This window comes from Dermacentor andersoni, chromosome 3 (assembly GCF_023375885.2).
Source record: "Dermacentor andersoni chromosome 3, qqDerAnde1_hic_scaffold, whole genome shotgun sequence".
In the NCBI taxonomy this organism is placed as follows: Eukaryota; Metazoa; Arthropoda; class Arachnida; order Ixodida; family Ixodidae; genus Dermacentor; species Dermacentor andersoni.
In genome coordinates this window covers 33,705,329-33,839,039 of record NC_092816.1, presented here as the reverse complement: position 1 = coordinate 33,839,039, position 133,711 = coordinate 33,705,329, and the positions used below count along the sequence as shown (strand labels likewise).

Here is a 133,711-nt window from a genome sequence, read left to right as displayed (position 1 = left end):
CAATGGGCAGCTGCACTTTGGTCATCTGGGCGGGGCCTCTCCTGTATTGTGAAGTTGTATCAGACTAGAGGATGCCGCTTTTCATACAACACAAAAGGACAAAATCTACAATTATTTGGCCTATGAAATGGATACATCACAAGTGAGCTATGCATGGGCTTAAGCTGTGTGAAAATTAGTACATGCAAATATATGACATTGTTAAAGAATATGTGGTATCGAACATTCATGTAATGGCACGTTTAAATCGGGGAGTGTTGCATTCATATCCACAGTCTATAGGTGATAGCATTATTAAGCTCATGCCATTTCCTGTCTTTTCATTGTGAAATACACACACCATTCATCTTGTGGCTAATCAACACCCACTCTATTCTTGCACATAGAAAGAACAAATAGCACAATGACGTATATGCTGCATTAGTGTCTTTTTCATTTACATGGTCCAAGAGTGGCACAGGTTGTCTTACGTTTTTGCCCATTTTGAAGAGACATCAAGTGCATGTTACAAGGGTCCCAATATGCACAGCACAATGTTTACTGAAATAATTTTATTCATGCTCTTGAATAATAAACAAAATAATAAACTGAAAGCTCCTTTATAAGGTGTGTTCTGGGGGCTCGACTGGAGAGCAGTGAGGGCACTGATCCTACTGTTGCAGAGCAGCCCTCTGGACCTTGCCACACTCTCAAGAGCACGTGCCTGGCGCTCGCCTACTGCCACCAGTTGGTTGAGTGCCTCCAGCAGCAGAATGTTTTGCTGCAAAAAAAGTGGATTGTTGGAATGAATCAACCGCATATAAACCAATATTTACAAATAAAAATGCTCATTGCACTATCGGTACTAAATGCCCTTAACTGTGGAAGCCTTTAGTGTATGCATAATAAAACAATTTGTCGGGACAACGTTGCTTTATTTTTCATAACGGGTTGTTTTTTTCAGAGCCAATTGTAATGTTTACTAGTGTGCCAACACCTGAGGTGTCCTCGCACCCTCACGAGTCTCTACTGTCAGCACCACAAACCTATTTTTGTTCACTGCAAAGCCAATGCCGCTCCCTACAATCCCGTCTTATGCGAGCTGATTGCATCCTATGCCTACAAACATCATATTTTTGTCCCATTACGCAATTTTCTACCATCCTCGGCTGCAGTTCTTGACATCCATTCTGTCACGCTTATGTAATCACCTGTTATAAATTGGCAACGAGTGATTGAAGACGTGCATGGCCTGCCCGCTGATTCCATTTTTTTTTCTTAATCTCAGCTAGCATATCAGTTGCCACGGTTTACTACGCCACTGTCTTCCTGCCTTAATGCTATCTCCAACAATTTTTGTTACTTCGCTTTCTGCACAGTCCCCGACTTCTCAAGTTTCTTTGTTAACCTCTAGGTTTATGTGCCATATTGCATAACCGGTAGAATGCAATAATTCTAAACATTTTTCAAGGATATCGGTAATGTGGCGATCACGATTCGGGAATGCCTCCCATGCGCTGTTCAAACCATGAAATTTTTGTATAAGTTTCCTGCTTTACATCAGTACCTGCTATTGATATTTCACCTGGATAAAGATACTATTCCATAGATTCTGCGGGCTGAATGTCACTGATGAATTTCTGGTATCTCACCAAGTTAGTGAAGGTTACCTTTATCTTTTCCATATTTTCGCGGGCCCACGTACATGTAAAAGCACGAACACTCATTGGTTCCCAATGCCTTTTTTAAACTGCTGGACATTCAGTTCGTTACTACGATAGTGACTTAATCCGTGCACTATTATTATGCTAAATATGAAACAGTAGAAATATACTTATCTGCAGTTTGTCGATGTCTCCTTCACTGTGTTGGTTGCGAGATCCATCATCGGCACCACCTCCTTGTCGCATCTTAGCTATATCGGCTGTCTTCCTTTAGCACACGCTATGCAATATTCGTGACGCTCGCAGTCACGCAGAGGGGAGGAACTCGGCGCACTCACAGAAGCAGCACCGGATAAGTTGTTTGTTCAGGATTGTGCCCTGAACAGTAGGTGCGCGTTGCGATCTGTAAAATCGCCTAAGCTATTGGCAGTCTTTCGGGGTGCACGGAAATATTGCTCACGGAGGAACAGAACTATCCAAGAAACAGTGGTCATCGTCGAGCCTGATCACTACGTCGCGCACTGCAAGCTCGTTGTACGAGTTTGTTTACACTGGGCTTCAATGTTTAGCCGCCGTGCTCGCCCGATGAATGTATGTGATGACGCCACCACAGCGTTCCCTCGTGGTATAATGCGAAGCGTACTAAATAACAAATTAGTCGAATACACATTCAGTCAACATCTAGTAAGCTTTAAAATGCTTTTGAACCACGTTAAACTAACTAATAATATTGTACTAAATGCATTTGTTTTATAACTCGCTTGTACGTGTAATGCACTCAGTGGAACGACAAACAAGTGAAAGAAGGCACGACCATGCACCGACGGTATGATCACGTGAGCCCCTGTTCGTCGACCGCCCAGAAGGCAACGCCCAAGGAATGATAGCCACCCAGAGTGAATCTAGATAAACCAATGAAACTGGAGGCTTGTGGAAAGATAAACTGTGTCTCGGTACCATTTGTGCTTTCATCTTGGGGTGTCGCCAGAGCTCGTGAAGATCCCGAGTTTCGCCAAACTCGGCGCATCCTGCATAGCACCCCAGGTTTGCAATTACTATTATTGATTACCACAGCAAGTGGCCCGAGGTGGCATTTGTGTCCACAATCACTGCACAGGCAGTAGTGAAAGTGCTTTTGGAACTTTTTTCGAGAGAAGGGTACTCGAAAAGCATTGTGACTGACAATGGGCGTCAGTTTATGCCGACATGTTTTGAGCAGTTTTTACGAGATCGGGGAATCCAGCACTGCGTTACAACATTGTACTACCTGCAATGCAATGGTCAGATTGAGTGGTTCAACAGCGTTCTCGAGGAATGTATTCAGGTTGCGGCATTGGAACGAAGACCACCGAAGGAGGCAATCTGGGACTACCTGGGTGCTTACAGGGCCACCCACATGCAACTACAGGAGCGTCACCGGCTTACCTACTGCATGGAAGAAGACCCAGAATAAGATTGGATGTTGTTGGCCTCCCGGAAAGGGAATTTTTCGAGGAGCCGCGTGTCGCCACGGAAAAATTGGAGGACGCTTAAGCTTCGCCTTCAAGAGTGGAACGCGATAGCGTTATCGCACCCCGTTCGCACCGCCCACTCATTCGTTCGGCATGCTCTTGAGTCAAACAAAGACATAGTTTTCATATACAACACTTCTAAATACACAGCACAACTTTTTTCTAATTATTTGTTCCAGGAGCACCACGCAGACGCATGACTCCTCGCCAGCAGCATGGCACACATCGCAGGGAACGCTTTCCCACCAGACGCGCTACGGCGCAGCGATCGCGTCAGAGGCGTCCCGCATCGGACGCTGCACCTAGGAATCGCGCTGTGAGCTCAAAGAGGAGCCGTGTCGCCTAAAAACGAGGGTTCGAGTGGCGCACTCTGGAAGTTGGAAGGGGGAAGAGCGAGAAAACTTATTAAACGCAAGGGTATTGGGGCGTCCTCGCACCGGTCCCCGCACGGCCCCAATGCGCTCAAACGAAACGAAGGGGAGAAGCGGGCGAGTGGCGCGCCACCTGTCGGGGCGGCGCCGTACATTGCGAGGAGGGGGTCTTCTGTGTTTGCAGCAAGATGGCTCTGCGTGCGCGCCAAGCGCACAAGAAATGTAGCGGAAACGTACTTCGCTACTCGTTTAAGTGCGACTGCTGTAATTTACATGCTCATAATTACCGGTATACACCGCAGTATAACTTTCTCCGCGTCGTTTCTAAGGCAACACCGCATTTACTAGAGGCGCTTTTGTGATGATTTGAACGATCGAACTCACGGCTGAGTGGTAGCGTCTCCGTCTCGCACTCCGGAGACCATGGTTCGATTCCCACCCAGCCCATCTTGCTAGGTGTTTTTATTTATTAATTGCCTTCCGGAACTTTTTCGCTCACGGCCAACGCCGCCAACGCCGACGACACCGGCTTTTCTGCGACACGAACTCCTTAATGCTGTCGCGTTAAAGGTTGAAACAGCGCGTTAATCAGCAGCAACAATGAACAAAAAAGTACACCGATGAAAAACGAGCTCCCAGAGAGCGTCTACCATTGAGCCAGGAGATTTCGTAAAACTAAAGCAAGGCGGCCCAAAGACGAAATTCAAGTTTTCTTTGCGGATGCAGGTGGAGAAACGAGTGGGCACGAATTCGTTTTTGCTGACAAGCGGTACGAAATGGAACGCTTCAAAATTAACAGTAATTGGTAAAGTAGGGACAGGACAAGCACTAGCTGCCGCGGTTACAGAGCGACGCAGTGCAGCCTCTGGGCTTTCCTGCGACCTAGATCTTCACATAGGGAAGATGACGGAGCGAAATACCCTAACTACCGTCGAGAATCAATCTGAAATGGTGCTATCAGAAGACATCCAGGGAAGCACTACCCATTCTGACTGTGCACAGCCCACAGTAACGGAGTCTATACTAGAGGTTCCCGATCAGCAGGACATCTCTCGATCGCAGTTGGCCACAACCACAGCACCACCACGCACCAGGCCGGAACGAACAAGAAGAATGCCAGCGCGATAGCAAGACTACGAGCTTACCTGACTGCAAGAACGTCGTTCGTGTCATGTGCTGCGAAGTGAGTGCGCGAAAGAGGGTTGCTTTCTCTTTCCTTTCTCTCCTTTTTTTTTATGAGGGGGGAATTCGTTGTGTATAGGGGACGCTGTCAATTATATCGGCTGTACGTAAGCGATTGCCATCAGAATAAAGTTCAGTTCCCTGGTTCCCCACCAATGTATAGTCTTTTCTTATCATTCGGCGCTTCGCGTCACTACAGGTATGCTTGATTGCATGAACACATATGCTTTACCGCAATAAATTTTGTAATACTCACCGCATAACATCAGTGTACTGCGGCAAAGCTAGCTACAAAGATCCGATCATTATACAACGTATATAAGTCCCTTGCCCTCACTCACACTCATTTTCACGTCTACTCACTCACCGGGACTCACTCACTCTCACCTTCACGTTCGCTTTCATCATCATCATCAGCAGCAGCAGCCTGGTTACGCCCACTGCAGGGCAAAGGCCTCTCCCATACTCCTCCAACAACCCCGGTCATGTACTAGTTGTGGCCATGTCGTCCCTGCAAACTTCTTAATCTCATCCGCCCACCTAACTTTCTGCCGCCCCCTGCTACGCTTCCCTTCCCTTGGAATCCAGTCCGTAACCCTTAATGACCATCGGTTATCTTCCCTCCTCATTACATGTCCTGCCCATGCCCATTTCTTTTTCTTGATTTCAACTAAGATGTCATTAACTCGCATATGTTCCCTCACCCAATCTGCTCTTTTCTTATCCCTTAACGTTGCACCTATCATTCTTCTTTCCATAGCTCGTTGCGTCGTCCTCAATTTGAGTAGAACCCTTTTCGTAAGCCTCCAGGTTTCTGCCGCGTTGGTGAGTACTGGTAAGACACAGCTATTATACACTTTTCTCTTGAGGGATAATGGCAACCTGCTGTTCATGATCTGAGAATGCCTGCCAAACGCACCCCAGCCCATTCTTCTGATTATTTCTGTCTCACGATCCGGATCCGCCGTCACTACCTGCCCTAAGTATATGTATTCCCTTACCACTTCCAGTGCCTCGCTACCTATTGTAAATTGCTGTTCTCTTCCGAGACTGTTAAACATTACTTTAGTTTTCTGCAGATTAATTTTTAGACCTACTCTTCTGCTTTGCCTCTCCATGTCAATGAGCATGCATTGCAATTGATCCCCTGACTTACCAAGCAAGGCAATATCATCAGCGAATCGCAAGTTACTAAGGTATTCTCCATTAACTTTTATCCCCGTTCATATTTCGTTCAAGTTAATATTTATGTCCACTTTCACATCCTTCTTCACTCACTCGCATTCACACTGACACCTTCGAAATGAGCATGACTGAGTATGCCCATCTGTGTAAGTTGAACCTCGTGTGATTGTTGACTTCTTTGCACGGCGGACGTGCTGAGTGGTGAAGCGTGACCCGCCAATGTCAGGGGGCATGGGAGACGAAGCAAGCGATTTCCTAGGTATAACTGTATCTCCTGTTTATGAATTAAGTATCGAACAAGAAGTTAGAAAGGCGGCGAATATTCCATGAAAGGAGAGTGCGAAAAGCCAACATAAGATGACGATACCGCTGTGTCACCTTAACAAAATGTACGGGCACAGTATCCTGTTAAAGCCACTCAAGCGTTGTGTGGTATCACGGTGGCATCTGGCGACGCAAAAGGGGGACTGAGCGTATTTCTCGCAATTGCCGGGAGATGGCGGGAGTCACCTATGAAAACTTCAATGACGCATTCGAATAACTGGGCGCGGAATCGACTCCCTCGGCGTCGTCAGATTGGGGCATCGAACCTGCTGAATATTCTTGGAGTCTTAATAAAATGTTTCATATTAGTTTAATTTGAAGCCACTGTTTGCCTACTCTTGGCATTTCCAGTCTATCTACCTAGTAATCTAGCCTCTTTCGCCGGTCCAATGACCCATTAGCTTCGGCGGCCAATGTTGGCATGTGATCATGGTGCCGCCGGGGTCCTTTTTCTGATTATATATATATATATATATATATATATATGTAATATGCAGGACATCAATGACATGCCATGCATGATATGACATTACTAACGCCTGGTAAAGCTTTGCAGAATTTTAAACGATGCTGGATAGCCAACTTTCTGCAAAATTCTTCATATAGCATCGATAGCCACATTGCATGGGATCTCAATAATTTTTTATTGCTAGAAGGCTTGTCTCCTTTTTGATGACGAAGCTACTTTCGAAGGCCTGATGTTTGCTGTCAGAATCACGTGTTGAGGTAAACTAATGGCGCCATTGTATACTTCAGCTATAAATGTAGTGGACATTACATTTAAAAAAATTGTTTGCTACTACACTCTGAGGACCTTGTAAATAAAGTTCTTTGTCTGTCTGTCTGTCTGTCTGTCTGTCTGTCTGTCTGACTAGGGCATATATAATCTATGGGTTCGGTACCATGCGAGATAAATCTGCATAACACTTAGAATAGGTTCAAGCAATACAAAAATAGTTATTTATTTTTTTATTTATTTAAGATACCTTACAGGCCCCATGGGGGCATTGTGTAAGGGGGGTTACAGAGTAAGCAGCCTTCTAATGTGGTACACAAAAGATATACCTCAATACAGGCCTCATCAACAATACTACCAAGATTAAAACATGAAACAGGAACAACTGAAGTAATGAAAGGCCACAAAGGTACACTTAAGGAAATAACATGAGTAAAACGTAACGTAAGGCATTAATACTAGAAAGTAAAATAGACAAAAGATGAACATATCAGGGAGTACAATTCTTGAAGTGATATTCAGGGAAAAAGACGTAAAAAAGCAATAATATATACAAGGCATACAAGTGAACACACGACGCAGCATAAAATAGCAATTCACAAGAGCGAGATAGCAATGCATCAAAAAAAAAATATCACAGGATGTTCGAAGCAGATTGCAAAGTGTACGAAAAAAGATAGTGATTTGTAAGTGCTATTATGCAAAATGCTCGTGTAGGAGATGACGAAATTTTTCTTGATCTGACTCAGAAGCAATGTGCTCAGGCAGATTGTTCCACAAGCGAATGGCCGTAGGGAGTGCGGAAAAGTTAAAAGCATGTGTCGTACCGTACATGCGCGCAAAACTTAAGTGGTTATTTAATCGACGAGACGTGTTCGAGGCGGTCTGGATATGTAGTGTGGATTGTGTGGCATTATAAACATATTTGTGAAACAAGGATAACAGAGCGATATTACGGCGAAGAACTAAAGGCTGTATGGAATGATCGAGTTTCATTTGCGTTACGCTGGAGTGATGGCTATAGTTACGTGAAATGAAACGGGCAGCTCGGTTCTGGACTGATTCAAGCATGTCGATTAAGTATGTAGGATGTGGGGACCAAATGGATGACGCATACTCGAGCTGTGGACGAACAAATGTCTGATAGGCCAATTTGCGGATGTTGGAAGGTGAATTACCCAGATTACGACGTAGGTAACCTAATGTCCTTGAAGCTTTTGCGCAAACGGCTGCAATATGGTCTGTCCAGGAGAGGTTTTCGGTTAGGTGAACACCCAAATATTTAAACGATACTGTATGTAACAATTCTTTATTATTGACGTTATATAAAAAATGTGAGTTGTCACGCTTACGACTAAAAGAAATAACCTGACATTTTGATACATTTAAAGCCATTAACCAGGTGTTATTAAAGGGAAGCTTTCCTTACCTGCCGAGAATATTCGGAAGGAGCACCGACACATGATTCCGAATAGCAGAAAATTTACTACTGTATGCTTCTCGCTACTGAAAGGGCGAGAGTTAGCAAATATTAAGTTTTAGAAGCAGTTGCAAGATATTTTAATTTGATACTAAAGTTTTTACACATTTAATTTGATACACGGCATCATGACACGTAGAAAAATTTGTTGATATCATGTAGCAATAAGGCTAGGTGTGATATGGCGTCCTTCATAAAAAGTTGACAGCTGCTGCAAGCGCTTTATTGCCATTAGAATTGTTAGGATATTCCAAGCTCGTTTAGGTAGGTTTCCACGTTTTTAACCAATTCCCCGCCAACTTGGGTCACTCGCTCGCCTTGTAACAGGGCACAAAATCCAGGACGGATAAAAAGAAGAACCGAAACAGACCATCAGCACTGCTGTTCTTCCTATTCGTCGATGATTTTCTGCTCTGTAATACATCGGAATGGTGAACTTCCAAATCGCACAAATCGCAATTTTATTTCGCTCGATAGTCCATGGTATGCAGATAGAGCATCGGGCTGCTGTGATGAGAGAACCGTGTTCGAAACGAATCGTGCTGGGAGGATTGGAACCCACGCCGTGTACAGTTAGAGTTTTGGCTGAATAATATGCGCCGACTTCGCGGCGGCGCCGCTAGAAGGAGCAGCGTGTCCAGAAAGATGCGCGAGGGGAGCCCGGCTGCAGTATATAGCTCACACATGACGCCTTTCGGCAGTGGCACTACGGTGTGTAATTCAACGCTAATCGCATTAGCGTTGACATCCATCCTGAGGTTAGCGTTGCCGGAATTTTCGGTCTTTATATTTTTTTTCTCGCGGCGCTCAGCGCTCGCCGAAACGGGGTGACTCAGTGCACGTATCATGACGTCGTGACGCATGTAATTCCTGTAGGTGTATCGAAAGCCGAACTGGTTCTTAGAATCAAGTGTTGTAGTAAATTATTTAATGCGCTCGCACGCCTGTCAGTATTAACGCGAATGCGATAAGGGCTCCGTCTCGCAGAAAATACTGCGTCGGACGTCGTTTCGGCAAAAATATTTTCGTACCACCCATACCCAGGCCCTCCATGTGGTGCAAGGAAGCTACTGAAATAATTGAATTTCGCAGGCTAAATTACGTATAAAAATCAAAGTACGACTTACACACAATCTACAGACATGATAGCGTCGGATTGTAATTTGACTGTACGAGGAAACATAATTCTATTACGCGAAAACTCAAAGAAACCCCTTTTCCAGCGTTTCTACCATTTATAGACCAGCCACGGCGCCCGCCATTTGGGCGCGCCGGTGCGTGAGTATCTTCGAGGCTACCGAGCGGCGCGCCCGGTTCCTTGCAATACCTCCATATGGCGCTCGCCTATTCCGCATCGCGGCCCACACAAGAGGCCGCAGTTCTACCAGGAAGCCCGCCTTCGTTCATAGCGTTCGCGGCCAGCGTTTCCCGGCAAAAATTAAGGTTACACACGCTCCAGTTGCCGGGAAGAGTGACAAGCAGTCAGGGATCTTTGAATGCTATCGCGTTCCACTCTCAATATGCGAAGTTTAAGCGACTTCCATCTTTTTTTTTCTTTGTGTTTTATGAAGTTTGAACCTTCATTGATCACCTCTCCCTCTCTAAAGAAGGAAGAAAAAATTACGGGTGAAACTCTGCTGGTGTTGTCTAAATATGCGTGCACATTGGGCCACTTGCTCACCTCCACTCAGCCCGGTGTCAGTATCAATCTTATCAAACTTGATCCGAACAGAATAAACATTTATTAACCCTTATCGCTCGTTATCAACCTTATCGGACTAGCCCGACCCTTACCACCCCTTATCGGACTCGATCCGACCCTTAACAACCCTTATCAATCATTATCAACCTTATCGCAATCTATCCGATCCTTATCAACCCTAGTCTGCCCTTATCAACCTTGTCGGACATGATCCGCCTCTAATGAACTATTGCGGTACTTATCAAACTTATCGGACTCGATCTGACCCTTATCAGCCTTATCAGAATTACTCCAATTTTTATAAGCCCTTATCGCTCCTTAGCGCCTTATCCATCCGCATTGAACCATTGTTAACCGTGATGAGAACCGTATAACCCCTCATCACCCCTTATCAACTTATTGACTGCGTATCGTTCTGTGTTGCTCGACACGATGCGCATGAGCGGCATTTCTGCCTGTGAAGGAACGCCTCAACAAAAGGCACATTCGTTGCGTTTCGCACCAGCGAAACCCAAGGGAACGTGGCGTGTTTGGCATTAAATCTTCGCAAAGTAAAAATTTTCCTAATGTATATAATGCCCCAAGTCAGCTCTACGTGTGGTTCTAGAGATGGCTTTTATTCCACCATCACAAATCTTTCAAGAAAGCTTTCAAGAAACTGTTCTCCTTTGATATTTTCTTTTTTACCGCCGTTACAACACGCCGATAACACGCTCGATACACGGATACGCGCCAATTGTCTTTCTCGAAATATTGAAAAAGAAAAGGTAAGCCGGAAACTCATGAAAATGTTGGCTCGAAAACGCTCGTTAGGCACATAAAGTGCTCCCAAGGCACGTGATGATGCAGATTAAGGTGTTGCATAAACGGATACGCGCAGTTTGGCCTACCGGAAGAAGAAAAAAAGGTAAGCCTATAGACCGTTTCATCGGGCGAGGAGGAAAGGGCGCGCGGAGAGCCTTTCCTCCTCTCTGGCTTGGGCGATCCGGCGCGGCGCTGCTTGAAAGTATTGCTGTCGCGTGCTGCGGAACGATTTCGAGGTGTTTTAGATCTTACTTTGTGAAATTTACGCCATGTTCGTTGATATAAGGTCGTCAGGGAAGCCTTTCGGTGCATCGGTAACTACTGTAGGCAGAAATATGTCTTTGGGGCGCAAAAATGTGACACGCATAATCAGCCGCGGTGCGTGTATGTGTTGTTTACTATTTTGCTTATATCGATTTTAATTCAACAAAGAAAACCGGCGTCTCTGTATTACCAACATTAAATGGTAAATCAGCTCACTGCCTGATCGATTGGCGTAGGCAGTAAAACATAAGAGCGCATGCTCGTGCACGGCCAACCTAAGGCAACCACGAAACATCTGAGCGGCAGGCGCTATCAAATATTTGTTATACACTGGCATCGTTCTCACGCATTTCAAGTCTAGTATGCTTGAAATTACCATATGTCTACGCTAGCCTTGCTGCATGAGGCCCATGGCGCTTCTCAACACAGCGACCACTGCGGTTGGTGAGCCAGCACGATACACATAGAAGCTGTGTGCTTTGGCATTGCCTTTTTGGCCTGTATACAGCCATAATATATGAGACGGTTCGCATAAAAAGAATGCGATGGCTATTTTTGAGCGCAAAATTTCCGTAATACGTGTGAGGGCGTCGTAGAGAACTGAACGAACACAACCGAAAAAAAAAAAAATTCGGTTATCATCCTCTTTCTCTAAAAAGCACGAGAAAACGGGCTAACGCCGCACAACGTTTGTAAATATATACCCGCTGATGCCGTACGCTTGGACCATGCGCTATATAGAACAGAGATATCTGTAATCCAGCACCTACTACTGCTTAGGACGCTCGCGCAGTTCGTTAACGGTCGCTTTGTTGGACAAGCTTAATTCAGACTGTAAGGTATGCTGCTATTACTAGCCAAAACTATATTATTCATGGGTGGAAACCTCACCCATCCAACCAAGTAGTCACGCAATGTAACCTGCAGTGAATAGTTTGAACGCTTGTCAAACAGCACAGCTCCTTTCGTAGCAGAACAGTACCCATGCTGTTACGATCGTCGCGTATGTTTTAAGGCTCCTAAACCGCAGCTTAGAAATAGAGGATAATACTGCAATAAGGTCACATTAGTGATTGGAACATTTAGAAATACACAATTGATCTCCGAGGCTGATTGTACGCTCAAATATGCGAGCACACATATCGCGCTGCGTGTTCTGTACACCTCAACGCCAGCAGAAATTCCGGCCATGACGCCTTAAACCACTCCAGCACGTCTCACAGAACCGTTTACCACGTAGAAGACGCACGTCATACTAAACAGACCGCACGACCGCGAAAACAAACGCCAGAACCTACCGCCAAGCGTATACCTGCCATGCAAAAGACCGCTTTCACCCAAGCCAGTATGGCGCTGCTCATAGGCGGCGCCACTGCGTTCACAATATGGCGGCGCCTACGAAAAAACGGTCTATAGCTCATGAAATTGCTGGCGCAGTCAGCTACCTTAAATGTTCTCGAAAGTACTTGTTCGGCGCATAAAGCGCTCACAAGGCGCGTGCTGACGCCTAATAACGCGACGGATATGCGCAGATTGGGTTGCCCGCAAAACTGAAAGCAAAGGTAAGCCTATTGCATGTATGAAAATGTTGGCCCAGTGAGATCGCTTTAATTCTCTGGAAAACGCTGATTCGGTTCATAAAGCTCTCCCAAGGCATGTGCTGACGCCGAATAAGGTGCTGCATAAACGGATGCCCGCCGATTGGCTTGTCCGAAATACTGAAAAAAGGTAAGCCTATAGCCCATGAAATTGTTGGCCCAGTCAGCGCATTTTAATTTTCTCGAAAGCGCTTGTTCGGCGCATAAAGCGCTCCCAAGGCACGTGCTGACGCTGAATAACGCGAGGGATAAACTGATACGTGCAGATTGGCTTGCCCGAAAAGCTGAAAAAAAATGGCAAGATTATAGCCCATGAAAATTTTCGCTCAGTGAGATACCTTTGATTTTCTCGAAAACGCTGGTTGGGCGTATAAAGCGCTCCCAAGGCAGGGGTTGGTGCCGATTAAGGTGGCGCATAAACGGATACGCGCAGATTGGCTTGCCCGCAAAATTGAAAGAAAAGGTAAGCCTATTGCCTATGAAACTTGGCCCAGTGAGATCCCTTTAATGCTCTCGAAAACGCTGATTCGGTGCAGAATGCTCTCCCAAGGCACGTGATGATGCAGATTAAGGTGTTGCATAAACAGATACGCGCAGATTGGCTTGCCCGAAAGAGGGAGAAAAAAAGTAAGCCGAAAACTCATGAAAATGTTGGCCCAGCCAGGTCCACTCCCTTTTCTCTAAAGCGCCGTCTCCACGCACATAGCGCTCGATCCCAAGGCACGTGCTGACGCCGAATAACGCGATGGATAAACGGTTCGCGCAGATTGGCTCGCCCGCCAAACTGATAAAAGAAGGTGAGCCTACAGCTCATTAAAATGTTGGCCCAGTCAGGTCCCTTCAATTTTCTCGAAAGCGCTGGTTCGGGGCATAAAACGCTCCCAAGGCACGCGCTGACGCCGAATAACGGGACGGATAAACCGATACGCGCAGAATGGCTTGCTCGAAAAACTGAAGAAAGAGGTAAACCTAAAGCCTATGAGAATCTTGACCCAGTGATATCTCTTTAATGTTCTCGGAAACGCAGATTAGATGCATAAAGCTCTCCAAAGGCACATGCCGACGCCGATTAACGTGGTGCATAAACGAATACGCGCAGATTGGCCTACCGGAAAAACAAAAAAAAGGTAGGCCTATAGCTCATGAAATTGTTGGCATAGTCAGCTCCTTTTCATTTTCTCGAAAACGCTTGTTCGGCGCATAAAGCTCTCTCAATGCACGTGCTGATGCCGATTAAGGGGCTGCATAAATGGATACGCGCAGCTTGGCTTGCCCGAAAAATTGAAAAAGAAAGGTAAGTCTATAGCCTGTGAAAATCTTGGCCCTGTGATATCCCTTTAATGTTCTCGAAAACGCTGATTCGATACATAAAGCTCTCCCAAGGCACATGCCGACGCCGATTGACGTGCTGCATAAACGTATGCGTGCCGATTGGCTTGTCCGAAAAACTGAGGAAAGGTAAGCCTATAGCCCATGAAATTTCGGGCCCAGTCAGCACCTTTTAATTTTCTCGAAAGCGCTTGTTCGGCACATAAAGCGCTCCCAAAGCACGTGCTGACGCTGAATAACGCGACGGATAAACGGATACGCGCAGATTGGCTTGCACGAGAAACTGAATAAATGGCAAGATTATAGCCCATGAAAATTTTGGCTCCGCAAGGTCCCTTTGATTTTCCGGAAAAGGCTGCTTAGGCGCATAAAGCGCTCCCAAGACACGCTCAGATTGGCTGGCCCGAAAAAAAAAAGGTAAGCATATAGCCTATGAATATGTTGGCCCAGTGAGATCCCTTTAATGTTCTCGAAAACGGTGATTCGGTGCATAAAGCTCTCCCAAGACACGTGCTGACGCAGAATAACATGCTGTGAAACGGATGCAAGCAGATTGGCCTGCCGGAAAAACTGGAATAAAGGTAAGCCTATAGCCCATGAAATTGTTGGCCCAGTTAGCTCCTCCCAATGTTCTCGAAAGCGCTTGTTCGGCGCAAAAAGAAGCTCCCAAGGCACGGGCTGAGGCCGAACAAGGTGCTGCATAAGCGGATACCCGCAGATTAGCCTGTCGGAAAAACTGAAATAAAGGTAAGCCTATAGCCCATGAAATTGTTGGCCCAGTCAGCGCATTTTATTTTCTCGAAAGGGCTAGTTCGGCGCAAAAAGCGCTCCCAAGGCACGGGCTGACGCCGAATAAGGTGCTGCATAAGCGGATACCCGCAGATTGGCCTGCCGGAAAAACTGAAATAAAGGTAAGCCTATAGCCCATGAAATTGTTGGCCCAGTCAGCGCATTTTATTTTCTCGAAAGCGCTAGTTCGGCGCAAGAAGTGCTCCCAAGGCACGGGCTGACGCCGAATAAGGTGCTGCATAAGCGGATACCCGCAGATTGGCCTGCCGGAAAAACTGAAATAAAGGTAAGCCTATAGCCCATGAAATTGTTGGCCCAGTCAGCACATTTTATTTTCTCGAAAGGGCTAGTTCGGCGCAAAAAGCGCTCCCAAGGCACGGGCTGACGCCGAATAAGGTACTGCATAAGCGGATACCCGCAGATTGGCCTGCCGGAAAAACTGAAATAAAGGTAAGCCTATAGCCCATGAAATTGTTGGCCCAGTCAGCACATTTTATTTTCTCGAAAGGGCTAGTTCGGCGCAAAAAGCGCTCCCAAGGCACGGGCTGACGCCGAATAAGGTACTGCATAAGCGGATACCCGCAGATTGGCCTGCCGGAAAAACTGAAATAAAGGTAAGCCTATAGCCCATGAAATTGTTGGCCCAGTCAGCGCATTTTATTTTCTCGAAAGCGCTAGTTCGGCGCAAAAAGTGTTCCCAAGGCACGGGCTGACGCCGAATAAGGTGCTGCATAAGCGGATACCCGCAGATTGGCCTGCCGGAAAAACTGAAATAAAGGTAAGCCTATAGCCCATGAAATTGTTGGCCCAGTCAGCACATTTTAATTTTCTCGAAAGTGCTTGTTCGGCGCAAAAAGCGCTCCCAAGGCACGGGCTGACGCCGAATAAGGTGCTGCATAAGCGGATACCCGCAGAATGGCCTGCCGGAAAAACTGAAATAAAGGTAAGCCTATAGCCCATGAAATTGTTGGCCCAGTTAGCTCCTCCCAATGTTCTCGAAAGCGCTTGTTCGGCGCAAAAAGCACTCCCAAGGCACGGGCTGACGCCGAATAAGGTGCTGCATAAGCGGATACCCGCAGAATGGCCTGCCGGAAAAACTGAAATAAAGGTAAGCCTATAGCCCATGAAATTGTTGGCCCAGTTAGCTCCTCCCAATGTTCTCGAAAGCGCTTGTTCGGCGCAAAAAGTGTTCCCAAGGCACGGGCTGACGCCGAATAAGGTGCTGCATAAGCGGATACCCGCAGATTGGCCTGCCGGAAAAACTGAAATAAAGGTAAGCCTATAGCCCATGAAATTGTTGGCCCAGTCAGCACATTTTATTTTCTCGAAAGGGCTAGTTCGGCGCAAAAAGCGCTCCCAAGGCACGGGCTGACGCCGAATAAGGTGCTGCATAAGCGGATACCCGCAGATTGGCCTGCCGGAAAAACTGAAATAAAGGTAAGCCTATAGCCCATGAAATTGTTGGCCCAGTCAGCACATTTTATTTTCTCGAAAGGGCTAGTTCGGCGCAAAAAGCGCTCCCAAGGCACGGGCTGACGCCGAATAAGGTGCTGCATAAGCGGATACCCGCAGATTAGCCTGTCGGAAAAACTGAAATAAAGGTAAGCCTATAGCCCATGAAATTGTTGGCCCAGTCAGCGCATTTTATTTTCTCGAAAGCGCTAGTTCGGCGCAAAAAGTGTTCCCAAGGCACGGGCTGACGCCGAATAAGGTGCTGCATAAGCGGATACCCGCAGATTGGCCTGCCGGAAAAACTGAAATAAAGGTAAGCCTATAGCCCATGAAATTGTTGGCCCAGTCAGCACATTTTAATTTTCTCGAAAGTGCTTGTTCGGCGCAAAAAGCGCTCCCAAGGCACGGGCTGACGCCGAATAAGGTGCTGCATAAGCGGATACCCGCAGAATGGCCTGCCGGAAAAACTGAAATAAAGGTAAGCCTATAGCCCATGAAATTGTTGGCCCAGTTAGCTCCTCCCGATGTTCTCGAAAGCGCTTGTTCGGCGCAAAAAGTGTTCCCAAGGCACGGGCTGACGCCGAATAAGGTGCTGCATAAGCGGATACCCGCAGATTGGCCTGCCGGAAAAACTGAAATAAAGGTAAGCCTATAGCCCATGAAATTGTTGGCCCAGTTAGCTCCTCCCGATGTTCTCGAAAGTGCTTGTTCGGCGCAAAAAGTGTTCCCAAGGCACGGGCTGACGCCGAATAAGGTGCTGCATAAGCGGATACCCGCAGATTGGCCTGCCGGAAAAACTGAAATAAAGGTAAGCCTATAGCCCATGAAATTGTTGGCCCAGTCAGCACATTTTATTTTCTCGAAAGGGCTAGTTCGGCGCAAAAAGCGCTCCCAAGGCACGGGCTGACGCCGAATAAGGTGCTGCATAAGCGGATACCCGCAGATTGGCCTGCCGGAAAAACTGAAATAAAGGTAAGCCTATAGCCCATGAAATTGTTGGCCCAGTCAGCGCATTTTATTTTCTCGAAAGCGCTAGTTCGGCGCAAAAAGTGTTCCCAAGGCACGGGCTGACGCCGAATAAGGTGCTGCATAAGCGGATACCCGCAGATTGGCCTGCCGGAAAAACTGAAATAAAGGTAAGCCTATAGCCCATGAAATTGTTGGCCCAGTCAGCACATTTTAATTTTCTCGAAAGTGCTTGTTCGGCGCAAAAAGCGCTCCCAAGGCACGGGCTGACGCCGAATAAGGTGCTGCATAGGCGGATACCCGCAGAATGGCCTGCCGGAAAAACTGAAATAAAGGTAAGCCTATAGCCCATGAAATTGTTGGCCCAGTTAGCTCCTCCCGATGTTCTCGAAAGCGCTTGTTCGGCGCAAAAAGCACTCCCAAGGCACGGGCTGACGCCGAATAAGGTGCTGCATAAGCGGATACCCGCAGATTAGCCTGTCGGAAAAACTGAAATAAAGGTAAGCCTATAGCCCATGAAATTGTTGGCCCAGTCAGCGCATTTTATTTTCTCGAAAGCGCTAGTTCGGCGCAAAAAGCGCTCCCAAGGCACGGGCTGACGCCGAATAAGGTGCTGCATAAGCGGATACCCGCAGATTGGCCTGCCGGAAAAACTGAAATAAAGGTAAGCCTATAGCCCATGAAATTGTTGGCCCAGTCAGCGCATTTTATTTTCTCGAAAGCGCTAGTTCGGCGCAAAAAGTGCTCCCAAGGCACGAGCTGACGCCGAATAAGGTGCTGCATAGGCGGATACCCGCAGATTGGCCTGCCGGAAAAACTGAAATAAAGGTAAGCCTATAGCCCATGAAATTGTTGGCCCAGTTAGCTCCTCCCGATGTTCTCGAAAGTGCTTGTTCGGCGCAAAAAGTGTTCCCAAGGCACGGGCTGACGCCGAATAAGGTGCTGCATAAGCGGATACCCGCAGATTGGCCTGCCGGAAAAACTGAAATAAAGGTAAGCCTATAGCCCATGAAATTGTTGGCCCAGTCAGCACATTTTATTTTCTCGAAAGGGCTAGTTCGGCGCAAAAAGCGCTCCCAAGGCACGGGCTGACGCCGAATAAGGTGCTGCATAAGCGGATACCCGCAGATTGGCCTGCCGGAAAAACTGAAATAAAGGTAAGCCTATAGCCCATGAAATTGTTGGCCCAGTCAGCGCATTTTATTTTCTCGAAAGCGCTAGTTCGGCGCAAAAAGTGTTCCCAAGGCACGGGCTGACGCCGAATAAGGTGCTGCATAAGCGGATACCCGCAGATTGGCCTGCCGGAAAAACTGAAATAAAGGTAAGCCTATAGCCCATGAAATTGTTGGCCCAGTCAGCACATTTTAATTTTCTCGAAAGTGCTTGTTCGGCGCAAAAAGCGCTCCCAAGGCACGGGCTGACGCCGAATAAGGTGCTGCATAAGCGGATACCCGCAGAATGGCCTGCCGGAAAAACTGAAATAAAGGTAAGCCTATAGCCCATGAAATTGTTGGCCCAGTTAGCTCCTCCCGATGTTCTCGAAAGCGCTTGTTCGGCGCAAAAAGCGCTCCCAAGGCACGGGCTGACGCCGAATAAGGTGCTGCATAAGCGGATACCCGCAGATTAGCCTGCCGGAAAAACTGAAATAAAGGTAAGCCTATAGCCCATGAAATTGTTGGCCCAGTTAGCTCCTCCCAATGTTCTCGAAAGCGCTTGTTCGGCGCAAAAAGCGCTCCCAAGGCACGAGCTGACGCCGAATAAGGTGCTGCATAGGCGGATACCCGCAGATTGACCTGCCGGAAAAACTGAAATAAAGGTAAGCCTATAGCCCATGAAATTGTTGGCCCAGTCAGCGCATTTTATTTTCTCGAAAGCGCTAGTTCGGCGCAAAAAGCGCTCCCAAGGCACGAGCTGACGCCGAATAAGGTGCTGCATAGGCGGATACCCGCAGATTGGCCTGCCGGAAAAACTGAAATAAAGGTAAGCCTATAGCCCATGAAATTGTTGGCCCAGTCAGCGCATTTTATTTTCTCGAAAGCGCTAGTTCGGCGCAAAAAGTGCTCCCAAGGCACGAGCTGACGCCGAATAAGGTGCTGCATAGGCGGATACCCGCAGATTGACCTGCCGGAAAAACTGAAATAAAGGTAAGCCTATAGCCCATGAAATTGTTGGCCCAGTTAGCTCCTCCCGATGTTCTCGAAAGCGCTTGTTCGGCGCAAAAAGCACTCCCAAGGCACGGGCTGACGCCGAATAAGGTGCTGCATAGGCGGATACCCGCAGATTGACCTGCCGGAAAAACTGAAATAAAGGTAAGCCTATAGCCCATGAAATTGTTGGCCCAGTTAGCTCCTCCCAATGTTCTCGAAAGCGCTTGTTCGGCGCAAAAAGCGCTCCCAAGGCACGGGCTGAGGCCGAATAAGGTGCTGCATAAGCGGATACCCGCAGATTAGCCTGCCGGAAAAACTGAAATAAAGGTAAGCCTATAGCCCATGAAATTGTTGGCCCAGTCAGCGCATTTTATTTTCTCGAAAGCGCTAGTTCGGCGCAAAAAGTGCTCCCAAGGCACGAGCTGACGCCGAATAAGGTGCTGCATAAGCGGATACCCGCGGATTAGCCTGCCGGAAAAACTGAAATAAAGGTAAGCCTATAGCCCATGAAATTGTTGGCCCAGTTAGCTCCTCCCAATGTTCTCGAAAGCGCTTGTTCGGCGCAAAAAGCGCTCCCAAGGCACGGGCTGACGCCGAATAAGGTGCTGCATAGGCGGATACCCGCAGATTGGCCTGCCGGAAAAACTGAAATAAAGGTAAGCCTATAGCCCATGAAATTGTTGGCCCAGTTAGCTCCTCCCGATGTTCTCGAAAGCGCTAGTTCGGCGCAAAAAGTGCTCCCGAGGCACGGGATGACGCCGAATAAGGTGCTGCATAGGCGGATACCCGCAGATTGACCTGCCGGAAAAACTGAAATAAAGGTAAGCCTATAGCCCATGAAATTGTTGGCCCAGTTAGCTCCTCCTAATGTTCTCGAAAGTGCTTGTTCGGCGCATAAAGCGCTCCCAAGGCACGGGCTGACGCCGAATAAGGTGCTGCATAGGCGGATACCCGCAGATTGGCCTGCCGGAAAAACTGAAATAAAGGTAAGCCTATAGCCCATGAAATTGTTGGCCCAGTCAGCGCATTTTATTTTCTCGAAAGCGCTAGTTCGGCGCAAAAAGTGCTCCCGAGGCACGGGATGACGCCGAATAAGGTGCTGCATAGGCGGATACCCGCAGATTGGCCTGCCGGAAAAACTGAAATAAAGGTAAGCCTATAGCCCATGAAATTGTTGGCCCAGTTAGCTCCTCCCGATGTTCTCGAAAGCGCTTGTTCGGCGCAAAAAGTGCTCCCGAGGCACGGGATGACGCCGAATAAGGTGCTGCATAGGCGGATACCCGCAGATTGACCTGCCGGAAAAACTGAAATAAAGGTAAGCCTATAGCCCATGAAATTGTTGGCCCAGTTAGCTCCTCCCGATGTTCTCGAAAGCGCTAGTTCGGCGCAAAAAGTGCTCCCGAGGCACGGGATGACGCCGAATAAGGTGCTGCATAGGCGGATACCCGCAGATTGACCTGCCGGAAAAACTGAAATAAAGGTAAGCCTATAGCCCATGAAATTGTTGGCCCAGTTAGCTCCTCCCGATGTTCTCGAAAGCGCTAGTTCGGCGCAAAAAGTGCTCCCGAGGCACGGGATGACGCCGAATAAGGTGCTGCATAGGCGGATACCCGCAGATTGACCTGCCGGAAAAACTGAAATAAAGGTAAGCCTATAGCCCATGAAATTGTTGGCCCAGTTAGCTCCTCCTAATGTTCTCGAAAGTGCTTGTTCGGCGCATAAAGCGCTCCCAAGGCACGGGCTGACGCCGAATAAGGTGCTGCATAGGCGGATACCCGCAGATTGGCCTGCCGGAAAAACTGAAATAAACGTAAGCCTATAGTCCATGAAATTGTTGGCCCAGTTAGCTCCTCCTAATGTTCTCGAAAGTGCTTGTTCGGCGCATAAAGCGCTCCCAAGGCACGGGCTGACGCCGAATAATGTGCTGCATAGGCGGATACCCACAGATTGGCCTGCCGGAAAAACTGAAATAAAGGTAAGCCTATAGCCCATGAAATTGTTGGCCCAGTTAGCTCCTCCCAATGTTCTCGAAAGCGCTTGTTCGGCGCATAAAGCGCTCCCAAGGCACGGGCTGAGGCCGAATAAGGTGCTGCATAAGCGGATACCCGCAGATTGGCCTGCCGGAAAAACTGAAATAAAGGTAAGCCTATAGTCCATGAAATTGTTGGCCCAGTCAGCACATTTTAATTTTCTCGAAAATGCTTGTTCGGCGCAAAACGCGCTCCCAAGGCACGGGCTGACGCCGAATAAGGTGCTGCATAGGCGGATACCCGCAGATTGGCCTGCCGGAAAAACTGAAATAAAGGTAAGCCTATAGCCCATGAAATTGTTGGCCCAGTCAGCGCATTTTATTTTCTCGAAAGCGCTAGTTCGGCGCAAAAAGTGTTCCCAAGGCACGGGCTGACGCCGAATAAGGTGCTGCATAAGCGGATACCCGCAGATTGGCCTGCCGGAAAAACTGAAATAAAGGTAAGCCTATAGCCCATGAAATTGTTGGCCCAGTCAGCACATTTTAATTTTCTCGAAAGTGCTTGTTCGGCGCAAAAAGCGCTCCCAAGGCACGGGCTGACGCCGAATAAGGTGCTGCATAAGCGGATACCCGCAGAATGGCCTGCCGGAAAAACTGAAATAAAGGTAAGCCTATAGCCCATGAAATTGTTGGCCCAGTTAGCTCCTCCTAATGTTCTCGAAAGTGCTTGTTCGGCGCATAAAGCGCTCCCAAGGCACGGGCTGACGCCGAATAAGGTGCTGCATAGGCGGATACCCGCAGATTGGCCTGCCGGAAAAACTGAAATAAACGTAAGCCTATAGTCCATGAAATTGTTGGCCCAGTTAGCTCCTCCTAATGTTCTCGAAAGTGCTTGTTCGGCGCATAAAGCGCTCCCAAGGCACGGGCTGACGCCGAATAATGTGCTGCATAGGCGGATACCCACAGATTGGCCTGCCGGAAAAACTGAAATAAAGGTAAGCCTATAGCCCATGAAATTGTTGGCCCAGTTAGCTCCTCCCAATGTTCTCGAAAGCGCTTGTTCGGCGCATAAAGCGCTCCCAAGGCACGGGCTGACGCCGAATAAGGTGCTGCATAAGCGGATACCCGCAGATTGGCCTGCCGGAAAAACTGAAATAAAGGTAAGCCTATAGTCCATGAAATTGTTGGCCCAGTCAGCACATTTTAATTTTCTCGAAAATGCTTGTTCGGCGCAAAACGCGCTCCCAAGGCACGGGCTGACGCCGAATAAGCTGCTGCATAAGCGGATACCCGCAGATTAGCCTGTCGGAAAAACTGAAATAAAGGTAAGCCTATAGTCCATGAAATTGTTGGCCCAGTCAGCACATTTTAATTTTCTCGAAAATGCTTGTTCGGCGCAAAACGCGCTCCCAAGGCACGGGCTGACGCCGAATAAGGTGCTGCATAAGCGGATACCCGCAGATTAGCCTGTCGGAAAAACTGAAATAAAGGTAAGCCTATAGCCCATGAAATTGTTCGCCCAGTCAGCGCATTTTATTTTCTCGAAAGCGCTAGTTCGGCGCAAAAAGTGCTCCCAAGGCACGGGCTGACGCCGAATAATGTGCTGCATAGGCGGATACCCGCAGATTGGCCTGCCGGAAAAACTGAAATAAAGGTAAGCCTATAGCCCATGAAATTGTTGGCCCAGTCAGCGCATTTTATTTTCTCGAAAGCGCTAGTTCGGCGCAAAAAGCGCTCCCAAGGCACGGGCTGACGCCGAATAAGCTGCTGCATAAGCGGATACCCGCAGATTGGCCTGCCGGAAAAACTGAAATAAAGGTAAGCCTGTAGCCCATGAAATTGTTCGCCCAGTCAGCGCATTTTATTTTCTCGAAAGCGCTAGTTCGGCGCAAAAAGCGCTCCCAAGGCACTAGCTGACGCCGAATAAGGTGCTGCATAGGCGGATACCCGCAGATTGGCCTGCCGGAAAAACTGGAATAAAGGTAAGCCTATAGCCCATGAAATTGTTGGCCCAGTTAGCTTTTCCTAATGTTCTCGAAAGTGCTTGTTCGGCGCAAAAAGCGCTCCCAAGGCACGGGCTGAGGCCGAATAAGGTGCTGCATAAGCGGATACCCGCAGATTGGCCTGCCGGAAAAACTGAAATAAAGGTAAGCCTATAGTCCATGAAATTGTTGGCCCAGTCAGCACATTTTAATTTTCTCGAAAATGCTTGTTCGGCGCAAAAAGCGCTCCCAAGGCACGGGCTGAGGCCGAATAAGGTGCTGCATAAGCGGATACCCGCAGATTGGCCTGCCGGAAAAACTGAAATAAAGGTAAGCCTATAGTCCATGAAATTGTTGGCCCAGTCAGCACATTTTAATTTTCTCGAAAATGCTTGTTCGGCGCAAAAAGCGCTCCCAAGGCACGGGCTGAGGCCGAATAAGGTGCTGCATAAGCGGATACCCGCAGATTGGCCTGCCGGAAAAACTGAAATAAAGGTAAGCCTATAGTCCATGAAATTGTTGGCCCAGTTAGCTCCTCCCAATGTTCTCGAAAGCGCTTGTTCGGCGCATAAAGCGCTCCCAAGGCACGGGCTGAGGCCGAATAAGGTGCTGCATAAGCGGATACCCGCAGATTGGCCTGCCGGAAAAACTGAAATAAAGGTAAGCCTATAGTCCATGAAATTGTTGGCCCAGTCAGCACATTTTAATTTTCTCGAAAATGCTTGTTCGGCGCAAAACGCGCTCCCAAGGCACGGGCTGACGCCGAATAAGCTGCTGCATAAGCGGATACCCGCAGATTAGCCTGTCGGAAAAACTGAAATAAAGGTAAGCCTATAGTCCATGAAATTGTTGGCCCAGTCAGCACATTTTAATTTTCTCGAAAATGCTTGTTCGGCGCAAAACGCGCTCCCAAGGCACGGGCTGACGCCGAATAAGGTGCTGCATAAGCGGATACCCGCAGATTAGCCTGTCGGAAAAACTGAAATAAAGGTAAGCCTATAGCCCATGAAATTGTTCGCCCAGTCAGCGCATTTTATTTTCTCGAAAGCGCTAGTTCGGCGCAAAAAGTGCTCCCAAGGCACGGGCTGACGCCGAATAATGTGCTGCATAGGCGGATACCCGCAGATTGGCCTGCCGGAAAAACTGGAATAAAGGTAAGCCTATAGCCCATGAAATTGTTGGCCCAGTTAGCTTTTCCTAATGTTCTCGAAAGTGCTTGTTCGGCGCAAAAAGCGCTCCCAAGGCACGGGCTGAGGCCGAATAAGGTGCTGCATAAGCGGATACCCGCAGATTGGCCTGCCGGAAAAACTGAAATAAAGGTAAGCCTATAGTCCATGAAATTGTTGGCCCAGTCAGCACATTTTAATTTTCTCGAAAATGCTTGTTCGGCGCAAAAAGCGCTCCCAAGGCACGGGCTGACGCCGAATAAGGTGCTGCATAGGCGGATACCCGCAGATTGGCCTGCCGGAAAAACTGAAATAAAGGTAAGCCTATAGCCCATGAAATTGTTGGCCCAGTTAGCGCCTCCTAATGTTCTCGAAAGTGCTTGTTCGGCGCATAAAGCGCTCCCAAGGCACGGGCTGACGCCGAATAAGGTGCTGCATAGGCGGATACCCGCAGATTGGCCTGCCGGAAAAACTGAAATAAAGGTAAGCCTATAGCCCATGAAATTGTTGGCCCAGTTAGCTCCTCCTAATGTTCTCGAAAGTGCTTATTCGGCGCATGAAGCGCTCCCAAGGCACGGGCTGACGCCGAATAAGGTGCTGCATAGGCGGATACCCGCAGATTGGCCTGCCGGAAAAACTGAAATAAAGGTAAGCCTATAGCCCATGAAATTGTTGGCCCAGTTAGCTCCTCCTAATGTTCTCGAAAGTGCGTGTTCGGCGCAAAAAGCGCTCCCAAAGCACGGGCTGGCGCCGAATAAGGTGCTGCATAATCGGATACCCGCAGATTGGCCTGCCGGAAAAACTGCAGAATACGCTATGAAAAAAAAAAGGTCATGAAAAGGATGGCCCAGTCAGGTCTCTTCAATTTTCTCGTAAGCGTTGGTTCTGTGCATAAAGTGCTCTAAAAACAAGTGCTGACGTCGATTAGCGCCCTGGATCAACGGATACGAGTAGATCGGCTAGGCTGAAAAATTGAAAGAAAGGTAAGCCTATAGCCCATGAAAATGTTGGCCCAGTCAGAGCCCTTCAATTTTTCTCGAAAGCTCTGGGGCGGCGCATAAAGCGCTCTCAAGGCCCATGCTGACGCCTATTAAGGCGTTGCATAAATGGATACGTGCAGATTTCCCTGCCGGAAAAACTGAAAAAAAAAAGGTAAGCTTATAGCCCATGAATATGTTGGCTCAGTCAGATCCCTTCAAATTTTTTCGAAAGATTTGGCTCGGCGCATAAAGCGCCCCCAAGGCAGGTACTGACGCCGATTAACCCACTGCATAAAGGGATACGCGCGGATTGGCCTGCCGGACAAACTAAAAAAAGTTAAGCCTATTGCCAATGAAAATGTTAACCCTGTCAGGTCGCTTTAATTTTCTCGAAAGAGCCGGTTCCGCGCATGAAGTGCTCCCAAGGCACGTGCAGAGGCCGATTAACGCGCTGCAGAAACGGATACGCGCAGGTTGTCCTGCTGGAAAAACTGAAGAATAGGTAAGTGTATAGCCCATGACAATGTCGGCCCAGTTAGGTGCCTTAAATTGTCTAAAACCGTTGGTTCTGCGCTGATACGACTTCGACCAGGTGAGGTGGGGCTTCACCCCTAGAATCAAGAAACGACGACGAAGCCGCGTATCGTGATGAAAAAAAAAAGGTAGGAAAGGTTGTATTCACGTCATTGGTACATGATTGTCGCTCTCATCCAAGTTTAGAGCGGTTCTGATTAACAGGGGGCCAGGACGGTCTTAACCCCTTGCGGTCATGAGGGGGTCAGCATCTTCTTGGGCAGTCTGGGGAAGTATTAGTGCTTTCGTCAGGTTCTGCCGTCGAGCTCCTGACTTTCGGATTTTCTTCCCTTCGTCCTTCGCTTTGTGTCAGCTCGGGGAATAGAAGGGGTGACGCTGTTTCGGAGAAGAGGGCAGTTATGCCGATATGGGGGAGGGAACGCTTCTCACACTTGACTGGTCGATGTCCAGGCTTACCGTAACAGCCTTTTATGGGAAGAGGCAACTCATCTTGTGATGGGAACGTACGCCTGAATGTCTCTCACACTTGACATGTCGATAATAACAGCGCTGTTATGATCAACCTGTCAGGTGTGAGAAGCATTTCAACGGGCTTCCCCAAGTCCCCAATATAATTGCCCTCTTCTCCGAAACGGCGTCACCCTTCTTCCCGAGCTGACACAAAAGGATGGGCGAAGGGAAAGACAGGCCACAGGGTCAAGACGACGCCATCCCGTTCTCCACGAGCTGACACAAAAGGATAGAAGGAGAAATACAAACCGTAGGTCAAGACGGCGCCAAGCCGCTCCTTACGAGCTGACACAAGGGATGGACGACCAAAGCACTACTACTCCCACAGCCTCCGGAAGAAGACGGCGACGACCACAGGACCACTAGGGGCTGTTTAAGGCCATGCTGACCCCATTTTAGGAAGAACCGCCCGAGACTCAGATGAGAGTCACATCCATGTACCAAAGAAGTTAATACAATCTTTTCTACTTTTTTTAATCATCATGATGCCCGACTTCTTCGTCGTTTCCTGATTCTTGCGGTGAAGACCCACTTCTCCCGGTCGAGATTGTATCAGCGCACAAAGCGCTCCCAGGGCACGTGCTGGCGCCGATTATCGCGGAGAATAAACAGATACTCGCAGTTTGTCCTGCTGGAAAAATTGAATAGGTAAGCCTATTTCCCCCATGTTGTCCTTGGTGTCTTTGTTTGTTGGCTGCCTATGATATTATTAATAAAAGTCGGGGCCCTCGGTTAACTCCCCTTCTTATCTTCCGTATATATATATATATATATATATATATATATATATATATATATATATATATATATATATATATATATATATATATATATATATATATGGTACTCTTAAGGAAGACAGCGGTGAAAGAGTACAATCACCGGTACTGGAAATTCATCTGTGTTCCGGCAAGCAGGATGTTTACCTGGACCCCCCATAGCGCCAAGAAAGAGGCTGATGACACTTTTGGGAGTCATGACCGACAGTTATAGAAAGACTGGGTTAGAGCATCGGATCGTTGGGCTGGGGGGCCGAGGTTCGAATCCCGGTACCGGACGGCCTTAATTTTTTTAAGTGATTGCAAATCTACTCGACGTGAACCTGACCTGCGACCGAGCGACAGACAGACAGAGCAACCGACCGACGCTAAATCATGAAATTATATGCAAAGAAAGCTTCATTTTATTAATAGACGTATATGTAATAACTTTTGAACAGTCTACCAGCGCAACTAACAGTCAATGCGGCTGATTTTAACATCCATTTAAGCAGAGGTATGGCGTAGTACCATACAGATAGCGATGGTAATACGTTATTTGAGTTGAACTGCGTATAAGGCCTTTTCTGCTGCATCAAGGCAGCCTCGAATAATTTGCAAGTAATTTGCCCTGCGCTTTGCTTCTCTACATTGTCAGTTGGTCCCTCTTAGTTGTTACTAAAATCGATTTTTTCGGTTCTTGCTCAAATACATGTACGAATCAGTCATAACATATGGTGGCCACTTTACGTTTTCTCTACTCCCCACACACACTCCTCTTATTGACGGCTCTCACAGAGTGACAGAAACAAATCTAGGAGGTCATGCTTCTAGTTGAACTGCGGTCAGTCGAAAAGACCTGTTGCGCCTACCTTTTTGTGGACCATATTTTAGGCTATCGTATTGCGGCCAATACCAAACGGCCACTGTACGTTTCGTTCGCTCTGGCGACCTCAGGAAAAGGAGGTTTCAACCGGAGCAGATGACGAGACAAAGTAAATGAAGAAGAAAAAACGGAGTGTTGTATGTTTCTATCACATCCTTTATTTTGCGGAAATGGGAGACAGGATAAGGGGGGAAATTTGGGGATCTCAAATGTAAGGCACACACAGCACTATTAAAAATCGTGATCACATCCCTCTATGTACAAGAGGCACACACGCTGAACAGTCTCGATATTAAATAACATTTGTGCAGGACGAGACGAAGAAGGGGGGTAGAAACGAAAAGACGACAAAAAGAAAAAGAAAGAGCAAAGATGAGAAAAAACAAAAGTACGAAAAAAAAAGAACGAAACAATAAAAAAAGGCCTTTGGAAAGCAGCTTAAATAAGTTCGCTCATCTCTGCCTTGAGGCATGCTAGTCGACGCATGCGAACTCAAGACAAAGGAAAAGAGTGAACAATGCGAGAGGAACAGCTACTGCGGCAGCGTTGATTGAACATTTGGTCGAAGCGTCGGTTGCGAGAAATTTATCGGGGCGCATCATTGTGCAGAGTTGACAAGGCTTCCGCACGCCACAATGTTGCAGGAAAAACAGATACAAAAGTAAAGGCAACGCCAGAACATATCGGAATCACTTAAAGGCGTCAGTGACAGTTCTGTAGGGGGGGGGGGGGGGGGGAATCAAATCTGCTGCTAAAGGCGGGGCAAATGCCTGCAGATACTGCAACGCTAAGTCCACTTCTTCTTTGTGTTTTGCTACAGATCAATCGATCAATCAGTCGATCAACCAATCAATGTACATCGACGAGTCTTGCTCGGAGCATATTTATGAACAATTTTGTGCTAAGTGTGGACAACAGAAAAAAAAATTGCGCCTAGACAATGTTAAGCTTACAAAGTTGCATGCATTCACGCCACCTTGACACAACGGAAGCAGAATGTTTCTGAACTGCCGGGAAGACAGCAACACGAAAGCCCTTCGCGGAAAGAAAAATAACAAAGCAAAACCAAAAGTTTGGGCACGGAAGCTGTTCGGTTAAGTATATCGTACAGGAACAAAATAGGAAGAGGACAAGAGATAAATGTGGGCTACCCATTCATAAAAACGATAAAGTACACTGAAGGAACCTAAGGAAAAAAAAAAAAGGAGAAACGTGTGGCTGGGCTATACCACGACACTGAAATCCAATAAACGGTGGTTAGAGGGAACGGGCAAGTAGTATGCATAGATTATCTCACCACTGTAGGTCGCAACACGTGCCCTGCGCCTGCTGTTATATTTATGGTATGTACAAGCTCGAAGAAAAAAAAATAATAAAGGAAGGAAGTAAAGGAGAAATGGGCACAGAATTGGTTCCTGTATTGCGACAGGCTGTTAATCTCTCCCTAGAAAAATAATGCTGGGTTTTTCTCTCTTTCTCTCTCTCTCCTGCCTCGGCGGCTCGCGAAAAAAAAAAAAAAAATGACCCGGACAAGGAACGACGATATATAGTTTCGTCGTCCGGCTACTCGTCTTTAGAAGCCAAGGCCAGCCAGCCACGCTCTTTCTGTACATTCGGCGGGAAGACGTGTTTCATTAACGCGGACACGCGCAGTTATCTGCCCTGCAGCGGTTCAGGCTCACGCGTACGATCACCGGGTTGATTACACTTTACCCCACGCTCACTCCCACGGGGCGCTAAGAGGAGCGGTATAAAAAAAGAAAGAAAAAAAGCTGAGATAGCGGGCGAGAAGAGTAAACTACAAACTTAGGCGTCTCCATATTTAAAAAGAAATGAAAAGTCGAAACCCGCAAATGCTGCCATCGGGAAATTGCTGAACCGATTCAAATAAAGTTTGTTAGTGTTAAGAAGGGAAGGTTCAGAGCGATTTCGCATTGAAGCCCTCAATATTTGTTAACAATACAGGCCAAGAGTAAGAAAAGAAAGGTAAAAATAGTTAGAGCGCGACAGTCTCTAAATTTGCAGTAATGAAATGCACAACAATGTTGTTATCTGCTCCCGTTAGAGCATCTAAAGCGGGTAATACTGATGGATTGTACAGTGCTTTAATATGTAGGAATAATGTGGGAACGGCACTTTTGCAAAGTACGCGCAAATGAAGCGAGGATTTCGCATAAACTGAAAACTAGTACGCTAGGTTCGTCGACTTTAGAGGCATCAATAGGTATAGCAAATCGAAACGCAACATATATTTTATGCCTCAATTATGAAGGTATAAACATTTTTGTTTGGATCTTCCTTTCAGCACTTCCCAATATTTGGTAACATTGTGATATACTTGTGAACGTATATTAGGCCAGATTTCTTGCTTCAGGTGGTCTTATAAATGCAGTTTACAGAAATGCAATGCGCCAGATCTTCCAGAGTCCGAAAGTTGTGAACTTGTTGCGTAATTATATATGAAGCTTGACGTCAGACTTTGTAAAAAGATTCCAGCATCAGGTAAAACTGCGGGGGGCTGCCGCCAATCACTAGAATGTAGCGCTTTCTTTTAAAATGTCAAGAAATTCATTAAAATCGGCTGGGCGGTAGTTTAACGAGAGTCATTCCTGCATTACACGTGCATTTCAATAAGAACATTGGAGTTATCCACGAGTTTAGCCTTTCTCTTGAAAATAACGAAAAATAATAATAATCAGTTATGTACACGAAGGAGAGGGGGGGGAGGGTATATAATTTACCGCCACTTGCTGAAATGCTCTGATATACAGTCGAGTGTTGGTGTGCCTGCACTGGCACACTGCAACGCCTCGGAAACGCGATCACCGGAAGTTTTCATCAAATGAAGTAGCATTCGCTACCGTGTGCTAGAAGAGTACAATGAAACAGAACCGAGAAAGAAAAGCGCACAAACGATTCACGAGTGACGAAAACGGCTCTCACAACTGGATGCCATGAAAACGTAGTGAAGACTCTTTTGTAAAAAAAAAAAAAAAAAAAAAAAAGGAAGGACATTCAAATTACCGACAGCCTGTCCAAATGTCGCCTTTGTCTCTCCAGTTTAGGCCTACTGTTAGCTTCGTTATATAGTGTGAGGCACCTAACTTGTTCAAGAAATAACCGATGAGACTGAAAGAAAAATGAAGTCATGCGCTACAAATGAAGTTCACGTGATGACAGTGCGCCAGTTGCAGTGCGTGACGTTGACCTGCAACGGTACAGACAAGCTGATATTCGAAATTTGAGTTAAATACAGATATAACCGACGACGTAATACACGATGTTTATAAGCTTTGTGAGAGTACACAGCCTCGTTTACAGACGACAGTGCTGCTTTCGGACACAGAAACACAGGTGCGTAATGAAAGTGTGTTCCAACGCCTAGAGTATCTAATATGTTTTCCTTTGTTTGATGTACTGAACAGACTAAGCAAATGAACTGGACAACAAGTGCAGATACAATCATTTGTCATACGGTTTCCTGAACCACGCTCTATCATAAATGCGACCACAGCAGCTCCCTCTGAGAGGCTTCTTTCTCTTTTGCACTTTTGCCGTCCTTTCATCAACTACAGCAATTCACACTCTCAGTGCTCCGTTTCGCTGTGGCGTGATTTGTACACATATACATTGGTGCATACAGCTCCACTGACCACACGTTTTGCTTTCGCGTTGTGGACCTACAAGCTAAGCCATCAGCAAAGCACGCAGCTGCCTTTCACGTCATCGACAAGCCAGCAATCTAGCCTCCTTAACCTAAACTGCTACTCCAATATTAACTTTCCTTGACACGCGAGCGGACCAACACACGCGTGAAGTGTTAAAGCTCGGTATTTCTTTTCACAATTCTTATTGCCCGGATTCTTGTCACCTTGCATAGAGTCAATGTTACAAGTGCCCCTGGCGAGTCCCTTCCATAAATGTATACCTTCTTCATATCGAAAGTGAAAAAAAAAAAAGCGAAGGAAAAGAAAGGTTCAAGTTGTCCTGGCATGACACACGAAACACGCGTTCAAATATAAACTGTCAACTACAAGCAAGCAACACTTCTTTTTCGAAAGGGCGAAAATTTATAGTGCTTCGCTCCCATTAGCGCGACGCATGAATGTTCTTGTGCAAGTCGTGATATTCCGCATTCCATAAGAAAGCTTAGAATTACATCACTTAATTCAGTAAAAGGCGCCAGTAAATTGGAAAAGTGAACCGCTCAACCCCTCGTGGTGGGCATATAGACATAGCTAAAAAAAAAAAAAGAAGATGCTCGCACCGCGCTGGTTGCCCTACAGGTATGTGCAAGAATAATAAAGAATTTGCGTGCGCGCACTGATGAACAGCAGCGCTGATATTAAAGCACCGGGAAGCCTACAAAGCCGCTTTGTAGACCGTGCACACGTACGTACAGCTTGTCGTGCGAGAAGGGGAAAAATGGCAATGTACAAAATTACTGCCTCTGTTTTAGTGCATAATCTTATTTCAATTATACTGCATGACATATATGTATATATATACGTGCTGTGCAGTCTGTAAACAGCATACAGTGGCCTCACGACCAAACGGTACCGAGGGCCTAGACTTCCACCACGTTGCTTAGTGGAAGAAATATTAAAAAAAATAATAATAATGAAGGAGAGAGGCTCGACAATCCAAGCATTGCACACGTTGTTCACTACGTCACAGACACCGCAGCCCACGTTGTCCATTTGTTCTTGTTCGCTCACCGTACAGGTTGAACGCTTAAATACACACACTCAACCAAGACCTCGACTGTATTGTGACACATAACCGTGTGACGTAAGGTCTCGAAACAAAAAGAAAACGGATGCAAATGTGATGACACAACGCCATCCTACTCGATGACACCAAAACACGTTTCGATGCACAACACGCCAGCGAAACATTAAAAGGAAGAGCAAAGCAGGCCCAGGGAACAAGTGTTCACTATTAAGTCAGAATGCTTGGCATTCTCTACATTCTTAGGCTCCTACAGTTCATTGCGACAGAAAACAAACAAAAAAAGATTGCTCGTCCCCACGCGTGCACTGCGGGTGTCGTCCAACACCCACTCGTCAGAAAGGCGAGCGAGGAGGAAGAAGACGGACAGTCTTCTCAGCCACCACCACAAAAGTGCCGAGTACACGTGACCGGCTCGCGCAGCGCGTCACGGACGCCGCAACGCACACCGCTGCGCCCGCCAGCGCCCTCAGTCAATCAGTCCATGTGGCGGTACTTGTGCGAAGACATCTGCGACAGGCCCAGCACCGCGTATTGGCACTTGAGGCAGTGGTAGTGCGTCTGCTTCGCGTTGTAGTTGCAGCTGTCGACGCCGCAGTTCTGCGAGGGCGTGTACTTCTCGAAGCCCGCGGCGTTGATGCTGTCCAGCTTGGCGTGCTGCCGGCGGTGCGCGACCACCTTGTTGGTGTCCGTGCACACGAAGTCGCACTTGAGGCAGTGGAAGTGCGACGCCTTGTTGCTGCCGCCGCCGCCGCCCACGCCGCCCGGCCCGTTGGCCGCCGCCTGGCTCGCGGCGTGCGGGCAGTCGGCGCGGCCGCAGTGCACGTTGGCGCGGAACTGGCGGAAGTCGCCGCCCATGAGCGTGTCCAGTCGCTCGTGGCGCGCCGTGTGCTGCACGAAGCGCGTCTTGTCGCAGAAGCTGTAGCCGCAGTCCTTGCGCGTGCAGTGGAAGTGCGTCTGGTGCTCGCGGTAGCCGCAGTGCCGGTAGCCGCAGTCCTCGTTGAAGCGGAACCGCACGTAGCCCTCGGGCACCGGCTCGTCCTTGAGGATGCGTAGGCTGGGCATCTTCATGCGCTTCGCCTCGCTCACCATGGTGAGCGGCTCGTCGCCCTTGCAGTTGCCGAACAGGGGCCGCTTCTGGTCGGACGCCGCGGCGGCAGCAGCGGCCGCGGCTGCTGCGGCGGCGGCGGCGTTCATCTGGTTGGCCGAGTTGTAGAACATGTCGCCCGACGGGCACATGAGCGCCAAGTGCTGCAGGTCGATGTTGGGGTGGCCCGCCATGTCGCCCAGTCCCAGCAGCGCCGGGTTGAGAGGCGCCATGCCCGGTATCATGCCGGGAGACGAGACGGGCGGCCAGAACATGTGCTGCATGTTTTGCATGTTTTGCATGTTTTGCATGTTCTGCATGTTCTGGATGTTCTGTAGGCTCAGCTTGGGAGGCGTGCTGAAGAACGGGTGCTGTTGCTGCTGATCCTCGTTGTTGCTGTTCGCCGTGGTGCTCGTAGGGGGCTGGTAGCCCTGGGGCACAAGCTGAGGAGGGCCTCCCTGGGGCCTCGGGTCGGGCGACGACCTCTTCGAGGACGGGGAGTCCGTGCGCCCAGGCGTCTCTTGCTCTTCGTCGGCGTCCGACTCTCCCTGCGCCGTTGATGACACCGGCGAAGACTGCCCGGACAAAGGTGTGGTGCGGCCGTCGGGGTACACGGGCACGGGACTTGGAGCGCCCGAGTGCTTGCCCACGTGCAGCCGGAGCCGGGAGAAGCTCGAGAACGCCTGCGTTACACGGGAAACATCACAGAGGGTTGGCTTCTTGGCATTACCGGTTACACAGTGGCAAAGCCGCCATACGGCGGTGATTTCTCATGTAAATACATGTAAAAGACAGAAAACCTATCTTAGGGAGCCGATAGAACGACTTGCACAGAACTATTGCATCTAAAGTCAAGTACTATTGGTTCACGGTCACACAATCTTCACTTAAGCCTTGGAAATTTTACAGAAATAAACGTGAATCAACAAATATTAATTAATAATGGCAACCTTAAAGGTTCCCAACTTCGTAAATAACAACAAACGATTATATTCCTGTTCTGTGAAGGTTACGAGCACAGAATTTGAAGAGTGCCAAATCAATATATTATATTTGGTGTAAGTGGCGCTTGTTACCTCGGTTATGCGAATTCCGCAAACGTTTAAGACAACATATCAGTGTAGCTTAAAGCGAAATGGTGTAGGTTTAACTTGTTTACTTTAAATCACACATATGGTGCGGTATAAAATTTCAAAATACGATTTTGCATCACAGCAGTGAAGTTATTAAGTCTACATTTTACTCATCTTTGAAGAGAACTATGCAGTTTTCGTCTAATTATGCAAAATATTTCGGAGCCTAAATAAATATACTGATACCTTCGAGCATGGATGCTTGACTTCCTTTAAATTAGTTCGGTGGCTTTTCGATGCTGTTCAGCGGCTGCCTAACAAGCGCATTTCTTCTTTGTATATGTACCGGAGCAAAAAATTCGAGCTTTACAGCAATTAAATCTTCTTCATGCAAACTATCATTACAGGGAAAATTTCAATATTAGTCATTCACTTAATAGTGAGTATGATACTCGTCGTGTAAGCCATATATTCCTGCTGTCATTCCTCTACCTATCGAAATAGGCTAAACAAAGATTTCGGCTGAATGCCCCAAAGGTGTGGCTGAAGCGTTCGCTAATCATTCTGCGACTTTTCAGCAAATCAGCCACTCGAACTTCACCGAATAAAGGTTCTCAAACACAGAGAAACGCTCCTGCTTCCTACTACTCCGGTAAAGTTCGTGCGTATCAATACGTAACTTATCACTACGACGTCGAGAGGGAGAAGCGAAGGATATTAACAGAAATGGTCCTCACCTGATTGCATACGTTGCAGTGAAAGTGCTCCCGCTTCTTCTTCTTGCAGAAGGGCCTTCCGCAGCTCTGGCACTCGCTGAACATGACGTGCCTTTCCATGCCAGGGATTATGTTGGCCACCGGCATGCTGGCCGCCGCGGTCGGCTTCATCAGGAGCTTCATCAGTGGTTGCTGGTCCGTGTCGGGCAGCGAAGAGGCCGTGCTCGATGCCGGACTCGTGCGCAGCCTTTCCTTCTCCGCTTCTTCGTCCTCGTTGTGGCTCCCGTTGTCATTGCCTGTCTTGCCTACGCCGCTGTTATTGTTGTTGCCGCCGGCGCCGCCGCTATTCGTGAACGCAGAGAGCGGGTAGAAGGTTCCGGAGGACTTCACGACCGTCTTCTGGGAGCTGTCACTAGCGGCCGGACTAGCGGTTCGGTCATCGTCGCTGGAACAGGACTTCTTCTTCGGAGGCGAGGGCCCTTCGTCCTCTTCCTCTTGCAAGGGCGAACTGTTGGGCTGCTGCCGGAGCTGCTGCTGAGGACTGCTGTGCTTCTGTTCGTGCAGACTCATGGTCGAGTAGCGGACGAAAGAGTAGCTGCAGTTGGGTCGCGTGCAATGGAAGTGCCTGTTGACCTTGTTGCTATGGCAGCCGGGCAGCCGGCAGTCGACGCTTCGGTCGTAGAAGACGAATCCCTCGATGATGTCGATGTTGTCGTGGAAGTCTTTGGAATGCAGCACTAGGATGTCTTCCCGGTCGGTCACGTAGTGACACCGCGCCTGGACACAGTGGAAGTGCCGCTGACCAAGAAAAGCGCACAGGTTGTCCGGACATACGCTGTTCTCGGGGAAGATGAAGAAGCCCTCGTGAACCTGCGGGAGTGTTGAAGAATTCGTTGATATAACCTGCGCACCACTGCTGCGTTTATGAACCGAAGAAGTGAAAAAATGGAAAGCATGTGCTAAAGAACCATGCACGGTAATGCTCGAGAGCGGCAAAGATGTTGTTCTTAGGAGGAAGCTTTGGATAGGGCCCAACTCTGATGCCGTCTATTCAAGCACATATAAAACGTGGAAATTCGTTCCTGAGATAACCTCTGAACCAATTCGGACGAAATTTGTTTAACTTGAAAGACAGTGAAAGACAGTGATCGTGGAAGGCAAAGTTCTGATTTACAGTCTGAATTTTTTTACACAGTTTGGCGAATATTTGTTTGAAGAAAGAAATGGAAGCACGAAGCTTACAAATTCGTAGTTCTGCACTAAAGACAGACACCGTAGTTCGGTAAACTTTATCTGTTAGAGCATCTAAAGCAGACAAAGTTGGCATTTAATTTACGGCTTAAGTGTCAATGCTTACAAGGCAGTTGCAAAAGTACTGTTCACAAGCTAGTCACATATTTGACAGGCATGTGTAATACGCCAGTTTTGTCTGCTTTAATGTATTCATAGGTGCAGTTTGCAGAATTGCAATATCTTCGCAATTCTTCACTGAGTTGCAAATTTGATAGCTTGATTTTTGTAAACCTTACAATTTCCAACAATCTTTATAAGCAAATTGACGGCCTCAATAAAAATTCTCTTCCTACAGTCACTAGATTTTCACCTCTTTTTTTTTTCTTTAATTTAACAAAGCTCATCGATTTCAACGCTGTGGTCACCGAGAAAAACTATTTTTCTTTTCTCGTGTATTTAGACGTGTATTTCTCATTTATTTAGACAGGATTAAACGACGAAGCAGCGTAATCATTTCAGAGAACGTCACGAGACATTTCCATCGTACTCACGTCAGGATTGGTCGTGGGCTGCGACGGCGTGGGCGTGGTGCGAGGCGCTGTCGTCTCCGGTTCCGACTGCTCCTTCGGTTCGGCTTTGATTGCCATCAGAGCAGCCTGTTCAGCAGAGTGCTTCTCCTGCTGCTCCAGCAACTTCTCCTGGATATGCTGGTGCTGCTGGAGGAACTGCAGTGCCTGCTGGTTCTCGACTGTGAAGTCCATCCCACCGGAGCCCAGCGGCATGCGAGGCATGCTGGAAGGGCCGGGCATCCCTAGGAGACCACCGGTGCCGCCCGGTCCTTGGAACGGTGGGAAGAGGGTGGGCATGTTTTGACTAGATCCAGGCTTGGGAAGCTTGAAGCTCGCGTAGATCGCTTGCGACAGGTGAGGTGAAGCGGGGCCGAGCGGGAACTGAGAGCGGAAGAGATCAAAAAGGACCGTCGGCAAACTTCAACACGAAAACCACCATCATACTGAAAAACCTGGGTAGTGTCTTCAACTCAACGCTGCTTCTTGGGCAACGGCGAAAATGGCATTCGTGCCGTTCACACAGCATGTGTTAACAGCGGCAGATGTCAGGATGCGATCCTCAATAGTTATTCTACCAGGTAAGCTTACAAAATGAAAGAAATACCTTCCAGCTCTCTGAGAAAGATTGAACACGCTAACAGTGGGCATGATAGCCCTATGAAACTTCAGTTTTTATATTAGTTGTACGCTGCTTATATACATAAAAGAATTTGCATCTAGCTACAGTATGAGCTGCTCACCTCAATCATGCGGTTCTTTGGTGGCCGTCCCCGCTTGCGCCTGAAGACACCGTCTATGGGCACCGATGGGATGGCACTGAACTGGTCCCTGGACATGCTCAACTTGGTCGTGTACTCGTGCATTTTGTAGTGGTCCAGCCGCCGAAAGGGCTTGTCAGTACTGCTCACAATGTCCCTGCAACCATCCTGCAGAAAGCGTGAGATCGTCATGAGTTACACAAAATTACGCCCAACTGCAAACACCAAATTACCCTTTCTTAGCAGTTGAAGAAAGGTTTCGATCATTCTAAGATGGCAAGTGTACAATAGTTGATGTACTCACCCACTGGCAATGGTAGTGCTTTTCCTTTAATGTGAAGGGGCAATCAGGTGGGCATTCTCCATCGATGCTCTTTCCCACAGTGTGGTAGAAGCACTGCGTAATCTGATCCTGATGCTCATGATTCCTGTAATTAACAAGGGGCATAATTAATAATTGATGAAAAATAACACTGTTATGGGTTGGCCCTACGATTTGTCAAAACAGTTTAAAGCAAAAAAAAAAAGAATAGAAAGCTTGCTTAAATATAGATTCGGTGCACATTGCCATATTCCACACAACTGTGCCAGTAAATTCCACCAGCAATCAATTTTTCTATGGCATATATAAGCAAAATGCATGAGCTGAAGAGGCCGAAGTCTCACTTCGCATGTTCTTGAACTCCTCCAATGTCTTTTCCAGGAAAAACCATGGAACAGTTGTCGGTGGTGCAGTGATAATGCTCGCGGTAGATAAACTCGCATTCGGGTCGGCATAGATCCGTTGGCGAGTACCTGCGCAGAGAGAACAAATATGCATATAGTACGCATAGTAGCGGGCCTGTGGACATCACCAAACGAACAAGCATAAAATAACGGCGTGACTTATTGCATAGTGTGCATTTTGTCTGCGCGTATTTAGAATAACCCATAATCGCGCTAGTAAAGTTTCATCCCAATTTGCAGAAAACCTGAGCTCAAGTGGTAAAGCGATGTTATCGCCAATTACCAAGTTGTTTTGGTGCCGCACAAAAAAGTAAGACTTACTCGCACTAATTAAACTAAGCTTCACTGTCGACATCGCTTATGCGGTCAATTCATTCTATATGCGAAGACAACGTGCACAGATCGCCTATCTGCTGCCGCAAGCTTCTGATCTTGCGCCGAGATGAGCGAGTCATCGGCAAGAATAGCTGCAAGGCCCTGCGAACGATGCACGTGCACGACAGAGTAGCTCACCTGACCATGTACCGCTGCCAGGTCTCCTCCACTTTCGCCGCATCTCTGGCGGCGTCGAGCGCCCTCTGACCGTTGCTCGGCGGCGCGCAGCCGTCGTCCTCTTTCGCGCTGCTGCCGAAGCCCTGACTGGTCGCAAAGTTGAACGCCAGACCTGGGTGCATGGCGGCGCCCACGCCCGAAGCGTTGGGCAGGAACGCCGACAGGAACGCCGGGTCGAGCATGTTGTGCGCTTTGGGCTGCTGGCTCGCGTCGGACGCGCCGGGCTGCGGCGCCGAGCCGCTACCGCCGTTACTGCTGAGGCCCATGCTGCCGAGCTGCTTGCTGCCGTCGAACGACAGCGCCTGCTGCTGCTGTTGCTGTTGCTGCTGATGGTGGTGGTGGTGGTGGTTGCCGACGAGACCCTTAGAGTCCGCGGCGGGGCCCAGGCTTCCTACTCCTCCAGACGCTGTCGTCACGGGCGTAGCGGTGCCGATGTTGGCACCCTGCTGAAGTGGCGACGTTCCGGAGGGCACGCCGCCGGGGAACATGCTCTGCACGGGCGAGCTGCTCAAGCTCTGCTCGCACAGGGCCAGCTGCGAAAGAGATAGGAGTAATGCGTGAGAAATGTACCGTGCGATATGCCACGAATGACGCTTCCGGGCAATCTCGTGTCCCTTCACCCTATTCCCGCTCCTGCTGCGAGAATATGTTGATCTCGTGCTTTCCGTAGGATTTCTCAGAAAAGTGGAATTGATTACAAGAAAAAAATATTGTTTTTTTACTTCTTCGGAGCAAAACATATTTCTGTAGAGAAGGACAAGTGGCTGAACTATCTCGTTGAGTTTGGGCTTCAACCTTCCGCGAAAGATATTTAGCTCGGGGATGACTTTCGAAGTTCAAATGCGGCGCGAGGACCGTGACTGGCTATTTGCGAATTAATTTGCGAAGAACCGCAGGATCATTGACTTGGTACCACTGCACGCCGGCACCGCAGAATCGTGATCTGACCAGTACCACCCGAGGAAGGGCAAAGCCCAGTACACACGACCTGTCTAGCGGATCTGCAAGGCCGGTGAGGCTGTATTGAACATCGCCTCGCAAAGGTTCTTGCACGTCGACGCTGCTTAACTGTTCTGGCGATGTTTACGGCGTGGCACATAGGGCAACGCAAGTTCCAGTTTGAACCGCAAGGGTTCGTTGACCTACCTGTTCGGCGGTGATTCCGGGAGGTAAGTCGCCGGGCTGCCCGTAGCTCTTGAGCATACTCTGGGCCAGCTTGAACTTGCGGTAGGCCATCTCGGTGTCCTGGCGCTCGTGTTTGCGCTTGTGGGAGTACAGCTGCCCGCTGGAATGCAGCACGTAGCTGCACCCCGGCCGGATGCAGTGGATGTGGTTGCAGATGCGCGAGAACCGGCAGTTCTCGTACGAGCAGTGCTCGTGCTTCATGAACTTCTTGAAGCCGTCCTTGTTCAGCTGCTCGTCTTTGATGTGGTACGTCTTGTGCTTCTCTGCGGGACGAATGGAGAGAAAAAAAGAAAGACGGTGTTACGAAAGGGCCTGGAAGATGGCCCTTCTACACCCTAATATATAAGCCTCACAGATGGCTCCTTTTAAAGTAGAGAACTACATATCGTAAGCATTCACAATAGTGGATCCAGATTTCACCATTCACCATAGTCTAAATGTGGGCGACTCCGTTAGTGTTGGTGTTGAAAAACTGAGACGTAACAAAAAGAATAAACGAAGTCACGTCGGCACAGCTGCACCGACAATTGCGTTCACATGATTCTTTTTTCAAGGGCGAATGAAGCCCAAGTGAATGAAGTCGCAAAACACATGCGACAATCATTTTTCTTTTTTGCTGATAGCGTGCGTGTGGAGCAAGACAGGTTGGTGCGCTTACCGATATCAGCCTTGTTCTTGAAGGTGGTCTTGCAGCCTGGTCGACGGCAGTGGAAATGCGTGGTCCTCTGCCCGTAGAAGAGGCACGTCGGAGTGTTACAATCCTCGGTTGCGCGGAACCTCTGGAAGCCTTCCTGGATGATGGCCGAGTCCTTACGATGGTAGTTGGCGTGCATTTGAACGTCTGACGTGCTAATGTACACCTTGTCACAGTTATCCTGCAATGTGAAAGAAGAGACAGATGTGACATTCAATTCTCAAAATACTGATAGCTGCAGAGGTTTACCGTAAGTATCTAACGAAGATCTGTGGCCTAACTCACAGAGCTTTTCGTCCAAAAGAGTTGTTTGCAACTGGCCGGTCACCTTCGTTAATAAAATGAACAATATCACAATTTACTGGCAACTGCAGCGCTCATAACTGTTCTAAGATAATTTTTATGAGTACAGCTCGTTAAGTTTGAACTGGGACCAAAATGTTTTAAATGCACTATCCGAAACAAACATTTTGTTAATTCTTCCAACTGTTACACGGTTTCGGATTCGTGTGAACAAATTCAAAACAGGAAACACATGGGAAGTGAGTCGACTTCAATATTTGACACACAACGCAGTAGTTCTGACATTCCAGTCATTGCCTTATCTCAAGAAATAGAACAGGAGTGATTAGTTCACATAACGCAGGACAAAAAAGGAAGCATAAAAATCGCGGCAAAGCTCACCTTTAGACAATGGTAGTGCGTCTGCTTCCTGTTGTGGGCGCAGTTGGGGAACTTCTCCGAGCAGTCGTCCATGGGGCTGTAGCGCAGGAAGCCGTGCTGCAGGGACTCGTCTCGCTTCTTGTGCCACTTGAAGTGCCGGATCATCTCTTCCTTCTTCACAAAGACCTACGCATATAGAAGCAAGAAGGCATCTCCTGTGAGGTATAAGCTGTGTGCAGTCAACACTATCGGAAAACAGTTGAAGAAACAGTAAAAGCTGACATGTCTTCATGACAGAAAAAAAGAAAACGGCGCGATAAACAGCGATAGAAACCCCGCCGTTCTTTTTTTTTTCTCGGTGACGACGCGGTACCAAAAAGCTCATGTGCAGATATATTTTGCAGATGAGATGGGCGTCAGATCGTAGCGGCCACAGGAAATAACTCCGAAAATAAGTCGTAAGGTATAAGCCGCACGCAGCGCCAATAAAACATATTTTCGTGTGGTTTCACTTATATTATATTTTTGACCGCGAATTTTAGCGACCATATTTAACAATAGCGTACCCGTAGTTATGTTTAAAACGCTGCCTTAAGCTCTTCTTGACCACAGGGCTGCCAGCACATCACTCATCGTGCTTGTGGCAGCTGTCAACACGAAATAGCTGTAAAGAGAGAAACGTACACGTCCAAGAACACTTCGACAATGCTCCTACATGTATGACGTAGTTTGCCTGGCGAGAGGTACGACACCCTTCAGATTCGCTCGGCAAGAGTCAACAGCTGTCATTTCTAAATTCCGAACGGAGTGCTCAGTTAGTGATCTGTCTCAACGTATATATACGTTGAGACATATCCCTAATAAACGGTCCCGTACGGTATTCACGTCACCAACACTCTTTCTGAGCGTCTACACACTTTACGCACTGCAAAATTTTCTCGGAATCGGAATGTATGCTGCCCTACGCCACAGTATCGACGTCGAGCACAGACTCAAGGCTGCATTAGTAAAGGCAACGCAATAGTTAAGAAGCGACGTTCATCGAACTCGAAATCCGCACGGAGTTCAAGAACCCGTATGGCTTCTTGAAGTCTCCTCCACGGGGCAAGTTCCCGCGGCACTGAAGAATCTGCTTCTGCGAGCCGCCAATAAAGACAGGTAGCCGGCAAATTGCGACGTTGGCAACTTTGTCCCCTACTTAACTCCTACTTCAGGACCATCTCTGCTCACCGATATCGCCAGCGTGCTTAAAGGACAAAACAAACAAAGCGTTCCAAATTAAACGCCCCATACGTTTTTATGCGCTTCCTTGTGTGGCTAGGCGTTCGCCCATATATACAACAGAAAGGTGGCGAGGATGAGATGCATTAGCCAGGCATTTGCAAATGAAGAAAGCGCGGAAGCCACAAACCAGCATCCATTATCAACGGGAGGCGATGGGGTTGCTCAGTAAACGGATAAGAGAAGCCGGAGCATCGAGGCACCCGAAAGGTGCTAGCATGCTCGTGCCGTCGCCGCCAAGACCGCATTCTCGTCTCTGTACGCCCGCTATGGCGCCTCGAGGCGCCAGCGTTATCATAGGCCTACGCGCACACTGCCGATTTCTTTTGCTTCCGACGAGCGCTCCTTAAGACCTCTCGGCCATACGCATAGGACTATATTTCACGCCGCTTCTGGCGCGGTCGCTCCGTTCTCGGCGCCGGTAATATGCGCCCCTGGGTTACCACTAAAAGCTTGACCATTCGGTCGGGAACGAAGTAAAAAAAAGAAGACAAGCAAGAGCACGGAGCAACTGACAGCGAGAGAAAAAGTAGCACACCACTGTGGTAATCAAGTTCTGCGCATTCATTTCGAGCGCCTCCCTAACGAGGATCGTTTCTTCGCTTCTTTAGTTTTGTCTTCCTTCTTTTCTTTCTCTCCGTTTTCCTGGTCCTCTACCTATTGCTGTAGATGTGTTTCCTTTCTTTCCTTCTTTCTTTCTTTCTTTCTTTCTTTCTTTCTTTCTTTCTTTCTTTCTTTCCCTGGCCCTCTACTTCTGTGGTTCGTGTGCAGAGGTTAGGCCGGTACACACTTAACTTTTCGTTACTACGAGGCACCTGCTTCCAAAAGTGCGTTAGTTTCGGCACAAATAGAGCAAAAGAGAAACGAGTGCCAGGGGTCAAGACACGGCGGGCATCACGCGTTCTTGCTGCGCTTTTTCGGAGCGAACCGGGCGCTGTAAGCACGAACTTGGCGGGGAGCACCGAACGACGGGCGCTTAAAACTTTAGAGGCGTGCAATTAAAGTAAAATAAACAACAAAAAAGGAAAGGATAGGATAGAAAAACCGAAAACCCTCCCAAGGTCGAACGAAGGAACGTGTTTAATGGCGTCGTTTATATTTGGTTTAACACGGCCGACTTCGTGCCGTTCGGCTTCTCACCTATCTTGAGCAAACACATATGGGGGACCAAGTGATGAGGGTTCTTCAGCTCGCGGAAAATAAGAAAACAAAAACAAAAGGAAAACAGATACGATCACCCCCTTCGCAGCTCTTAAAGCGTAAAGTCACGAGGCTCTTCGCGGAGCGTTCTTCAGTATCATATAAGCTATATTCCGTGGAAGAACTGCACGAAATCAATAGTTCCATGTCTTGCACTGCCCTTGTCTCGAATACATCACGTTCTTTCACGCTCACGTTCTGAGGACTAGTTCCAAGAAGGCAGGAAAACAGAGCAATAAGCTCTGATGCAGTCTTTTAATTGGCGTCTAAATAAGCTCGCATAGAGTTGTGGCGAATGCAACAGCACAACTCTGGACGCTGCAGTAAGCAGCAGAACATCGCATGCTTCAATCTTGGTGAGCCCTGCGGGCGCTATGCACCCAAGTTCACACTTTTGTCTAATTGGTTGCTCATCAATGAAAGCAACTTTACACTATAACACAACGCACAATACAGGTGATAATAAACACGACACGGCCAATCCTGTTGTGCTTGTTCCTTACTTCGCCGTCCTTTTTCGATGTGTAAGTCACTTCATCAACGGGCACACGGGCGTCAAAGTGACCCGGGCAGTTCCGCGATCACTTCGCTCGTTAAGACAAAATGTTGCGCGCGACGACATATTTCCTTGACGCGTCTTTCCTAACTGGCGCAGAGGCTGCCAAATGCAATAAATAGTTGCGAAGTGTTTCGCTCATAAAACAGGTCCAGCGGACTTCCGCGTGATGGAAATGCTCTTAGGCGGCGCCTGCATAACGTAAGGCCTGCGCGAACGTTGTTCGGGTGGCGCGGTATTTCCCGCCAGTTTCGTGTTTCCCGTTTATGACCGCTGTTCTGTGTTTTTTCCAGTTTCGCATTCTTTTTCTGGCGCTTGCGCGAATAATGGTGACCAGCTAGCGCGGCCAGTTTCACGGCCTCCTCACCACTCGCTCTTTTTTTTTTTTTTTCTCCTTGTCTTTCTCTTCGCGCCAGCGACATCGTTGATACATCATGTGCGAGCAAGTATATAAGAACTTTGAAGTAGTATTTTGGGAATTTACTGAATTTTCCTTGGAAATAGCCAAGGCAGAAAATATAGTAATAATACATTTGCTCAGACAGAACGGTGAACACCCATCTAGCTCTAGTAAAACTAAAGTTTACAAGATCAATGCGGTTAATATAATTATGAGAGGAAAACCTATACAGATAGAACGCGGAATTCGCGGTACATGCATCCTGTCAGGAGCTTTCGTAATGATGAAAACTTGATATCGTGGGGGATTGCCACGTTCAAATCCCCGCTCACTATAATGTTAGTAACCTCATATATCGGCTAATTAATGCTTAATTAACCCCGTCACAGCGATTTTTCTTTCCAAGCTATTTGAGCTTTGTATTAATTTTAGATGGAGCCAGTGCACAATGGATGCAGATAGTGGGGAGAATATCTTGATGCGCGTATATTGGACCGTATCGGCTTGAGATAAATAATCCGAGTTAAATCGAAATGCAGATACGTAGGTCGGATATTACAGTATATATCGCAGTTTAATACCACATTCTCGATGCGTATTAAGATCGCAGTGCTATGATGAGATTAACCACAAGCTCTTAAATGAAAGGATATATGGAATAAGAAATTCGGGGGTGGACTCATTGACACTGGCCGGTTCCTTTCACCAAAGACTATCACGAAAGCTATAGCACTTGTTGCCACGAACAGCTCTAGCGAACGAACTTCCTTGCGAATAAGGGCCCAGATAAATGGATCCATTTGTAAATTATGGACTCTGCAATCGGTAAGGCATGTTTACGAGCTGCTCTCACGCGTTCGTGCGAGCACTCTGTTGAACAAAGCTTTTCGGCACAAGTCAACCGACTAACTGTCGTGCAGCGTTGCTGGTGACCTGGTAAAAGAACGCCGGAAAACAAACTGTGCAGTCACAGCCTTCGAAATCTAGGCTTGCTGTCATTCCATATGTACAACGTGTGGCTCATAACATTACGAAAATTGTGGCTAAGGCAGGAGTTGGGGTTGTGTGCAATGCCCCTAATAAACTGAGCGGGTTGTGCAAATTAGTCAACAGGGTGGATACTGTCGCGCAAGAAACTGCTGCAAGAACCATGTTCGCGGGTTCATTGACTGTACAGAGCAGGCCGTCTATAAAATCACGCTCGATCGTAGACCTTGCTATATCGGGCAAACAGGGAGGTGCATTAATGATCGCCTGCGCGAGCATGCCGCTTCACTAAAACGAAACCCGTACAGCCATCTGGCTGTCCACTGTAACACGTGTGGTTGCACCCCGATCTTCAAGAAGTGCGAAATCATTGGAAGTTATATAGTGAAAAGTGCGCGCGGGAAACCTTTGAGGCATTTTGCATAATCACAAGTGGCGACGCATGCGTCAGTTCTGAGTCCCTCCCACTATCGACAAAAGAACTGTATTATCTCCGTGGCTAACGCTTAACCTTCTTTTTCTTTCTTTTATGTCAGCTTCAATGATGTCTTTATACGCAGCTTCTGCAAATAAAGCATTTGAATGCTAGTGATGCAGCGCTTACGGTTCTGTGCTCTTTACTCGCTCGCCCTGTGTCGCGCTGTTCCTGTTTTATTCCAATGATGAACCAACCATCCCTTTGAGCACACTGCTACAGCAGGTAGCCTTTGCCAAATTCTCCTACCCGCCCCGAACTTCTGTGCTATCGTCACACCTGTACCCCACGTCACTTCCCTTCCTGCGGTCAACCCCTATCACCTCATGCACTGTAACCACATTCTTAATCTATGACACCGCAGCGAAGAACGAAATGGGCGATAAGCGGTATAGCTTACCCTGGAGTTGCAGTCGAGGCAGTGGAAGTGCTCCCGGTAGTTGAGGTCTTTGCAGTAATTGCTACCACACTGGGTCGCGCTGGAGTACCTGCAATGCGCGGACACGTTGCATGTCAGCGCTCCTCTTTTGATTAAAAGGAACGAGGGAGAGATTCTTTCTTCCGACTGCATGGGGTCGCGTCTCACCTGCGCACGTAGCGTGAGTAGTCGATGGGCGGAACCTTTGGCTGGTCCAGCTTCACCGACAGACAGTTGGCCAGGTTAGTGCTCATGAGACCTGCAGGAGGCAATAAAAAAAAAGCACGCACACATTTAGAGCACATGACGTGTGGCAGGACGTTTTGCAGGAGGACTCTATGTGATAGGAAGCGCCTGTCAGCACCACTAGAGTCTGTTATTTTTTTCTTTCTTTTTTTTTCAGGCGCTAGAGCGTAAAATCAACTTCTCAAATATTTGTTGTGCGCACTTTAACATCTTCTGCATGCTATTTATGCTCGATTTCACTTTTCTAACTTTGTAGAAACCTTATTCCCTTTTCAACGACTCGCTGTTGCCTAGAATGGCCGGTACTTAAATGACGATCAAAGAAATCAAGATTGACACAGTTTCCAGTGCTGGCATTCTTTCACGTGTCGCGTCGCTTACTAGTTACCTTGACTATGTTTTTTTAACGGAATGAAGGTCGTGTCGAATGAGAAATTCGTGTCGTCCCCGTTCACAGCAGTGTGGCTCGGCTTCAAGAGTGAGTTAAACAACCAGTGCCTCATAGTTGCCCTACAGGTTAGCGGGCAACCTTTCAAGCCTGAAGGACAGTAGGACTGATTTCACTGCAACGAGACGCTTTCTTGTCAAGCCACGTATTATGATTAAGCTCACTCAAGCTGTCGCTAGCGATAACGAGCTACTTTTACGCCAAAGGAAGCAAATAAACTGGCAACCTTCCTGCGGGTGGAGTACATAACCACTCCTGCGTTCCCGAACGATGGATTGAAGGCCGAAAACGGCACAAACTGCCCCAAGAACAAGGAGTGGCTCGAACGAGCGGTTTAAGGACGATACAGTGTTGCACGTATGCCAGGACCACGACAACGTCGGCATTGCGGCTCACGCGACGCCGGTATACACTGCGCGCTATAGAAACCGCGACGCCGGAGTAAGCGCGCGCCTCATTACGCCTGCTCGCGCGTGTGGCGCGCTAATTGGCGCAACGGCAGAAACCGCCGCGGCATGGGCGCAGAAGGTGGCCGCCGCCGACTTCGCGCAATCTCCAGCGCGTGAGCCCTTTGTACAAACGCACATGCGTGCGGCAGGCGACCGCGTGCCGCCACCGGGACGTTTCGGTTAGCGCTTGTGCTCTCCGCGGTGCGATCGGCCGATCCATCATGCCTGTCTTCTTGGCTCTCCTCGGGGCCTCACGCGCCCACTACCCCCCCCCCCCCCCCCCATCCCTATCCTTCTCTACAGCTCGTCCCACCCGCGGCTATTGTGTTGCGTATACAGAACTAAGGCACGTTCACGAATTTGAGCATACAAAGAAAGAAAGAAAACGAACGAAAACTAACAATAAATGTGAAGCGGTGGAAAACGCTTCGCAACACTATCTGCGCTGCTCGTTTCTTTCTTTCTTTTTTTTTTTCTCTGCTTTCGAACGGCCGAGGTGAGCGAGTGGGCAGGCAGGCGGACGCGGCCGCATTATCATACGAAAATTAAAGCGATCGAACCAAGCCACCGGTTGGTCACATGCTGAAACTTTGCTCCCGCTTCTTTTTCTCATGTGTGTGCATGCGTTGCTTAATATTTCTTTTTACCTGTTGTCAGACTCGAACGCATCTAATCTTGAACCTGGCATTCCACGCTCCAAGTTCTATTTCCTGTTCTATTTTTTTTTTCTGCCCACGGACAAGGAGGGGTCATGAAAACAATGCGAAAAAAAATAAATAATGGGAAAGCAACAGTCTGCTTGCTGCAAGTTTCGTCACGAAACTGACACTGGCGCCCAAGAAAAGGCCTTTGCTGGGAAAGGCAGTGGTAACATCGTGCGCCGAAGACCACCAAGAACTTAAAACAGGCCGTAAGAAACCGACCAAGTAATCGTTGAGACGCTGCTGGCACAGGGTCTCGTCGTTTTCTTTTTCTGTAGCTTGTCTGCCGCGCATGAAAGGTCATGCTTTAGATGCACTCATGCGAATTCATAGCCACAAAATACGATAAAAAAAATTACACTAAAAGAAGGATGCTTGCATGCATATATCTGTTAAAACGTCGGTCATTAGTGTAGAAAATGTCGCAAATTGGATAAAACGCATTTCGTGGAATGAAAAAGGAAATTAAAGAAGAAAATATGGAGAAACAACGACTCATCTATAGCATAGTAGACGGGGAAGCAACTATGCGCGGCTCGCACATGAAGTGCAAAACGTCGCTGAGCTCTTTCGAAACCACAGGCAGCAACACAACACCGGCGCACTTCTACGGCTATGTCACAGACAGCTTGACTGACACCCGTTTCGATGCGAAAGCGTCAACCGGCGGCGTCTGTAACAACGAAACGGCACCTAACTTCCCATTGGCTGCGACGCCACGTCACGAGTGCGCTCGTGACGCTAGCTTGCGCCGATTGGCTCCGGCCTCGACGGTGCAGAGCGGGCGAAAGGGAACACCTAGGGAGAGGGCTTCGCCGCGACGCCACGTCACCCCCATTCTCGCTCTCGGAAACCTATGGTATAGGTGGCGGTGATGTGACCCGCGCGTTCCCTGTGCGCGCAAGCTCTCACCTACCTTCTAACTGCGCCTCGGCAAGGTCAAATCAACATGCGCGAAGCGTCTCAACGCATTCGCTTTCCCGCAACAAGTTCATAACCCAAAGAACCGCTCAGCGGCCTTCAATTGGATATTAATGATTTCACATTCACAACTGAGAAAGTGCTTAGGTATCCGCGGATTCTTTTTTCGATGGTACAAACATTAAAAAAAATGAAAGAGGAAGAACGAGAAACGTCGAACAAGCGCCTGTTTGTAAACTACCAGTGTCTTTCGTTCTTAGTACTCTCTGAAGTTTTACCGTGAGCAACGCCATCAAGGCAGCTCACCCCGAATTCAGCCGCATTTAAAGGTGCGCCCTGAAGAGCGTGGGAGGATATCAAGATGTACTCCTGGCTAAAAGCGTACATTGCTGTGGTAGCTACAGCTAGCGTGTCGGCCGCTGAGAAGCTGAATTCGCCAAACAGTTCGTAAATGAGATAAGAACTTTTGATTCACTTGTGCCTGCGGACTGACCCATAATAGGGTGCTTAGGCACACAGTTTCGCGGCACGGTTGCGTAGGAACTGAGAGTGTGGTGCACAGCGCTACATTGATCAGAACGCCCTACGCGTGGCCGGCATGTGCTCAAAATATGCAACCCTCCACGTAAGCCTGGGACCGACTTTACTATGCTCTCACAAGGCGGTTGTCTAACGACAAGCAGTTCTTAAGGAAGACTGTTCAGGGAGTGCACAAATCATTGCGTTCATGCAGAAACTGTTCGTCACTGACAGGCTGTGATCGCTAATGCGGCAGGCGCGCGTTTTTTGCAAGTTCCTCAGACGTTCCAACCGCTTCTATAATACGAGCACCGTAACGTAAGCTGTAATGGTAATCACCTAATCACATTCAACGATACAGCGGGCGGCGTCTCGACCAATGCCGGAATGCCCTAACAGGTGCGAAAGGCTTTCGCGAGTTCGACCACAAGTCCGACGGCGCCAGTAGCCTCTAACAGCGCTGCGCACATCTATAGCACGCAGGGGCTAGCGGTATATATCATCTGGGTGGCGTCGGGTTGTTTCCGATGGCTATCGATTCCTGTCGCCCTCTCATCTCTCGCCCCGGCGCTGTCCGTCGGACCGAAATGAATCGGGACATTGCACAAGGCCTCGATCGCGGCGGTCGCTCAGCGTTCTTCCACGACTTCCATTCTTCTTTTCTCCGACCGGTTCCCTCGGTGGTCCGGCGGTCCAGCGCGCGGCGCTGGACACGCGTGCAGTCTGGAAGAGCCTCGAATGCGCGCGCAAGTTGAGAGAGGGGACGGAATTGGAAACGTTACTCGCGTTTCGGGAAAAACCGGCCCCTGACAATTAGGCGCATGCGTCCGGCCTTTTAGCGAGCCGCTGAGGCGTAAAAGGAGGCGATAGCGGGGCAGGGCCACGACAGAGGAGCAGCTCTCGTTTCTGTTTTCCCATGGAATATGTAATGACGGCCGAGTGAGGCCACGCGCGCGCGCGCGATGCATGCAGCAGGCTTCTATACATATACTATATACACACAGTCGCAACACCCCTCCCCCCACCCCTGCTTCCTCCATAGCGTAATCGCAGACTTCGTATGCATATCGCTGTTGCCGGAGACGCCAGTAAGGGGGGGGTGGCAGAATTTAATCGTATTATTTTCGATCCGCGACACAAACTTTTGCCGCTGCCAAAGAATGTGCGCTCGGATAAGACGGAACATGGCCTTCGAAGAAACAACTCGAGCATCGAAGAGTCCTCGCCGAGGCGATCGCCAACAGAAAACACCGATTGGGAGAAATCGTGATTCTTTCTCTCTGTTTTCCTATTTCCTTTTTTTAATTGTTTCTTTTCCTCTGTTGTTTTGGTTCGCTGGCGGCCTTAGCTCGCTCGAAGATGGAAAGTTTGGTAGAGAAAGAGAGATTCCGAAACGGGGACGGCGTCTGTGTGTGCGTGCGTAACTTGGCGACGGCGACTCACTCGACGGCGAGATGGATTGCCCACTTTGGTGAGCGTTCGGGGCCCCCTGTACATAGCCTCTGACCTTCGCGATAAGGAGAAGGTTTTTTAGTTTTTAAATATCAACGGTGAGTCTAGCGATGAGCGATAACTCGATGTTATTTCTACATATCTCATGCGGCCGCCTATAGGCATGGGAGTGTAATCAAATGGAAATGAAGCAGGTATGTCCAGCTTTTCCTCCGCGCATAGGACGGTTGACGTTGAAGAAGAAAAAAGTAAGCTAGGCTCACGACCATAATATGTGAGCAGTTCTGCGTGATCACCATCTCGCTTACCGTAACGTAGCCTGTGTAGCCACCTTACAGCTCAATATGGGTTGTATTTCCTTTCTTATATTCAACTTCGTTTTTTTACGCTGTATCGTATTAAGTACTGACACAGATGTCTTGAATAATTTAAGCAGCAGGCTTCTGCTTATTAAAAAGTTTGCGCCGATAAGTACTGAATAACGTGTTATTGTGGAATATTGTTGACGAATTCAGATCCTTCCTAAACCACGAGTCATGGACGTTTTAAGAGTTAACGTCAAAGGCACTCCATTATACATGCAGCAAATTAACTCATTTACAGCAGCTTGTCATACCTTACCAGCAAAGTAATAATTACTTCCTTCCGATTTTCTAAACTTGTATTCTCTATCGATGGAAAGAAAAGAAGAAAAAAACAAAGAAAACATTCATTGTAACGAGTCCAATGTCACTGTGCATTTGGCATACGGACCCGCGGTGCAGCTTTATTTCCAACCACTCCCTGCCCACTGTTTTCGTGTGTTCCCGTTTCCTTAATATTGGTCAGGTGACAAGAGCGACGCAATAACCTTTAAAAGAAAAAAAGGAAGTAATGAGAACTAGAACAAGTGTCTCTACAAACAGGCGATTCTGGTAAATCGTAGGCAAAGCGCAGCATTCCTTTTTTGGCCATCCAAAAGTGGGGCTCGTTCTGCGCCTACCTTTCTCGTAGTCAGTTACGTCATGCGTCTACGGAAATATATGGGCGGCTATTCTGGTACGTATCTTTTTCTGAATGGCGCGCTTATTTAGCTGTTTATTTTTCTATAGCCTTTCTGCCCTGACGGACGCAGTTTTTTATGCAACCATACCCGCTTAACCAGGCCGGCCAACGGGAAACCTCGAAGTGGTTTCCCAGGCGCGTTAAGAGGAAACGCCTCTCTCGGCCAAGCTGACCCCAACCCTAACTAATCGAACTGTCTCATCGGACCCGGTGGTAAACAAGTTCTGCGCTAAGAGACAAAAAAGACCGCTGCAGCAGCAGTATCTACGTTTCCTTTTATTTAGGTCATTCCGTGCGAATGTCTCTGGCGCGCCGGAATTTTGATCCCCTCTCTGGTCAAATCGGAATGCCGTTCCGACGAGCCAGAACGTTCCTGTCGCGTCGATTTGTTTCTTTATTGACCGGCTAAATGGAAAGTGATATGCGTCGAAAACTTGACTCTTACGCTAGTTTATTTTTAAGCTTAATCGATACTGTCGCAAGACCGTCCCACGGTCTTGGAGTCTGTCGAGGTTGTTTGTCAGAAAATCCGCAGTTTGCAGATCTTGCAAGCTGGTTGCAGATCTTGCTCCTCGAAGAACGTATGTTCATTCCAAGACACTTTCTTCGGTATCCCCTTTTTGCAATGCGGCAAAAGTAAAAAAAAAAAAAGCTATAGTTTGAAGATAAAGCACTTCCTCAATCAATCAATGTACCAGCACACGAAGCTTTCCTAATTTCTGCCACTAAAAAAAAAGGAAAATGTTTCTGCTTTGACTAAAACGATGACGCAAAGTATTCACTTTCATCCCGATTCAAGGATAATTCCATATTTTGTCAAGGACACTGCCTTAAGCGCGGTTAACAACAAGCACCGAAATTCCACGCTGGGGGCGTTCCAATCAGACCACAAGCGGCATAAGAAAAAAAAAAAAAAAAGAGGAGGAAAAGTCAAACGTGTCCTTATAGGCGGACACTTCGCTTTGAAAAATGTCTCGCCACGGAATGACCCATTTTCGTTTTTGGTTATTCCTCCTCCGCGGCTCACGCGCTGTGCTTATCTCACCATCGCCAGTCCATTCATCGCGGCGCTGCAGGGTGAAATTCATGTCCTTGGCTCCAAGCGTGAAGCAGTACTTCTGCGACACCTATTCGCGCTCTCGCGTTCAAAGGGACGACGTCGCACCATGTGGGTTGAAAAACTGCGGAAACAGGCATGTATAATTCCTCCCGTCGACTCGCAAAAGTAAGTCGAAAACTACGAAAAGATTGCTGCGAGACATATATATATATATATATATATATATATATATATATATATATATATATATATATATATATATATATATGTTTGCGAACCCAGACAAGAAAGGAGAAAAGTAAAAGTAGTCGCGACAGGAGAATGTGACCACACCGAAGCAATCCATACGCTTGAAACGTCTGCGGATTTAGGTTTGGTCGCGGAATAGCCTTTCTTTTTTTTTATTCCATTTAGTTTCTTTGTTACTCGAACCGCCCATACGTTAAATCTAATCACACCGTGTTGGAAGAAATAGCGCGATGCATGCAGATGTCCTTGTGCTCGTGGATTACTGAGCTTCGACACCTTATCGGCGAAGTTTCGAGAGGTCGAAATGTCTCAGTTTGAGCACAAAAAAAAAAAGAAGAGCATAACTTTAGGGTATGTAAATGGAGCGAAAAATAAGAACAACAAGAAAAAGAAAGAAAGCCATATAGGCAGCCGACAGACGAGCTTACTTATAGAGTCGAGGCCATTCCAAGACTGGGGGAACTAATTTGAAGAGTCAGAGCAAAGGAAGGGTTCTCGCGAGATGTGGAACGCATTGACTTTCGTTGGTTGCGCTTATAGTGTATACCATTACACATTATACGGGCTTGTTTGGGAGATTAGCGTATAGCTAAGAAACGGAGCCTGGATAAATTCTTTGCCTTTCGCTTATCACTTCTGTTTCCCCCTCTTCAAGCAAAGTAGCGTTTGCTCTCCGTCTGATAGCACGCGAACCTTAGTTCACTTCAGCTTATACTCCGTACTACGCAGAATGTGCTCTCTTTCTCTCTCCCTCTCTCTCTCTCTCACACACACACAGCGAGAGAGAGAGGGAGAGAGAGAACACATTCTGCGTGGCAAATATAACCACCGTGGTTGTTACAAGACATAAGGAAAGAGCATTTAAAAAAGAAAGAATGACAGCGAACGAAAGCCTATAAATGGAACTGATTCTCGCCTATGCTTACACCAGTGCCAGGCGAGATCACGCGCGCATGCCTACGAATAAATCACAATGGCGAGCTCCGCAGGACAGCAAGCGCGTCTGCGAACAACAGTCTCAATATCGAATTCGCGCCAGCAAGCAGACGCGCGCGTGTTGTATACAGCCCCATGCTCGCTCCTCGTTCGAGCCTTCTGCTTATATACTCCGTCCGCATTTTTGATTCACCAGAGACGCGTCTGGCCGTAGTTGGCTTTCCATGCGGCTGTTCGCCGTCTTTTCTTTATTACTGCTGTTCTTGACTCCCGATCGAATGTCTTCGGCCGACCGAAACGTCCTCGTCCATGCCATTTCCACTACGCTCGGAAACGCGATCCCGTTCAAATTACGACAGTCACGCCACGACTGGCGCGATGGGCTAGTAATAAGAGCGATGTCGCACTTGCACTATAGCGAAGGAGATGCCCACTCGATGCCTTGTTTGGCTTCCCGAATGCGTCCTGTATACGCGAATGTGGCTTCGTTAACGCAGATAGCCCCAATGGAATAAACAGCCTGGTGTTAACAGCGAATAACGTAGACGAGAAGACGAGACGAGAAGACGACGTCTCGTGTCCCGTCTACATTTTGCGCTGTTAACACCAGGATGGAAAACCATTAAGCCCAAGCTGCTACTCTGGCGGAATAAACAAGCCGCCATTATATAAAAAGCGACATCATGTACGTGAGTGGAAGATCGGCAAGCAGGCGCCACGAGTATGAAATCAAATGAACATTATCTTGAACGATGAGAGCAGGAAGCGAGCGAGTGTTTTACAGGATGACGTAGAAATGGAGAGATCGACGTCGGTTGAACAAGGCGTGCCTGAAGCTAGAGTCAACTTTTCGATAAGAAAAGGCAAGTCCCCTTGTCGAAACGCGGGCTTAGGCATTCCTTCTTCGAGCACTGATGATAACAGGAAACAAGCATTAATTCGGCAATATGTTATAGCAATTTCCCGCTGATTTTGGGGAAGTGAAAAGAAAAATGATGACAAGGAATGAAGCAGTGGCATGCAAATGCAGTGCTGCAAATGCATACAATCTTACGTCTGCAACTAAGCACGACTTCGACGTCGTCGTATCACTTTTTTTTTTTCGTTTCTGTTACTGTTTTGGGCTCCTCTTAAAACACTAATACGCTGGGCAACGTTTAAGACGTGATATAGCCTAGTTTGTTACCAGAACAAGACTCGTCGGTTTAAAATTCGCAACTTATCAAACGCATAGATTGTCGGTAACTATCAGGCATACAAAGAAATGCTACCTTAAATGCAGCGAGATGCATTCTTTACTCTCAGACCAGTTGACTTTTTTTTTTTTTTTCGTAGTCTATCGTTGCAAAATTTTATTTTTTACTTACCACGTCAGCGCCGCTTAACCACTTACAGGGTAAGATTAGACCTGGCATTTGTATGAACGCGAAAGCCCTCCTTTCCTTTTTTTTTAATCATCTTCCACCATATACTTACAATCACAAAATGAAAATCGCTCCCGTCCGCTTTAGTTTTCACTAAGACGACAACAGGACTCACTGCAGAATAGCACGAATTTAAAGCCCACTGCATGATCGCGTGCTTTTGATGAACGGTGATCACGTGACACGAAAGCGCATGCACACAGCTAGGTGTATACAAACAGTCTTCCCTCCACATCTACCTGCTGTGCTTTCTGTGCGTGCCATCCTTATATGGCCAGAAAATTCCGAGCTTACCCTTATTTATTACTTTTTTTTTTACTTTTTCATTTGACTAGTGCCTGTCGGTCGAGTGAAGCAGAGCGAGATCCTTTCCCCGAACAGCCGTGTAATGGATTACGGCTGCCCTTCTGTCAACCCCTGCTATCGCTTCCCTCCCGCTCCCCCCCTCCCCTCCCCGTGTGATCTGTTCTCCTACGACGTCGAGCTCAACCTTGCAAAGAACACGCATTCGCAACGACGGCGACGTCACCGCTCTCGGACGTCCAAGACAAGCAAACAGAGCGGCTCTGTTCTTCTCCGCTCCGAAATAGGTCTTATCTGTTTTGCAAGGGATATAGCCAGTTTCACGGGCGAATTACGAAAAAGCAAGACGAAAGAAAACGCAAGTTAACCCCGCCGGTCCGCGGCGGTGAAAGCCAAAAAGGGTCGATTCGTTTTCGAAACATCCTCGCGCTTGCCCAGTCTCCGCCATATCTGACTTTGCATATTCAACTAACTCTCGACGCGCTCTGATTTTAACCTTCTTCCTCCTCCTCCTCGCGGCGACCAGTTTGCGCGGTTTGTCGGCAAAAAGATAACACACCGCGAGGAGGACGGGACACAGGTCGAAAACTCGGGGAATGAATGCCGCCCGCTGTACCGACCACACGAATGCGCGCTTTCTGGAAGGTAGACAAGACGGTGAACAGCACCGAAAAAAAAAAAAGAACCAGAAGAAGAAAGGAACAAAGACAGCATCGGCATGCGTGGTCGGCGATCGTTGCCTCTACCAATGGATAAAACGAGAGAAGAGATAAATTAGTGGACTGGCCTTCTAAATACTGGTTTTGCTTCGATTATTGCGTTCGTTCCGTAGTATATATAGCCTTTCTTCTGCATCTTTTTTTTTTTTCTAGGAGCAAGTGTAAAACTGTAGCCATGCTGTTTGCCGACGACATATGTAAGTTTTGATTAACAGGACGTTTGCCTGCCGCGAAATCTGCGGGTGCATCCGGCGCGCTAACGACGGGAAGGACTATAGACGACGTGTCTGCAGCTCCTGATATAGAAAATAAACACAAAAAAAAAGAAAACGTGGGAGGAAACAAAGTAGCACTTCGCTTTGACGAACTTTGAAGGACATCGAGGAGTTGCTCGCTCAAGTAAGCGTGCGTTGACACGAAATGAAAAGGAGCTTGCTGTCGGCGCGCCACATTACAATCACTCGTTGATAGTGCGTAGTCATGATTTTCAAGTGGTCTTCGATGTATTGGGCGGAATAGCGCGAGAATGCGATGCTGTGCTTTACGCTTCTACGGTTGACGACGTCGAGTGCTTGGTAGAGGCAGAACTTATTAGGTCTCAATTGTCTAAGGCAAAAATAAGCTTGTAGAAACGTAGTAATGGCTGATAAAATTATTAACTGCAAGCCGTTGCTACCTTCTTCCTAACGTTCTTTCTTTTTCTTTAAGGATTACATTAAACATTATGGGCGTTGAATGTCACCCTCTGCTTATTTTGTTTGCAGTTGAGCTATGCTCGTCGCTTCTATCAGAACCTGCGGCGTCGTAACTAAACACCAGAGGTCGCTCCTTTTTTTTTTTTTTTTCGTTCTCGTAAGCAATATACGTTACTCCGCTGTTGCGAGGATGTGCCTCGGTATTTAATTAACTCCCATCCTCCCGTGCGCGACCGCGGATTGCGCCAGGTCACATCGAGCGCCTCGCAAATATATATGACTTATCGACGCGGCGTCGCCAGAAGGGAAGAAAGAAAAAAAAAGTAAGGAAGACAAATTCGCGGTTGGAAACTACAGTATATTAATTACGCCCAAGGCCGTGTTCTGGCTTGTATCCCGTTTCCATCTTGCTTCCTCTTCTTGTCTCTTCGGCCTATAGGCATGCACGCACGAGGACACACACACAGGAGCGCTGCACACTGGTACGTTTGTTCGCTGAGCGCTGCGACCACTCAATTTGGGACCAGCGTCGATGTCGTCGCCAACGAAACTGTAGCACGCAGCGCGCGCGCGCTGTGAAAGCAATTTTCCTTCGAACCGTTTAAGCGATGTCGCAAAGTTGTCCCATACCCAGGCTTCTGTTCACGGGGAAAGTATATGGAACGCCCGAGAAAAATGATCCGGGTATTCTGGCCTTGTAATGAGTTCGATTAGCGCGAACCACGCATGCGCGGAAGTGGCCTGACCGTGAAAGGAGGCCTCGCGCGCGGTGTCTTGCTGGTAAACACCGGCAGCGACAACTTGACGAAGTCGCGAGCTGGTCCGAGAGCTGCGCTCAGAGAGCGCGCCTGCATTGCATCGCGTTTCCTTAATACCGGCATATACGTCTGCGCTATAAGGAGCTCATGCCGCCGCCGACAGAGTTATAATGGAACTCGTTCTGGGGGGGGGTATGAGGTTCCACGACGAGAATTTCGTCATTATACGAGGAGTGCAACAAGGATCGTAGCGCGAATTAGTGACATAATTGCGTCATTATAGGTTGCTGCGCCGCTGTGACTTGCAGATATGAAATAAAAAGGTACTCAGATACAAACGACACATATAATATTTCCTTACGTTTACCAACAAGCCCAACGTCAAGCTGTTCCGAGACGTAGAAGAAGCCTTCGAAACAGTTTATAATTTATGGTGACGTGTATGCCCGAGAAGAACAAAGTTGTTTCCCACATTAACAACATCCCCCCCCCCCCCCCCCCCCATGTAAGCGCAAGCTGAACTGGACTTTTTCTATGGGTGAATTTACAGGTGAGCTGTAGGTGAGCTCCTATCGGCGACATTTACGGGGTGCAGGTAAACAGTCCATACAACGCTCTCCTTTTTCGAGCCATTTGTCTAACGAAGGATAGCTGCGTTTCTTGTGTTCTAGCTCCGTTTCCCGTGTGGTGTCTGAATATGATTCCAAAAATTGTCGTAAAAATATTGCTATGTTCCTGTTGAGCTCTTGTTACCTTGAGTGGCCTTTCTGTTGACATGCGATTGATTATCATGTATGGTTCTTGCAAGGGTATATACGTGGAAAGCCTCTGAGGCAAGAGTCTCGTCGTAAAAGTTGTCCTATTTTTTTTTTTTTTTTTTTGCTTGCTTTCTCTTCCGTTCAAGCTATCTTCTCGTGATAAACTCACCGGCCGCATGGCTCATGGTAGGCACCGCTGCGAGCGGGCTGCTTCCGCCGCCGCTGGAAGACGATGACGAGACGGGAGCGTTGGCCAGAACGCCGCCAGCGGCGAGGGTGCTGTTCAGCGCCTCGGGCGCCATCTTGCCGCCGAGGGTGGCCAGCGTCAGCAGAGTGGTAGCCATGTCCTGAGGAAGCATCGCCTGTGGAACAAAGTCGGCGGCGTGAGAAGTCGTATATTTTTTTTAAAACCGGAACGCTTATGTAAGTTTCATTGAGCCGAGAAGCCTATAGCTAGAAGTTGTCAGCGAAGTCGTTGTCCACATTCCGTTGTCCACGTTCAAGGATTCAAGCAGTGTTTCGCATCGCTAGCAACAGGGGGTTCTGGTGTATATGAAGTGCAAGTATACTGTCGTCATCCTGTTTTCATGTGGTCACATAGCAAGAAACCACACAAGTATAACTTTAACGCCACGACGCCACTGTCAGTGGCATCACAGCCCCGTATGCACAAAAAAAGTTCTTACGCTAAAGGTATTCGCGAGGACAGGCGCCAGTCAGTTGCGATGTTGGACGTATTATTATTGGTGAAGTTAATCAGCGAATAGCAAACAACACGGCCAAGAACGAAAAGCTTAGCGAATTCGGTCCCAGGTAAGTGTTTTCAGCAAAACTACATCTGCACAGTATTTAGTCAAGTGCCCTAAGGTGTTGTTCTACTTCTCTACTAGGGTTCAATTTGCGGAAGAAGCATAATTGTAACCCAGATACACTTGGTTCTCTTTCGCGCAGGGGAGTCGTTCACCGCCGCCACCTTTGAAACGGATTTTCGACGCACAATTTCTCGCAAGATGCCGACACCAAATTTCATGTATACCAGTGCATGTCGTCACACATGTCGGCATAACTCGCGAGTGCCAATGTGTTGCGTAACATATAGAGGCCCCCGCGGATGAACACATTCCACGCACATGTATATAGATACTCCAAACAGGACTCTGGTAACACCGGCGCTAGTAAAGCCAGCCTCAAGATATATATATATATATATATATATATATATATATATATATATATATATATATATATATATATATATATATATATATATATATATATATATATATATATATATATATATATTTATATATATATATATATGGAGAGAGAGAGAAAGAGAGCACTGCGCTTTGACAATGTACTGAAAAATACGCGTATCTGAGGATGAATAAAAATCGTGGGAACATGGTGAGCGTGTTTAGTTTTCTTTTTCGACGTTGGTTCTCTCTTCCCAGTCCAGAAGAACAAGAAGCGCAAGAACAAGAAGAAAAAGCGGCTGCGCAGGACGAACAGCTGAACGCTGACCACCTGTGTTTACAAATACTCTCTCACACTCTCTTAACTTTTTTCTTTCCCTTGCCTTCTCGTCTGTTAACTCGGCCGTTTCGCCGACTAAACAGACGAGAAGGCAAGCGGAGCGCAGAACCATTTTTTTTTTTTTTACTGTAATTATCAGCGCTTGGAGAACAAGACCGCCGCACACACACACGCAATCCAGTACGAGTCGCAGACACGCAAAGGCGACTGCCGACTGCTCCTTAGACGCGCGTCTGTGGCGTGGCGCTGTCTTGCAGCTTACACATAACACGTGTCAAAATTTCATCATCGGCGTTCTTCATTTCTCATGCAACAAGCACGTTGACATCTTCACCTCTCGGCCAGTGAAGACAACAAAGTAACTGTAATATTACCAAATGCCGAAGCCTTATGAAGGCACCCGAAGTTCCAACACGACTTTCAGGAGAAAGCAAGGACGGACACATCATGACGGAAAGAACACTCGGGAACAGTCTCCCGACTAAAACAACTGACTGTGTTGTCGACACGAAATACACGAAACACGTACAGCAGCGCTGATCTATTGTCTGAGCCTTATGCTGTTGCACGTTCTAGGGTGTACAACGTATGCCGAAGCAATTAGTACGCATTTAGTTGCTATTAAGCAGAGTGCGTATTGCTTCGCATTGCACGATGCGCCCATCCTTGCTGTCCACAGAAAGTCGTATTGTAATGTGGACGAGTTCGGGTGAAAGCAACAGCTCACCTTGCGAAAAATATCGCAGTTTCGCAATAACGGCGTAGCAATGAACGCGATGGCAACATGTTGGGATATTACACTAAGTGTAAGACTCGTCGCTGTAGTGGCTGCATGAATTGAAGTAAACGTAAGCTGACTAAGTAAAGCAAAAGGATAGAAAGTTGGGCGAGTTGGTCTCTGTCCGTGCCACTTCGCGCTACAATCCAAGATCATGAATAAGTGAAAACAAGCTGATGTGGTAGGGGTCCTCCGTTTGAATCCTGCCACCGGACGATGTCATTTGTGTTTATTAATTAAAGCCTACGTCTTTCTCAGCGACTTTCCCACAGCCTTTTCGTATCGGGTATATTTCAAACCTCTTTCCTGGGACGATCCCGGAGGTAGTACGCAGCGACGCCAGAAAGTTACATCATATGTAGGTTCGAGCACCGTTATTGTTTCGCACTTAGAATATTTAAATCTGAGAAGATTTAAGATGAAAGGCACGCGCTGTCGGCGTTTTGTTTCATGACATTTGTTTGTGGGCCGCCATTCTCAAAATTCTGAGGAATAATTTGGTCAAGAATGTAAGACCCGGTATGAGCAACGGTGTTCCAAAGTAACCCGCATCTAGCGCATGTCACATAGCATCACGTGGCATATAGCATACATTACCTAAAGATATATACGGAACCGCACACCGACGCCGACGGCGACGGCAAAAAATTGCTAGGGGTGTCCATATAATCGCTATCGCAACAAAAATAAATACGTAAAATACTTCCTTCCCGCATATACAAGTATTACAACGTCACTGTCGTAAAGGCCGAGAGTAACTGTAGAAATTACACAATTAATGAACACAAGCGTTCTAGAGCCCAACAGTTCTACAGCGCAGACCCGTTCTCGCTTGAACTGTTGAGGCCGCTTCACCGAGAGCAGTGGGCACTAAAAGAGCCGTCCGGAGCGCTATGACGGGCCGAACGCGGGAGAGGCGGACAAGCCGAAGCTGCCTTTTCGGGCAATGTATGCGCTTTCCTTCGCAAACTCCGCACTTGGCGCCACGTTTGAACAAAAGAAATGGATACACAAAGGCGCGATGCCCCGTCGGGTCTGTGTGCGTGCGAGGGTGAGTTTACGCCCGCGGCCCTCTTGAACTTTGACGAACGCGCCGGCAGCACGAAAGACCCGAGACGCCAGTCTCAAGCGTGGCGAGGGATTCCGAGGTGCAAGAAAGAAAAAAGAAAAGAAAAGAAAGAAATGAATAAAGGAGGCGGGGGGAGAGTGGAAGAACAAAGAAATGAATAAACCAACGAATCCAGCGGGGCCCCCCACCACTAGACGCGCACTCGTCTCGCATATACGAACTGACCGGCTGGCTGGCCGCGTTATCGGCTTGACTAGGTTCTGCATTTAAAGTTGTTCTCCTTTCTTTTTTTTAAATATTGTGCTCGAATCGTTGCGTTCCTGAAACGTTGAGCCGCCCCTCGTCCTTACTTTCCCGGGATCTGCCAACCAAGGCTGGCTTCTCTCTTATTTCGAGCTTCATCGCGTACACGTATAAGAGGGAGAAATGCTTCAGTCAAGGTTGAACGCCTCGACTCGACCCTTCACGCCGCCTGGTCCGCTAATAAAGCTCCCACGAAAAGGAACGGACTTGAGAGGGAGGCGCAAGGTTTGCTTTTGTGTGTAGGCGCCGTCTAGAACAGGCGTCGTCGTCGCTGCTGCTGCTAAGCGAAGCATAAGGCGCCCGCCTTGCTGCGTATAATAATTCAAACACACGCACACGCACGCACAAGCGCGCTGCCGCGAGACAAAAGCCGAGGCACGAAGGCAATCAGGGCCGGACTAGTGTTGCTGCTGGTCGTCGAACAATCAGAGAGATTAATGGGGCTCGCCTGCGCGTTGTTAATGAGTGCCGATAAAGCGGGGTGTTCGAATCCCGCGTAAAGCCCATAACGCAGATTTCACTGACAACTCCATCAGCGAGCGGTCAAGAAAGGAACTCCGATAAAATAACGGGCCTCTGGCACGGCCATCTCGTAGTGTTCTTGAATTCCTGACGCATAGGGGGGGGGGGGAGGCAGTTGGCCCCCCCGCTCACACAAAGCTGGCGTGAATATAATGGCAGTGTGCGAAGAAAAGCCGCGAGTAAATGCGCGAGGTCTTAAGTGAAACATGAAGCCTGTTGCAACGTTACAGGAGAACGCAGGATGTGCGGGCGGTTGGAGAAGCCAGAAGTGAATAAAGAACTGCAGGCTACCCTGTATCAAGACATTAACAACCTGTCTTGCGAGTGCGCGGGCAGGATAATGCAAAGCAAGCGCTGCGTGCACTTTGTATCGGCGGTATTGTTCCCGTTCTCCTGGTTCAACCTTTGTAAGCGCACGACTTCATATTTCATCGGATAACGAGGACTCAGCAGGTGCATGCGCACCAGCCCGTACGAATTAAAGTAGCGCTTGCGGTATTCTTAATCTAACGCACAATCCACGAACGAGTTGAATATGTCCCAGTTCGTGGAGTTGCTTCGGGACGTATATAGAACGCACCATCCAGTTGAAAAAGTGATCAATGTTAGATAATGGTACGGATCGAACGAGCAAAACCTTCTGACTTGTAAGATGCGCGCCTCTCATACCACTCTAACAAGATCTTACACGTTCATATAGTTCAGAGACACGCGTATGTGCAGTCTTGTAAGCCGGGGCTATTTAAAGCTTCGAGTCGTTGCAACAGCGCTATACCTTATTTATGTATGAGATAGGAAAGTACAACAGAGAACGCCGCGTTGCGCTTTGAGCGCATCTCCTCTTTGCCTGCTCTTCGAAAAGCGCTGCCCCGAACTCGTATTAAAAAAGCCCTTTTTATTCATGCAGCAGCCACACGGACGCGTCTTAGCGCGCTTCCAGACGCCTCTGCGATCCATGGTTCCCATACAGAAGAAAAGCACCAGAAACATTTTCCGAAATTCCTGGTGGCGCTTTTTTTTTTAATCCGCTAAGCTTTCGCGTCATTTGACTGGGACCGCTTCAAGCAAGGGCGTAGGCGTGTAGCCACATGCAGACGCGTGGTTGGCGCGCGCATGTGGCTAGCGCCTCAATATGGCGGGTTTCCGCACGTACCTGCGCGTGACTGCCGAGTAGAGACTGGGCCGCGGCGCCGGCGATTTGCAGCGCCTTGTTGGCCACGTCACCGGGAATGGAACCGGCGGACACGGTCCCCTTGTTGCCCATGACGTCAGCGGAGCACGGGGCCGCCGGCGCGGGTGACAGCCGCGGGGGCAGGGCGCCGCGGCCGGACAACGCTGTGGTCGCGTCGGTCAGCGAGGCGCCCGTGCTGCCGCAGCTCGAAGAGGCCGGGCTCAGGGGTGGCGCCGACAGAGCCCCTCCTGGACCGGCTGCCGTAGAGCCGAGGCAGGAGACGAGCACGGGAGGGCCACCACCGCCCGTTCCCACCATTGTTCCCGTTCCCGTTCCTCCGGACTGCTGGTGCTGGCTGGTGGCACAAGCGGCGGCCGCGGCCGCTGCCTGCTCTTTGGCTCTGGCGACGGCTTCGATGTTTTGCAGAAAAGCTTGCGTGCCCAGCAGGGCTCCCGGAGACATGCTCTCCAGGATGTTGCCTGCACGGAAGAAAGTAGAGACGGCGGGTTTACTCGAAGATGCGCACTACTCAACTGCGCGAGCGGCAGGGCAGTTCGGTATAAAGGAAATCAATAAGACCACTACCAGCACAGGACTGTAAATCGCCTCAACCTGCGCGCCTGCGTTTCTACTGCGGATACTGAGGCAACTTTGTCGCGCCCTATAGGGCAAGCTTAATAAACTTACTACTAGTTCAACGCGCGAGGAACAGAGTTAGCCGATCTGACGCACCACGAACCATTATGCTAGGGGACTACTGCTCATTATCATCCGTATCGGACATTAATGCGCGTTATCATCTGGATCGGACACCAAGGTGGCTGGAAATTAAACTGTCGAACAAGGTTATTTATCCTCTCTCTCTCTCTCTCTGATAAGCGTTGCTGATCAGAGGGATAGAGAAGTCATAAGGGAAAGGCAGGCAGGTTAACCAGGCGGAGCCCGGTAGGCTACCGTGCCCTGGGGTAGGGGAAAGGGGATTGAAAGAGGAGAAGGAGGAGAGACGTTCACACTTTGCACAGTTACATAGACAAGCGTCCATCGCTTAATTAGTCACAGGTGGTCATACAGGCTGGGGTATAATCCGCGTTGCAATCATGAAGATGGCTGCTGCGAATTGCGGAGAGGTCATGACGTTCTGCTGCTAAGATATGTGGCTTACAGATTTGATTCCCAGCAGCAGCCCCGCAGCATTTCAACAGTTCCCCATCTTAAGTCCGACGCTGTGTGCCGGCAGTTTCATGCACGTCACTTCGGAGTGCTGTGTTACAGCCTCTCTTGTAGTTTATAATGTCGCTTTGAGACGTAAACCCAAATCGATTCCGAATACGAATTGAAGCAATAATCATACCCAAGCATAGTGCGCAACGTTTTGATGCCAGCAGCCCAGAGATTGCGTGGCCACTTGGACACATTTACACGAAAACGTCATCGACCCTGAATAACTACTGCGTTCACAGTGCGTGCGTCTATAAGTGTGTATGGGGAATCGAAATGAAAACATCACAACCGCCGAAGCAATTTCGAACGCAACTACGTAGGCTGATACAAGGTTCACATAGGTCCAAACAACACGTCATCTCAAGGGCTTTTCTCTTTATTTTCGCTCATAAATATATGCCTGTACGGAGGAAATGACTGGTTAAGAAATGCGGTCGATTAAAGTTCGCTCGACCAATGTAACCATGTCTATCTATACCTTGTTGCGTTATGCTTATTTCGGCCTGTCTTAGCCTGAACGTCGATACTGTAACACAGACCGCCGTCGTAGTTATTGCGAAACGCACGGCAGGTTATCGACCTGTCAAGTAGGCGAAGAAAAACGCTTTATTCTGCATGCTCATGGATAATCCGTCATACTGGGAAGCAAAGTGTATCGCTGTCCGCGTCTCTTATCGCCTTTCTGTTTCTCCGTTCCGGAAGGCGTCGCGAAAGACGTGGGTGTCGCAAGTCCGCGGCGTCTACAATCCGCGGTGAGCAATTGCACCACGAGCGCAGTGCAGGGCATACTGCGTATTATTCATACGAATGCTCGTGCTGCGAAAAAGAAAGAATGAGTCCCAGCGCATACTTCTCGCAGCGGGGCGTTGGAAAAAATTGCGAGCAAACCTAACCCTGTGTCAACACTTTTAAGAATGAAAGGCCGAGTCGCTTCCCTTCCGGAATGTTCGCTGCAGTGTTGATTTACAGTGTCGCCGTTGCGAGAGCACCGCGGCGGCAGACCGGGACGATTCTCCAGTCTTACTTCTGTCTGTGCATATATATACGGGTGCACACACATCATTTCGCTCGGCACGGATAACGTATTCCCTTTGGAAAAGCAAAGCTGCGATGCGCCTACATGGTACAAATTTATTTTCTTCTCATCGCACGGACGCAGGTCTACGAATAAACCTTCAGAGAGCTGAGCTTCATGTACACATTCATTTTACGCCTCTATCCGCGCGAAAGGTGGCTCTGTTGGAACCTTCCGAACGACGAGTGTGTTAACGAAGCGACCTAAAGAATGACGAAAAGGGACGAGAAGGAAAAGAGGAAGAAAAACGCAAAACGCGGCAATGCTCGCACATAGCTGGTGCAGCACCGACACGGTCTCTTTCCTTTCGCGGTCCCGAAAAGCGTCGGGCGGAGGTGCTAATTCTATTTCTTATTCTTGAGTCGCGGTCCGTGGAGCGGCTTGATTAAACGGGGCAGGGCAGGGCGAATTCAAACAGGCCGCGTGTTAATTGCATTTCGCGCGCCCGAGTCGAGCAGCCCCCCCCCCCCCCCCTCCCTGTCTCCCCATTCACCTCCCCACACCTCAGAGACGCCCAGGAGATGCATTCAGTGACAAGCCTCAATGATGGATTGGGAGCGTCCGCACGCCGACGGCGCTGAGAAGGACGACAACGAACCGAGCATGCGCACTGTCTCTGTACGCGGAGGATGTTGAAAGAGTGGCGCGATACTTCTGGCAGGTGCGTGCATGAAAACATGGTGAGAGAGAAAAGGGGAGAGAAATAAAGAAATAAGATGAGCCTCTACAAGCTGTTCACCGAACAGACAACTCTCTCTCTCTGTCTCTGTCTCTCTCTCTCTTGAAAGCCGTTTTGCTTCGACTGGCATAGAGGCAACGAGTGGCGAGGAAAAGAAAAATCGAATCAGCTTCGGAATCTGCGAGCCACTCCTTGTTTGAAGTGCTCGTTTTCTTGCTATTCGGTTGTTTGTCTGGACATTCCGCCTCTGCTTCCCTTCGGAAGACAAGTGCGGTCGTCGTTGCACAAGGAACGAAAATAGAATGAATTCGCGTAAGGACGCCCGGCTCGGGATCTGGCGCCCGCCGCGGCGTGTGTGTGTGCTCGCGTCCGCTTGGCAGGCGTTCAGAGGAGGCGTGACCGACTGCTTCGCACGTTCGATCAAAAGGCGAGAACGAAATGTAGCAAAACGCTTCGAATAAAGGAATGTTTCCTTTGACTCAGACTCCTGATACGGTCCCTGCTCGTTTAATTTGAGAAGTCGATCCGCGCACGATACGCACGCTCGCGGATCCTTCTTTAATTGCGGGAAAAAAGAAATATGGACGGACGGTGGAGGGCACAGAAAAAGAAGCGACGAATGACGTATAGAGAGTTATTAAGTCGGGCAAGAAGGCACGGTTCCGGAATCCGGTATGAGAATCAACAGCGCGTCTGGCAGTGGGCGTGGTTGTGACGATGCAGATGTGAACGACGATAAGACCGTTTCTTTCTCTCGTTCTTTCTCTCGCTTTCTTTCGTCGTGCTTACGTCAGAAAAACTAAGTCATTTGAATATTTCCTTTCAGATGCAAGAACATGTTACAGATTATAGCCGATTACATGTCAAAGGCTGTACATGTCAAAGACATACAGTTACAGACTGGCGAATTCAGACCGTAGACAGTCAATGCACACAGAAATTTTCAGAAGGCAGTTGACAGAACGGCATCCAATTGTCACTACGTTTGAGAGTTCAGACGCGTCTATGGACACCTACTAGACTACGTACGAAAATAGGTCCAGTGATGAGAAAAGCACCATCATCCCATTACTCATAAGCCAACGTGTATATTATATGCGTAGTACAGTCGCGCTGCATGGGCTATACGTTTCTGGAAAAGACGACACATGTAGCAGCATTTCTTGAATAAGATAAGCCCTACGCTGCTTTATGTCGACAGAATCGACACTGCTTCGAATCGAAAGTGCTTTTCGACAAATAAATTCGGACGATCACTGTTCTTCGCTGAAATTGAAGCGATCAGCCGAGCGGTCTATTCGATAACGCTATATTTTCTCCTTCACGCTAATCTGCACTCCACCTCAGTAACTTGCTGCAGTGCAGTGAAAGCTACCAGGGTCGCGTTAATCGATCAGAACAGGTAACTATAGAAAGGCTCCTACCCTGCCCGCCTCTGTTTTGGTCTTCCGCGTGACTCTGACTGAATGTAAGAGTCACGGAAACAATGGTGGCGCACAATTTGCGACCCATCCTCCACTCTCTGGAAGACACAACAGGCTCTAGCTACTGATTGGCTGACAAGAGTCGTAGCCTTCACTGCAGTGCCCAGGTGTGGTGAGATGGGAGTAGCGGCGGCACTAGAGTGCCCGCAAGGAGTTGAGGAGCAAGGTTGTGCCAGACAGTATACCTATTATTCACGCATTGACGCCGCATGTACAGTAACCGCAATAAGTACTGGACACGGGGCATACGAGGGTACAATACAGGAATAGCAAACCTGAGAAGAAGCTTCGAAGGCGGCACCGAGTGAAAAGAAAATAGCAGCGCGCCCGCTGGACGCACGCGGAAGCGAGAGCAGAGAAGGCGCTTTAAAAACGGTCTGCAAACAACCACCGCGTAGTGCGGACAGCTCACGCAGACTGCCCACCAGTGCGACGACGGCAAAGCCGCAGAAGCGGAGGACACAGGTGCGCGCCGAGCAGAGGGAAACGGGCCGGGAGGCGCGAGAGATCGTAAATAAGAGCCTTATCTGGGAAACCGTCTCGGCGAAATCTTGTTCAGGAGCGAGCCGGTGGGCACACACGCCGCGAGCGGCGCTAGAGCACGCCTCGCACGCGCGTGTACGCACACGCACGTACGGACGCGGTCAGGACAAGACGCGTATACACGCGTCGCGCTGCTGCAGGCGCACACGGACGCACAGAGCCACGCGCGCGCTCAATGCGCAAGTTTGCTGGTGCTGCTTACTGGTGCTTGCTTCACGGGGATCTTCGCTCCCCCCCCCCCCCCCTCCCCCCACGGATCTTTCGGCGAAGGATGACAGAAAGCGTCTGAAGGCAGTGCCGCAGAGACAAGGAGGAGATCCTTGCTTCAGCAACAAATTACGCGCGGCATCTTGCGACGCGATCGGTGTGATGATCACTGCTGTTATAATGTGTTCCCATGTCGCGCCGACCGTTGCGGTACATTGTCCCCTTTGTCATCATCGGTATTGGCCTTCTATTTATCGTCGGATCAGTTTAGATGCTGTAGGTCGCATTTAAAGCTTTGTATTAAGCGACCATACAGTCTTTCCTGCTATATAGATTACATGACACCCAAGCCACCGAGGCTTTTCAGTGCTAGTGCGCCTAAGATTAAAGGTGCGATGCAATGGAGAAAGCAGGTAAAAGAATGCGCCAGAGAGGGCTTCGGGAAACAGCTACACGTGTAGTGTCTAGAACAAAAAAGAGAGAGTAAGAAATAAAATTCAAAACTGTGACGCTTTCGCCTCATTGGTCCAGCTATTCTACCGCGTGTTCGTCTCGTTCGTGGTTATCGGTGCGACGAGTTGCGACGCGGGTACAATTAATTTTTGGGATAAGAAAGAAGCACAGCGAATAAGCAACTGAGTGAAGGCAAGACGTCCGGATGGTATAAAGAATTAAAGAAAGGAGGCCCAAGAGCAAGCGGACGAACCGATCGAATTGACGGATCGAAATGGAGGCGCCAGCTGTCCGCGTCGTGCGCAGACCCCGTCGGTGCTTTCAGCGGGAGTGAAAGAAGGAAATGGAACTCGCATCGGTCACTCCGGCGCAACGTTAATCAGCAAAATAATTGCGAAAAAGCAGAAATGACAACCTGTGTGCTGGATTCAATACATGTACGACCGAGTTCCTTCCATCGTTGTATGTATGTCACTGTCCTGTAGTCCTTCCTTCTTTTTCTAGCAATATAATGACAAGGAGGAACAAGGAGTTTGTCGTAGGTTAAGGCACATCGAGTTGACGAATATAGGAGTACGGAATTCTGTTATAGACAAGACGGAAAGCGCATGAACGGAGGGGAACATGATTATGAACCGTGCGGAAGTTTCGAAAGATCTGCGACATCTTTTTTTTTTTTTTCAATGAATCGCTGTGTTGGTTAGCAGAAAGCGACTTTTCGGACATGCTTTATCTGAACTGGTCAGTAAAATCGGTGGTTCTGACTTTGGCTCAAAAAAATACGATGTATTTGATAACGAAGCGAAACATACGTGGGCGCGCGCCCTTGGCGCAAAGAAATTAAGACGCATGTAACAAAGGGGCAAAAGTTATTTACAAATCCTTGTAGTTGATTGTTGCATTGTTCAGTTTATATTTTTCGATTGGTCCACTCTGATGAGGTCGCCGTTTCTACTCCTCTTGTCAAATAAAAGCGTTTTCATGTGTATGTGTCCACAGATTTCCGAAATCACTTTGGCAGCATAAACAAAAATCCAGTGGCTCGAGCTACCGTTGTAATGGTGCTGCCATGTTAGCAGTTGCAGTTGTGTTCGTTCCCGTATACATATATCCTAAAACGTTAAGGGTCAAGCGTGGTCATCAGGACAGCGAATGCGGATGTCGGCGAATGAATTTCCCCCTATAGCGGCTGAACAGAGCCTAACTTTCTGCCTCCTGATGACCCAACAAAGAAAACATTAATAAATAAATAAATAAATAAATAAATAAATAAATAAATAAATAAATAAATAAATGCTATTGGTGCGACATGTCGACGAAAGAAAAACTGAAAAACTGAATTTCACGAATGAAATTTTGTGTACTATGACTTGGCGAGCAAACCCTCTCAGGCAGAGCAATTCATTCCAACGTACAGGTGCGAAATGCAAGGCTCTATAGTGCATCCTGGCTCCGAGCTTAAGATCTGGTATTGGCAACTGTCCAAGTACCGGCATGAATGTTGAGAAATGCTACCGGCGGCTCTTCAAGTATCAGCAGCCGATTTCGAATAAGGAAAGGAATAAGGAATAAGCGGAGGCGCGCATATGTTGCCGGACGTCGATAGAGAGCTAAAATAATAGCAGCAATTTACACTCTTGGTGGGAACGTTAACGAGGCACGAGTGTTTTCATAGCAAGGACGTCACTTCCTCGTCACATTAAGCTTCAGTCTGCAGGCCACCGTTGCCCGCTCTTGCATATTTTTTCCTTTCGTCTATCGAAAATCCGCACACTGGCTGCAGAGAAAAGTCGCTATCAATTTTCTTTTTTAATCTGCGGTGGTCCACAGGCTTCCCAAACGGTTGTTTACAGATTGACTGCAAACGTTAGCCGTGAAAAAGTGTCAGGCCGTAAGCCCGCAGGCGGTACGTATACGATCTATGGGCACTTCACAGAACATGTCAAGAAAACCTGTGCTTCGCAGAGCGGGATCAAGTGTACGTGGCGCATAGGAAACCTTCCCAGCTTGAAGAAACAAACGCAGCAAGCGCATTGAAACGAAGCGAAAATGCGGCTTGAATGAAAGTTTCTGTTTATGTCCGTCGTCTTATGCAGAATGCAATAAAGCAGGCGTGGCGCGAAGCTCGTGTCGTATGGCGAAGAGCAGACAGAACAATCAGAAACCAGCAAGAAAAATACAGAAAAGAGAGGTGCTGAGTCATCAGGATTGTCAACAATGATATCACTCAACTGAGAAAGGACGCGCTAAAGAAATTCATTCGGTTTGCCTTCTTTCTTTTCATCTAGGCTGACTGCGTAGTGATATCTGCGCGCTGCTTGTTATTAGATGCGAGTCCCGTAACGCCCGCAGCAGGCTTTCCCGAGAGATCGGCGCTTGCATTTTGCTTTTGGTGTTTGCCATCTCAGCACCACCACAGCGTCATGCGTAGGGCGCACACAACAAGATAACCGCTAAGTGAACGGGGCCTCACGCTAGCTCTAAAGGAGACGTGAGCAACAGCACAGAGAAGCAAGAAAAAAAAATTGAAGTCGGAAACAAGTCAAAAACTTGGCGCGAGCGCACGCGCGCGTAGACAATTCATTTGCGGAAGGGTGCTAATGAACGGCATAAAAAATAGGACCCGCGGAACAGCGTCGCGAAATGGAAGTATGCGACAAACAAGCAAAACAACCTAAGCTCTATTCAAAAGCACAAGTAAAAGACAGGCGCGGGTACCCAACCCGACCCAATCCGACCTCCCCTTTCTCTACCGGGCTGCACGACTGAGCACTTTTCAAATGGCACAAAAACAAACGAGTCTTAACAGCAGCCAAATAGACGCCAAACACTGGGTGCAACAGAGAAGAAGAAAAAAAAATGAAATAACGGAAGGAATGAAACATAGCATGGCACGCACGCAGCAAGAAAGAGCATCAGGACGACAACGCGTTGCTTCATGACTCACTGCAGAGAGTGCCGCGGCTTCAGCCCACATCTTTGGCGGGGCCATTTCATTTCCTTTTCTCGTTTCATTTTTTTCTGCCGCGGTGCTTCTTGCGTCGCTGTTTTCTTTCTTATTTTTCTATATTCCTGCAATCGCATTAATTGTTATTTTCTTTGAGTGCTTTCCATCGTTATGTGTGCGACTGCCAGGTTGAAGCGAAAAAAAAAAAACAAAGAATAAGAAAAAGGGAAACACAATAACGAAGAGGATACTGAAGGGTGCGAGGACGGCACCGACTGTTTGTTATTTATCGCCTTCCTTTCGTTTATCTCGAAGAGCAGAGCAGAGACTTCCAGGAGAGATCTAGAGAGAAAGGAACAATAATAAAATAAGAAAAGTCCAGCTGCATCAGCCTGGTCGCCTCTCAGTCGGTGCGTGCTTTTATTTAACCACAGCGACACGCCTTCGCGCGTCGTATATGCTCGTCGTGAGTCATGTGTGTATTGCTTCAGGCTCTTTCCATTTGCGTGACGGGCCTTATAAGTCCCGGCGCGAACGAATGGATCGACGATGCATGGAGATAACGCGAAGGAAACAAAAATGACGAATGCCCAGTCCTCAGGAGAAAAAAAAAAAAACAAAACGAGTCGAGATTCCCTTTTCTTTTCATTAACAAGACCTATAAAGGCTTCACCATTGTATGCGTAAAAAAAACAAAAATGTGAATGCAGCTTCAGCGCACATCTTGTAATCTATATGCGAAGCGAAGCTATCATGAAGCGGTCAATCGAATGCTATAAATTTGCCCATTTCATACCTGCGTCTTTGTGAGTAAAGGAAACTGGCTCGCGCGTATTGTGCTCTTGCGGCTCGAGCTATAGTTGGCGTTGACACGATAGAAGTATACGTGTGATACTGGTCCAATGAATAGAGCGCCAATCTGCTGTGTATAGGAGGACCGATATTCGATTCCACCGTCAAGCCATTCTTTCGACAAGAAAACAGCAGCTATACAGTCAAGAAAGCCCGGGATTGTTTGTAAAGAAACCTTCGCATGAAAATGGCGCACGGTTTGTATTTACTGGGGCAAGCGTTTAAAGCGTGACTCTATACCATGGCTGAAACGATTGGAACTACAGGTATACGCCACAAGCTTTTGAACGCAGGCTGGTGCTTGTTATGCATGATCACTAAATTTTGCGGTTGTGTACGTTGTCGGCTAACGCAATTAGAGCGATGAACGAGCGATTCCTCTCAGATACAGGTTTTACCTACATTGTCTCCAGGCTTATGGCCCTTTAGCGAGCAGTGGCCATTCCTCATAATTATAATCAACCTGATTTAGGTACACTGTAGAACGAATGCCTTTCCCAGCGACGGTATGTTTCAAGAGTTAGCCCAAGTATCGTGGTTTACATTCTCTCGCTATACTACCCCATCACACAACCTAACATATCGGAATACCGGAAGTTTGCCGCGCCCTCTCCACTGTCATCACGTTACTCGATGTTACATAAGTCAACAAACATCACTGCTTTAAAATACGTTATTGGCGTCTTCGGACCAAATAACAACGAACTGACTGCGACAACAGAACAAAAACGATATTTTCCCTGTCATTCTCTTGGCAGACACCTTGTCTGTCAAGAGAACATAACGAGAAACAAACAAGATAACAAACATACAGCATCTGTATGCCAAGGCTGCATACATATGCGCGCAAAGGTTTATATGTGAATCATCCACTTCAAGCGTGTAAATGTTGCAGCCACTTGCCCACGTGACCTCTATTCTGGAGTTTATAGGTACAGATGGGAAAAAAAGAAAACATCCAATATTGAGTTTCGGTTGTTTTTGACATCGTACGGGATGTGTGGCCTCAACAATAGCTCATATGTACGGAAGCTGCTCAAAAAAAAAAAAAGAAAAGAAAAAAAGAGGCTCAGCTTCAAATCCAGTTAGCAACCGACGTGTCTCAAACCTCTTCGACCCTTGACTGTATACTTCTGTAATCATCTCGTCAACTCCCAGCCTGTAATTCACGGCAACTCTTCTCCTTAATCCCTGCATTCCCTTCCCGCTCACCCTTTAGCAATGACTACGCACCATGCGTGTTTCGCCTGAACTCCAGCAGGCCGTAAAATCAGCCACGCAGCTAGACAGTCGTAGGCCTAGGGACAAATAAAAATACAACAGACACCCTAATCGCACGAGCCAGGAGCAGTGCGGTGCGAGCAGTATTAGCTGGAGAAAACACCGCTGCGCGTCGGTTAAGAGGAATGTATCCCCCCCTTTTTCCGTGCTCTGTGCAGTGGGCACCCGAGCGTTTTCGCACCGTATACGCGTTCGCCACCGCTCCTCCCCGCAGCCTATCGTCAACGGCGGCTGGCGTGGCGTAGCGCTGGCTAGCGAGCGAGCGAAAGAAAGGCCGGGAGTGGAGCCGGCGAGCGATCCACAGTCCACGCGCGCGTGCGTGTGTGCGTTTAATCCAAACACCCCCCGTCCCTTCCCACCACCCCCACCTCCCTTCACGGCCTCCCTCTCTCGTGCGTCGCGCACCTCGTTCGAATCCATGCGGGCTCGCGAGCGGCGCTGCTGCTGCTGGAAGGGACGGGAGAAAGACCGTATTCCAGCTCTTCCGCATCATTTTCGCGCGCACGACGTCGGTCGCGGTTCTCTCCTCCTCCTGCGTTGGCCCTCTTTCCACAACGCTGCCGCCGTCTCGCGCAGGCAGCGCTGGCTCGCCAAAGAGAGCGAGGGAACGGAAGGGCTGCTGCTCGCTGGGTTGAATGAAGGAAAGAAAGAACGATAGGGAGAGGCGCTGTGGCTGCGAGCGTCAGGAAAGAAAAAAAAGCGCTCCGCCCCCTCCTCGTTGGCGAAAGCCAATCGGGAGCGACCACCTTTCCTCGCCGGATACGCCCCCGCTGTAAGAAAAAATAAAGGGGGAGGAAAGTGCTGAGAGGGTTGCTTGCGCTGGAAGGGGGGGGGGGGGCAGCGGCGAGGGAAGGGGGGCGCTAGCAGCAAGGCACTCTCGCTTTGTACAGCTACTTTTTCGCCCCGTTTCGCTCCCTGTACTCGCCGGGTTTCGTCTCTGTTTCTTCTTTACTTTTAATGGCACATCTGCTATTCTTATTTGATCATTTCAAAGTAGACGCGAAAAGAAAAAAATAATTGAAGCGAAGAAAGCAACGGCTCCGGTGAGAGATGGGGAAGTAGACAGATGAACTTAAACACAAAATACTCCTTATAAAGCGAACGAGAGAGACGAGATGGCTCGAAACAGGAGTGAAAAGGAAAAAGAAGAAAAAGGATTTCAATCCCGGCGGCCTGCGCGCATCACGCTGGTGACGTCAGCTCCCGGAGAAACAATAGACGACAGACAGACGCTGAATCCCCCACCCCCTTCCCCTCCTTCTTACAGGGAGACCTCCGCCTCCTCTTCCTTCCCTGCGGTAGACACACGATGCTCGGAGGCGGGAAGGAAATATATTACAAACTCAGGGACGGCTCCGAGGTATGCCAAGGCTTTTGAAATCTGCGGCTCTTTTTGTGCCTGGCTTCGTTTTTCGCGCCGCGCGGCGCCGAAGCGTTTACTGTTACGGCGTTTGTTCTTTGACGACCGTAGACGGCGACGCTGCGAGCTTCTCCTCTCGAGAAGCGCGCGCGTACGTGCGCGAGCGTGCCGAGTGCTTCTGCGGCTTTCTTTTTCGCCTCGCCCGAACACAAGCGCAGGAAATGCGCTCGAATGAAGCGAGAGAGGGGATCCTCTTCAAGGTTGAACAAAGGTGACTGACGTCGCCTCTTTCTCGGGGGGGATCAATAGAGGTCGCAGAATGTGGCGCCATACACAGGGAACGATGTAAGAGGAGAAACGGGCATCGGCTTCACTGAGCTGCGGCGAATCAATAAAAAATATTAATAAAGGAATTACCCGGCGCGACATGCATGACTCTCTCCTACCTCATTCTTATTTGCCACCTGTGATTGCAGCCTGCTCAGTCACGCTATAGTCTGAGCAAATTGTGCGTCACGTATCGAGAAGGCTGCAAGGAAATTTGTTAGCACTTAATTTAGATTTCCTAAATGCGGTACATATTTTCTTTATTCAGAATATCAGTGCAGGCGCTGCTGACATACGGCAGTATCAAAGCTGTCGTGAACATAATAAATTGCGTGTGGTAGCTCACGCTTCTTGGATATAGAATAACTCAACTAAAGACAGTATATTTAAACCGGACGCCGAATGCAAGCTTCAAGCTATATTAGTTATTATGCACATGCTCTGGAGATCAAGCACGACTTGCAGCGCCAGCGCACCACATGCACGATGCAGCGGCGACTCTGGTTATAGCATGAAGGGACCATGGCTTTATTAGATCGCAAGCAAGAAAGGTGCACGAGGGGTGCTCACTCTTTAAGGCCCTTTTACTTTCACACGTCTCAATAGAGTACGGATGCAGAGTAATAAAGGGAGCGGCTTGATACTGTTTTGAATGTGAACATTATAAAGCTTGCGCCCTAAGTGGAATAAAACGGGAATGCATCTTTCGTCTCACCAAAGGTAAACGCCTCTTCGGTGAGGGGGGTGTACACCGAACGTGATACAGCACAGGCCCAAAAATAAAGTTGACAAGCCATATATATCATTTCGTTTCGTGTCCCCTAACGAGCGCCTACCGCCTGAAACCTTTTCTTCGTTCTCGGAAACGTCGTCTTCTTGCTCGAGGCATTAACGCGGCTGACTTCGCAGTCTTCTCGATGCGTGCACGAACACGCGCATATAGGCGGGCGAGAGCGACATACACATAGATGGTGGGCAAACGACATGCAACTTCTGTCATTCCCAATCGCGATGGCGTGTGTCAGCCATTTGTCAGGGCGCCCCGGAAGGCAAGACGTCGGCGCGACGATGGAGCGAGGAGGAAATGAAGAGAGAAAGAGAGAGCGCATGTGCCAATGTCCTGCGAGAACGAAGGCAGGAAGGGATGCCGCATTGGCGCGTGCACTTATGTGCACAGGCGCACGGAGGGAAGTGACCGGCCCGCCTGTTTACGCGAAAACAAGCAGAAGTGAAAAAACAGAAGCAATAGAAAGGACTGGTGGCAGGGATCCGGGCTACACCCTGCTTAAGTAATAGTGCGCAGCGACAGGGAAGGCATGCACACTGGCCAATCAGGGGGGCTGTATAGTTCGCATCGCAGTTAGCACGTGATAACAGCTCGCGTTTAACAGCTTGCACGCACGCCGGTCGATCACGACTGTGCCCACTATGCGAGACAGCCAAAAGACTGCGGACAACCAGGAAGCGTTGTTAAGTGCCAACGCGGCTTTGAGAATTTGTCAGCCGATACGAGTGAAGCGCTGCTCAGGCTGCCGCATAGCGCTGCACGCTTCTAATGAGACACTCGGCGCATAGGAGTCACCGGCGGCTCCGCGCTGGCGCCGGATTCGGTCCGCAGACAGAAACGAGACTGCACGCACAAATTTCATGCGCGCGCTCGCGCGACCATCAAAAACAGGCAGCGAACGCGGCCGAACGTGAGCGCAGGAGAGGAGGGCAGTCGAGAGAAGGGGATGGGTATATAGTGTGCTCACATACCCGGCCAGTCCGTGCAGCTTACGGAACGTATACATATACTAGACGGCTCACAAGGGCGACCAACAGAAGCGAGCGAAGGATTTCGACTCACGATTCGACGGCGCCAGCAACTGCGTGTATTTTTTTTTTTTTCCTCGCTCCGTCGAGATCAAACTACACGCAGTATAGGCATATTGATGGCGAGCGGGTAATGCGATTCCAGCCCGGACGCTATGCGCTGCGCTGCCACCGGTGGAAGCGAGGCAGGCCCGGTTCGAAGAAGCGTTATGGAGGAAAAGCTGATCTGAGATAAGGTTCGCGTCGGATTGGACTTCTGGGAGCGCAGAAAACGGGCGCCCGCGATGGCGTGGCTCATAAAGGTATCGCTTGTTCGAAATTGCGTTGTGTGCTTCGTATGGAAATGAAACAGACCGTAAAAGTCCTGGCTTTGACTGTAGAAACAGCAACGACCGAGAGTTCACACGGGAGCGCGCCTCCTGTATAAGTTATGTAACTACTGGATTAAAGTGATATTTGACGCACGTATATATGTAATGACACTACCCGGGACAACTCGCTGCGGCATTACTTTCAACTGCATGCACTGTTTCGTTACCAGCCCCAGACTTCAGTAAATATAAATTCTTTGTAATGTCCCCTTCCTACACACAAGCTATATATACGCTTTGACGACTCGAGCAGGTGATTAGCAGTGAAGTCGTCGCGGCCGCCGTGTTGGCGAATCATTCACACAGTCGGAAACCTGCTGGTTCCCGTTTTCCACTAATATATTCAAAGAGCGCGGTATATAGGAGCTGCGAACAGTGATCGTTCGTGACTTGGCGTGCAAGCCACATATAGGTATGTACGCATCACGCCGTTCATTTCAGGAAAGGCCGTCCTTCCATAGAGTCGTACACGACGACGCAAGCGACATCATACGACCAAACGACGAGGTGTCGCGACAGTGGCGACACGGCGCGGGCGCAGACATACTATCGCGTTATCATCGCGGCTCAATGAAACCGACAGACGTGTCTCATCGCGCACACGGAGATGAACAAAGCAGGAAGGCAGGCGCGGGACGATGGCCGACACGAGCAGTTTAAACGCGGCGAGCGACGTCGTTGTTGACTCTGCGCGGCGTGACCGGATACGCGCTGCGCACAACCGGCAGGGAACCACGGCGTGCAACGCCGCCGGCCGATGGCGACGCGACCACGACGACAGTGACAAGGCTTCTTCCCCCGTGGTGTCGTGGTGAGCGCGTGACTCGTGATCGTGCAAACACGAGCGAGCCTGCACACGGACAGATCAAGGTCTGGGACAGCCTCGTGGTGTGAGGAAGGAAGAGAGAGAGATAGAGAGCAAGGACAGCAAAGGCAGGGAGGTCAACCAGACGAGCACCCGGTTTGCTATCCTACACTGAGGGTTGGGGAAAGGGGAATAGATAGAGGAATAAAGGGAGAGAGTAAGCATTGAGTGCGTGTAAGAGGGACACTATACACAGGGACACGATAAACGGTTTCTTAAGCCGGTGCACTTCAAGTATTGTACTAGTGCACGAATCCCTTTTCGTGCCAGTGATGGGTGTGGCCATGGTCCGAGTATCTTTGACTCGGTGAACGGGCTTGAGTCCAGTCGGTAGAAAGTTGCCCGCAGAGAGAGGCGTTGCACATCGTAGCGAGGGCAGGTACACTCAACAATAGGTGCTCGATGGTTTCCTGGCACCCACAGTAGTCGCGCACCGGGCTCTACACAAACAAATCGGAATGAGCCTAATCGAGAGTCGAACACTTCCGTCCGGAATATTCTCATGCGAGCGCAAGATCGCATTGGCTAAATAAGAGTTGATAGCTGAATGCTGAGCAGCCACAAAAGTCAGGGAAAATAAGCTGTGGTAGACCTGAGATTAGGTGGTTATATACTCACTGCGAAAGGAAGTGAAAAATGCGACGTGGAGAAGCCGAGCTATAGGGTGTCATGTGAAAACACACCTTATTCAAAAGTTCAACGAAACACATCGAGTGTATGACGAGAGCTGACCAAGAGAGACGCGTATAGACAGGTTTCTCTTGCCGCGTCCACGCATGTCTTTGAAAAAGCGAGCATAAACCTAGGCGTCCCCTTCCACTGGTTATAGAAAAAAGGGCCACAAGCGCGTCTATGTGAATTATTGATTCGGTCACGAGCTTGGTGTCTCGTATGCAAATATTCAGAAGGCTTACACATTTGCTGATAAAATTCGGGTTCGATTACTTGTCTGGTATTCGTTGTATATGTGATGCAATAAGCACATTTCTCATCACTTCTTTTGCTTAGCAGCACAGCTCTGTAAACGCTATACCATGCCATTGCAAACCGAAACACAAGAAAGAATAAAGACACAGGACGCTTGTGCTGAAGGATGATATATTTTCGGAACAACTTCCTGCTCAGATCGCTAACATACTAGCAGTCCCTTCACGAATCGTGATTGGCTATCACTGGTGCATTCGCCAATCATGTCAGATTAGTTCTGTGAAACCGCAGGACCGAATTTCGCAACGATTCTTCCCTACAGCTTGCGCCGTATATGCACTGGTTCACACGAAGCCCCGGTTACCATCGGGAGCGGCAGCCCAGCGCGCTCCGAGAGTCTGAGGAATGAATTCCCCGACGATTACGATACTCATTAATGCGAAATTTGGCCGCATCTCTACACATGCTTTTTATTTCGCTGGCGCGGACAACCTGTCTCGTGCGGCACGTTGCAAACGGAGCGAAGTGCAACGCGACTGTTTCGCTAATCTGGATATCGCGATAGCCAGCGCATGGGTGACGCATGGGCGCGATCCACAGCAGCCGCCGCCGACTGACCTCCCAGACGACACGCGCCACTCTGGCGCCATCTCGTAGCCATGGTCGCCGCACTACACGTTTCTTCTCACGCTTTTGCCATACCCTCCTCCACTTACCGCCTCATGCTTTCCTCCTCGCGTCTTTCATTTCCCGCTCCGCGTTCGCTTTCGTCTTTCGCCGTGTTCGTTCGCTCGGTTACGCCGCCAACGCCGCTCGCCGCTGGAACGGGCGCCTAGTAGCTGCGCTCTGAAATATTCCCTACAAAATGCGGCTTCTGATTTCCCATCATTTCGAGCTCTTTAACGTTGGCAAAACTTGGCAACAACGCGAACAAAGGAAAAATAAGCACGAGGCAGGCGTTCCTTATCGGTGCACATCTAACGGCCGCACACAGCGCTGGCATATTCCTTCAGCCGTTCAGTGCCGCATGCACGCGAGCGCGTGTTTCAGAGCTTGGCTGCGCGTTAGTGTATACACGTGTATACGGGAGGCAGTAAACAAGGATCAATGCCAAAGCCTCCGGGCGTGTGGCGAGGTCTCGAATTCTTGTATATATATGTGTGTGCGTGTGGTCGCTTCCACGCTCCGCGACCCGAGTATACGAAGGCGTCTTCAGCGATTCAAGCGACAAGCTTCTAGACGGCAACGCTGATAAAGAGGCATGCATGCACACACGCTGCTATATGACATGGCGAAGAACTGCAAAGGCGCTTTAAATCACCGAGCACAGGCAAGTTCCAGCCAATTTTGGTGTTGGTCATATCATTACTGAAGGCGACCGGCCTTTAATACCGGCAAGGAGTGCTTGCGAACAAAAAGCTTTGCAAATTGGGCCCGTGGTCTGTTGCCCTGGCGAAGACAATTGTTCCTTTCTCGAAACGTTAGTTCCAGCGATATCAGTTGCTTGGCCCCTTTTGGTCACTCCAAGTAACTCAGCTCGTGAATTTATATTACAGAGGTCTTCGCAAGCTCTGGATCTAGTGAATAAAACTCCACAAGCAGAATCAATCGATTTGGGCTGCGCTGCTCGTCTAAAAGGATGGTGACCCGAGATGCATATGTGGGAGCGCTAAAAGTATACAGACACTTTAAGCAGGCAGGCTTTTACATACTCTCCCCACTCACATACTGTAAACCTTAGCTGTCGCGGAATTAAAAGTAACAATATTTCAAACAAGTAAAAAAAAAGCGCTCGTGAAAATAATCGATGGAATCCGCGCGGATATTTGACACCGTGCAGATACGCCATAAATTTGCACTGTTTAGAAAGAAAGCATCGCGCTTTTAGTTCTTTGTCAAAACCGCAGCGAAGCAACTAATACATCTCATGAATGCGCAGCGAAGAAAACGATGGACAGATCGACAAAGCGGAAGGCGAGAATTCGCACACGCCTTTTCCTTCGCAGTTTCTATACGCGCAGCAAATGGGCGCATGTGTATACGTTGCCACATAGAAGACGCGTGTATTGGCAAATCAAGTGCGCGCTGCCGACGCCAGGTTCCAATACCACTTTTCACCGCCACAATGGAATCTGCCAGTCATGAGCTATAAAAGGAAGGGAATAATCGTCACCGGCATATATATATCTACGCATTCGCCAAAGGACGCAAGACTCAACTACCACGCACAAAAAGAAGAAAGAAAGAGGGAAAGAAAACGAAAACATAGAAAGAGGAGGAATGATGCAGGATTAATGTGTCTTTCTTTTTTCACTTTTTCTTCCTTCCGTCTTCTTTTCCCGCAATTTCTGGCGGTTATATAGACTTGGCTGCCGACTTTGCGGCGCTCACAAAGCGAGACACGCCCAGTTTCTCCGACATTCGAGCGCGCTTTGGACGCTTTTATTCTGTATTTCTTTTTTTTTTTTTTTCGGCCTCTCTCACGTGCCGCTGTGGCCGGTGTCTGCGGTGCGAAGGCGTTGACATAACCCCGCCACGAATTCGCTTATTCCTCGCTTATTTCCTTTCTTTCTAAACGCGGTGTCGCAATCTCCTCTTTTACAGTCGGCCGTTCGTTGTATATGAGGGCGTAATAGGCTTCTTCGTTGCCTTTCCAGCCGTTGCTCGGAACGGGAATAGATGCCAGTGGGCGTCAGAAAGACGAAATAGCTGGAAAAAATAAAATAATACGCGAAAAGTGGTGGTTCACGCTGCACGCAGATACGCTGTTAAAGAAAGAAAGAAAGAAAGAAAGAAAGAAAGAAAGAAAGAAAGAAAGAAAGAAAGAAAGAAAGAAAGAAAGAAAGAAAGCGACTAATGCAGAGAGGCGCGACCTGGAAAAACGCAGTAGCAATAGGCAATTCGTCCTTTTGTCACTGTGTGAAAAAAAAAAATGAAGAGAGAAGAAATGCTAAAGAGAGAAGGAGCGTTTTAACGCCGTTCTCTCTTTTCCAAATCTTTTGACTCACTCCTTTTCGCGGTGCTTTCACAAAAACAGAAAGAAGGTTATTGTTGTTATTTGTTTATTCTTTCGCAACACACCAAAGTGCTGCCGAGCATTGTGCGCTTCTGAAGGCTTGGAAAAAAAAAAGAAACAAGTTTGGAACGGCTAATGGACGCCTTTTGAAGAAAGAGGCGCCTACTGAATATTATTACCCCGCGATCGTGAAAAACGCTTTTGAGAAATGCGTCGGCGTTGCAACGCCTGCAAATATTAGTCTCGAGATATTTTAGTGTCGCTTTTGCTGCCTGCCTGCATTCTCCACGAGCAACCATTGTTCACAACATAAACTTTAAAATCATTTTGGTTATTCTCTTTTAGATATTGTTTTCAATTTGGTGGGCGGCCGAACGCAGGTATATTCAGTTTACGAGATCGTTGTTTCTCGCTACTGGAAGGGCTTTTAAATGGCGTAATGGAAGTACTAAAGGTCAAGAATAAGTAAATTTCGTTCGTTCTTTTCGTTCTTTTTTGTTTATTGTTTTTTTTGTTTACGAAACACCGCCAACGATCTAGAAACGACAGAATGAAGATAAAAGATGGCGAATCGCGATAAAATTCGCTAGCAAGCCGATTGAGGTTCATTATTATCTGTATACACACTATCCGAGATGTTGTCAAGTGACTACATTTGGAAACGCATGCATGCACCGTTCGCATCTCGTACGAAAATAGGGTAGGACGCCTAAGGGACAAGAATGCCATACAGTCCGCCATTTGGGAAGTGCGAGTCATTTGTCTTATTTCTTTGAAACTAAAATTACCATGCTTGCACGATGAAGTGACTCTACCTAGATGAATGGCTGTGCTGAAAGCACACTGTTGAAATGCGTACAGTGGTTATAAGGCAAGTGAAGAAGCCGAAACCAAGACTACATTCGTATCGAATTCATCTCACGTTGAGTGCGTCGTGAAGGGTATTCTTAACTGACGTGCTGACGGAGTCGCTCGAATGACAACAGGGCTGGGCAAAAATACTGTGCAATTATATCATGATACCATACAAGACGCTCGGGTAAGAAGTATTTGAGATAGATGTACAAGATAGTACCGAAATTATTGCATCCGATACGATAGTTTCCATTCGTATCTTAAGATACTTCGATACATTCGCAAATTTCTTATACGTATATATAATGCAGCAGCAAAAGCGTATGCACAAAAATGTTTGCTTGGAAATTTCTTAACGCCGACAAACGTCGTTTCATTTGAATGAATTGTCTTTTAGTACCTAAACTGTTAGTATCAGTTGTTGGTACTAAATTGCTTTACAGCTGCTTAACCCGAATGCCCGTTATATGCTACGCTGTCACCGGTTGCTACTTGCGGCTTTTGTAATTGATGGGAGTCGCTGCTCCACTTGCCGACCAGCCAGCGGGTCCACGCCTAACCACAAGAAAGGCGATAGGAATCCTCTGCACGATGACACAAATACCGCCGTGGAGTTTTACCTAGTCCCTAAGCGTATTACCGTTTACGCGATACCGGATCACCGGACAGATGTACAGCAGCAACAACGCTTGTAGCGACATCTTTTTGACGCATCGTGTATATATGAGAGCACATAAAGCTGCAGTGGCCTTTCATATTCTAATTATCTGCTGACCTAAAGCGGTCGTTGGCGACATTTTCATTAAGTGCAGTCCTTTCACGATCTTTATTCTACGAGAAAACTTGTGCAGCCGAAAAACGTTTCATACATATAGGGCCACATAGCGACGCAAGATAAGTTGGAGGGCTCTGACAGAAAGATAGAAGAATGTCGCTGCCTTTAGTTTTATTCAAGTGGATTAGTAGCAATAGTATCAGCTCGATAAGCGGAGTTCAGCCTACGTTTATAGTTTCGCAGGGTGATGTTGCGAGAGCAGTATGTTGTATCTCAAGATAAATGATGCACTCATTCATGTATCAGAAATACAGATAGGTATACACGTCTTGCCAGAAGTATCATGATACAGACACAAGACACCTAAAGGGTATCTAAGATAGTATCTAAGATGCATTTATCTTTGACATTGCCCAGCAACTAATGACAACTATGACTCCTTAGCCCTTTCGATGATCGCTACACAAATGACATTACCAGAGAAGTGTAGTGCCATGTGCACGCTCAATGGTCATAACGCAGACATCGTCAACAGTCATATTCGCGACGAGAATTCATAGCAATAGCGACAACTAGGTCTGAAGACCAACAATAAGAGATTGCGTGCCCGGATATCACCGGTGTCGTCATCATTTTTCTTGCACTCTCATTCCCTTTCAGATCACATAATTCTATAAACAACAAAGCCGAAATTAGCACTCCCCTGCACCCAAAGCACTTGCGGTTCCCCTACGCTTTTCTATAGGCTACGGTTAATGATTAGCTTCTATCACTCCCAACTTTTCCACAATTCTTTCACACAACGAGTACTCGCAAAAACTCTAGGCTATTTACAGCAGCAAACTATGACGGCGGCGCAGGTTTCCGGTGACGAACAAAGACGTCAACGCACAGCCAGGCAGGTGATCTTCGCGTCCTCCTCTCAAAAGGTCACGCTCGAAGGGCGCCCTCTGGTTGCGGTTTAGAAGTCAAGGCGCGACCGGGAACGCGCCCAACCCGGTCGCGGAGGGTTTGACCGCCCGACAACACGGGGTCGCCCGAGCCGCGCAGAAATAGTGAACCAACCGAGCGCCCTCATTGAAACACAGAAAATAAAGACATAAATAAAACAAGCTCACCCTTTCTATAGCAGACGCAAGCGGTCCGTAAAGGGGTGTCGTCGGCAGACAAAGGGCAGACCTGTCCGTTAATGCTTCTTCGCGAAAAATTGCCACTCTTGACGTTCTCTTAGAGCGCCTCGTCAGCCTTTTCTCTTTCGTTCGCTCTTACATCGCCCCCTCCCCTTTTCTTTTTCTTGCCCGCAGGGGGACACTCGAAGACACTGCTTCCCCGGAGACGTTTTCACAAGCAGACTGCTTTTCAAAGCGCCTCCTCCCTCTCTGCGTCCTCTCTCTCTCTCTCTGTTTCTCTCTCCGTATCCTCACCAGTGCTAACTTTTGTTCCGCACGTGGGCGACACGCGACAATTATTGCGCTGACGGTCCGCTTCGCCTTCCGGGCTCGGTCGTTTGAAACGGCCGCCCGGCTTATTAAGAAGGAACGGTCGAGGAGGAGGAGAGAGAGAGAGAGTAATGCGCCATACAGGGGAGCAAACGAGGAGAAAGGGTGCTGCACGGCGATCTCCTATTGAAACGTGCTTCAGACCGCGGCCTCAGTGTCTCCCAAGGGCCCCCGGCCAAGTCGTAGAGAAAAGGGAACGAGAGATGAATACCGGTGCGGCTGCCGTATCAAAGAACTCGGGCAGGCATGCATGACTGATGCGCCATGTGACACGGGTCAATGTTAGGGCAGGTAAGAAAGGAACGAAGATAGATCTCGGAATAGAGTTAAGACAATAACGTTTCGTGGCGTATTTTTTTTTTCCTCTCTCTCTTTCTCCTATCCGGAGTGCGCGAAGCAAACGAAAATGGAAGCGGCGGCCAAGGCTCGGAAAAATGAGCGAAAACGTATTCGGTCTTGTTATACGTAGCGTTCCTGGAACTCCTTTTCGCAAGTATAGCGTCGACGTCTAAAGTCACCGTTGCTCCTTAGAGCGAGCTATGACGTCACTGCGGAGGAATATATTTATTAATTCGCAGTGAAGAATGCTCGCAGGTGACTCTGTCAAAGTGCGCATCATTTTTAGCAAGCAAGCGGTCACACCTGACGTCAACGCTTCTTTAAGATATCTCTGCAGCGTTCTTTTCTTTCTTTTCATTTTTTTAAGTGTATCCACGCAGAAAGCACTAGCATTTAAAAACCGAAGTCGAAACTGCACTGCGTACGAAGTTTGCATGCGAACTTTGAACCCTTCGTTCACTCCCTTGCAACCTAAGATTGTCGCTCATTCGAGCGGCAAGGCGAACGTGACACCGTGTTTCTCTTTGTAAGACGCATCACGAAACTCCGGTGCACCGACGAAATGCATAGCGCCGGGTCCCTGCCGTTTGGCCTCTATACAGGTGGCCCCCGGGTTCCGCGTGCAACCGCCTTATAGCGCAGGCTGCAGTTCAGACTCCAGCAAGACAGAAAGAACGGCGACCACCGTGAAATCATTTTTGAGACGCACGTGCGCGAACAAAAGGTGCGCTTAGCGCCGTTCCTTTTGCTTCGGGCCCCCTCATAATAAACATTCTTCTTTTCGTCTTTGTTCTCCTCCTCATCCCCCCTCTCTCTCTCTCTCTCTCTCTCTCAATTTCGTTTTTTGTAACTCGGAACATGCACACCGCGCGCGCGTGCGTGGCTGACCCGTTCCGGACGCGTGCCCGTAACCCCCGACATGCCTGCGTCGAGCGATCTTTCGCCGTCTCTTTAGAATTTGCATAATGAAGAGCGGGAAGGAATAGAAAAAAGAAAGAGGGACGGCTCAAAGGGTACAAGGTGGTCACGGGAAAGGGAGGCGATCTCCCCGTTCAGTATCCTGCAGGGCGCGCGCCGAGGTGGCAGAACAAAAGACTTTGCAAGGGCGAGGCATCGGCAACTGGGCTTCGCCGAGTTAACGTTGGAGGAGGTGGCACCGCGGGAACGGGAAAAATAAAGTTTCACGCCGTACATTTGCGCTCCAGCTAATCAGATCGCGTTTTCAGAGTGACGTGAAGTATGCACCGACGCGGTTATGGATAGAGAAAGAAACGTTCGTGCATAACAAGAGGAGGAAAGAACGCGAAGAACATAATACGGCATCCACGTTAAGTTGAAATCTCGATTGAATTGTTGAAGTTCGCTACTTTGAGCGTCTTCTGCTATTAAAACGATCGTAAGCACATCTAGCGAATATTTAGAGGGCGTGATGACCTGCGGCGAAGACGTAGCAATAAAGGAAGGCGCGATGGTGTTGGAAGGAATGATACGTCTCGCGTTTAGTGAGCTAGACGCATTGGTGTCTATGCGCACTCCGCCCAGATAGATGCGGCCGTGTTGCATGCGACGGCTTGCACAGACTGACCCGGGATTCAGCTATTGCAATGGAGAATATAAAAGCACCCGTCTGCTAAAGTTTTAAAATTATTCCAAGTGTTATTTGATCAGTGACCTAACAGTCCTCTGATTTGTGTCTGCACTCTCCTCTCTTTGCAAGGCGACGCCATTCCATAGTTCGGACTTGGCGATATCGTACATCTCTAAAGAATTACAATCAGTAAAGCACCCTCTTACGTCTGTAGATTCTCTAAATCTACACACACACACACAAAGAAGGTGGAAGAGGAGGGGGAGGAGACTCTCCTGTCAATATTTCTACGACATTCTAGTTGGCGTCGAAGGTGGCTAACAATTCGAAAAGTATTCCCCCTTAGTACGCCATTTTTCTGCATTGCTTTCAAGAGACCAACCACCCTGTGAGACGCTGAAGGGCAGTCTTTTTAAGAACTACACGGTCCGCTAAGCAACTGACGTCAGAACGAAAGTTTGCGACACGCAAAGCGATGACCCGTCGCCATTGCAGGCACTTCAGATGCAAGATCTCGGAGCACGTAATGTTATTATCACAACAACGAACAATGACCTCGTTGGATAACCCATAAATGCAAAATAAAGGGGCATCAACTGGGAAAGAAATAGAGTGCACAAAGACCGGTTTTACAGTGACAAGAGCTGCTATTTAGGGAAACAACGCAACAAACTATATATACGGTGGACATGCATAAGGGAAGTGTAAGTATACTATACAGAAAGAACGAGAGAAAGATCATCGCGCGGGGCTTAAAATAGCGCCAGTTTCCGACAATACGGGGAAGCAACATCAGCTTTTTCCGAGCGAGCTGCAATTTTTATCGCGGTCTAATTGAAGGGCGAGGAGGAAAGACGGAGAGGCCAAGGGGTGTGGGGTACTTGCGGCTCGCGGAGCAGAGGAGGGGGGGGGGGGGGGGGGGAGAGGCCCGCGCGTGCACTGACCCAGCACGACCCAGAAGGCGACCCCGCGACGACGACGACGACGGAGAGGATCCTTTTACGTATGCACCGCCTCACAGACGCAATCTCGCCGCTATATTTCTGTCCCGCGCATCTCTTCGCATCTCTTCGCCCAGAGGCTAGTTACGTCGTCCGAGCAGCCCTTCTTCGTTCGCCCTACAAAGACAAAAGGCGAGCCGCAACCCACCCGTGCACGTCTCACACTGCAGGGAGGTAGGAGGGGGGGGGGGTTCTAGATACGGCGTCGCAGGGGCCACGTAATCACGGGATGGAAGAAACATGGAGAAATGGGTGGATGAGGACTGGGAAGTGTGCGCTGGGAGGGTAGCGGGCGCAAGCACGCATGTCCGCCACTCACATGGCGACGACGCGCAACGCGGCGTATACAGTTAAAGGCGCGTATCAGAGTGTGTAAGCACGCATAAAGAAGTTGCGTGACGACGGCAGCGACGACGACCGCAAGAGAGAGAGAGAGAGGAAAAGGGCAAAGAGTGGTGTAAGCGGAGCAGTGCCATTAGCAAGGAAAATGCAGGTGCGGAAACAAAAGGATGCGAACGCGCGGTCTCCGTTTCCTCCGCACTTATAAGCCTGGAAAAGAAAATGCGGGATGATTGCGTGTTTCTCATTGCCCACGGCTGTAAGCGCGCGTATAACGGGTTCCGCAGATGCGGTCGCGGAATTGTATGTTTCCTTATTTATTCTTTTCTCTCACCCTTTCCGTCCTTCTTTAGATTTTGTGTTTTTGTTTTCTCGCGGGCAAGATGTACAAACAAAGGCCGTGCACATGCGCTGGGCGTCGCATCTGGACGGCGTGAGGCATGCATGAATCTGCTTAATGCGTGATTCAGATTTTTCGTGACATCTTCGGGTTTTTGTCGATGCGCTATATAAGCACGAAGAAATGCTTTGACGATATAGACGCCGTGAGGATCGTTCTTCAGTTTTGCGGACTTAAAAGGATATGTTTTTCACTCGAAAACTATGTATCTGTGTCACGTAGCTGCACACACCCAATGCCTCGGAGAGCGCAAAATCGTAAAAAAGAAAGAAAGAAAGAAAGAAAGAAAGAAAGAAAGAAAGAAAGAAAGAAAAAAGAAAGAAAGAGAAAACAACATGTCTGGTTGTTTTTGTTTTTCGTACTCAATGGGCAGCACACCTAGGAAATCCTGTGACATTATCAAACCTATTTGTCGTATCACTGCCAACCTGTTCTCTTTCCATACCACTTCTCTTTCGTACACTGGAGCTCTAACCCATTTTTATTACCAGTGTGAACCGCTATACAGTGCGCGTATAGTCGTCCAAACAAATGTGAGTTGTGCGAGGTCGGACAGAAACGCTCCTAATTTAGTATACCGTTGGAATCGCAAATAATGTTTAACACCGATGACCGCGTGAGAAGCAAATCGAGATGTCTTGGGCGATAAGGCAGTGCCTAAACACGAAGCTCCTTGGTCACCACGCAAGGACGCACGACTACTTCGCGTTTACTCCGAGACCACTAAAAGAAGTAAGGAGAGAGACGTCGTGTAGTCGTTTTACTGGGTGAACGCTCGCATGCACTATATGTACACACGGAGAGATCGCATCCCATCAGGCCAACCTGAAGCACACGCGTTCGCGAATTTGCAGGAAGCGTCGATTGCGCAATGTAAACGGAGAAACACGTCACATTAAGCGTCGTCAGCTGCATAAGCGACGACGGCCCGAACGCAAGGAAACACGCGTGCAACTTACGCATGCGAAACGCGAGCGGAATGCAAACGAGAGCGGGTATCGCGTTAGGGCGCGCGGGGACACACCGGCGTTTCCCACGGTAATAAATGCAGAATAGGTCTAACCTTGCGATTCAACCGCTGTCTCGTGCCTATTTCTTTTTTGTCTTGAGCGGGAAACGCATTAATCGCGCAGAATCAGGGACTTGCTCGCCGCCGTAGCCTTTCCGCATGTTGGGGCTCGCCAACGCAGACGTCGTGAACGAAGGTTTTTCCTTGCATGCGTTATACACTTCTTAATCCCTGGACAACTGCTTACTATATTTGGCCCTTCTGAAAGGCCCAGTTTTACTGCGACAGCAGTTAGAAGCTAGAAACCAAGTCTGTCTAAGAAAAAGAAGAATATAATGATGATAAATTTAATAATCATCTTCCCCATCGTCGGCTTCGCCCTTCGCAAATACCCAACGATACACAAAACTTACCTATATTTACCTACATTACCTATATTTATTCAGTTTCGCACGCCACGCGCAGCTCGTAAGAGCAGCTCACAAAGTGGATTCTCCCGGTTTGGGAGAACACCTGCGACCCGCTCACATATTTTCACCTTGCCGGCTATGTTTGGAATGAGAGATACAGTCGCGTTGTAGTGGGCCGCGTGCTGTTGTGACCTGTTTACGTTTGCTTTCCGCGTATCTGCGCAATTACGTTCACGTCGCCCTACCCCTCCAGTTTTTGCGAACACATAGATGTAGATGAATGCGAACGTGTACTTCGTGGTGCAGCGCTGTTAGATGAATAATAATAATAATAATAATAATAATAATAATAATAATAATAATAATAATAATAGCTGTGACAGATTCCGTATAATGGAAAGCTGCAAAATGGTTTTGACCCCTTGGGGCTCTTGAACATGTGCTAAAATTTAGATACGCAAACATTTTTTTTTTTAAATGCAGCCGACTGTTCTTAAGTTACTATTATTAAGGTAACGTTTCAAGCAGACAAGTAAAGAAATTAACAAGAAGAAGAGCAAGACTGAATGCACGAGCAGATGGCGTTATACACTAACGCGGGCCACAGGCCCCCACAGAGCGTCTGTTCTACATCACAAGGTCCCTTCAAGCATAAATCACGCTGTTGAGAATTCATGAAAACCGTTGACCAGGTTAGCGCACTTTCCACAACAAGGCTTCCATTTAAATGAAGACCCAGAGTAAATGATGATCAGTTACTGCGGATACGCGTCACATTATCAAGTCAAAAGAAGAACTACAACCACCACAGCAATGACGAGGACTGAGGCAAGCGAGCAGGTCGTGTTCACAGTGTAAAACGCGCAACTTGCTCCTGTTCCACGACCCTTAATTCCACAGATAACCGTATACGCCTGGCCAAGTCTATTGCGAGCACCGAAAGTCTGCTTCTTGCTACGAAAATGCAGCCGGAATGCCACAAGCATTTTCTTTTTTTTCTCTCTCTCCCTAACGACTACGTGGACCAACGATGAAGCGCTATTTATTTTACCCGTAAACGCGGCTTCTTTGCAGCAAACGCGCTCTTTCGTCGGCACAAGCTGCCACGAGGAGACCGCTCATTTGTCTCACGGTTCGGAGGACGTGATAAATAGCTCGTATTTTCGTTTCCATAAATCCACGGCTGCTTCTCTACCAAGACACGAGCCCTCTATGCGCGCGAGCTTCACTTGCCCCCCCCCTACAACATCAACTCGGTCTACCCCCCTTCTCTCCCGAACCCCCTCACACTTGGTCCCATCAACGACCACACCTTGCTCTCTCTTGTGCTCTCATCGCCGCTTGTCTGTGGCTGCTCGTGTAGACTTTGGTAGAGACAAAGTGTCCTTTGGCGAGAACATATGAGGACGCGTAAGACAGGACGCGAAAGGAAACAGGGTGGGCGATGGCGTCTATAGGAGCTGCACGAAGACGGCGAAGAAGTGCGCCTGTGCACAAGGGTAGGAAAATTGCTCCAACTAGCGTTGACACAACCGTTCACTGACTTTTCTTTGTTTCTTTCTTTCTTTCTTTCTTTCTTTCTCTTTCTTTCTTTCTTTCTTTTTCTATACAAAGCTGCTCTTTCTGCTCACTTAAGAGCGGCGGAATGCCGCTTAAGTTCAGAAGCGCACGCCCTGTACAGAAATGGCAAACGAGGGAAATCAAGTAAGCTAAATAAAGACAAAAAGAAAGCATAGAGGCTAAAAAGAGAGAGAGAGATAGAGAGAGAGAGAGAGAGCGGAAGCCACTAAAGGGAAGGGCGGTGTCAGCAGGACGCACAGTAGCCACGGTGGCGGCCCGCGCGTTGAAACACAGCAGCGCCTCTCGTCCGCACGCACGCACGCACGACACACACGCGCCGGGCCAGCTCGGCGCAGGCTCGAACGCGCGGCGGCACGATCCACGGAGAGCCCGTAATAAATAGTCCCCTTCCCGGAGGACTTCCTCATTTGCCTCGAACGCCAAAGCATCGGTCGCACCAGCAGCAGCCGCGGCGGACCTCACCAACAAAATTGACCTTCCTGTCCCTACGGGCACGCGGGTTCGCGCGCTCGCTCGCGCCGCTGTACACAGGAGCAGACAGGGCCAGAAAGCAGCAGCATCCCGACGCTACACAGCGCTGCGAGGTCCCACCGCAAAATAAAATAAGCAAAGCGGACAGAAGGAAAGAACATCATCTGGTCGAAAAGAAGGAAACGAAAGAAAAAGAGGGTCTATCAACGCGCGGCCTCTCATGAAGGGAACACGAGATGGCGAGGAAATAATAAAGCGGGCCTACGCTGTAGCTATAGCTCGCTCCTCGGTGGCTCTAGCCAAGCCCCCCCCCCCCCTTTGGTCCTACAGAAATGGCCAAAAAAAGAGCGGGCGTCGGGGAGAAGCACATAAAGAAACGAACGAGAGGCGGCGGCAGCGTGCAGCAGCAAAGACCGGGGGCGCGCGCGCGCGCATCATGAAGCAAAACTGACCCCGCAGCGCGGAGGCACCGCCAACCACGTGGTTGCGCGGCCAGCGCGCGTATCGAGTGATTGTAGGCGGCTGCCGCCGGGTAACCGCTACTTTTCTATTTCCTGCCCGTGTGCGCGCACGCACGCACACACGCAAGCACGCGCATATGTAGGAAAGGACGGAGAAGCTGTTTGGCGCTGTGGCTCAGGGGGTGTCTCAGAGGCAGCGTCAGCGCCACGCCGAAGTCCCTCCGCGGGGCCAGCCGGCCCAGCGGCGGGCCATCGGATAGAGCTGCCCGGCAGCTAGATCACGCGCGAGCGTGGCCCTTGGGAGCCGAGCGCGCGCACGAACTGCCTGCCACGGCGCTGTCGTCGAATACACGCCGGGTGATGCTGTTGGCTTGCGAATCACATCCCCGCAGCTGTGTGGGAAGCCACGGTGGCCCGAGAAAGGGAAGAAGAGGCGAGGCACCAGGGCACCTTAAAAAAGAAGTTCATACTTGAGAGAGAGAGAGAGAGCTTGCTATATGCGCACTGGCACCTTTGCTTTTCTCGAGCGCTTCGGGGGCTCACGAACAGCACGAGATCGGGCCTGCAGCGATCTCTACGAAGGGCATGCTTGCTATACAAATGGACAGACACGCGCACGCGGCGTACAAAACACACACAAAAAAAAACAACAACGAGGCGCTGTGTATAGTAAATGGAGACGAGGTAGCGACGGCAGGTCGCGGCTACCGTGACTCCCGAGCGTGGCGCATACCTACGTGCGCGCGTTGCGCACGGTTCCGTGCGAGCGCGTTCGTGCGCAGATGGCGCAGGGTGCGCGCCAGCGACCATGGAGGAGGACGAAGAAAATTTCTTGAAGGATCAATAAAGCCAGACAGGCGGCGCGTATAGGGGGCAGTGAAGGGGGGGCGGCAGAAATGAGTCTCTCGGGCGGTTAATGGCTCGTTAAATTATTATTAAACGGGAACGCCCGGCTACGCTTCTAGGGGCCCGCAGAAGCAGCAGCAGCGGCAGGAGTGAGAAGGCAACGACGACGTGTTTACCATGCGAGCCCGCGTGCTGCTGCGGGACGTGTTGCCCAGGCGATGTTGGCGTCACTCTTCACATCGCTCGCTATACCCCCCCCCCCCGCCCCCCTGGCTTCTGGTTTTCCTTTTCTTCTTTTAATTTTTTCCCCGTTAATTACGGTGCACATGACTTTATTTATAATGGGAGCGAGGTTTACTTCCAGAGGGGAACCGCTTGCGCCGTCTTGACTTCGTGCCGTTGCCATACGCACGTTTAACAGCGCGCTTATATTGCTTTTCAGGCGTCAACAGACGGGGCGAGACGCGTGTATACGTTAAAGCGGTAATGTACACTATATACCACGGCGTCCCGGCAGGCCGTGGTACCACTTGGTCGATAACAGGGCGTGCCGCGTTTTACGAGTCGCTATATGTTCCTGTAGAGAACATAACAAGCTGTCGAGGGACCTTCGCGCAGTTTCCCCGAATTCAGATTGCAAGTAACTACAGAACGACAGTTTCTGAGTAAGCATGCGATCGGGCAGTGGGTGTACTCGCTATACGTCGAAGGATATAATCATTAAATCTTGAGCCGTTAATTCAAGATTTTCTTTTCTCTAGCTCCTTGCCGTGACCTCTATACATGATCCGGGACTCCTGGCCCATGCATATATAGAGGTCACGCGTCATGAACCTGATTAAAGTACACACCGCTGAATCTATAGACCCATCGTGGACTTTTTTTTATAGGGTAAACACATCATGAATAATGCACAGGAATATAGGCTGCGTTTGATTAGCATTCCATTCGTGGACGTCACGTGAGCGAAACGGGACCTTTCTTTTATTTTTTTCTTTCAGGAATGAGTCCCCGTTTTGCGCAGGCGCAAAGACAGTGCACTGCTACAGCGCCACTGTCAACGAGGAATCCATAAGAAGGCGCGAGAAATGTCGGAGGCGGTTACCCGTGCGGGTTAGACGGTGGTTACTTCCTCGGCGACCCAACCTTAATAAGCGTGCCTTGCTTAGGAGGACAAGGCCCTGCGGGCACACACGACGCGTGGAGTCACCTCTCTTATAGCATGTGTATATATATATACGGGAGGCGGTCACTGCAGTCCCGCTGCATAGGCTGTCGTTTTTCCGCGCAATTTCCCGACTCGCCGCATGCAAAACCGCTCTCGATCCTAAGTACCTGCAGGTATGAAACGCACAACCAAAGCAATCGCAAGTAAATAATGTCGCCGGGACCACCCATAGGAATTACGCGAGTCGAGGCATAGGCGCCGGTCGCGCTAAGCGATTGCAGTGTCCTCTGCGTCTCTGCCCCCGTCCGGCCAATATTCGTTTTCTTTTTCTTTTGCCGTTTGCTCGCCGCCCCTCTGTAATGCCACCGCAAGCGTTCTTGCTAATGTCGGGGAGGTATCTAAGAAGATTGGCGTCCGTGTAGAATGCTCCATTTCTTTTTTTTTCCTATTTTCTGGCGCACCGTTGGCCGTTCCGAAACCCTCCTCCGTGCATGCCGCCGCGACCTGGCGCACGTCACGGTTGTGAAACACTGTACGCATAGGCCAGCGTTCAGTTCCTTCTTGCGGGGACCGCGCGGTCGCGAGAGAGACAATTGATTTGCGATGTAGGACCGAGCATATTGCCACGCGTGCAAACGGGACCACCGCAGAAATCGAAAGAGGATAGCGCCCGAAGCCGGAAATGAATGGCTGAGAGCGGAAGCGCCAGTAGTGGGACGATCGCCGACTCTGCATTGAGGGCAATATCCCACCCACTGGTTCTCCGTAATGTTTCGATGGGGTTCGGCCGCTGTGGCCAATGAAATCCCTTGACCGGCGTCCCTCGAGGATGTGCGCGTTTGTGAACCGACTTCCGTCGCAAGCGCACGGGCGATGGTGATGCTTCGCCGGCAGACACAGCGCGAAAGACACGAACAAAGGCCCGTGTGGACCTTCTAACGCTGGCACTTCAGGGAGAGCATAACTTCGCTGCTCGCATTAAAGAAGGTATCAATTGATTTTATTCGCGACTTTGGTAATTCGTGTTTTCTACTCGTCGTTAAATTCCGAAGTAATTTGTCGATAATAGATAACAGGGTGAAATATAGGTTCAAGCGCATATAGGAAGGAGAGATGAGGTGACATTTCTTACGTATTCTATAATTCATTCGCGGAAAGTACACAATCATCATCATCATCGTCGTCGTCATCATCATCATCATCATCATGATGTCCGCTACGTGAAAAGTACGTCTCTATGCGAATTCACTTGTTTACAGTATGCAGCATTAGTCATTGAGTGTTTGCACCAGATAATATTAAATTTTATGACGTCATTGGCCAAGGCTGGCGAGAAATAAAACTTTTTTTATTCCGGCATACTGTAATACAATAGGGTTTGACAGCATGATCTGTGTCCTTAGCTTACATGGGTACTTTTGGATCGATAACAGTATAGAAGAGTATGCGGTAAAATACTAAAACACGTAATCAAATAGCCAAGTTGCAATTAACCTTGATAGTGCGCGAAAGGCGACGCTGCAGCCAGCGGACAGCCTTCTCTAAGTTCCTGGCGGCTCTTATGAAGATCTCCGAAAAGTTTAATTATTTCTCTTTTGACTTCAGCATCAATCAGTTAAATATCGCATTTGAAATTACTTGCGAGAATTCAAGGCTAGGCTCTCAGCTGAAGTTCTTCTTGGCGCATGCCCACGACAGTTTTCATGCAGATGTGCTAGAGTTCTCGCTGTATTTTTCATTGCGCAAAAGCCAAACTTCATTTTGATGAATTATAATTGGACCGACATACGCTCTTGCGAGAGAAACGCAAGGTTATAGCACCTCAGGGGTCAAGCACGATCGAGTCCCGGCGTTGGGAATGTCCTGTACTACCACTTTTCCATCTCTCTCTCTCTCTCTCTCTCTCTCTCTCTCTCTCTCTCTCTCTCTCTCTCTATCTATCTATCTATCTATCTATCTATCTATCTATCTGTCTATCTGTCTATCTGTCTATCTATCTATCTATCTATCTATCTATCTATCTATCTATCTATCTATCTATCTATCTATCTATCTGTCTATCTATATCGACTGCATAAACTCCAAGCACGAGGTCGTGGGATCAAATCCCGGCTACGGCGGCCGCATTTCGATGGGGGCGAAATGCGAAAACACCCGTGTACTTAGATTTAGGTGCACGTTAAAGAACCCCAGGTGGTAAAAATTTCCGGAGTCCTCCAATACGGCGTGCCTCATAATCAGGAAGTGGTTTTGGCACGTAAAACCCCATAATTTCTGCATGAGCTCCAAAGCACCGCACTCAACTTACAACCACGAATTTCACACGTTTACGTCACGGGGTAAAAATAAGACTTGGCGCCTCGTTCTTGTCAATAATGCATAGCGAATGCCTGTAACTTCGCGAGTGGAAAAACGTTGATCTAATAAAAGATGATCTAATAAAGATTCCTCAATAACAATTTACTGCAGGGAGTGCCGAAGGTCGAAACAGGTTCGTTTACTGCGGATGGACTTGGCTTTCCCTAGGAGCGGCCATACTTCATTATCGCTCGGCGCGACGCAGCAGGTTGCTGAGTTGCTGAATTAAATCGAACCGCGTCACATCTTCCAACCACACACACGCGCGGTCAACAGCATACGAGTTTCCGCAGTATGTGAAGCGAGGTAAAGGAAGAGGGAGGGGTAGGCGAGTACAACCGTCCCTTATTTGTGGCGTCTGCACGAAAACTCGTTCTCCCGTCGAACACAACTGCTTGTGTAAATCGCTCGCACAACCGACGAGCGTATACATAAAACCGCGATGGCCGTTAGCACGTCACGAAGGAAACGCTGTGTGCGGCGCCTGCCGCGAATGTATACTACACGCTGAGAGAGAGAGAGAGAGAAAAAGAAAAGAAAGGATACGAAGGAAGTAAGACAGAAATGTGACGTCACGCGCAAGATTTAAATCATCGCGGCGCCCGGGAAAAGGTCGTAATAAAATTAGGCACCTCACACCATATCTTTTCTTTTTCTGTTTATTCGGTGCTTTTTTTTTTCCTTTTTGTCTTTCGCCGTCTTTCCTCTTCTTCGCTTCCTCCTTCGCGCAGCTTTATTTTCCCCCCTCTATATCTCATTTCTTTCTTTCTTTTTTTTCTTCGCCGCTGACTTCGGCCTGTTTCTACGCGAACGACGGTGTACAGGAGGATCAGGCGCGAAGCAAACGAGGTCCGGGAATGTTAATAAGCTCGAAGAATTAATAGAATTGAAAGATAATAAATGCGGAGACAGGACCACACCTTTTCATTCTTTTTTTTCCCCAGAAGGAAGTGAAGTACAAAAGTACTAAAGAAATCCAAGCGATGTGTGCCGTCCGAGGAAGTTAGAGAAGGGAAAATAAAACCCTACACGTGTATTTCTTTTTCTAAAGCAAAAAAATTAAAAAGTAAAGAGAGGAAGAGAAGTGCGCGAACAAGGAATATGATAAATAAACGCGCGAGAAATGTATAAGGCCAAGACCTGTCGAGTTTTCCCCCCTCTCCTTGCATGCTATTTATTCTCTTATTTTAGCCCGTCCTGGCCTTTTTTTCTTCAGGAAAAAAAAAAAGAAACATTGGTCACGACAGTCGACTTCTCTCCCTCTCTCTCTCAAAACGCGTACACATATATGCGCCAAAGCAGCCATTTCTCACGAGAAATTGCTTAGCGATGTCTTCTGTTTATGCCGCCTCTTGGAAGCAGCCACCACGTATATTTCGCTCTTCTTCGGTTATTCCGTCCAGCCTTCCCCTCTTTTTTCTTCTTTAGTTTATTATCTGCAGCTCACATACGAGGCGCATGCTGCCCCGAGCGCATAACGAGGACCATAAACTGCCGGAGACTAACACTTGGAGCCCGTTTCGAGGCGCCTCGGCGATAGAAATATCTGGCGCGCGCGTTTTTCTCGAACGCACCGAGAAGAGAGAACGAAGAAAACGAAGGGAGCAGAACCGTAAGTGTACGATCGAGGAGGAGAAATAAAAGAAGATAACGAGTATTCAGCGAAAACTCGTGAATTAATAAAGACCGTTCGGGATCGTGAACACGCTGGGAAGAAAGCTCCAATGTGAAAGAAGAGGCGGGCCAGAAAGCGAAAAAAAAAAAGAAGAAGAGCAAATAAAAAGAAAGAAGATTAAGACTACGAAGTCGTGGAAGAGGGCTGAATAAGAATTAATACAAATATGGCGCCGAGGAAGAATATGAATAAACGCCGGAACTAATAAAAACGCATCCGGGAGTGCCAACGCGAACTGCCGAACAGCCGAAATGTAAAAGAGATAAAAAAAAAGATTCGTACGAGCCGGAGTTGAGCCGTCGCAAAAGGAAGAAAGAAGGAAGGAAAGTGAACAGAGAGAGAGATAGAGAGAGAGAGAGAGAGAGAAACTACAAGTGTAGTGAATGCGTGGACCTGTGTGGAAGGCCCGCGCAAAATGGAGGAAAATGGACGGAAGAACAACAAAAGCGCGGCACTGCAGCGGCAATGATTTGAGGCTCGCGAGCTTTATCCCCCCCCTTCCGGAGCCGCGCGAATTTAATACGATTCTCGATACCGTGCCAGTTTCGGCCGAGCCCACGGGCGCCGCGCATGAAATATGCATGCAGAGTTGCTACAATTACAGCAGCAGCAGCGAAGGGAACGCCGAAGCGATCCAGGCATGTGGTGCGGAGCAGTCAGAGTGAACTGTACGAGTAAAGAAGGAAAGAAAGATAAGAAAGAAGGAAAGAAAGAAAAATTGAAGAGAGATGTATAGACGAAAAGAAAGAAGGAAAAAAATGGAAAAAATAGAAGATGAAAGAAAGGAGAAGTTTGAAAAACGTTTTTAAAAAAGTATGGAATACGCGAGCAGAGTCTGTTAAAATCACTTCCAGCTTTTGCTGTCAGTGAGCTCGGCGTTGGTGTGTAGCGAGTGTAAAAGAAAAAAAGAAGGAAAAAGGTCAGAATAAATAAAACCGAAGGTGTGCGCAGAGAGTTGTTCGCCTTCGCTGCGGCGACTGCAGGATCGCGCGAGAGGCGGTTTGCATTAAGAGGCTGCCCCTAATGACCGCGTCGGTGCGAAGGGACTCAGTTGGGCATGGGAAACACGAGAATGAAACAAAACAAAGGAGAAGGAAGGAAGGAGAGGAGGAGAAAAAAAAAAATGAATGCATGTGTTTAACCCATATATCCACGATCGTCGTTATATGGTGCGTGTGTTTGTTGCGCGTATACCGCGAGAGAGCGCCCGCGGTATACAGTCACTGTGGGAAAGGACGACGCACATCTCTCAAGGATTGGCCGATAGTTCTGGAACGCTTGGTTCTGGCCTCGTGCCGCGGTCCGCCGTGATCGGGGCTGAGAGGTATGCGTTTGCGCCGCGCCGAAATGGATGTCAGCTACACTTTGGGACCAGCAGCGACGAAGCGGAGAAAGATGGCGAAACTAAAAGCAAATATTCCTAATATTAAGGCATTAATTTTCTTTACGGGTGACCGTATTCTTGAACGCGCCACAAAACAGCCTAAATACGAAGAGAAAAGGAAAAGTCACAAAGGACAGAAAAACGGCGTATATAGTACCCATGGGCGCGCGGACATTGCGTCAACCTCGCATTTCTGTCTATTCTTACTTTTCTTTATCGAATTTACATATTTATGAGATCCCAGCTACTGCATAGTTACCATGGTACTCAGAACAGAAATGATGATGGTGTAAATGTTGCGCGAAGTTATGCTATGCGGACAAATGACGAATTGTCATATTGCTCCCTGTTGAAGAGAGAGATACAAGAAGATAAAAAGAAAGAAAAAGAAAAGCCGGACAGGCAGGTTAATGCGAGGTATACGTACGGTTGGCTCGCTCACACACACACACACACACACACACACACGCGCGCGCGCGCGCGCGCAGGCATATTACGTCCTGGTTGTGATTACAATGCACACGCAAAAACAACAAAGGGACGTAGAAGTGGGACACGTGGATGTCTGTGGGACATGTGAAGTGGGACGGGTGGATGTCTGATTTTCCCTTCATTAATTACTTCTCTCCACCTCGCGTGTTTCCGCAAGACTACTACGACAAACACTTGCCTTTGCTTCGTGTTGTCGACAAATTCGACTTCGCCCTGCCCTCTGCTAGCCGCCTGGTTAGCTCAGATGGTAGAGCGGCTGCCCCGGAAAGGTGCTGGTTCCGGGTTCGAGTCCCGGACCAGGACGAATTTTTCAACTCTGAGGCTTTTCTTTCGAGGAACCCGTATGGGTTTCCTTTGTAGCAATTGCTACGAACAGGTGGATGTCTGATTTTCCCTTCATTAAGCGGGGCACTACAGTTCATTAAACTACCAGTCACTTTTTTCGTGCGTGTGCTTGCGCTTGAGACAACAAAGCAGTGCCAACAAGCCCGATTACACGATCTTTCATATACTGCACGTTTTTGGTCGGTGTCTTCACTTATCGTTCAAGCTCTTCTAAGCCCGGAATTCCCCCAACTTTCAAGGCAGAAACAGAGGTTAATTACCTTGAGCGCGCGCCAGAACTAGGACAGGTGCACGCCATTAATTACCACCCAAAGCTGCGCTATAGGATGTTCCTGCCCTGCGTTGTTATAAATGGACCTGTTGGGGGGAGATTGAGGAACAAAATACCTCGGATACTCCATTTCTTTCAGCTCCAAGAAAAAGAAAGAAAGAAGGCGAAGTAAAAGTTTTTTTTTTAATGAGAGAGAGACAGACACAGACACAGAGAGAGAGAGAGAGAGAGAGAGAGAGGCGGTTTACAGCCCCACACAAATACCTGGATTCACTTCACAATATTTATCATTTATCGAAAATCTAGATTAGAGGACATGTGTACATTACCCGTGTATAAACCGCCTGTAGAACATGCATAAAGAGCTATAGAAGCGATATAAGTTATCTACAAACAAAGAGAAGCCGCGGCATACATCTCGCGTGAGCTCCGCATACAGGGACATCAACGTAAAGAAACATAAAGTGTGCGTGTGGGGGGGGGGGGGGGCAGGGGGGATGGCATGGCGCTCATTAAATAAAGGAAAATCAACGTACGTAGCACCACCTGCGGCATCACCACCACTCCCCGAGACGACTTTTCTTCCCGGCCCGCGTGTTCTGGCATACATGCGGGGCAGTTGATCACCCTGCTCGCTCGCTAGCACCCAGCGAGAGGAGGCGTTCTCATACGCACCCGTGGCTCTAAAAATAATAACGAGGGTAGCAAGCCACTTCGGGGGAGGAAATCAGCCCACATTCATAACACAGAACGGCACTAAACGCGCGCTTTTCCCAAGGGCTTGGGCGCGAAACAACCAAGAAAAACACTTCCGATGGCAAGAAATAACAGGCCACGTGAAAGCACGAGAGAAAAAAATAAATATACATGAAGGACGGGGGCTTTCCGTAACATAAACTCACGGGCGCACCCATACAAGCAGCCGCAGTTCTCTCCGCCGTAAGCATAATAAAAATGCGAGAGACCAGTACACCAGAGGTCATCTGGTTTCCTGAGCCTGCACGACACTCCTCCTCGCCTGAGAAGCGATCTTCCTCGTCGAGCTCGAAAAGTAATGTTATTAGCATTGAAACGAGCGCGCCTCACCGAAGGGACGGAGGTTGAGAAGAAGAGAAGAACGCCAGTGCGAGTTCGAAAAAGAAGTTTTCCCGGCACTGCGCCCGCTGCCGAATCGCTTCTTCCTTTACAGTGGCCTTAATCGAAAAGGCTGGGATGCATTGCTTTCTCCCCAAACATTCTGCACCAAGAAATGAAGTGCTTGTTCGCGACTGCACGCATACAGGTCCATGCACCAGCTTCACCCTTCTCTCTATCTCCCACGCGCTGAACACGCAAGCACACACGAGTCAGACAGGGGGACCACGGCAGCCCACGGTGCAGTGAGCAAGTACCGCCGCCATATTCTGGTCATCCCAGGTGCGTATATTTCCAAATGCCTTCCTCTCTTTCGCCCCGACCATCTCACATATTTATTTTGTTTTAGCGAACTCCTCCCGCAGTATGCATTACTTTTCTCACTTCCAAGTCTTTCTCGGCCTCACTCTATCTCTTATCATCCGAACTTCACCTTGCCTTCATTCCCGAGGCGCCACGGAACTTGCCATGAGTGGACACTCCGCGGTCGCGACTCGCCAGAGAGATTAAACAAATTTGAATTGATATAAAAGAAAGAAAGAAAGAAAGAAAGAAAGAAAGAGAGGAAAAAGGAAAGAAAGGAAGAATCGAAACGACAGCGTCTTTCTTTCTGCGTTTTCTGGGATTTCGCGCCGCGTTTCTGCAGGTTTGCGGCTTGCTGCCCTCCACGCGGCCTCTCCTTTTCACCGTATTCGGCCTCTTTATCTTCTACCGCTTCATTTTTAAGTCGCTGTTCTTTCTCGGTCCAACGCATATCTTTGCGGAATCAGTAATGGCGTTCTTCGCCTCCTTTAATTGCCGATATGCATCTTTTCTTCCCCCTTTACGGAATCCAGCTCTTGTATGCGTGTAGACGACAAAACCGTGGCTGCTCTTGAGCTCTAGATATTTTTTTTTCTTTTCCCGACTTGCAAATACTTCCCCGCAATCGTGGGTTTCGGTGCGAGAACTCGCTATGAAAGACCTTCATTCGTAATCACTACGGGGGCGCTTCGCAGAGCGAACGTTTCCCGCAAAAAGAAAAAGAACTTGTTTCAAAAGAGAAAAGGAATTCCAAAGAGCAACCTCGAATTGAAAACGCATATCGATATTACCGAACCAGAACAGAATCGAACGCACGCGCTCCCACAGAACGCGCAGCTTTGAACTTTTATCATTGTTATTTTATCCTCGTCTCTCTCTCCCCGTCTGACCGGCTTTAGTTCGCCTTCGCTGCAACTAATTCTCGCCGTGAGGCGACGGGAGAAAGAACGCGCTAAGCACGCAACGCGGATTAAGTAGAGAGAAGGCCTATATAAGCAAGCGAACAATCTAACACGCGCGCGGGATTCATTAGTCGTTCGCCTTTCTTTTCCTTTTTCTTTTAATTTTCATTTTCACACTTTAGAGGTCGTGATGTGGCAAGGCGATCCAGCAAAACGACATTCCTGTTCCGAACCGAAAAGTCGGCTTTCTCTCTCGAGGCGTCGTATATAGTGTATGCGCTAAGGACGTACGCCAAACTCTCTCGCTTCTCGCACAAATGTTGCGCTTGTGATCAAGCGATCACACGTGGCTTGCGGGTCACCTTCGCACAAAGATGCGTTCCTACGTTGTAAAGACGATGAAGACATCAGGGAACTTCTTCCCGTCGAAGTAATCGTTCGTCACGTATTGAACTCCATTTCTGAAAAATTATCGTATTCTCCGATGAAGCCCAATAACTCCACGGGCTTGCACAACATCAGAGCACAGATATTATTAAATTATGGCAGTATACTGCCATAATAATAGGGGGAGGGAGGGAATGGAGGGGGGGGGGGGTGCTTGATATGCTCGAGAACTGCTGGAAGTTGAGTTCTACGTTAGGATAATCAGTTTCTGTAGCAAAAAGGGAGTTTGTATGCTTTTAGCAAAATTGGTAACTCTCGGGTGTTCAAGGCCACTGCAGCGATGCCCGGCTCCGCTGTGAACGGGAACGGCCAGATGGAAACAGCTGCTAAATGAAATTCCTCACGCCTGCCTGAACGACGCATGGGCAGTTCGCAGGGGGCGGGAGAAGCTAGGAATCCATTCTTTCCCTAAATTATTTCTATCTCCTTAACTTGCACGCTGAATAACGTTTACCTATATTTCGTCTGTACAGTATTCCTCTTGTAATGATGTTTTACTTAAACTGGAAGCAGATTCTGAAGAAACCACTATCGAGCATAATATGTCAAATCAAGGTCGCGAAGGCGTATCGAAATTGGTTTGCGTGGCGCGAAAAAAGATCAGACCTACGCACTTCTTTGTAACGCAGGAACAAAATCTAGGACGGAAGTGTCACGGAACGTGAAGGAGCTTAACTATATATCTATAACTAAAGGCTACTAATAGGCAGCGCAAAGTCGTTCATTACGCGCTAATCGGACGAAGACTCGATTGAGCTCGGCTGTGTCTGCGTACCGACCGCCGGTCGTCGAGTTAGCTAGCTGGCGCAGGCTCACTGACGCCGGCCGGGTTAGATCAGTCCAAGATTAAAAACCAATTTCCCGCAGTCGCCTCCCACAGAAGTCCTTATAGCGTTCTCTCGAGGCTCGAGAAGCGCACGTACCCGCACGCACACAGACGCTAAAAGGTTTGTAACCTTGCGGCGGTCGTGATGGCAACATCAGAGCTTGCTTTCCGCCTTGTGGTTGATGAATGAACCGATGACAAGAGGAACTTCCATTGTTCCGATTCACTCTCACCGCCACGCGCTCGCGGGGGCCTAATTGCTGGAGCTAACTATGTTTCTTTGTTGTCTTCCTCCCCAGAAGCGTGAATCGTTCGCTTGGCTTCGAGAGATCCGAACCACGCTTGACGATGGCGGTTTCCTGCCAAGCGAACGAAAAACGTTTCGGAGAAATCGACTTCCTGTATCACGGCTTATGCACTCGGCGTGACCAGGTTTCACCCTTCTCACGTCCCACTTTAGAGGACAAGAAGCGAGCGGAAAAAAACCTGGACGAGTAGCATGCTACTCGTAAAAAGAAAAAAAAAAGTCGATGCAATATGAGATATTACATGAGGCGAACGGTCACGGTGTAAGCAAGCAAGCATGCAAGCACGTGTATTCTTTTCTCTGCTTCACAAGTATATGAGGTGGGCTCTGCAAGATGAGTCATAAATAAGGCTGCACGGCTTGAGCTCGTGCTCTTTCGCTAAAGCCCTTTGTTTCGCAGTGAATCAATCAGTGTGGTACGAACCGTTCTTCTCTATATAGGAAGTCGAGCGTGTATACTTCCGTGACGGTGCCTTTTTCGTCTATTCAGTATAACCCGCGTTATGAAAATCATCGGGTTGTTACTGTCTCGCGGCATGAGGGGTTGCTCGCCAAACGACGAGAAAGTCGCCAATGAGTGGCGAAATGTGTTTTGACTAACGTTACTTCCTCGAGCTTTCTCAATGTGACGCAAACGATAAAACACACTTGAATAAATCACTGAGGAAGAAATTCGTGCAATAGCCCGGAAACACGTACACACGGTTGGTAACGAGTACCTATGACCTGGCGATGGCTACGCGAGGAGAAAAGAGTGAACCTTCTAAAAGTTAGGGAGAAACGTTGTTTATAGAGACACAAGAAAGAAATGCTATACGTTAAGCTACCTTGGCAGCCTACAATTTCTTACCTCCCCTCCCCTCTCTCCCGAGCCTAAGGTAGCAAACAGGCTTTATTTTCCCATCTGGTTAACCTCCCTGCCTTTCTCATTCCCTCTCTCTCTCTCTCTCTCTCTCTAAAATTGCTGATAGGTCAATGTTGCCTCCAGCAATGACATCGTATGCCAGAAAGACACGCAATAATTAAAGGCAGGTGCTGAAGCCATCTTGAATTTTCTGCAAGGGCTACGCATGATGTCATAGACGTTGGCAGCGCTTGCTAGAGGCCAATCTAGCTTGTAGTGAAGGAAAAGGGTTACAATAAATGCTCGCAAAAGGCAATTTTCGTATCGCTTTCTTGCACAAAACGGCCCCAATACGCGAAAATTCAGCCAAATCCCCAACGGCTCAGTGAGGTCGTCGGTATTGTGGGTTGGTCACGAAATCCAGTACGCCTACGCCGTGAGTTACTTATCTCCTATGATACTTTACCTATTCATCGAAAGGAGTGCAATAAATGTTTAGGAAGGGTACTTTGCCATCTAGTAGTGTTTTAGTGTCTTCCTTTAGGGTCTCCGTGGAACGTGGACGTTTGGATTTCAAACACACGTGTTCCCTCTGTACGTGGTAAGTGTTGCCGCACACTATGCCATCGAACGTGTAGCTTCCTTTTCCAGGCCTTTCATACATATCTGTAAGAAGTTATGTAGCTCTAGAGTCGAGGCGTTCCCGCGAAATCTTCGCGTAGGCGCCGTAAGCTGTTAGGGGGCGCTGGCTGGAGACCTGCCTCGCTGCGCGGACAAACTAATTACGCGGTCTCTCCCAGAGGCACAAAGCAAACTATTTCGGGCCTGGCACTTGTCGATCATTATAACGAGCGGCGCCCCAATATGCTATTCACGAGACGAGGCCGAATTCTGTGGGCGAGAAAAAAGAGGCCGCTGACAGCGCTTGTCACTGTTATCGAGCAGGCACTACGCTGGGCATGGAAAGAAATACGGTCAGCAGAGCGGGCAATTATTTTTCTTCCCTTTTTCATTCTTCTCATGTGCAGCTGTCGCACCAGACGTACCCTGTTGGGCCATTTCTATGCGTGCGTATGCGACGCATTGAACAGCTTTAGGTTCGTTTTACGCCCAAACGCAGCCACTCTGAAAAAGCCGACGCAAATTAAATCGGGCCGTTTCACCGGTGGACACTTCCTGCTCATTCATTCATTCATTCATTCATTCATTCTATCTATCTATCTATCTATCTATCTATCTATCTATCTATCTATCTATCTATCTATCTATCTATCTATCTATCTATCTATCTGTCTGTCTGTCTGTCTGTCTGTCTGTCTGTCTGTCTGTCTGTCTGTCTGTCTGTCTGTCTGTCTGTCTGTCTGTCTGTCTGTCTGTCTGTCTGTCTGTCTGTCTGTCTGTCTGTCTGTCTGTCTGTCTGTCTGTCTGTCTGTCTGTCTGTCTGTCTGTCTGTCTGTCTGTCTGTCTGTCCGTCCGTCCGTCCGTCCGTCCGTCCGTCCGTCCGTCCGTCCGTCCGTCCGTCCGTCCGTCCGTCCGTCCGTCCGTCCGTCCGTCCGTCCGTCCGTCCGTCCGTCCGTCCGTCCGTCCGTCCGTCCGTCCGTCCGTGATAGCGATTCCTTAGTCGTGTTCTCCGCTGCCACCACAGACCCTGCTCTTTCCTCGTTCTGCGTCCCTTTGTATGTCTCACTCATGCTGAGCATATACGCATACTCCATGGTTGGGCATTGGCAGAGACTGGGAGAACCGTTTTCGGTCGCCTTCACTTGGGGGTATATGTTGGCTGTACTGTTCAGAGGCGCGTTCCGCCACCTCAGTTACTGATTATCTCGTTAATATTGGGCCAAAAATAAATGTAGAGAACCCCGTAGGTGCATCACGCTCTTATCGTTCATTTTTTTTTCTGTAGCTGAAACCAACAATTGCTTACAAAGATAAATACAAATACCGAGTCTTCAGTGCAGGTCTTCCGTAAGTACCAAAGTTGCCAAGCCTCCATACACGCGCACACTACAATGCTCACGTACTCTCTCTCAGACAATAAATAATCACACAAGGTCGCGAAGCACTACAGAACGCTCACGGCATATTTCACGAACACATTCTGGCGGCTACGGTCTCAACAGCTCGGCAGTTGAGATCTTGGCAGCAGGGAAAAAAGAAAAGAAAAACCATCTCAAACACCCGAAGAAGCCGCGGCAAGTGATTAAGTAGCGCAGCCTGCATATACATAGCGCGCCACACCAATTAAAGCAGCCTTGTCGATCAAAGTCATTCCCAATATAGTTGGCGCAGTATGCGGCACGAATACGTCGACAAGCAGCGACCGCGTCGGCAGAGGATAAAGAATGTTGATTAAGAGGTTGCCTTAAAATTCAGCTGGCCCAAATATATGCATTCTAGCTCACCCGCGCCTACTTTGCCAGCGCGCTCATAATATGTATGGAAATTAGCATCCGGAGCCCACAGAGAGAAAATGCAGGTGAAACGGTGGCACCCTCTCTGGCGATAGCAAGAAGCGCAGTTTTATGGTCCCAGCAAGTAGGCGCGCGCTGACGCTGGTAAGTTTAAATGAGATAATTATACAGCGTCAAGAAAGTACACGTACCAAGCACGAGTGTACACAAGTATATATCTAAAGGCGTTGTTTTGAGCAGGAAACTGAAAAAAGGCAAATGACAGAAATATGTAAGATATTGTAAGTCTGAGCTAAACACCCCGCAAAGAAATATTGCGAGTGAAAATACGACGTGCATAACGCTTGGTTTGTGGGAATGGAGGGGGGGGGGGGCGGAGGGGGTATTTAGAGTTTAAAAAGTACCAAGAAAACTGCGTCGCAATGTTTGCGAAATGAAACAAAAAAATAAATAAAACATTGTTAAATTTGACCTTCAAGTAATCGGAGAGACAACGTGATCGCGTGGGACATTAGCTTGAACGCAACTCGCAGAACGGCGAAATAATAAGCGGGCATACCAGACTCCGTGGAACCTAAAGAAAAAAAAGAAAGCTCTGGAGAGAGCAGTAAAGAGCTTACGTGAGCGCGTAAATTGCTCTGTGCTTGCGAAAAAAATTGGCTTCTTTTTCTTTCGTTTCAGCAACTCCGGGAAAACAAAAGGAGCGACAGTGGCGAAGACCCGGTGAGACACGCAGAAGGAGGCAAGGGTCGTCGCAGTCAACGACCGCCGCACGCCGGCGTTGCAAACCGTCGTCGGCGGCACCTCGGCGCGCGAGCGACGCCACGCCACAATGACGCCTCACAGAAGCGCGGCGGAGGTGACTCCAGAGGACGGGGCCGCTACGAAACAGGTAAAGGAGCAACGCGAGAGGTCGCCGAGAAAAAAGAGCCGCATTGTGCAAGCCCCGCTAAAAACACAGGCGAGTTGTAAGGAGTGCGGCAAAAAAAAAAAAAAAATTAAATGGAATGAGTGTCGTAGCCGGGAGACGAACGGGGGAAAAGAAGAAAAGAGAGGAGCAGCATCGTTTCCAGCGACGCGCGAAGAAGCACAGAAAGAAGACGAAGAGGCTAAAATAATACGCGTACTAGAGAGAGAGAGAGAATGAAGGAGCGAAGTTCTTGGCCATCCATGGCCGCCTGACCCTTTGCCTCGAGGCGCGACTGGAGGCGGCAGCTGCGTAACTCCTCCAGCGCCTGGCAGGAATGAGAGAGCGAACAAAAAGGTGAATAGCTAAAGGAGCGGAGTTCTTTCATCCATTCCTAGCTCTCTTTTTTCTTTCTTGCTTTCGCGCTAGGTCACTCTCGCAACGCGGGCACTTCCCCGTCGTCAGCCTCTCTTATCCAAACCACCCAAATTACGCCTTTTCAAAAGTAGCTTCTTCCCAAGTTTTCTTCTTCTCCTTCGTCTATTTCTTTCTGCCATCATTTCTTTTTTTCAGCCAGTTCACCCGCGCGCGCGCCATTTTGCCGTCGCCCGCCTCCTTCCCACCCTGCAGCCCAGGTTCATCCTCATCCGAGCGTCTTCTGTCGCACATAACCCGCGCCACTCATCTACCTCGTTTTCCATCGCAGATTGTGCGTGCTCGCACCCGCACCACGGAGAGCCGCGTGTCTATCTGTCTGCCTGCCCGTGTGCGTGCGTGCATATCAAAGCTGCTACTCTACCAGAAGCACTCACGCACACGTGGAAGAGGGCGCGGAGAGGGCGTACCACGTGCAAAGAAAAAATGAGCGGCGATGATCCCAGACGACTTCTTTTCGCCCATTTCGACGGCGTTTCTCAAGTCCTATTATGATTCCCCTGAAGTAAGAGCGCGCAGAGAAGAAAAAGAAAGAGCTTTCCGGCGAAAAGACGATGGCAAAGAAGACGAAAAGAAATTAAACACGCTAGGGAACGGAACGCGATCCCTTCTTTCTCGCTTTCTCTCCGCCTAATTTCTAATTCACGTGAAAGAGCAAAAGCCACAGCTGTTATTTCCCCTCCACCTCCTCTCCCTCTCGACCACCAGCTCTTTAATCGCTTTCTTTCTCACGGCGTTTTGCTGCTTCTTCCGCCATCTCCTCACGTGAATCGTCGTCATCGTCGTCGTCGCGTTTCGTCCCAGGATTTTTTTTTTTTTTTCGACGCACCGACGAGAACCAACGCCACTTCGTGGGCACGGCCGTCTCATTACAGCACAGGTGCCTTGCTTCTGCCGCCGCGCAAGGCGGAGGGGACGGAGTCGAGTTGGAGAGGGGGAGGTGACTGCGGAAGGGCACACGGGGCCACCTGCGAATTCGCGGCGATTTTGGAAGCGCCAGCGGAGAGCGCGTGAGGGGCGCTCTTTCGTGGTCGCTCCCGCGGTTATGCTCGAGAAATAACCTTCTTTTATGCTCGCTTCTACACCGCACACCCGCTGTTCCTCGCGCGAATGTGGAATCGACCCCCCCTTCCCCGTCTATTTCGTCGTTCTCTCATTGCTACTTGGGACGCCAGCTAGCTCCGTGTTCCTCCTCTTCCTCATAATCCGGCACTGTTGTCTTCCTAGTTGATCTTCGTGTCAGCTGCCGGGCAGCGCAAGGACTTGCTGTTTGTTCCACTTGTTACTTTTCTTTTTTTTTTACCTGCTGCTGTGTTTGGCTTCGCTGCTCTCACTGTCTCGTGCGCACAGGTCGATGGCAGGTGGGTTGTCGAAAAAGCTAAATAGGTAAAGAGAAGGAAGTGAATAACAAAATTAACCACCGTTGCCAAAAGAAAATGCAAATGACAGTTCCAAGAGAGACGTGACGGCTCGCGTATACATACAATAATCTGAGGAAGAAGAGAAGGTGGGCCGATGGGGACGACCGGAGGCTAGGAAGATTGGGCAATGCCGAGAAAAAAGGGCAAGTAAAAGAAACATTGCTCATCCGAAGCTCTCTGCAGCTGCAATGACAGACGCTGACATGGGAAACGATCGCCCTTAGCCCGCCTCGCTACTCCGAGTTTGGAGAAGATGTCGGGGAACGGGCGTTGAGCGCAGGCCAGGTCGAGGTTACAAGAGATGCGGTCAGAGAGAGAAACCGAACGTATCGGTTCCGCGGACGAATGCGCGCGCGTGCAGTCGACCTTTACGCAGGGTGATTGAAAGGTGGAGGCGGAGCCTGCTTGTGCAGATGACTGTCATAATTGTGCAGGTGTAATATATGCTCTGTATGAGACACGCAATGTATCCAGATCCTGTGCCTTCGTCGTGAAACTCTTTCTCAACGACATAAGAGACTATGCAAGTAATGAGACGGGAAATAAGGAGAACGCTGAAAACGCAGAGTACTCAAAGAAAATTCAGGAAAGATACTTAAGTTGGAAAAAGATATAAACATAACTGCTTAACATGTGGCAACTAATGTGACGTACTCAATAAATATTAAACGAGAAGCCGCCATAACTCCTGGCGACGTAATACCAGACGGCGCAACCGAAGCTCTCTGCTCTTTCTTCTTGCACCGAAATATCTTCGTATAGTATACGAATGTATGAAATTGGCAAATAGCAATGTCTAAGTAAGGGCCAGCGTTATGTTATATATGCAATATGTCCCGGGCTACACACGACGCACGTGCTGTCATACCACCAAAACGTGAGCACACCACACTGGTATGCTACCGTTTTGAGGCACATACCACTTTTGCTATGCTGCTAGCCCATGCACGAAGAAAATAAATGAGGCACTTTGCGTCTATGCAAGTTTTATGCTCCAAAAGCGAGAAGAAATAACCACCCTAGCACACTCTAGCCCCTAGCCGAACACCCTAGCCGATTGCTGCAACCCCGGTGCATTCCAAACATTTTTTTTTTTTTTTTTAGAAAATCACTAGACGGCGCTTTGTCCGAACCTGCGCCTGTGGCATGTCTCAATAGGAGGCGTGGTAACGTCGCGAATAACAAAATAAATGAAAACACAGAGGGCGGACGACGAAACTGTTGGGAAATAGCCCAGCACGCACGCTTCTTCGTCGGCCAAATTGTCGCATGCGTTGAGCTGACCGGCAAGCTATGGCTGTCCCCTAAGATTTCCATTACAGCCCGCAGTCCCAGCGCACGCAGATTGGCGACTCCGGCACGGTAGCTTCGCGTGAGGACGGCACATTTCAGCAGTCCTCGCTGGCTGGCACTCGAGCGTATGCGTCCGCGCGCAGTGGGGAGCCGAAACCGAAATGGAGAAGAAGAAGAAGCAAGGGCAGTCGACCTCCCAGCACCACACCATAAGTGCCCGGGACCTTTGCAAACCTCCGGCGAGCGAGAGAGCGAGGTCTCTTCTATTACACTCCGAGAAACAAAGCCACGTCGGAGAGCCGCTCAGCAGGGAGAACTAAAACGGCACTTTGAGTACAATTTCTTTCTTCCACTTCTCTTCTTTGCTGCGCGCCACCGTTCCTTGGTCGCTTCTTTTCCCTGACCTCGAACAATTTGGGAGCCTGGCTCGATGGCATTAAAGCGTGTTCTTCCTCATTTCGGGGCACATCCATCCCGCTTGCATTCTACAACTGCCCCTCTTCGCTATACACCCCTGAAACCACTCACCGCGCGTCTTTTTATTTTCTCTCCTACTTCTTCTATTTCCAGTTGGCTCTCTCTTTTTTTTTTTAACTCTGTGCATTCGCGGAGGAGAGAGAGACCGGCAGGCCGTGTATTCGCGTATTACGACTAGTTTTGCGAGAGAAACTTGCTGCGCAGCGAGCGGCGACGACCAATTATGTGTCATTTTCTGACGGGGACGGCAAGGAGGGTGGGGGTCGCCCCGGAGAGGCAGAAGAAGATTCTCAAAGAGACGCGAAATATACTTGGCGTAGTACTAAACGAAGGAGGAGCATAATGCGGTGTCGACCGATGCTCCCGTAGGGGAATACGTGACGCAGAGAAAGAAAAAGAAGCGTAACCTTTCCGCGGAGCGGGCTCGAAAAGGAGAGAGACGTAGGCATCTGGCAAAGAGGCCCAGGAATGACACAGGCGAGGATAAAGAAATATATATATATATAGGATAATTTGGCTCCCATTCGCTCGGCTGCGGGCCTTTATATAGACGGAACGGGCACGGCACATCGTGTTAGAACACTGCGAAATAAAGAAATAAAAAGGAAAGACGGGAAAAACTCGAAATCGTTCGGAGCCGCCGGTTTCTCATATTTCGTCTTGGCCCCCGACGCGAACACTTCTTGTAATAGCCCGAGGCGCTGGATGGGGCTGAGCAGCGTAGCAGAGCGAAGCGTTGCAGCAGCATTGCTCTTGGCCGTGCACCGGGGTCGGTTTCCAATTGGCCGAGCCGCCAATTAAGACGCGCGAAACATTCCGCCGCGTTGTTACGACTGTTGCCACATGCTGCAGGTAAACGACTGCGGCATGAGGGAGGAAAAAGAAGTATTGAAGAAAAGCCGAAAGAGCAGCGAAGTGCGATTTCGTGCCGTCCACGCGTCGCCGTTCTCACGCCTCGGTCAGGAAAAAATGACGCCAGCATGTCGGCATTGGGCAGCGTAACGAAAAAGCGTACGAACGTGCGCATATATACGTCATCGTTTCCTTGCGCCCCCGATGGATACAGAAAAAGGAAACACCGCGGGCCGGCTTCCTTCAGAGGAACGGCGCTGCAGAGCTAGCTCAGTTCGGTGTAGGGCTTTGGAAGGGATATCACATTGTAAATCGTATTTTCTTTTTTCACTCTAGGGCATAAGTATCCCGGAGCAGTGCGCAATCAGCAAGATGCATGGATATGTAAGAAAAGACATTTCCCGAGTTTTATTGCCCTGCGCGTAGTACTTCAACGATCTCCTAACCGGGACCAATTTAAGTACGACACGAATTGGCTGTGCCATGAGTTATGTTTTGACGTTACGCCGTTTATTACACAAGCCATTAGAATGATGATCTCGTAAGCGCGGTAGTTAAGTGCTGAGAGAGCGAGATACTTCCGTAGTATCTAAAAGAGCCGGTTTCGCCTAGTAATGCTCACAATAAGCAAACTAAAGTGGTACAGTTGCGCTAGCGAGCCACGTCTATTTAATTTACTATCAGTGCTCGGCTGATTACAGTGATCTACAGTGGTACATAAGATACCCAAAGAAGAAAATTATAATTGGAAGCAATAGATATAGTAATCAAATAGAGAGGGAAAGAGAACGCGTCACTGGCTTGCGTATAACAGCAAGGTATCGTCGCATCGAAGAAGCAATGGCAACGAGGTTATCAAGTGTGTCGTTGCCATTGGTCGTGTCGCGTCAATTTGGCTCTATGCTATACAGAAACAACCGATTACACGTATGGACTCTTTGCCGATGATTGACGATGTTGTTGCTTTAGCTGTGCCATCCGGCGAGTCTAACGACTTTTGTAGAGCAATTTCGTTGCGTCGCAATAAAGCGTAGCAGGTGTTGTAATTCATTCTTTACTGTCATTCGTGCACGGAGCACTTCAACCAATGTATAGCCGGCATGTCTTCAAGTATGCATGCACGGCTGAAAACATAGGTGTGTCGGCACGGCCGGAGCGATAAACAGGCACAGAGTTTTGAAATCGGCTGTTTGGCAAAGTGTCATGGTCATATATGGGCTTGTGAACTGGCGATAGCCATCTGCAGGGTCAACTTCTGACTACAGCCGGTGATGATGGTCGCGTCCAGAACGCAAAAGCGTCTAGTGTGATCACACCTTCACAGGTGGCGTAACAGGTAGCAAGCACGTAGCAGGTATTAAAGCCCGGACTAGGTGGCACGTGACAGAGGAGGGGGGAGCCGCGCGATAGGCAAGATCATGCTGATGGCCGTCACCGAATCGAAATTATGAGTGAGCTAGGTTGAGTGAGTATCGAAAGTGAGCGCAACCGGCAGAATCGTTCACTGAGATGAGCCTGTTTGTATTCGCTATTTAGACGAGAGCACACAATGCGCTATTGTTACAGCGCATACGCAAACAACTCGAGTAAGAGAAGCAAGATCGGCTACGCTCATCAACAGTGCCGAGATTTGCGTGCTGTTTCTTCACGCACTGGAACAAATACTGCGCGCGCGTGTATGCGGCACGTATGCGCATCGCATACAAGCACAGGAACGCGCACACGTGCAATGAAGGAGCGCCACATGCATTCTTGCTCCGAGGGTGGTGACGGCTGTGCGCGCGCTGCGAGCCGACGAAAATCGCCAGTCAGCGACCGAATACCCGGCGCCCATTTCCATGTAATTATTCTATCTGCCGAGTTCCCCGAAAATAATTGGCTCCGGGCATCATGCCTTCTCTCAGCGGGCAAGAGTTATATAGCTCGGTCCGAAGGGCGCCCCGAGCGCGCGCGCGCAAGGGGTAAGCCGATTCTGCAGAGGGCGGCACAAACACCCCCGAAGCTAGTCACGTGACTCTGCTCGAAGCGCACCCCGCGCGCTATGCATGCAGACGCAACGTGTCTCTCCTTCAACAGCGCTGCTGCTAAGTGGCGACGACGCCTGTTTACCCCAAAACCGCACGAGCTAGGATTCCGCGCTCCCCTCGCCATGCATATGCATGGCCGATCCCCACAGTGGCGAAGGCCCCCAGTGCATGGCGTCGTGTGAGGGAGGGGGTATAACCCGCCCATCTGTATATCTTGAACGACGCTTTCTGTTTCGCGCGAGCTTGCGTGTGCGTGTGTTATGTGCCTTGTTGCTACACCCTACCCCCCTTGTTCTCCACACCTCGGGCCCCGTCTGGCCTTTTCCGTCGGTGCACGTCTGGCGGACGTCTGGAACGTGCATGGAGCGCCTGACTTTGCACCTTGCTCGCGGCATTATACACTTTCTCTCTGCAAGCGGGCTTTCGCGAGAGACCTTTTGTATTCGGCTGCGTACTAGAATGCGCAGGTTGAGGGGCAGGTCGTCCGCCGCATCGCTTAACCTGTCCGCGAAGCCGAGATCCGACGAGACTGATCGAAATGGAGGATCGGATGAAAACGAGCTTGCCGCGCGAGGCCACGGTGCCATGCGTATGCAACGCATAGTTTCACATTCTTCGTCCCGCTCGCGCATAGTCTTTGCCAAAAGTTTAGAAGCCACAACGCGAGAGATTTGAGCTGTCGCTGAGCCGCGTGTATAGTCGCGTGGCCTTGGGGAACTTCAAAAGTTTCGAGACTGAAGAAAGTGCCTCGACTGATCCAACCGCGATGCCTCAAATAAGCTTGGACGAACCGAACGATCCAACAATATGCGTGGCCCTTGGTGACAGCTGTGGAATCGCGAAAAGGGGCTTCGAAACTGTCGGCGAACTCTGTGAGCGTAGGCCAAGTAGAAGACAACTAACACATGCTTCTGCAGCGAGCGAGGTCCAAAGCCTCGAGAAACAGATGTGTAGTAAATGTTACGTTCACGCTTCAATCATTCACAATTAGCCCCAGAGAGAAACAGCAACAGCAGAAGTTGAAAGGCAAATAATTGTGGGTTTCACACGTGCGCCGTTTGTTTTTGGAGTTTATATGCACATTCACTTCGTCCCTTAGCTTCAGTCTTAACCAAAGTGTATAGTGTTCTGTGCATGATGGGCGTTCGCGATGGCAGTGTCGGAGTCTGCGTTTTCTTCGCACCGCTTCGTCGCCGTAGCCGCAGCCGCTGCTGCTGCTGCACAAATTGAACCATTCGCGAGCGAGACAACTATTATGGTAATCATCGCCACCTCTTTCAGGCGGCCGCTTGCACGGCAGCTCGTACGGGGGCGCATGCGATCCGCGCTGATGCCGCGGCAGCGCGTGCGAAAGATCGTTTACATGGGATCGCGGAGCGCCTCGCAGCTGACGCCGCGTGCGTGCGCGTGCACGCATACGAAACGCTGCGCTCGGTGCAGTTCGGAAACCTTGCGAAACGCGGCTCCCAATACCGAGAAGAAGAGGGCCGCGCTATCAGACCGCCTCTCTCCGAGATCACGCGGTGCCCGCTGGCGGCGTTCCCGGGCGCCATACTCGCACGATAGGACGCCTTCTCCTTGTTATTAACGGTGCCGGACACAAATTACAATGCCCCGCGCGCGAGGAATTCGGCGCTTTTTATCGCCAACTCGATCCGCGAGCTAATTAGGGTGTCCATGTGCATGCTATATGGTCCGCTTCGCAGCATGCGAGTGAAGGTGCCTGCGCGCACGCTATGCAGCGCAGGCAGTGCTGAAAAAAAAAAGAAACAGAACTGCTACAGAGGCCGTCCTGGTTACGCACGCACATGAGCTGCCCTTATAGCAAAGCGCGGCCAATCAGGGATGCAGTGTCCCAAGAGGTGCGGAATAATTTAGACTATACCAGGAGTATACCTCGAGCGCCAAAGTATTAAGCGTGTATAGTAGCGCATTTGCTCTCTGTTCTTTCTTTCTTTTACTTCTCATCGCATCCACGAAACCTTAACGCGTCCGTCTCGTATAGGAGAATCGTGCCTGCAGGCTCAATATCTGCAGTTGATCGCTCGCTCCACCGCGGAGGCTGCCTCACATATATAGGATGTATCGACACGCTCTGTGCCAAAGCCTTTCGCACAGGCATTGAGCGTCCGCTTGGCGGCGTGCCACTATTGTGACAGCGCCAGCAGCAACGGCGTCACTCTCTTTCAAATGCGCCGAGAAAGCTGAAGTAAGGAAATCCTAATGCAGGCCAAGGAATTGTATAAGAGAGGCGCACTGAAGCGGCGTGTATATATATATATATATATATATATATATATATATATATATATATATATATATATATATATATATATATATATATATATATATACGTGCGACGTAAAAGAGAACTATGGTAGTTATTACGCCCTGCAGACCGGCGCACAACGCAATTACTGATTTCACGCAGAATGGCGGTATATATCCATCCGAAGGCGCCTAATGCGGCTTTACTGTATACACACGGGCAGACAGGGCATGTAACCACCGAGCGAAGGTTTCCTACTGTTGCCAGAATTTTCGGCGTCGTGTCGACTGCACAGTCGTAAATAAAGACAAAGGAACAAATAGACAAACAACAAGACAACAAACCAGGGAGGCAGCTTGTCGTGAAAGTAGACAACGAAGCCCCAAATAGAGTCGGAGCAGCAGTTTGAACTGTGTATTTTGTACGCTTGAACCACCGAATATTTAGGCGCTCTTCCGGATTTCCTGCACGGAACAAGCTGCTCTCTGCATCTGTATGTTCGCCATACGGCGATTATAATGTATACGTAATTTCGTACTGACAGTGCATATAGAAGTATAGGTGGCCGATAAGGTGTCGGCGCCCGTTTTTTTTGCGCATAAATTACACACCCTTCCCTTTTCGTGTAACACTCCGGCGCCTTCAACAGCCGAGATATATGGTAGTCCCTGTGGGCAACCAAGAGAACGATCGACCTTATACATGCTTACACGCCGCCGGGCACGCGATCTCAACTTGCTGCGAAGTTCGCTTCTCGCGGCTCACGTTTTCCTCCCAAGGCTATACCTCGCCGCCCGTTTCCCACGATCTTGGGGGCTTTCTAGAGCGGGGAAGTAATAAGAGTGTACCACTTCGTCACCTATTCTACCATTTAGCTCAAAACTTTGCACCTATAGCTCGAGCTGGTCTGGCACCGAAGCGTGAGACTCAAAAAGCCACGCTGTGCATGCATGCCTCGAAAAGGACGACTGGCTACTCGTGTATCAGCGGACGCGCAAACGAAGCAAGTATTAACTATCAAATGCGGACGAAAGAGAAGACAATGAAGTAAAACGACGTAAGGAAGCAGTGCGAACGAGGTCGCGTTCGTGATCCACGATCGTCAGCCATCCATCAGAATCCATCATCATCGCGCGTACGCCGCACCGGTTAGGAGGGTATACAGAACACGGCAAACGTCTTCCGGTCGCGAGGCGTATGGCCACGGAATGGGGCGAGATATTAAGAAGAAAAAGATCGCAACGAATCTTACTACGGCTGCTGTTCCATGAAGAGAAGAAAGGAACAGGCTACGGCTGCAGGAGCAGTGATTGCCACGTGCATGTGCTGCCCTGAACGGAAGAGATAATCCACGAGAGAGAGATATCAACGGAAGACGTGAAGAGAGCGAATGCCCCGACAGATGCAGTAGTTCAGCGTTTCCTGAGCAGTTAGACGTTTAATCCTTCATTTGTTTTTTTGTTATATTGTTTTTTTTTTGTTCCTGTGTTTCAGGAAAGTAACGCTGATTTATGCGAACGCACAGCTACAGCGTGGCGCTCTGAGATAATTACGATTCTTGCTTATTTCGGCTGGTTAAGATCTAACCTATAGTAGTGACTCAGTGGGGCACAACATAATGTATGCCGGTAGTTTGCAGCTAACTGATAATAATAATAATAAAAAAAGAAGTGATCTTTTGTATAGATGTAAGTTCGAGATTTCCACATAGAAACGGCATAGGAATGAGCGATCTGTGTGAGTGCACAAGCAACTGATTCTGATGCAGTCCAGCTTGCAGGATAGTGTAGTTTGCGTTCACTTAACCTGGCAGTTACGCTCTGAATTTGTGCTTTAGGGATAAAAGAATAACGCGATTGTCTTGACTGAGTGCTCCCGGAACCTTAAGGACAAACAAAGGTGAAGTATCACTCACCGGAAGAAAAGTGATGCAGAGGCACGTGCTTCGTTATAGACTCGACCACATCGTGCAGTCCGTACATGCTCAGCAGTTCCTTCATCGTGTTTTCCGCATAGTCCTTCATAAGGCTAGCGTCAGCAGCTCGGTGCTGATGGTGCTGAACTGGAGGTTGCTGCTGCTGCTGTTGCTGTTGCGGTGGGTGCGACTGTTGATGCTGATGAGGCGGTAACTGTTGGTGCTGATGGTGATGGTGATGATGATGATGTAGCAGATGCTGCCGCGAGCCGCCAACAAAATGCGACGAGCCACCGCCCACGGTCACAGGGGGTTCGTTACAGGGCGCTTGCAGGCGCAGAGGAGACGGCAAGGACGCGGACGACCTACCGTCTTCCGCAGCGGAGGTCGGCCCGTCATCGTCGTCGTCCTCGCTCTTGCGACCCCCACCACCACCACCACCACCACTACCACTACCACCACTGAGGTCCACCACGGCCTCTGGAAAGCTGGAGGGCCTCGGCAGCGCCAAGCCCCCGCCTTCCGCGGATATCGCGCTACTGTTGAACAGCACCCGTTTGACGGGCTGCTGCAGTTTGCGGCGCGTCGAGCCACAGTCACTGAGGTCCAGGGGTCCTTCCTCGCGAACTGCACCGGAAACAGCACCTTCCGAGCAGGTCGTCGGCACTAGCGGAGGAGGCGTCGTCACTGAGGACGCGGTAGCTTCCTTGAAGCACGCCGACGGCGAGAGTGCGCCGTCGTCGTCCTCGTCGTCGCCGTCGTCGTCCTGGGCGACGTCCGCCACCGAGGGCAATAGCAGAGGAGGCGGTGGTTGCGTGCTCTGCTCGGCGTCCTCCCGCTCGTCCTCGTCTTCGTCCTCCTCCTCTTCTTCGTCCGAGTCGGCGAACACGGCGGCGGCGATGTTCTTTGGCTGGAAGTTCTTCCTCTTGTTGCGCATGCGTCCGTCCAAGGCACTCTCAGTGTCCGGCCAGGGACAAGGCACTTCGCTGAAGGCAGTGCCCGTGGGCATCGAGGAGGCGGCGGCTGTGCTGACGGCGACCAAGGGTTCCTGCGGCGCGTCGTCGTCCGCTTCGTTGTCGTCCGAGTTGTCGTCCGTTAAGGCCCCGTTCAAGGCAGCTTGCGGCCTCTCGTCATCGAGGTCGTCCTCTTCGGCCGGGTCCCGGAGAGGAGGGGGCGGCGCCCGCGGCGAACACAGGTCGTCGGGCGCCTCGTCGGCGCAGGCGTCGCCTCCGCCCGCTACCATGGCGGCAGCCAGGTCTTCCGGGTCCGAGCTGCGGGCGAGCTTCTCGCAGATGGCGTTCAGCTTGAAGGCACTGCTGGGCGGCCGGCAGGCGGCTTCCGACGTCATGTCCGCCGTCTGGCCAGCGCGTTACTTGCTGTCGGCCCTGCGCAAAATAAGAAAGAAAGGAATAAGAACACTGGGCCTGTCAGCCGCTATTTTATACGAGCTCCGTGCGCGGAGAAACAAGAAGGGCCATCGAGGCGTTCGGTACAGGTTGTTTTGGAGGTGCTGAACGGGTGTATAACGACAGCACAACTGGCGACTGGCTGTATACGCTAATGCATACAGACTCGATATTTGTTCCTGTCACCTGTATGAATCCACTATAGGCCGAATCTCTGAGGCGGGGGCAGCCCGCGTTCTTTCTATTGATCGATGCGCACGTGCCTAGCATGAGTTACAAACGTACAGCGCTCGCGCACTGTACGCTTTTTATGTTGTGCGACCACTGAAAGTGCAGCAAGGCCAACCCTCTCGTCCCAATGTCAAACCCTGGGCACCTACAAAACAGGAACGTACGAAGAACTCTCGGATTCCGCATGCTCTAATGCGCACATAGCACTGGGCAGTGACTCGATAGTCACAAAAGAAGAACGGCGTCGCATTCCAAATGCACTCACGCACGATATGTGATCACCGTATGCGCTAGCGATTATCCTCCGCCTCGCACGCTCAGGGGTTTCCGAGAGGTCGTCGTCGTAGTCCATTTTTCGTTACGCTTTGCTTCGTTACGGAAGGGGCCTACACGTCCGCGCGGAGACACCATCCGCTCGTTCCGAAAGGAAGCGGACAATCTTTTTTAGAGCACGGAAAACTATGTACCGCCCGCATTTGCACAGCGATCCCACGCAAATTGCACGCCGCAGTCACAAGGGTGAGAGGTCGCCCACGCTCCCCCTATCAGGAGCGCCGCGCAGCTCTCAACCCACGCCCGGAATCACAATACAAACAAACGTGTGTAGTATATATCTCACGTTGAACTCACGGGCACTGCGAGAATATACATAAAGACGATGTGCGCGCAAATATCTCCGTAATGCGTCTTCGGGAGGGGGTAAAGGGCGAACGTGGAAGAGGGGGGATTCGTGGGTCTAACGAGAAACAAGAATAAGATAGCCGGGCGCCTCAACCACCACGTCGCCAGGCGCCACGGACGCAGCAGCCGGGGCAACCCTTATGAAAATGAACCATGAGTTTCTGTAGAGGACGTTATGTGTTCCTAAGGTGACATCAGACATTCATAAGAAATGCATCGTCTAATGTTTTTTGGCATCACAAGTACATCAGAGACTCAAATGACAATGCACCTTAGGATTTCTGATGAGAGGAGTATACAGCTTTTTTGTGTTATTGCTAATGTCAAAGTACATCATATATGAATGTGTACGATGCCAAGTCGTGAAAAATTCTTTGTAACGCGATAGCGTTAAATGGCTCATGAGCCGGAAAATCTGGCATTGTAGGCGTGAGCAATCTATGTACAAAGAGGTTACAAACTCTCAACCTTTCATGGGAGTCGAACCCACTACCTTTAGCGGTAATTAAGGCTACGAACCCACGACCTTTGGTGTTGAGTAAGACACCGTTAATTAAGACAGTTATTGAAGATATAGTTAATTAATGCACTCGAACGCACGTACGAACCTTAGTGAAAGTCGAAGCCTGTTAATTAATATGTTAATTAATGTGCAGCTGATTATTATGTCGTTAAATAAGACACTCGTACCCACGACCTTTGGTGTTAATGAAGGCGCTGTTAAGGCGTAGTTAAGATACAGTTATTTGAGGCACTCCAACCCACGACCTTTGTTAATGATGATGATGCTAATGAAGGCACGGTTAATTACGACCTAGGAATTAAGTCACTCGAACACATTACCTTATGTGGGAATCGAACCAACGACCATTGTTGTTAATGAAGGCGATATTAATTGAGGTACTGTTCATTAAGATATAGTCAATTAAGACACTCGAACCCACGATCTTCGGTGTTAATGAAGGCGATGTTAATTAGGGCACAGTTAAGATACAGTTATTTGAGGCACCCGAACCCACGACCTTTGTTAATGAAGATGGTGATAATTAATGCACTGTTAATTAGTACCTAGCAATTAAGTCACTCACACCCAGTACCTTGGGTGGGTGAATGAAGAAATGAAAAAAACGATATAACACAGCGTGAGCGCCGAGTACTCTGGAAACGCTTCAGATATATCAGGGCTAGGCACAAAACAACGACGTCATTTTCTTTCCTTTTTAAAGAGCACTGTAAGTTCGTGTTACCCCGTTATCACATTTGGTAAACAGTGCAAACCTATAGCGTATGCCTTGTTCTGAGCAGTTTGATTTCTCGGATGTGTTACTAGTCTTTAAGTGGCAAACCGACAATTGTGCAGATTGACATGATCATGACATGGAAAACTGCGCGTAAAAAAATATGGGGTTTTACGTGCCAAAACCACTTTCTGATTATGAGGCACGCCGTAGTGGATCGAGGACTCCGGAAATTTCGACCACCTGGGGTTCTTTAACGTGCACCTGAATCTAAGTACACGGGTGTTTTCGCATTTCGCCCCCATTGAAATGCGGCCGCCGAAGCCGGGATTCGATCCCGCGACCTCGTGCTCAGCAGCGCAACACCACCATAGCCACTGAGCAACCACGACGGGAAAAAAAAAAAAAAAAAAACTGCGCGTAAGCGGCAGCGTCGCTATTTGCTGGAACGCACTGTAGTACTTGGTTGCAAGCACATCGTACGCCAGCGCACATTTCTGGCATATACCACATAGGACAAATGCACGCTACCGAGACATGTGGGTTTTTCGAGGAATCTTCGTGGGTAGCACGATCAACACAGAAGGCACGGGGGACAGGAGTGCAACCCGCGCACATTAAACGCACTAACACGAAAGCAAGATACGGACGACAGGGGTGTAAGCTGCGCCACACGAGCAGATTTGATGCTTTCCGACTGACACTGTTGCAATGGGCACTAAAACATCGCACACTGCACATGTGTCTCTCGGAGAACACGTCAACGATGTCTGAGGCTATATAGTTGATGTTAACGACAGCAGGAAGTTATTTAAATTGAAGTGACGGCGCAGGTAGCACGGGGAGCAGCGAAATGCGTAATTCACGGGTTTTATGAGAGGTAACCGAAGTGAAAATCGTTCGAATAACGACACCGCAACGGTTTTCTATAGGGTTAACATTTTCAGATCTCGAAGGCCATGCTTTTCCTGGCTGCAGATAGCAGAAGCGATTCAAATTGAAAATGCGTTATAGAATTTCTTTCTATGCCAAGCTATAGCTTACAATATAGACTTATCTGTGGTTCTGTTTGTCTTGCAACAGCTATGCGCAATTAGGCAGCCGCACAAATTCTCAGATGACGCTAGCCGAGACATTGGCTGGCCCCAACCGACCTGTTGGTGGCGCCACCCACCGTCCCGTTTCTAATCCAATCCAATCCAATCAGCCTGTCGCTCTGTTTACGAGTCGGTCGGGTGTGCAAGCTGCAACGATGTGCTTGTTTGATCGTGTGTTTTTGTGTTTGCTGTAACGAAATGTGACTTAGTTCGCGTGCGCATAAGTGCCACAGACAGCTTGTGTCTCGCTGCAAACTCGCCGTGTGCGTGGCGCGCCAGCCAAATGTGGACCAACGATGTTCATGCCGTGGAGTGCGTTCCCTTTGTCTCTGGTTGTCGTGAAAAGCTGGTTGGACGTCGCGAAGAATTAATGCGTGTTGTTAGCGTGCCACTGCTCGTCCACTATGCACCGGCATGTCTGCTGGAAGTAACATCGAAGCACTGGCAACTTGGAGGGCGCTTTTCTACCGCGTCGTGCCATTCAAAAGGTGAGTAACCGTACTTGCTAACTACACACGTGTTGTGCGTGCTTCTCGTGTGGGCATAGGGTGCCTTGCGAACGTAGGAAAGAGAACTCCCACGACAACAGTGAAACCTATGCCGATGCTTGCTGGGTGTCAGAGTTCAGTTGCGCGAATTTATTGCCATAATGCAGAATTGAAAATCTTGATAAGCGTTTTCTTCTGATGAGAAAGATTACGTTCGGAAATAATCGTGTTCATCATGCGCGCTTGTGCGTGAGCTCCCGCTTTTCTGCTGAAGTCGCATGATAACGACTCATCTACCTCTTGACCGATTCTTACTGCTACGACGTTTCCTCGCTTATAAATGATTCGACGTTGTAGATAATCTCTGCTTACGAGGTTTTCGATTTACGAGCAGTATTGGGGAAAAAAAATGTAAGCAATCACAGCGTGCTACTGGTACAGGTTTGTTTTGAAGGGGTGTTGCCATAACTTTGACGTAAGTAAACATTACAAGGGATAGTTACTTAAAGTCATGAAAGAAACTCTAGAATTGTTATGTAAACAAACATTCATGTAATGCGCTGCTGCTGCTGCTGCGTGTGAAATTTTGCCTTGTTGAAGGGGTCCCTGTTATCGTGACATTCATCAGTGACTTCGACTTTGTGCTCTGTTGCCACCCTGCACCAGTGCAGGCATTGTTTTCGTGACTGTTTTTACATGCTCCTTGCATGTGTTCACGATGTGATAGTCTTATTGTGCCACAGCTGTAAGTTAACACAGAATTCTCTTTGTAGTGGTGCAGCCGTGACCCACAACAGTGTCCACATAACCCGTGGCAATGGCTGCAGCAGCACGGCGTGTAATCTGGATGGACATGTCAGGTATGCTTTAAGTGTACGTGTTCACAAAAGTAGGATCTCGGTATCATTAGTGGATAAGTGTATCGACATATTACTTAATGCATCTTGCTAAATAGGCTAAATATTTGTGCAACCTTATTCCACTTGCTGCTTATTTGTGTTTGTAGACATTATGCACACGTTATCTTGTTCTGTTAAAACTACACCTCGCATGTCCTGACGTTTAGTATTTTTCTCGCATCAATTGCTTGGCTGCAAGTCCATTTTATTTTTGCCTATTACACAGTATGTTTCTTTTTTATTTTGGTTTTATTTGTTTGGAACTGTTTCTTATGCTGTAGCATATATTTCCCTGTTTTCCTTTCTGCTTATGATACACACATGTGCTGTTTTTGTCCATGTAAGAATTCGAAGTGCAGTGTGCCATATATCTCAAAGGTCTAAGCACGCAGTGTGCATACCATTGTTTAACATTGATGTTTACAATTATGTCTGTCTTGTTCTCAGAATAACTGTCACTGCAAATACACATTTGATGATCTCGAATTTCTTGAAATGAAATAGGAAGGCCAGTATTCATTGTGCTGCAGTTACTTAAGTAGTGAGGTGTTTTCTGGTAAGCTTTCTATTTTTTCTCTCACTTTCTTCGTATTCTTTTCTTTGCAAGCTGCCCCTATTCATGCTGGTAGGCATTGTAGCAGTTCTGAGTGTGTCTACTGCAGCAATGCCACAGCTAGTTTGCACACACTCCAGGATGCCAACAGATACCCATCACTGTTTTTGTGCATTTCTGAGAACCAGCTGTGTCCACTCGGCGAAACTTGTAGTGTCGATTTGAATTTGCCAATCAGTTCATGTAACTTTTCAGGACAAAATTTACGCAGCGAGGGAAGGGAGACTATGCAACATGACCTTGGCTAACAACTGACTGTTTAAGTTGTTGGAAGGACTAACAAAAATAGCACTGGATGTGCACTTGTGTTGTGCACCAGTTAATTTGAGAGGGATGGCAGAAGTTATAATACAAAGGCATAAAATCATGATAAATGGTGTTTGCATAAAAAGAAGTAAGTAAATAGGCACAGACTAATTTCTATCCCTTGTAATCTACAAAGGATGCCCTTCTTCATGCATTGATAATGGGGGCTGGCTCACACTTATTGTTATTTATGTGGTGTGCCTGACTGATTTCTCTTGCCAATTTTCAGCCATGGGTGAAAACAGATAAACAATCCTAATCCGGCCTGAAGCCCCATTGCAGATATGTGTGGCCAAGTAGGACGAGCATACTGGTCTTTTGAGTGAAATATGTTGATCTCATAGGTACATATTTAGGCACCAGCCAGTCTGCGCTATGTACATTTGACCACCTGTGAAAGGAATACAGTACAGTGTCTCTGACACGCACTGGACAAATTTGGTGCTACCTTTAACCAAGCAAGCCTCGCTTGCCTCCTTGCCTTTCTCGATTCAATTTTCAATTCAATCAGTTCATGTAACTTTTCAGGACAAAATTTGCGCAGCGAGGGAAGGGAGACCATACAACATGACTGTTGTGCATATGCTGCCTAATTTATTTTTGCTGGAAATATATGTGCATTGCAGTCCACAAGTGAATTGACAAAGGCACCTAGGCATTGGAGGCTTGCTTAGTTAAAGATACCCAAAATTTGTCTCGTATCTTTCAGGGTTAATGTAGGCTATTCTTTTGATCACATGCATATTTGGTCCAATGTACATCGGGCACGCTGACTAGCCAGTGCCTCAGCATGCGCCTAGGAGAGCACCATAATTCACTCAAAGGACCAGTGTGCTCGTCCCATCTGACCATGCATTGACATGACAAGCTGTGCACTGGATTTAGATTGTTTATCTGTTTCGTTCGCCTATGGCAACCGATTGATACAACAAAATCAGTGAGGAATACCACATCCAAAAATGGGACGTGTGTCAGTCAACGCTCATTATGATTGCATGACAAAGAGGAATAATCTCTAATGACGTGGGATAGCAACCACCATGCTTAATTATTAAATTATTTTTATGCAAGCTTGTTTATCATGCTTCTACGCATTTGTTTTTCAACTTGTGCCCTCCCTCTGAAAGCAGTGCTCGGGTGTAAATGATAAAAAAACCCAGACATGGTGTGGTGTATTTCTTCAATGGGATATATGCCATCATTCAGGAGGCCAACACATGTGTGAGAACTGTGACCATAGCTGATGCAAATATTCTATAATGACTGGCACTTGGATGTCTCTGGGATGCATTGGGTTGCCCGTACACAAACACTCCTACGCTCATTTCCATGCCAAGTAATTAGTGAGATTTTGTCATTCACGCTGGTAATCCACAGACACTGCTGTCCTTTGTCGAGTGGAAACCGATATAGCCGAAGTTGTTCACGACATGTACACATGCCACAGCTGATCCATGTTGCACATTTGTACAGCCAAGAGCAATTTCTGCTTACTGTAGTTACTGCTGCACCCAAAGGCCACGCAGTGGTTCCTCAACTTTGTGTGAACCGACACCACATAAATTTTTCGCAGAACTAGCTATAACATCTTCAGATCGTTCTGCAGCAAGTGATACAGCATGTATTTCTGTGGTTGATTGCCAAGTTTTGGTAATTTTCTGTCCTTTCTACCATGCAGGGTACACGTGCACTTACTTCAAGATGACGACACTCCACCTCAAGAACAGCCTCTCCTCAATGATAAGTAGCGAGATTAAATGAAAGGAAGATATCACATCCGTAACCAGACTGATACTGTGTTTTCCTTTCATTTAACCTCCTTCTGCATTTAAGGAAGCATTGATATGCCCAATAAATGTTTTTGTTAAATTTCTTTCGTTGAGTAATGTCTTACATGCAGCATATGTAGGGCCCATGTACATGTCAAAAGTGCTGCATCTTCGCTAGACATACATACATGCATACAGGCTGCATATATATAGCACCAAAGACAGTCACGCACAGGTAACAGCTTTAAATAAGGTCGGACTGCCATTGGGACACATGAGAAAATGTTACCACACGTGGTGGCCAATTTTGTTATAGCAGTAATATGAGCACCAGCAGTCTAATGTATAAGCTCATTAGAGATTCGTTAGGAAGACGTGAGAAAGTCACAAGAAAACTGGTTTGGAGCGCACATTAGGAAGACATTTCATGCTCACAAGAAAAACACTCGTCAAGAATTCTACAGAAAGACGGTGGCCAATATGTTTTAGAATGACATTAGGAATACATCAGAAAATTCAAGAGAAACTCATCAAAAAGTCTAATGGCTGTGATGTCAAAACTCGCCAGACTTTCATGTGAAACTCATCTCATATTTTCATAAGGGAACGCAGCGGCTGTAAAGGATCGGCGCGCGCAGTCGTGCCCGCATTCTCACGGGACCAAGGGAGCGCGCTCGCCCGGTTCCAAAGACACCACCGCTATGCTGTCTCTCTTCCTCCCGTAGCGTAATCACGACCTTTTGTAATGACACCTCATTAAACGGACGGGAAAGACCAACACGTGATTGTGCGACGACAGGGACGAGAACGCAGATGGGAGAGAACAAGTGCAACGATAGTTCGAACAAAGGATAGCGCGAGCGTTTTCTGATCGTTAGCGGGCCTGAGGCCATCTTTCCTCTTTTTCTTTCCTTTCCCGCAGGACAGCCAGTTCGAAGACCGAAGATTTCTACTCTCCCTGAGCAGTTAGGCTACGGTTGTTCTCAGTGTAGGTTACCACTGAGCTTTAGCGGCGTGTCTAATTCGATAGAGTGCCGGGGTATTACGAGGCCCAGGCTATAAGTGGCCCGCGTAATTTGCAGCGACTGATTGTCAGCGTGGTCGTTAACGACCGGCTAAAGCAGTCGGTTAGCTAACGACGGGGTATAACTCCGTTCAAGCAAGCCGGCAGAGCGTATCCCGCGGTATATACGCTGACTGCTTCATCGGGCGTTGTCGTACCATCGCGGGATGTGCAAGAACTTGGAGGTGGCCACAGGTATCGAACCATTTTCGACAAAATTTAGCCAGGTCTTCTACTTTAAACATTGTGATGAAACATTGTGATGAAATAATGGCTGAACATTTAAATGTCTGTTCTATGAACGAAAGACAAATTTGCCTCAAAATAAATAGCACTGACCAGCTGATCCGCCTTCCTATATTTTTTTTTTTTTTCACGTTGTCGTTTTTTCAAGTTTTCAAGCAAGCGTCAGCATACCGTGCTTACATGTATATATAGGCGCGACGATAAATACAGCCCGGAGAAATGCGAAATCATAAATGTACAAAAGTCACAGCAGTCAGCCAAATACCGCAGTAATCGTCACACGGCGGCATTCCGTGACATATCGCCGTTCAATGCTGCACGACGTCTCAATTCGCGTCGTCGCACGAACCACATGCAGCGTCGGCCTGCGTGCCAGACCACAGCGCGACGGCATCAACTGGCAGAGAGAAACACGGGGGGGGGGGGGGAGGAGGAGTAAGAGGGGGGGGGGCGGCACAGCCATACCCGAGCACAACTGATTGCAATTACGATTTCGTTGATACCAGCGCGATGCGATCCCTGCATCGTCGCTGCGATGACTAGCCTATAGTCGGGTACCGAGTGGGAGAGCGCATCAT

The 133,711-nt window shown here is 48.7% G+C and overlaps 2 protein-coding genes and 1 long non-coding RNA gene across 3 annotated transcripts; 1 reads left to right on the top strand and 2 right to left on the bottom strand.

Annotated features, from left to right (window-relative positions):
• Nucleotides 1–28,403: 28,403 nt before the first annotated feature.
• On the bottom strand, nt 28,404–48,808 carry LOC126520839 (zinc finger protein castor homolog 1-like). Its single transcript, XM_050169623.3, has 12 exons — nt 47,741–48,808; nt 47,555–47,642; nt 42,277–42,441; nt 41,557–41,773; nt 40,860–41,161; nt 39,675–40,246; nt 39,102–39,230; nt 38,740–38,863; nt 38,418–38,603; nt 37,660–38,058; nt 35,897–36,745; nt 28,404–34,769 (listed from the first exon to the last, which is right to left on the bottom strand). Exons 1-12 carry the CDS (start codon nt 47,875–47,877, stop codon nt 33,477–33,479), a joined length of 4,461 nt encoding a protein of 1,486 aa, XP_050025580.3. The 5' UTR covers nt 47,878–48,808; the 3' UTR covers nt 28,404–33,476.
• An 11,232-nt stretch (nt 48,809–60,040) lies between these two features.
• On the bottom strand, nt 60,041–124,469 carry LOC129381745 (uncharacterized). The gene is made up of 3 exons (XM_055064847.2): nt 123,097–124,469; nt 65,616–66,112; nt 60,041–60,616 (listed from the first exon to the last, which is right to left on the bottom strand). The coding sequence occupies exons 1-3, from the start codon at nt 124,442–124,444 to the stop codon at nt 60,401–60,403; spliced, it is 2,061 nt and encodes a 686-aa protein (XP_054920822.2). The 5' UTR covers nt 124,445–124,469; the 3' UTR covers nt 60,041–60,400.
• A 3,399-nt stretch (nt 124,470–127,868) lies between these two features.
• Nucleotides 127,869–131,928, top strand: LOC140216704 (uncharacterized). The gene is made up of 3 exons (XR_011893337.1): nt 127,869–128,237; nt 129,011–129,097; nt 131,734–131,928. It is a non-coding gene; the product is annotated as an uncharacterized lncRNA (long non-coding RNA).
• Nucleotides 131,929–133,711: the final 1,783 nt, after the last annotated feature.

Excerpts from the sequence above, each read along its gene's own strand:
- LOC126520839 (XM_050169623.3), bottom strand. The coding sequence starts at position 47,877 with ATGTGCTCTAAATGTGTGCGTGCTTTTTTTTTATTGCCTCCTGCAGGT. Across the intron at positions 47,643-47,740 it reads TACTCACGCTACGTGCGCAG|GTACTCCAGCGCGACCCAGT; the intron begins GTGAGACGCGAC and ends CGCGCATTGCAG. Across the intron at positions 36,746-37,659 it reads AGCCCACGACCAATCCTGAC|GTTCACGAGGGCTTCTTCAT; the intron begins GTGAGTACGATG and ends ACACTCCCGCAG.
- LOC129381745 (XM_055064847.2), bottom strand. The coding sequence starts at position 124,444 with ATGACGTCGGAAGCCGCCTGCCGGCCGCCCAGCAGTGCCTTCAAGCTG. Across the intron at positions 66,113-123,096 it reads TCTGCATCACTTTTCTTCCG|GCAACATCCTGGAGAGCATG; the intron begins GTGAGTGATACT and ends TCTTCCGTGCAG. Across the intron at positions 60,617-65,615 it reads TACTCGGCAGTCACGCGCAG|GCGATGCTTCCTCAGGACAT; the intron begins GTACGTGCGGAA and ends TTTGTTCCACAG.